This window comes from Miniopterus schreibersii (genome assembly GCF_964146895.1).
Source record: "Miniopterus schreibersii genome assembly, chromosome: 11".
In the NCBI taxonomy this organism is placed as follows: Eukaryota; Metazoa; Chordata; class Mammalia; order Chiroptera; family Miniopteridae; genus Miniopterus; species Miniopterus schreibersii.
This window is the reverse complement of record NC_138111.1, coordinates 64,513,712-64,657,890: the sequence shown is the minus strand read 5'-3', so window position 1 is coordinate 64,657,890 and position 144,179 is coordinate 64,513,712. Positions and strand designations below refer to the sequence as shown.

Sequence of the window (144,179 nt, the reverse complement as noted above, 5' to 3'; positions counted from 1 at the left end):
TACACGGTCTGAAGAAATGTTTTAGATGGATATGCATATATATGTATGTATTTAAGAAAATTAACTCAGAAATGGTTTTAAGAGTTCCTTTTTAAAATTATTTTTTTTCTTTTCTTTTTTTATATATCTTTATTGGTTTCAGAGAGAGGAAAGGAGAGAGAGAGAGAGAGAAACATCAATGATGAGAGTCATTGATCGGCTAGCCCGCAACTCAGGCATGTGCCCTGACCCGGAATCGAACCCGATCGCCTGGATCCTAGGTGGAGGCTCAACCTCTGAGCCATGCCTGGCCGGGCTCTTTTTAAAATTATTTAAGAAACGTATTCATTGTAGAAAGTATATTTTAGAGAATAAACATCCCTTGTCCCCTCCCCATAATTCTTTTCTAGGCATATTTTTTTTCCTTGCAAAAATGGAGCCATAGTGCATGTCGATCGGTAAACTCTTAGTTAAAATTAAATTAAGAGACGTCCCAGAAGCAAAAATACATATTTAAAAAAATCAGTTTATTAAAAATTTCACGTTATGTCCTTTGCAGTAGAACCCCTTTCTTCTCAAACACCAGTACGAGCCGCAAGCTCTGAAGTGGTTACGAAGTACATTGTGTTGCACATGGCTGGAGGGTTTTGTGGGTTTTTAAAAAATTTTTGTTTTGTTTTTTTTTTAAAAATTAATCATGGTAGTCAACACAAATGGAAATAAATGAAGACCACCCACACGGAAACAACTTGCTGTAGCAGGGGAGACAATTCGAAGACAGTTGGGGTGAGGAAAAGCTTTATATCGAAAAAAACGAGGAAGCTTCCCTAAGCTGTAGGAGGAATAACTAGACGGAGCATTTTATGCGATTGGTTTGGGGAGAATATTTGGATTTCTCTGATTTGTCCTGGGTGAGAGGTGTAGGCAAAAATAAATTGGTAGCCATTCGGCAAGTCCTGACGGTTCTGGGGTGGATGCTGCAGAGGTTTCTTTTATGGGTCAGAGCACTCTTGTCATATAAAACCTAGTGACTGCTCTTTTGTTTACTCGGTCCATCCCAAGAAATCTCAGTTATTCTAACACGTGGGTTTTACAGTCGCCCTCGGGTCACAGCTCCTACGATTGCACAGGGTGGTTAGACCTGCTACTGCATGAACGCCTGCACCTTAGGCAATGGCCTCACGGGAGCCTGTGCAGCCGGTGCTGCCCCAAAGAATGGCATCCCCTTGGTATCTTGGGATGTGATACAAACACAGTGATACAAAAAATGGACTCTCTTTTTTGAAAATACGCTCAAAACAAAAATTAAATCAAGAAAAGGCCCAATTCAGGAGAAATACAGGAGAAAGGCATTAAGGCAAGAGAGTGGAAGCTACTACGCCAACTCATGATATCGACTGATACGTAACTGCAAGGTAATGCATTGCAGAAATATGTTGTTACTAACTATTGTATTCCTAGTCTTTTATTCCCGTTTCTTTGCAAACTAACTTTGATGAGTGCTAAGTATTAAAATGGCCACATTTTAGTCAAGCAACCAAACCTTAGCTCTGCCTTTGATAAAATGCAGTTGGCAGAACTTGATTCCCATTTAAAAGGCAGTGTCTGTGAAAGTACCTTCTTGGGTGCATCGGTCTAGATTACTTTTGCTCCCTAGGGAAACAAGATATCACTCTTTACTTCATCTCTGGAAGTTTTTAACCATAGGGCAGTGAACAAATCCGGTGTGGTGATATTCAAGACCGTGAGGCGACTCAGAACCTCTCCCCAGCATAACCTCCCCTTTCAATTTGTTGAAATTCACTAAGCCAAGACTTACTTTTAGAAAATGTTTTCCAGAAAACTGTCCACTTGTAAAGTGACTTATTACCTATTACCATTTATAATTTTATGGAAAAGAGCCTGTTTTTGATTAGATGTTCATATGAAGTCACTTATAAAATAATTTACTTTTCTGAACTACTGTAACCTTGTTTTTTTTATAGAGTTAAACAGTCAGCCAATTCGTTAAGCAAATCACTCAACAAGAATTAATTAAACTCTTACTTTGTGTTCATTGTCCTCTCCTAGTGTAGTTTGTGCATTTACTTAGACACATTGTACATGTAACTTTACCAACAGCTTTCCCGAAGCTTAGCCTTTCCATTTTAAAATCTGAGATTAACTACAGTATTTGGTACAGTAGATAACAAAGGAGCTGACCTAGAGGGATTTTTTTCCCCGACCCCCAAGACTATAATCCACAAACTCTTCTTTAGATGCCAGTGGATCTTTTCCCCAAATCCGAAAAAGCCTGTTCATGAAATATGTTGTCATAGTTTCCTATGGTTGCTATAACAAATTCCAACAAACTTGATGGCTTCAAACAATAGGAATTTATTCTCTCACAGTTATGGAGGTCAGAAGTCCAAAATAAACCTCTTGGGCTGAAACCCAGGTGTTGTACTGTCTGGAGGCTCTAGGGGAGGACCCAGTTCTGTCCTCTTCAGCTTCTGGTGGCTGCAGGGACTCTTTGACTTGTGGCCACATCATTCCAATCTCTGCCTCTGTGGTCATGGTTTCCTCTCCTTTTCTGTCCGTATCAAACTTCCCTCCACTTCCTTAAAAAAAACACAAAAAACCCCACTTATGGTTGCATTTAGGGCCCACCCAGATAATCCAGGGTAATCTTCCTGTCAAGATCCTTAATTTTATCACATTTACGAAATCTTTGCCATATAAATTAACACTGCAGGTTCCAAGAATTAAGACCTGATATCTTTGGGGGCCATTTTTTAGCCTACTACACACTGGGTAAGAAAAAATCAGTTTCTTGGCAAGGTTGATCAAAGCCCTGTGTTTAATATGTCTTTAGGCTGGCTTGACTAGGACAGCCAGGCCCTAAATTCTATGTGATCTTCCCACACTATAACTTCTTTATTCATGGGCCTGAGTACAGCCAACATTTCATGCCTCGACTGTCCTTGTTAGTGCAATGTTTGACGCAGTTTTTGTTTGTTTGTTTGCTTTTAAGTTTCAAGACTTCCAAGGCCCTCCCTGGGTAGCTCAGCTAGTTAGAGCACTGTCCTGATACACCAAGGTTGTGGGTTCGATCCGGGTCAGGGCACATACAAGAATCAACCATCGAATGCATAAATTAGTGGAACAACAAATTGACACTTTTCTCTCTCCCTCCCCCCCTCAAATCAATAAATTAAAAAAAAAAAGACTTCCACACTGTAGTTTTTCTTTCACACAGCCACCTAGCCCAGTCTCTACATATAAAAGCATTACTTACCCACCCTTTCCTGAGACATTTCTGGTTTAGGCTATTATAGTGATCCCCACTAATAAAGCCTTTCCTTACTAATGTAAATTCTTGCATTTTTTTCCTTTGATATCCTCTATCATTATAGTAAGTGGTCAAGATAGAGAAACCCTTTGCACTGTTAAGAGTCAGCTTGTGTCTATTCGAGCCCTGGAGCTTGTTCCACAGGGAAGGCATCTCCATCTGTGGGTACCGGTGCTCCTGGACATTACAGCCTGAGTAGAAAGATTTCTGTGATGATGATGCTGGTGATGGTGATGCTGATGCTGATGGTGACAATGATGACCACACTAAGAGCTAAATATCAGGTGCCAGGAGCAGTTCTGAGCCTGCTACACATGCTCCCTCATGTGCTCTTAACAACAACCCTGTGGTGTGGTTCACAGACATGCACGTGCTTCAGAATCGCCTGAGGGCTGTGAGAACAGATTTCAGAGTCCCATTTCCTGAGTTTCTGTTTCAGTGGATCTGGGGTGGGGTTCCTGAATTGGCGTTTCTAACAAGTCCCTATTGATGCTGCTGCTGCTGCCGGTCAGGGGACTCTCTTTGAGAACCACCACCCTAGGAGATGGGTGCTATTGATACCAGACACAATGGGTCTGAGGCCGCCTGTCACTACTTGAGCCAAATTAAGCAGAGATAAGGTTGAATCATAAGAGCATTTGTTCCAATAATGCTGGCAGTATTATTGGAATAACGCAAGGCTCCCAGGGCCGGGCTCTCGACTTTGATGCCAGCTTACCTGGTGTCATGCTGAAAGGGGAAGACAGGTGAGCCACACAGAAGGGAGAGCAGTTGGTCACCCTGGAAATTCTACTCTCGCTCCCCTCTGCAGCTGGCTGATTGTACACGGGCGAGGGAGACGACTCCATGCGGCTGCGAGCCGCAAGTGTAGCCGGCAAAGGGGAGGGGCGGGTCTGCAGTCCCGCTTCAGGAGCTCAAAGTCCGATAACCAGGCGGCTAATCTTCTGTAATGTTACAAACAGCTCAGCCTGTTCCTGGGAGCAGAGAATGGCCAGCGCTCCTGAGGCAAACTCCCGGAGCAGCCAAATCAAAGCGCGTCCTGTTCTTGGTCTTCTTTTAAAATGTATTTCTTTTTATAGCACTTCCTCCAGTTTCCCAGGGTCTGCAGGAAAAACTCTTATCTATAGTTAGTAAGGTGAATGATCATTAAACAACTGTAGCCCTGTTCTTATGTGCCGTCCCCCCATCGCTGTTGCATGCCCATTTTACAGATGAGACGTCCCAGCTGGGGGAGCACAACACCAAGGCGGGAGCCGGGTTCCTCTCTCCAGTAAAGGAGTAACGTAAGTGAGCTCCAGGCCAGCAGGGCTTAGAAAGGGAGCGGGGCTCGGGGAAATCCGCCCTCAGCCCTTACCCTCAGCCCCATCGCTTACACTGCACACTGGGCTCTGGGTACCAGCAGGCACCAGGAGTAAAATGTGGCACTGAGGCCACCCTGAGATAAAGCACCAAGGCTCCCAGGGCCGGGCTCTCGACTTTGATGCCAGCTTCCCTGGTGTCCTGCTGAAAGGGGAAGAAGACAGGTGAGCCACACAGAAGGCACGCTGCTGCCCACGTGGATGGGCCTCCGCATCTCCCCACCCCGCTGGCTTCCAGACAGGAGGTTTGCCCTGTGCCTCCGGGGTGTTTCCTTGCTTGATTATTTCTGAGACAAAAGTTCTGCAGCTTACCTATCTATGATCAATTTATTGCCACATGTTTAAGCCTACCTCTGATAACAAGGCTTCAATGACTCATGGTTTTGAGAAGCTCAGGTATTAAAAAAGTGAGGCGCGTTCACTGACCAATTCTAAAGTAATACATTAAACATTCTTTTTTTTTAAAAAGAAAATTGAGGCCACAAAAAGGATATAAAACCCTAAAAATCAAGCTTCCTTAATCCCTATATGATCCCCTCAAAAGCCAAAAACAGGGACATGTTTTCAACAGAAGCTTTGAAATGTTGTGAGTCGCTGACTCCATTCTAGTGGTTTGTATTCTTTCTTTTTTTCTTGTAATGTCCCCTGTGTCCCTTCAACCCACAGTGGTTGCTGCCTCCTGATCTTGGTTTTATGGTCCTCAAAGCAGGCGTATAACTGTGGGTCAAGCACATTTAAACTTTATTCTCAAACCCGTAGGATCCACTGGGGAATCCAGCTCCCACTTTTGAGAACAAACCCACCCTCTGAATCAGGAATCTGATCTTTCTTCAGGGTCACTGCTCCCAAATAAACTCAATGTGCAACACAGTGCTGATCCAAGGAAGCAACAACTGCCTCCTTTGGATGATTTCATTAGTACCAGCACCCTGTGCCCAGATGGCGGTCTCCCACTCTGTGAGGAGGAATCGGGCAGATGGAATGCACAGGGCACCCAGTCTCGTAACCCAACTGCATGTTGAATTTGTGAGGCTTGGAGTCTGGTTGTCCTGACTGCTTCCTCATACAGCATCCCAAGGTCTGTAGTCCAGGGAGCAACGATCACACACAGCGGCCATTCCAAGGCTAATTAGCGTCTATACTGTGGATATGGCACGTGTGTCTTCTAAGTCCATCCCCCCCTCTGCACAGCACCCTACCCCTCACACATACTTTCCCACTTGCTAAATTTCCATGGGCTCTGTGTAAAACATGACTGACATGCAATGCTCAGTGACAGTGTCCAGTGATGGTGCACGACTCTGTGGAAAGTGAGTGGCACTTGACTGAGAACATTTGGGAAATGGTACAAGGATCTTGTCTCCAAGTTCAAAGAGGGAAATGGGACTAACGGTAATATGAGTGATATAAGAAAAGTGATTTAGTTTCATTAAGAAGACAAGCAAGGCTAAGTCACATATCACATTTCCCCAACAAAAGCTTCTTGAGGACAGAGACTTTATTTATAGCATTGAGGTTCCCTTGTGATAGATACAGAAAGTATCACCACAAAATGACAATTACTGGTCTAAGAGAAGACTTACTGCCAATTTGGCTCTAACTCCCGGGGGACCCTGGCACTTGGCAGTAGCTCAGTGGGTCTCAGGTGGGCTTTGGGGGAAATCCTGCTTCCAGGGCACAGAAATCCTGGTCTGTCTTCACTGTCCTTAGGAATCTTAGAAATGCCACAAAGAATATAGAATTACCTCATTCTTTAGTAGTTCCTAAGATCAGAAATTAGCCAGCAAGAGTCCCCTAAGGTCTCACCATCCCATCCTCAGGGGCCTGGGGGATGCTAAAACTCGGACGAAGTCCACCTGAGCCTTGCAAGAGGTCCCTGTGGAGGCATCTGGAGATTATAAGCCAAGTCGCTATGATTGACTGCCTGATCCTCAGAAGTGAGACCTTTTCTCTGCTGCCCCTCTCCTGGGAGAATTCTAGCTGGACATTGTAGAGAAAGAGAAACAATTTGAGGTGCATGAGAAAAATGCTAAAAATGAGCATAGAGGCAAACCTCATCTTAATCAGGTGTTTAGAAATTTCCAAGAATACTAGGTAATAAAGTCAGTTGGTATAATATTGTTGCATTTCCCCCTGTTGAGCACACTGAAGATCTAGGCATCACACCCAACAGGCAGCCAAACTTTTTCATGAGCACAATGGGGAGTTGTCCTTTGAACATGGATAATTCAATTACTTTGCCCACCTGAGGAGAGGGTAGAAAATTGGAGATTTTTCTGAACTTTTCTGTTTTATCGTTTTGGTTTTTCTTTTGTAGTTGACAAGCAATGTAAAACCCTTTATGCTTTCTCTTCTTTCTGTTTAGTATTTTGATTGAGGCGGAGGAGAGGGTTGATAAATAAGAATGTTTTGCTGGAAATACTGAACTTTGATCTCCAAAATTGCAGACTGTCCCAAAGCTTCTATTCTGAAAACTTTCTATGTTGTAGCCACGTGGCATTGAAATAGTCAGTGGGAAAATGACAAACCAACAGCAGCTCGATTTTCAGTCCCCCTTCACCCAGTTTACTACCCAACTGCACTGGTTTTGGAATGTAGGTGACTTTAGTTTCATCTTTGGTAGGCATAAACTCTGAGCAGATAACTTACTCTCTCCAGGGCTTGGTTTCATCCAGTATAAAATGTGGATAATATCAATGAACTCATAAGGTTATAGTAAAAATTAAATGAGCCCTGCCCGGGTAGCTCAGTGGGTTAGAGTGTCATCCCGATTTGCCAAGGTTGCAGGTTTGATCCCCAGTCAGGGCATGTACAAGAAACCAATGAATGCATAAATAAGTGGAATAACAAATTGATATATTTCTCTCTCTCAAGTCAATTTTTAAAAAAATTAAATGAGCTCTGGCCAGTGTGACTCAGTGGCTGAGCATTGTCCCATGCCGGCTAGATTCCTGGCACATGCCCAGGTTTCAGGCTTCATCCTTGGTGGGGGGCATGAAGGAGGCAGCCCATCGATGTTTCTCTCTCATTGTTGTTTCTTTCTCTCTTCCTCTCCCTTCCTCTCTCTGTCTAAAATCAATAAAAACATGAGAAAAATTAAAGGAGATAACACAAGTGTTGACATAGCAACCTTCTACAGAGTTTCTCTCTCAAAAATGGACATGTCCTTAATAACTGTCATTCACTCCGAAGTCATGCTAACATTGCAGCAAAACTGTTGTCATTGAGATATTGACTATTGTTCATGTTTACTGCACTTACCATTCATCTAGAAACCTACTGGTATAATGTTATAGAAAGTTTTAACTTGATTGAGGAAAAACATCTCTCAATAACTATAAAGCCATGGGAGCGGCATCCTTCCCTTTCAGGATGGCCCTCTGCCAGACTTTTTCCATTGTTTCACCTATGGGCCTAGGATATTCCCTCCAGGGATTTGCTTGGCCCTATGAGCGGATGTGAAATCCTCTAAGAAGGGTGATGGAATTGTACAATATGCTTCCAACTCCTTTTGAGGAAAAGTGGTGGGTATGATACAAAGGGTCTTGAGCTATTTAGGCCTAATTTACACAGCGCTGGCCGAGAGCGCCAGGTCTGAGTCCAGAGAGGCCCAAATGGATGGGCTCTGCCCTTCCCACCAGCCCTTTAGCCAGATCTGTGGGAAAGGGTTTGGCTCCATTTCTTCCTTTGCGAATATCTCCACTCCGTTCCTCTGGGGACACTCTGTAAGGTGTTGGAGTAGGAAGGGCAGGGGCTTTGGGTAACGTGGGCACAAAGGCCTGTTTCAGGAAATGATGTTGTGCCATTCATTCCTTCTACAAATCCTTACTGAGTCTCTTTTATGGCAGGCCCCGTGCTGAGGGATCAGTGATGAACTAACCGATTCAGTCCCTGTGCTGGGGAGCTTGCCTACAATGGAGTGGTCGGCGTGAGCCAAATATTCCCTTTGGGTGACATGTAAGACTGGTGCTTCCTTTCTTCCCCGTGGACCTAACAATCTTGGCAGTTTTCATTTTGGGGGTCCCCAAGCGGTGAGGTTTCCATGTCGTCATCCCATCCCCCTGATAGAGGAAGCCTCAGAAAGTATGCAGCCTCCTCTTCTCCAGACTTCATCAGAAAAAAGAGAATTCCTGACAGACATTAAATAAAATACATTCCAGCCAAGGCTACCAAGTGCCCTTGGTCATGGACCAAACGATCCTCGTTGATTCAGGCGTTTCTTCCCTAACAGCAGGGCTCACTATCTGCCACCTGGCTCTGCTCTAGCTCACCCAGTTAGGATCTGGTGTCTGGTCTCAACCTACAAGCAGCCCACCACTGACCCTCAGGCTGACCATGGTGAATCTCTTTGGTGACCTCACTATTAACCTGTGCAGGTCCTTCTGTGTTAATCGAGAAAACCAGGGTTGGTACTCTGCTTAGACAGGAGAGGTAGCAGTGGAATGGTGCAGCCTTTGAAGTTTAACCAAAACACTGTCACCACTTTAGAGTTCTTCCTCAGGGGGCAAAGTGTTTATTTTAACATAATGGGTACAGGACCTATCACCTGTCTGGCACTGAAGATATTAGCAAAACATCTAGGATCATAAATGATATCAAATAATACAAACTCTTCTATTTTAGATGAAATACTATGGACATCTTTCATTGTCAATATATATATAACATTCCCATTCCATTGTTCAACCTGTGAACAAAAACAGGGCTATGCAGTAAACCCAAGAAGCTCATTGACCAAAGTAACCTCAAAGGGTTATGTGATAATAAATTCTTTTTTCTTTTTTTAAATATTTTTAAAATGATTTTGACAGAGAGAGAGAGAGAGAGAAATATGGATGTGAGACTGGCCCAAGGCAATGTCCAACCAACTGAGCCACACTGGCCAAGAGCTGATCATAAATTCTTAACTGGGCATGTCATGGTGAGCAATCAGACATCAGGCCTATAACTTCCTTAGTAAAAGGTTTATCTTTGCCTTAAGCAAGCCCTGTCAGTTGTTCTTGTACATATAGGTTAATACATCTTGGAAATGCCAGCATAATCTTCTCTTTTAGACCCTTCAGACGCCCTCCTCAAAGGAGCACATGATCTTGCTACCTGAATACCATCCCTATTTACTGTAAATGTTAAATGTTAACTGTCTGGTACTCACCAATGTAAATGAAATATGTATTTCTTCATTTTACTTTTTATCCAGTCATAGGGATTTCCTCACCTTTCTTCCTCCTGCCTCCCTAATCTACCACCAGTGGATTTCATGCCATCTTTTTTATGTTCCCTCCTTTGATTCCAAATGCATAAAAAGAACTGCAAAACTGCTCCTCTCAAAGCATTTTCTCCAACTGTTGCGATCTTGCTTCCAGACGGGTCCTCATTTTGGCTCAAACAAATTCATAAAATTTTCCTTCGTTTTGGACGTTCTTATGTCAATAAACCATATTACAATTCATTTAACACTCTCTTTTTCTCATATTGATAGTTATTTAAGTGTTTCATTTTTGTTTTTATGTATTTATTTGAGAGAGAGAGAGAGGGAGAGAGGAAGAGGGAGAAACATCGATTTGTTGTTCCACTTAGTTGTGCATTCATTGGTTGCTTCTTGCGTGTGCCCTGACCATGGATGGAATCGGAAACCTTGGCATAGCAGGGCGACACTCTAACCAACTGAGCAACTCAGCCAGGGCCATTTAAATGTTTGTTTGTTCACTTACGAACAATATGACAATCAATATCTTTGCATATCTATCTTTACAATGTGTATAAATATTATTATAAAATGAATTCTTGGAACTGGAACTACTTGCTGAAAAAGTGATTCCGGCTTGTACTCCCACCTGTAGTGCATGAAAATGGGCATTTCCTCCTAATTTGTAAACCAGCTCATTTTTTAAGCAAAATGTGGTCTAATTGCTGTTTTTTAACATTGAGAACCCAGTGTGCCGGGGACTTCACATACACAGTTGCAAATGCTTTAATTTAATTTACTACTTGCAATAATAGTGAGGTAAGAATTTCTAACCTTTTTCCAATTGAAAAACAAAATGTGAGTTAGCCGAGTGCTCCTAGGTAAACAATTTAGGTGTCTGTACACTGTTCCCTGTAGGAAACAAGGGGTGATATCCTCCTTCTCTACTACATGGGTGTGATGGTCAGTTTTATGTGCCAGGTAGGTAGGCTATAGTCTCCAGTTATTCAATCAAACAGTAACCTAGGTGTTGTCATCAGGTATTTTATAGCTGTGGTAAAAATTCATATCAATTGACTTTATTGCTTGCTTTGTTTGTTTAATTTTCATATCAGTTGATATTAAATAAAGGAGATTACTTTAGATAGTTTGGGTGAGTCTGATTTAATCAGTCAAAGCATCTTAAGAACAGAGCTGAAACTTCCCTGAGTCAGAAGAAATCCCACCCGTGGACTCAGTGCCCCAGAGTCCAGCACATTTCCCCTGACGGCCTGCCTCAGATTTCAGGCTTGCCTGGCCAGCCCCACAGTTGCATCAACTAATTCCTTTCAATAAATCTCACTATATCTCTCTTACTGGTTCTGCCTCTCTGAACACAATGGGGATGTGTTAAAAATAAAAGCACTATACTTATGCAAGGTGTTTCATGGTGCCTGCAAGCTGTGTGATGGGCATGATACTTTTTCAGTTTAAATGTGCCGGGGAGGAGGGAAAAGCCTGGGTGCTGGGCTGTGTTTCAACCATCAACAGGCTGTATGATTTTGAATAAGTTATGTAATGTCTCTCTGGGCCGCCATTTCCTCACTTACAAAATATAAAAGGGAGGAGTTTCACCAGATGCACTCTACTTTTTCTGGGCTAAAATGTTTAGAATTATGAATTTGCTTTATATTCACAAATAGGCTTTAAAATCTTCTCTTTTTTATTGTCAGCTTCGAGGTTTCATTTACAAACAATAAAATTTATCAATTTTAATGTACAGGTTGGTGAGTTTCTCCACCTTTGTCATCCGCCCACTCCCCTAAGCCTGGCCCCTGGCAACTACTGACCTTTTTGTCACTACAGCTTTGCCTTTATCATAATTTCATACAAATGGACTCATTCAAGAAAATGTTTTCTTTGGTGTCTGGCTTCTTTCACTAAGCACAATGCTTTTGAGATTCATATGTATTATTATTAGTACATTTTGCTATGATTTCATATTGCCCATCTGTATTCCTCCTAAAATAGGCGGTTTATGTTCTTTGCCCATTTTCTATTGGGTTGCTGATCTTTTCATTATAAGTTTAGAGAAGCACATTTTTAAAAAGTCAGTGAATACTATGGAAGTTTATTTTATTGTTTCTACAGCGTTTTGAGTGTCTTTTTTCACCCACTAGTTTGCTTGGAGCAAAGACGGCCATAGATGCCCTGTGCTTTCTCCCTTCTGCACCGTTGCAGGCGCTTCCTCCCGCCCGCCTCTCAGCTTGCCCCCAGGAGCACATGCTGGCCTGTTGCTCACACTGCCCAGGTGGGACCGAGGGGCTTTGGAAAAGGAAAGTAGGGGACCCACAACCTGTTTCTAACCCAGCCTTGGCCCCACCTGTATGCGTGTGGGGTGGTTTCCCAGCCGCAGAGTCCATAGTTTCCTGGCCCTGTCCCTTCATCCCTGAGCCTGTGGCCCCGTCCTGGGACCAGAGACCCTGCATGGCCAAAGCGGGCATGTGCTCCGACCTACATCCAGGCCTCCTGTTAGTCCTGCACTCTAGAATGTACCAAGGGCCAGAGGAGGAGCTGTTACTCTCATCAAGTGCTGTCCCAATACCCACCACAGTGCTGTCCCAATACCCACCACAAAACCTATCAGGGCAGCATGCTCTCCAGTGCTCGCTTCCCATCCTTAGTGAAAAGGGCAGGTCCGCATGGCTGGGGGACAAAGGAGATGGGAAATACCGGGATGGAGAAGGTCACTCCAGCTCCCCTCGGTCCCAGAGGCCACCTGGATGCCACCCCCACGTCTCCTCTTTCTCAGGCCGCACCACCATGTCGCAGTGCCGAGACCAGTCCACCGTGCCTCGCGCCCTGCACTGGGCAGCTGGGGGAAGGGCAGCCTTGATCTGCACTGGGACAGGTGTGTGCTTGGCTTCCCAGGGAGGTACTGGGGCTCCCAGGGGTCCGTTTCTATTGGGTCCATCAGCGTGGTGCCACTTGAGGCGCAGCCCCAGGTAAGTGGACTGTCCAGGACCAGCCTCAGCGCCTAACCGCCAAGGCCTGGTACCCGGGGTAAATACAGCTTGTTTTCTGATCAGTTGATTGTACTGCACTCAGGGCCCAGGACCTGCTTATGAACTGGGGTCACCCTGTGCAGTTCTTGTAGAAAGCTTCTATTTTTCTTTTCTACCTCTATCTAGTATAAGATAAATTGGAGGGAATGCGTAGCAGCGAGGAGTAATTCAAACTAGACCAGTGACAATGGAAAAAATCGTCTCGGTGCAACTTCAATGCCCACCTAAAACGTCTTTTATTAAAGGCTACCAGCTGGAAAACGCGTGCATAACAGTCCTCCTATGATACTTTCAAATGAGCGTTTGTTCCAGAATTTCTCAGCTCTCTAACATTTCTCTCTCTTAACCAACTAAATCTACCTTGGAGCCACAAATATTTATTATTTATTTATTTATTTATTTATTTATTTATTTATTTATTTATTTATTTAGTTAGTTAGTTAGTTAGTTAGTTAGTTAGTTTTATTTATTTATAATCCTCACTTGAGGATATTTTCCCATTGCTTTTTCCGAGAAAGTGGAAGGGGGAGAGAGAGAAAGATGTGAGACAGACACATTGATTGATTGCCTCCTGCACGAGCTCCGACCAGGGCCAGGATCAAGCCTGCAACCGAGATAGTGTCCTCAGCCGGAATTGAACCTGGGGTTGACGCTCTAACCACTGAGCAAACCGGCTAGGGCTATTTTTTTCTTTCTTTCTTTCTTTCTTTCTTTCTTTCTTTCTTTCTTTCTTTCTTTCTTTCTTTCTTTCTTTCTTTCTTTCTTTCTTTCTTCCTTCCTTCCTTCCTTCCTTCCTTCCTTCCTTCCTTCCTTCCTTCCTTCCTTTCTTTCTTTCTTTCTTTCTATTTATTTATTTATATTCATTTCCCCCCAAATCTTTAAAAACTTGATAATCACTCACTGGTCAGAGCATTATAAAAGGATTCTGGAGATTTTGCCTCAATGGTCAACAAAGGTCCCTCCACTCCTTTTGAAACCTGACACAAAATGGGTCTGGGCTGCCTGTTACTACTTGAACCAAATTAAGCAGAGACAAGGTTGAATCATACATGAGCATTTATTCCAATAATGCCCGCAGTATGGAGAGACCAGCCGGTCATCTTGAAAATTCTGCTCTAACATCCCCTACTGCTGGCTGTTTATACATGGATAAGGCAGGAAGGCTGCCTGACAGGGGAGGCGGCGTAGGATAAGGGCTGCAGGGTCTGTGGTTCCTGAGTCTCCTTCCAGGATCTTGAGTCTGATAACAAGGTAGTTAATTTTCAATAATGTTAAAAATAGCTCTGTCAGTTCCTGGGACTGGAGAATGGTCAGTATTCCTGAGGAAAACTCCCGGTGGGGCTCAGGCACATCAACCAAACCAAAGTATGTCCTGTCCTTGGTTTGTTCTCAAACTGTATTTTCTTTTCTGAGTAATGGACCCATCCAGGCTCTGAGGTGTTTTATCTTTCTATAGCCCAGTTTTTCTTCTTGCAACACATCTTCCAGTTTCCCAGGGTCTGTAAGAAAAACTCTTATCTATAGTGAGCAAGGTGAAAAATCATTAAACCACTGTGGTCCTATTATGTGCCCTTCCCCCTAACACTTTGTCTTCTTCCGGGATCCCCCCAAGAGTGGGATCTTTTCTTAGCATCTTTCCTGTAGAAAAACCATCTGCTCCATTCACTGTTGCAACACAAATAACCACTGTGAAGTTCAATGGTGAATTTCAATGACTTTATCACGTGTGACCCAGGTAGGCTCAGACTTATAGGTATGTTTGTTCTGTGTTTCATATTTAAATGCACAGTTCCAACCGTTTACTTTATAAGTGCTAGTCTTTGTTTTTCCTTGTACTCTGTCAAGCATCAAGTACACTGTCATCTCTGTGTGGGTGCTCTGCAAATGCTAATGGGTGATGACCAGGATAATGACGATGACAAATGGCCCCATGAAACTGATGAGTCATTTAGTGGAAGAGGTGGGTACAGCAGTTATGTAATATTACTTCACCAAACAGGTAATGTTTCATACCTTAGAGCAATACAGAACATTTGTCTGTTGGTGCCTACTCACTATTTCCAGTCACAGCCCAAAAGGCTTCTTTGTAGAGTGGAACTTTGGGAAAGCGTTGACCCTGTAGGCAGACTCTTATAGTAAGAGATACAGCTGTTTCCTTTGATTCAGGCTATTACCAAACTTGGCTCCCACATAAGCTGGCAATCAAATAAACAAAAAGAATGAAGCAAGAAGTTTGAGTCAGATAATAAAAGTAAATAAACTAATTCATTTCAGTATCAGCACTGCAATGGTATTGTTCTCACTGTCTTGTGGCAAGGTCTAGACCATTTAAAATAAATTGGTTGTGGAATAGATAGATTTACAGAAGAAATTTTGATTTATTTAATGAGATTGCTGATAGTCAACTATTTTTGACCTTCAAAATGGCAATTTCAAATGTTTCAACTTAAAAGATTTAAGAATTCTTGGCTTGTTTAAACCTTCAAGCCTTTTCAAATGTTCTTCTCTTTATATTACATATCTCTCTTTCCCTTTTCTCTAGTTAGTACACTTGTATACATTTTTTTTAGTATCCAGCTGAAATGTCAGCCATCTCAATACAGGGCAGTTCTTATTTTTTTGCTTTTCCATAGTGTAGAATGCAAACTTCCCTGCAAACACTTATCACAACATATTATAGATATTTTCTTTATGCCTATTACCCTCAATTGCTTTATGAGGCAATCAAGTAAATGAACTAATTTTTCTAATTATTTGAATAATATATTAAATGTACTTAAAAATAATTCACAAAATTATAAAGCAATATGAAAATTGTAAAAACCTTTTTAATCAGAATGTGTCTATATAAATACAAATATGTAATAAAGCAAAGAAATGAATAGTGGCATCCTGGGGAATACATAATTACTCTCACTTGATCTTCTGTTTTAGGTCTAAGGCAAAAAAATACTTTATATATTTTCTAGACATTAAATTTCATGTTAATTCTAAAACAAAAATCAAGACAAAAACTTTGACTTAAAATTTAAAATACTAAACTTTTGTAAAATTTTAGAATTTTTAATAAGTGATTTCTTTCAACAGAAGTCATAATCTGATACTCAGATATACTTCTTTGTCAATCAGCTCTTTATCATTTTAGGTCAAAGTTGGAATATCTAAGACTAGTGAAATTCAGTCAGCACAATCATTAACACTTTTACAAATGAGAGTCCCTTTAGTAAGGTCAGCACTCCCCAGTTACCAAAGTCCTCACCACTCTCTACTGCCTCCCCTTCAGCTTTCATTGGCAGCTTCCTGCTTGGTCCTCCAAAGCATTTCAAATGCAGCCTGTGTCTAAGATGACACTGATGTCTCATCTCTTTTGCTCCTCTGATGTGATAACAGCATAGAGCCAAGGAATTAAGAGGGAAGTCCTGCTCCTGCCATAAACTTTACCCCATGGCCTATATTGGTCTCAGAGTGTGAGCAAAATAAGACAAAATACTGGAAGAGGCTCACCTCTCATCATCCAGGAGATGCAAATTAAAATAAGATATCTTTCGGTTATAAACCTATCAATTTTGAGTAAGTATAAAAGATTGGTGATATTTAGGGCTGGTGAAAGTGTGAAGAAATGGGTCCTCTTGTTTGCTTTCATAAATTGATGTAATTTTTTGGTCCAGCTACTGGAAAATGTTCATAATTTTGAATATATAAGGTGTCCTAAAAATATATATACACATTTTGAATAAAGGCAGTTTTTATTAAAATACACTTTATTTTATACAAAATTGAGTTATCAGCTGTTAAAATGTGTATATATTTTTTCAGGACACCCTGTATGTACTTCACATATTCAAATATTTTTATTGTTACTGTTTGTGACAGAAAACTTGAAAATAACCTAAATGTTGATCAACTAGGGAATGTTTAATCACACTGATATGTGTGCAAACATGGAAAGGTGTCCAGCATTTATAGCTGAGTCAAAAAGCAAATCTAGAACAATGTGCATAGTATGATCTCATTAAAAGCCAGAATAAAATAAAAGCACTGTATCTATGTATTTGGAGAAATAGAAATCAATTGATATATAGAGAAAATCTAGAAGTGTATGTAACAAACTGTAACAGTTCTCTGTAGCAATGAGAAAGATTTAGCTATGTTGGCAACACTAACTTTATACTTTATGTTCTTTTTCATTAATCAGCATTTTTTGTTTAAACAAAAATTTTAATAAAATTTTTTTGTATAAAATCACATAGTTCAAGTTTTCCCCATCCCAAAAATATATGAAGATATACAATAAAAAGTTTTCTTCCACTACATCTACACCCTACCCATGTAACAACCACTGTAAGTTTCTTAGGCATTCTTCTATCATTTATTTTCTTTTTTTGGCTTAAAAAAACTGAAATTTATTTTGTCAGAGGTCTGGAAGCTGGAAGTCCAAGATTAGATGCTGGTAGGGTTGGTTTCCTCCAAGGCCTGCTTCCCTGGCTTGCAGGTGGCCACCCACATTTTTTTAAATCCTCAACCAAAGAGTAAGGATATTTTTTCCATTGATTCTAGAGAGAGTGGAAGGGAGGGAGGAGGGGAGAGAGAAAGAGAGAGAGAGGGAGAGATCAATGTGACAGAGACACGTCGATTGGTTGCCTCCCACACACACCCTGACAAGGGGCAGGCATCAACAGACCTTCAACCCAGGTACCTGCCCTTGACCAGGAATTGAACCGGTGACCTTCCAGTGCATAAGCTAACATGCTAACCACTGAACCACACCAGCCAGGGTGATGGTCACCTTCTTGTTGCCTCTTTCACAAGTTCATCCATCTGTGCACAAATCTTCTGTAATTTCTTTATGTTTCTAAGAACAAATACAAATGTAGATTCTTATTCTCTCCTTTTCTTTTCCACAAAAGGCAGCACATTATATCCTGCTTAACACTTAATTTTTCCCCTGTTCAACAATATACACTTTTGGGAGTCTTTGCTTGATTTGCTTCTGGAATCATGGCTTGGAAAAGCAGACCTTGGAGCCCATCCTGGTCTTGTCTAGACACACCCAGCCCCAGCAGAGGGAACCACAAGCTATGGAGTGTAGAAAGTTTCAAACAGTGTACTCAAGGCCAGTCACAATGTCTGACATTGGCCTGCACCAGAGAACATCCAAAAGACTGGGAGTACTACCAAATCTACCTAATACATATAAACAAGGCCAAACAGGCAACCAAAATGGGGAGACCAAAAAAAAAAAATGTCCCAAATGAAAGAACAAAATAATTCTCCAGAAGAAGAGCTAAATGAAATAGAGATAAGCAATATCAGATATAGAGTTCAGAATACTATCATAAGGATGCTCAACAGCATGAGGAAAGAAATGGAAACTATGAAAGAAATTAAGACTGACATAGTAGAAATAAAAAAAGTCATTGGAAAGAATTAACAGCCGATTAGGGGAAGCTGAGGAAACAGTGAATTAGAAGACAGGGTAGAAAAAACCAGTCAGAGAACTAAAAAGAAAAAACAATTAAAAAACAGGAGGACAGTTTAAAGGAGCTGTGGGGTAACATGAAACATAACAATATCCGTATCATAAAAGTGCCAGAAGATGTAGAAAGTAAGCAAGGATTAGAGAAGTTGTTTGAAGAAATAATGGCAGAAAACTTCCCTAACCTGGTCAAGGAAAAAGTCATGAAAGTTCAGGAGGTACAGAGAGTCCCAAGCAAGAAGAAACCAAAGAAGCCCACGCCCAAACACATCATAATTAAAATAACAAAAATTCAAGATAGGGAACCTTAAAGGCAGCAGGAGAAAAGCAATCTGTCACCTACAAAGCAGCTCCCATTAGGCTGTCAGCTGATTTCTCATCAGAAACTCTATAGGCCAGAAGGGAATGGCATGAAGTATTCAAGGTAATGCAAAACAAGGATCTGAAACCAAGATCACTCTACCCAGCAAGGCTATCATTCAAAATAGATGGTGAAATAAAGAGCTGCCCAGACAAAAAATGCTAAAGGAGTTTATCACCATCAAACCAGTATTGCAAGAAATGTTAAAGAAATTGCTGTAATAAGAAGTTGAAATAGAGAGAATGAGAAACATAGGCATAAAGAAATACAATAGCAATAGGTAAGTAGCTATCAATAATAACCTCAAATACAAACAGATCGAATGCTGCAATCAAAAGACATAGGGTAGCTGAATGGATAAGAAAACAAAACTGTCTACAAGAGACCCACCTCAGAACAAAGACTCACACTGGCCGGAAAAAAAAATTCTGGAGAACTTTAAAGGAGAGATCGACAGCAATACAGTCATAGTAGGGGACTTTTAACACCCCACTGACTTCACTGGATAGGTCTTCCAGACAAAAAATCAACAAGGAAACAGTGACTCTAAATGACACACTAGGTCAGATGGATTTAATTGACATTTACAGAACATCTCACCCCAAATCCTGCAGAATATACATTCTCCTCAAGTGCACATGGGACACTCTCAAAGATAGACCACATATTAGGACACAAAACAAGTCTCTACAAGTTCAAGAAGATTGAAATCATATCAAGCATCTTCTCGGACATTTACACCATGGAATAGTATGCAGCTGTAAAAAAGAAGGATCCCTTACCATTTGAGACAGCATGGTGAGACCTGGAGAGTACTATGCGAAGCAAAATAAGCCATTCAGAGAAAGATAAGTATCGCATGATCTTCTCATATGTGGAATCTAATGAACAAAATAAACTGATGAACAAAATAGATTCAGAGACATAGAAGCATGGAACAGACTGACTCTCAGAGGGAAGGCAGGGGTGGGTGCGTGGGTGGGGAGAGAGTAACCTAAGAACTTATATGCGTATATGCATAACCCATGGACACAGAAAATAGTGTGGTGAAGGCCTGAGGGGAAGGGGTGCAGGCTGGAGGGAATCAAGGAGGTGGGAAAGGGGACATTTGTAATACTTTCAACAATAAAGATAAATTTTTTTAAAATGTAGGAGCAGACTGGAACGATGACTTTCAGTGACCTTAGGTTTTAACATTTTCCTGATTTGCATAGTGCATCCATGCATACAGTTGCTCTCATTCTGGTCATTAAAAAAAATATTTTATTGATATTAGAGGGAGAGGAAGGGAGAGGGAAAGAAAGAGAGAAACATCGATGTGAGAGATAGATGTGCACCACCACTACTGCAGATCGAGCCCATAGCCCGGGCAAGCGCCCCGACTGGGAATCCAATGGCGACCTTTCGGTGCAGGGCATGCTGTCCAGCCAACTGGGTCACACCAGCCAGGGCTCTCATTCTGGCCATTTTAAAAATGAGAAAATTAAGCTAAAAGATTCACATTTATGGTTACACTTTTTCTTTCTTTCTTTTTCCCAATTAATAATCTGTGATAATTCAACCAGGGCATGTTAGTTAGCAACACTGGGCACTACCCACATAAAATCAGAAACTGGCCCCTCTACATAGAGAGGAAGGAGAGACCAAAGAAAGAGGCAGACCACTCCAGATTGGCAGGTGGCAGGATTAATAAGCAAGGGAACTGACATATGAGATTTGTCTTGGGCAACCCCAAGATGAGTAGAACTCTGCCAAATCTTAAATATTTATATAAAAGGCCTTAACTGGGTTTAGTCACCAGTTTAGTCACTATCCAGAGGGTCTCAATAACACCTTACTCTCTCAGGGCTATGTCCTTGGAACAGCTTCCAGTGTGGGGATGCTGAGCAGAGCATGCAGTCAAGGACAAGGGAGGGGGTGGTGCCTTGGTATGTTCACCAATCCAGAGGACTGGGGGTGATAAGCACGATGAAAATACTGTAGAATAGGTCACATGTTACAAATGGATTGTATTATTTGCCCTGTGAAATGAGTCCCTAGGTCACTATGTAATTCAGAAGGAATTTCTGAATTGGCAATTATTTTAAAAAAATAATAATTTACTGCAAGGGGATGCCTCAACCCTGTCAGAAAACACACAAATCATAACCAATACATATTTGTATCATTGAGATGGTGGCATTTGGATAAAATCCAATTGCCATACCTCAAATGGACCTAAAGGGAGTGGGAAATGCCCTGGAATCTGGGGAGTGGTTTTCCAGGGTTATATTTTGGACAGATAGAACATCTGCTATACACTTTATCAGCCAGAGTAGGAGAAGGTTTCCTCCACGGAATCATCTCCTCAGGACCCCGATGTGTTAGCTGACGTGCAGGTTGAAGTCTAGGTAACAGCCAGTACAGGTAAGATGGCTTCTGATGGGTCCAAGGCACATGTTTGTTTGGGTTGAAGTTTTCCTGTTTTTGTTGCCCTATCTTTTCTTCTGTAGCTGTCTGCTGAAACCGTAAAAGAGGGTCTTTTGTTGATTTTATAGGGAGCAAGGAACATTCTCAGGTCTGAATAATTTTACTGCTTAGTGCTGCTTGTTCAGCTGCTGTGCCAGTTAAACGATTTTCTTTTGCTTTCATGGTGGCAGTTTTATTTTTGTTTTTTAAGTTGTGTTTTTTTATTAATTTTAACCAGAGGATATTTTATCCATTGATTTTCTTTCTTTAGAGAGAGTGGAAGGCAGGGAGGAAGGGAGGGGGAGAGAGTGAGAAAGAGAGAGAAAGAGAAACATCAACGTGAGAGAGACACATTGATTGGTTGCCTCCCGCATGCTCCCTGACGGGCTGGGGATTGAATATGCAACCCAGGTACATGCCCTTGACTGAGAATTGAACCTGTGACCCTTCGGCGTGCAGGCCAATGCTCTAACTGCTAAGAGACACCAGCCAGGGCCATGGTGGCAGTTTTAGAATGTCCTGGAATTTTGATAATTGCTGATTATTTCAGTTGTTGTATTGCATCTAATAATTCTGCAACCTGTTTTCCATTCTTTATAGCCTGCCCTAAGGAAGTTAAGGACTGTCACTGTTTTAATAACATTTCAAAGTCAAGAACTACACCAAAGGCACAGCAACTATCAGTGTAAATTTTGGCTATTTGATCTTTGGTCAATTGACAAGCTTGAGTTACAGTAATGAATTCTGCTTGTTGGGCAAATCTTATGTCAGGCGAGTAAGAACTATTAATTATGTCCACCAAGGAAGCTATTGAATATCCAGCTCAGTAATGTCCCTTTTCATCTTTGAGATAAGCTCCATCTGTAAACCAAAGTAAGTTAGCATTATCAATAGGTAGAGGCAAAGTATTGTCAATGGTTTTTTGATAGGAGTGGCTGACTTAATCTTGCAGGTATCCATGCTGGAAAGAGTGCAAAACTCTATAGGAATGTCCTGTAAACATTCATTCTCAATATTAATTTTCTCTTGTGGAGGTTTCTTTAAAATCATTATTTTCTTAATTGGTTCAGGATTCAATTCGTTTACTTCTAAATACATTTCCATCTTCTGAGAAAAAAATGTGGACATCATGGGTTTCAAGAAAGTCTCACACTATTCGATGAATTAGGGTTTATTTGACTAGTAAAATTGTATGTTGCCCTAATAACATTCCTTATTTTGAAGAAAATAGGTTTTAATTAGCTGATTATATATCTCTACCATTTTAACAGAAGCTTAACTCTGAGGGAGAGGGCAACTTAATTGGATAGGGTCAAGAACAGACAAAAGTAGCCCCAGTATCTACAAGAGCCTTAGTAGTTTCCCATCTTATGATAATTTCAATTTCTTCTTAAGCATTGGTAAGAAGAAGAGGAAATGCCCTCTCTTAATCTTCGGAGTAGCTTTATGCTTACTCCTGTCTCCTTTCTTTTTCTAAGTTCAATTTCAATTTTCTACAATCCTTAAGATGATTTGGCTCTTTACAATAAAAGCAGATTCCTTTCCCACTTATTGAAAAAGCCTTTAGGGAGATCTGGCCTGATTGCTTAATTGCTGGAGATGTACATTCATGATTTTACTATCTCTATCTTTGTCTTTTCTAAACCAAGAGGTGTATAAGTTGAAATAGGTCAGAATAACCAGACTCCTATATTCTAACTCTTAAATCAAACTCCTTGGTGAACCCATTGGGGTCTTGGAGAGGGTGAGGAAAACCTTTAGCTAGATTCCCTAATTCTGTTTTAGTCCAAGGAAGTTAAACAATTGCCCCTCCTCCCCAAACTGGATTTTCTTTAAAGGGAGATGCCAAAATTTCTGTTTGTCCCCACCCCTTCCCCGGTCTGTCTTGATCTAGCTCTCTATTCTGAGTCTCCCCTAGCTCAGTAGGAAGTGGTGGTGTGTGAGGTGTACAGGAGTGAGAAGAGGGAGGAGGAGAGAGAGTAAGTCAGCACAAGGAAGCTCGGAAAGGTAAAGGATATAGAGAGGCAGTTGGAGAAGGGGGAAAGTATAGTGTTGGCATAGAGCAGCTTCAGAAGCCTTTTAAGTTCTGAGACAGCCTCTCTAATTTTCTTGTTTACTTCCCATAGGGAAGAGAATTTTTGTGTGCACTCTTTTAGAGGCTTCTATTCACCAATTGAGATGTTTTACATTCATATAGTTTGATTTTAGAGTTGGCTTTTTCCAACTGAGTACACAAAAATTAATTTAGAGGGGTCAAAAGTGCCCTATTTTGACCATCTTAAGCAGATACAACTTTTAGTTAAATCTTTCCATTTCTGTAGCTACTTTCAAGTTAAGACTTCATATAAATTGTACATATAGCTTGCAGGAATATTAATAGGGGGTGCAGGGTATCTTGGGGCTTGTTGACTTGGAGGCATGATTTCCCATGTTAATTTTAGTTTTCTTTTGAGATCTGCAGAGCCTGAACAAACTTCTACTAATTTTATGTGGTGAGTTGAAGTGTGCTACTTGTGGGTTGAGTTCTAAGGGGCTGTCTCAAGTTGCTGGAACAGTCTTATATGTCTCGATTTCTCTCCCTGGCTGACTAATACAACTATAAGGACTCGAAGAGTTAGATAGCCAGCCTTAATGTGCACCTCCCCCGATGAGTCAGCTCTTTAATTACAAAGTCTTGGAGTTCCCTACGGGGCCACTTTGCACCTTGAGCATTCCTCAGGCACTCCCATGGAGATTCTTAGCCACCTAAAATACCCGATATTGGGGCTAGAGGGAGTAGGTGCCCCTTATCTTTGGAGCTGAATGAGTTCATACTCTCATTTACCTAGCAAATACTTTTGTTCAGATCCACAGTAAGTGTTTCCAATAGAAAAGCTGAAATGAGAAATAGTTGCCCACTTTTTTCTCCTGTTCCAGGGTTATCTCAAGCCTTGTCCTTTAGTGCCACCTTGAGGATTTTCTAAGACTCGCTCAAATAAAGTCAAGACCTCCGACCTTAAATGAGGGAGGTCCAAGATTCCAAGAGAAAACTCATCCAAGTTCACCAGATACGAAGCAGGGAGCAGGTGGGGCACAATGGGCCCCTTGCTGGTACCTAACACTGGGTATGGGTCTGCAGGTTGGTCCTGGGTAGACTTCTTTGGAATCTGCTGGCTATCCCACATAAATGTTGATGACAGAATATCCAACCTATAGAAAAGTTTTATAAGAGTTTATTTGAGACCAAGTTTTGAAAACAAGCCCAGAAGCAAAATCTCAATGATTGAAAAAATGTTTTGGAGAATGGCAGTTTTATTTATTCTCTCTCTGTCTCTGCCCACCCCACCCCCTTCTGAGAATGGTAGTTTTAAAGCTGATTTTACACATTTAGAATAAAAGGAGAAAACGTAAGAAAGGTTACATGAAATCTATTGGAGGTAGATTAGGGAGGCAGAAGAAAGTAAAACGGGGAAATGTCTGGCATTGGATAGAAAGGAAAATGGATAAACACATACTTCTTTTACATTGGTGGGCCTGAGACAGTTAACATTTAGCATTTGTAGTACATAGAAATGGGCAATAAGGTAACAGTGAAGAGTTTCATGGTCTTGTGCTCTGATGCCCACGGTTGTGCTCTCGAAGAATCTGTAAAAGAAAATTACTCTGACCTTTCAAAGGTGTATTATCCTAGATGCATAAGAACAATGGACAGGGCTCACTTAAGGTTAAGACTGACCTTTTCTAAGAAAGCTATAGGCCTGGGACATGCCTACCTGCCATGACCTGTCCAGTTAGGAATTTATGATCAGACCAACCTGTGTGTTTACTTTTGGTCATCCAGTTCATAAAGCCTGCCACGCGGCCCCCACCCCCACCCCCCTCTCAAGCTCATCAGGTTTAGTATATAGCCCCTATTGGTACCGACGTTTGCCTAGGTTCTAGCTTTGAATATTGCAGGAGAGAGAGAGAGAGAAAGAGAGAGAGAGAGAGAAATAGTCTTGCTCTGCAGCATCTGCCTGGCAGAAGAGTCTCAGAAGCAAGACTCTAGCCTCTCAGCTGTGATAAACACAGTCCTCAGCCAGCAGGGTTGGCACATTGACCCTATTACTCATGGAGGAATTAGAAAACAAACCTTGGGGATGTTAGCTCCAGAGCTGGAAGAACTGGTTCCTCCATCCTGGAGGCCTGACTCAGTCACCAGGTCGGGCTTTGGTGGAGTGTTGGGCTGACAAAGCCTCTGACACTGGAGCGAGGGGAGATGTTATTGAACCTGGAGATAAACACATGTTAGCTGTTCTGCCACCTGCCAAAACATGCCCTTTGGGCTTGTCAGTTTCTTGAGGGAGATACTCCAATACCAGAAGAGCTCAGTTGACTTAATATGCATTATGACACCCAGGCTGAACCCAGGAAGGAAGAAACGAGGGCATTCTCTGAACACAGAGCCTGAAGAAATGGAGCCTGTTGACCTGCCCAGAGTGATTCATGACAACGTGATGGGGCTCTAGCCCCAGGATGGTCTCCATTGTTATTTCCAACCTCTTCCCAAGGCACTGGTGTTGCTTTTCTTCATTTTTAAAAAAATGTTATTGATTGATTTTAGAGAGAGGAAGGGAGAGAGAGACACACACAGAGAAACATCAATTTGTTGTTCCATTTATTTTATGCATTCATTGATTGCCTCTTGTATGAGCCCTGATTGGGAATTGAACTCCCAACCTTGGCATATCGGGTCGATGCTCTAACCCACTGAGCTACCCTGCCAGGACCTCTTCATTCTTTTAACGTTGGTTCTTGCCTGCTTTGGAGAAGATCTCTCACAGTTGAAGGAGCTGTGGTAACAAAAACTACTGGCAGTAACACCACTGTGGCAATGAGCTTATGTTAACTGTAATGCTTACAAAATCTTCTACTAGAACCGTTCTAGTGACTGGAAAGCCCAGCAGAGGCTGATGATTATACCCATCCCTGTTTTTGTCAGTGATAAGGGCTTTTCTGTTTAGACAGAAAAACTGAAACTCACAAGGCCAGTTCATATTTGCCACAAGCAGTCGCTGGGACTCTCACCACATCATCATGTCTCATCTTATCTTTCTAGTTACCTTCCCGTACAGTCACATTTAGACAGGAGCTACACTCCCTATGTAAAAAGGAGTACTAATGCCCTTGAGTGAATTGTAGTAACTTCTCATTAGCTGGGAAACATGCTAGTGTTTCAGCAAACATTGAAATGGGAAAAAAAACATTTGACTGAAGTCCCTCCAAGGTTTAGGACAAGCTAATACCAGTCAGGGCTTCTACTTGTGGGTGATCATGTTACCGGAAAGGGGAACTGACCCTGAGTGGGTCTGCCTAAGGCCAGCTGGTAGTGTGTGGGTTCTTGACTTCGTGCAGGAAAGATTTCACAAGCAAGTCCGGGTGAGTTTTAGAGGATGTTTATTAAAGCTGGGACAGTGAAACAAGAAAGGGTTGGTCTGCTTTGGCTCACTAAGAAAGCAGAGAAAAAGGGGCTTTGGGGATAGGTTCAGGGGGTTCGCCTGGGATGAACTGCTGCTGCCCATTGTTGCCCTGGTTGCAAGCCTCATGGGGTCCCCTAGAGTTTAGGAGATGGCTGCCTGTGGGGAAAGAATGGGGGAAGGGGAGGCATACGCATGTTCTTAAGAAGGAGAGAGAGAGTGCACTGGGACTTTCATTTTGAGGGGTTTTGAAGGCTGGGTGTTTAAGGGAGGTCTTAGGGTAGGATCTCAATAGAATATTCATCAGCTCTATGCTGATTTACCAAAATAAAATTTATTCTTTTAACTTCATCTTGGGTGTGGTTTGCAGATGGCACTAATTGGATTTCTGTTACCTGTCTCCCTGAGTAGGGTAATTTAAGCTGTTTACCCTCTGGTTGAGGAGGAGAAGTGCAAACCATTTACTCTTGTGTCCCTGGTTTGGGAAGATAGGATTTTCTAGGGAAACTGCTGTTTTACTATCTGTTTCAGTTTCCCTGTTTCGCTTGTTCTGGCTTACTGGCCTGTCTCAATCAGGTGGAGTAAGGGGCAGGAATGCATCTTGGACTTCCAACTTGATTAATAACAACTGTGACCCGAAAGGATGGCCTAGTCCTTCCTCCTGTGACATGTCGTCTGATGGGCAGGCTCTGCTGTTTGCTGCTGGCTCTTGCATTCAGGTGGGACCTTCTCCTTACGCTGACGCAGCACATGCAGGGCCACTGCTGGGCCTTCCCACATCTACCAGCAACCTGCGTCTGACCCCTCTCCTTTATGCTCCCTAGTGACTTCACAGTTCTGTATTGAGTGGTTAAAATAAAAGTTCAAAATCCTTTCTACAAACTCATCAATAATTCATTGCGTTCTTACCCATTGAAAACATCTTCAGAAAGTCAGACTTAGTAACCTGCTTCCTGATTGCTTCCTGATTGTCCTTAAAAGACAATCAGGAAGGAAGACAATCAGGAAGGGGATTACTAAAATGGCTTTGATGTTCCATAGACAATGTCTTTAATTGCAAAGTGCCTCTGGAGTTTACGATTTAGCATTCAAAAGTTCATAGTTTCCAGAAGCACAGGGAAGGCATTCAGGAGAAAGAGATGAGCAGAGTTGCACACATCTGCTCAGTGTGGCAAGACTGTCCCTGGGAAGAATGAGCTGGAATAAACAGGGAGAGAGGTGATGAAAGGCTGACTGGTGAGAAGTCATTCTGTGTCACTGAAAATGAGATGCCTGCAGAAGTGACTTGAGTGTTCTGTAGAAGAAACAATGCCAGCCACATATTTTTATGGATTAGATATTAGGGTGCAGAAATTTCCCTTTTAAGGCTAAATTTAGTTTTCCCCTTGTAAAATATTTTGTTCATGTTTTCTACTTAATTCAACATTTTCAGTTCTATAAAAACTTGAGCTGATTGATCTAGCATATGTAATATTTACAAAAGAAAAACAATCTTACAGAAGTCTCAATATAAAGTGTTTCTGCAGTGCAATTAGGAATTCCTGCTTCTGTACTTGGACTTGTTAGGGGAACAAGGATATTGGCTCTGATAATTCAATGAACTGTGAAACAAACATATTCCACTATGCTTTTGCTCCCTAGGCCTTTTATTATTTTTATTATTTTTTAATCCTCACCTAAGGATATTTTTTTCATTGCTCTTCAGAGAGAGTGAGAAGGGGTATGGGGAGGGGGAGAGAGAGAAAGAGACATCAATGTGAAAGAGACAAGCAGAGGTGCACACATCTGCTCAGTGTGGCAAGACTGTCCCCAGGGAGAATGAGCAGGAACAAACAGGAGGAGAGATGATGAAAGACTGGTCTGCATAAAGGCATTTTGCTCTTGTGTGGGCCAGGGCCAGGGACTGAGCCCACAACTGAGGTACGTGCCCTTGGCCGAAATCCAACCCTGGACCCTTCAGTCATGGGCTAACACACTAACCACTGAGCAAACTGGCTAGGGCATGTCCCCTAGGTCTTGAGGGGGGATTGTCTTCATTCATTCCACAAATATTTATTTAGGACCTATTTATTTAGGTAAACACAGTAGTCATCAGGCAAGACAGATAATAGTCAAATAAGGCCACTGATTTGTAATTAAATAGTTCTGGGTTCAAATCTTCACAGCCATGTAATCATGGGCAAGATATTTACCCTCATAGAGTGTCCATTTTCTCATCTATCAAAAGGGGATTAAAAATGCCTGTCTCTGGGGATATTGCAAAAATTATGAAGGATAAGTAATATAGTGCTAACACATAGTCCCTACCACATAGTTACCATTATTATTCTTCATGGTGTGCTGAAATTTTAGAGTGCCCTTATATCTCCAAAACACCCTTGCTTGGGTTGTACTTTATGATATATCCCTGAAGATTTAGAATTTCCACACAACATAGAAAAATGATAAAATACATGAGAAGTCCTTGAGGTCTAGAGAAGGCCGAGCATCTTAGGACAGATGGACAAGAGATTGGAGACATGAGGTCAAAAGCACTCACCTAGAGTCATTTCAACATAATGCCTCAGGTGTGTTCTGTTCTCACGGTTGGATGTGGAAGTAAAGAACTACTGTGCTCTGGAGTTTCTCAACCAAACCAGCCTCCCCCACCCTGCTTTCTCCCCTGCTTTGCTTTGGCTTTTGAGCCCCCGAATGTGTGTGATGCACTGAAATAGATCAGCTATGCGCAGAATCTCTGGCACACTGAGTCCGGTGATGAAACTTGGTGAAACTTGCTGACCAGTGATCCACCTGGGAAGTTGGTGTCCTTCTCTCTCTTCTTTTGCACATTATCAGAAAAATAACAAGGAAATAAAAAATGACATTCTTGACTTCTAGTCGACTGACTCTCTAATTTGTCCTGGCAAACTGGATTTGTTGGCAGACATGAGTGAACTGTGCCTTAATTTCCATCTATAAATCCTGACCTACTCATGATCTAATGAGAAAGGCATCGGTTTGTTGTAAAACACAATGCATGTGAATGTTAAATCACCAAATAAAACAATTAACCAAACCAGGTAGCTGGCTCATGAGCCATAATGTCAACGGCTCCTTATGTCCTGTTCCTGAGGGTGGGACCGTAAGTGCATCATCCGCATGGCTTGTTTTCCTCCCATTAGGCCTTCCAGTGGATAAACTGGTGGTGACTGTTAACAAGGATTCTCAACGAGACTTAGCCATTGTCCTTTCAGCAGTTTCTTCTGTTACTTTTTTTTTTTTTTTTTAGTTAAAAACAAATAAACAAACAAACAATCATTATGAAAAACTTAGAAAGTATAGATAAGCAACATGGGAAAATAAGCATCCAAAATCCCACTCTGTTTCCCTGGCCTTTACCAGTAGGCAACGCACTCACGCATACTCTCCTTTGGATTATGGCATTTGATCACCATAATAATCCTAATCCCCCTTTCATGAAAGGACTGAAGTTTGGAGAGTTTGGGGAACATCCTCAGCTGGTATGACAGGAAACCAGGGCTTGATCCCAGGCCATGTAACTCCAGACAAGCCAGCACTTCAGAGCTGAACCAGACCCAGGATTGAAGGTTGGTGGTCATTAAAAATCATTGAGAAGATTTGCAAGGGGACAACAGTTCATACCTTATGCTAAATATGACCTTTCCCACAGTCCAGGGAACAGCAACCAAGAGCCCACAGCCTCCCAGTGTCTCTGCACAAGGTCATGGCCCTAAGCACAGTCCCTAACTCTTTGCCTCTGAAATGTTACATTTGAACATTTCTCAAAGTGCTTCCTCTGCTCTGTGACTCTTTACTAAGGAACCACATCTACCTCTCCTCCTAGCAGAATATTTCCCATTACTGTTATTTCTTCTGGAATAGGTCCTGGTGTGGCTGTGGTGAGGGAAGACTTCATTCAGATACTAAGGGGTGCCTGGTAGCCACCTGCAGATCTGTGATGCAAGAGGATGACACCTTTTGGAAAATATTAGTACTCTTTCTTTTTTGTGTGTGTGTTCCTTTCATAGGGACATTTCCCCTCTATAGCCAGGGACATCCTTGTCTTACAGACAATCAGGATTTTAATAACAGGAATGCAAAGAAGTGGAGTCAACCTTCACTATTTGACATCCCAAATAGAATTCCTGAGTTCATGTGGTCCTGAAGGTCAAGCTTTAAAGAGAGAGAAAAAGATTAGAGCCCAACTGAATCCTTATAAGGCACAGCCTAGTGGAGTTGGAGGAAGAAGGGAGAAGACATTTCCCCAGGACCAGGAAAGGGGCAGGGGTTTTGCAAGTGGCTGAGGTGGTAGCCTGCTTGCATTCGTGTCATGTGTGGCTGGTGTTAGAGAGGGTGGGCTCTGGAAAATTTCTATCTACAGGCTTGGAATGAAGGGTAGTAGACCACACATCTTGAGATGACCAAAGGTGCGGCAAACACAGATGGCCCATAAGAGCCGAGGACTTTGCACAATCATGGGGGAGGAGGAGTGGTTCCTTGAAGAATGAGAGAGTAGATTTTGCATGGGTGGTGTCCAAGTCAGATTTATTTTAAGAAGAATAAAGGAATATGAGGGCTCTTGATGTTTTGAGAGAGTAATTAATCCCAAGGGCAGGGTTAGAGTCATGAATGAATCTAAAGGAAATAATTTATTCCCAGAAAATGGAAGGGAATGGCTGAGTGTTGATGAAATCTGCAGGATTTAAGTTTATAGCTTCTCCTTGAATTAGTCCTATGATTCCAGTGGACCTGCTTTAACTTCTAGTCCTACTCATGCACTAACAAGGATCAAGGTTGACAAACATAAAAAAGAAAATGCCCAAGTCTCTCTAATGGGTTAGAACATTGTTGCTGCATCAGCCACAGGAACTCAGCTTTGGCTTCCTGTGTCCTGGATGGTGAACTGCTTTCCCAAGCCCCACTCTCCTCTGCCTTGAGTTCTGTACATTCCTGCGGCAAAAGGGAACTGTCCTTGGTTGATGCTTCATGATTAGCATAGTGGAGCGTTAGGTGAACTCAGAGGGATTTAAAGAGTCTGGGCACAAATCACATCCAGCATGTTCCAAATAGTATTTTATGAATGGTCAGAGCTTAGTACCAAGGATCACCTGTCCAGGTGGAGAACCACAACTCCATGAGCACGTGGCTTGAGTTGAATACAGATTGAAATGTGGGCCCCCTTACCCCTCCACCTGCACCTCCAGGCCCCTATGGGCAGACTATAAGGTGCACAACTGTTTGCATGGGCCAGACAGGGAATGTGCCGCTGCATTCAAGAGACACGGAGCACTCTGCTTCCGCTTGCTCTGAGCTCACAGTTGAAGACAATGTGGGAAGGCAGCAAGTCAACGCTGGTTTGTCACACTTACACTGCAGTGCTGGTGGCTGGACATGACCGGTACTTTCATCAGTCTCTTAGGTTGTCACCACTGTCATCTTAAGAGCACCTGTTTCCATAGTTCCTGCCTTCTGGTTCTTTTCCAAGAGGCGACAAGAGAGCTTCCCATGCTCACAGGCTCACTGAGAAGCAAGCTTGATTTTTAAAACCTGTGATAACATATCACAGTGAAATTCATTTGAACCACTTCTGATGTAACACGTTCACTTTGCTGTGCAGCCGGCACCACCATCCATCTCCAGCACGTTTTCATCTCCCCAGACTGGAACTCTGCTGTTAAACTAACTCCTCAATCTCCTCTCCTCCCAACCCCTTACTTTCAGAAGCGATGACAGTATTTTGGGAATGATAATGTTCATGTCTTGTTTTTTATTTATTATTTATTTTTATTTTTAATTGAATATATTGGGGTGACATTGGTTAATAAAATTATATAGGTTTCATCTGTATTGTGTGTTCACCACCCTAAGTCAAGTCTCCTTCCATCACCATCTCCCCCCCATACCCTCTTCAACCTCCCCCCACCCCCCTTCCCTCTGTAATCACCACGATGTTGTCACCGTATATGAGTTGTTGTTGTTTAATCCCAGCCTCACAAGCACCCTACTCTCTGAATAGCTGTCAGCCTGTTCTCTATGTCTCTATTTATGTTCATTTCTTGTTGACTTTTTTTTATCTTCAACTGAGTATATATTTATTGATCTTAGAAAGGGAGGAAGAGGGAGGGAGAGAGAGAGAGACATCGATTGGTTGCCTCCCATATACCCTGACAGGGGATCGAACCCAAAACCGAGGTATGTACCCTGGCTGGGAATCAAAACACAACCTTTTTGGTGCATGGGGCAGCACTCCAACCAACTTGGCCACTGGGCCAGGGCTCTCTGACTTTCTTACACTCAGCCCTCCCTTGATTCAGCCAGGGTTAGTCACTGCTTTGGGAAGTGTTAGGGTTATTAAAGGAGAAATGTCAAATTTCCGGTTTAAGTTCCAAAAGAGGCTATTTGTTCTCCAGGCTTTCAATAAAGAACCAGGCTTTATACAAAGACAAATGTCCTTTCAAATTCCAAAAGCTCCTGAGAAGCTGGGGTGGCTCCCAGGATGTCCTGACTCAAGATCATCGTCTTCCACTGTGCACCTTTAGGAGGTGAAAAAAGCCAGTAAGCAGCATAATAACTGTTTTTAAAAATGATTAAGTGCCTATTGTGGACAAGGAATCTGAATTTCTGTGTAGCCTGAAAGAGAGAACAAGGATAGGAAATCAGGTGGCAAATGTGAGGGCACTTAGGAGTTAAAATCTGCTTTTCCAAGCCTGTCCCAACACTGATGAGCAGAGATGACTTACCCTTGCATTTTCTGGCGGGGCCACGCTCTGGCCAAACTGGCTTCAGGTTTCTTCCTAACGCTGAGATCCAGTGACCTTGTTCAAGGGGGGCCAGAATGGGGTGCTTCCCAAGGTTTCACCCTCCCCAGGGAGCAGGGAGCGTCAGAGGGTGGAATCGACATGGCCATGACATTCTCGCGGGGAGGGCCTGTGCAGCTTTCTCTGAGCTTCGATACACAGCAAATAGCAAACGAGTCTGGACAAAAAACACAGCAGTAAACTTTGAAGCCACATGACCCAGGAAGACGGGTCACTAGACTGTTGAAATGGAGAAAGAGAAGGACCCCTGGAGGATATTTTTTCTAACATTAAATTACTTAATTGAAAGAAATGTGCATCGTTGTAACATTTTCTTAGTTTACTTTATCTTTTTTTAGTATCACAATATTTTTTAAAACTTTGAGGGGGATACCTGGAGACAGCATTTGGTACTCGCCACTGTTTCTAAGTGGTCTAACTTTGTCAGTCTGTGTTCTCTACGAAAACTTTTATTCCATGGCATTCCCAGAGTGTGGGAACCGCAGGCACAGAGCTTCTCAGGGTTCAGTCAGGAAAACAAGTGCTACTCTTTATTGGAAAACAGCTCCAGGCTACAGCTTTGGAGCAGAGAGAAGTGAAATTCACTTTTATTTCTTATTTTCAAAACGGGAATTCTTGCCAAATTGATGAATGTGAATCTAGCCACGACTTTAGAAAAAACAACGGCACTCATGGCTGAATTGGTGAGAATTAAGGCTCTTGTCCAGTTGATGGAGCAATAAGTTAAATGTCACCAGGACAAAGTGATCAAACAAACCCACAAATTAGAACACTCTACAAAATGGCTGGTTTGGCACTTTTGCCCTGGGGCTCGGGTTCTCTACATGAGAAGTCGTCAGTGGGGGCTGCTGTTTATGGACTGTTCTGAATGAGTAGGTCCCCCAACAGTTTCCCAAAACCAAGGTGGACAGGACCTTGGCCTGGAGGCTGGCTCCCAGGAGCAGAATGTTGGAAGAGGGAGAACTGGGAACCCTGGCCAGATGGCAGGGGAGCCACCCACAGACAAGAGGCCAGAACAGCAGTAGGGCTGCCTTCCAGTGAGCGATGTCTGCCGGACACTCAGGACATCCAACCACACAGAGGCGGTCATCGACTGGCTCACTGTGGGTTCATGAAGGCTGACAATTCAGCGAGATTAAAATCAGTCACGAAGTGAGAAAACATCACATGTCAGAAATTCTACAGGGTATACATGAAAAAAATGCAACTTGATAGAAGGTCCCCAGATTTGAAAGCAATCCTAAATTTTTACATGGCAAAATTGAGTGTTGAAACTGAAAGTTTTCTAAACTATCAATAACCATAATTAATGATTTTTGTCTTTCATGATGATGGAAAGATTTTCTTTTCATTCTTCTTCAAAGAGTGACATTCTAAAAGCAAAAAGTGTATTAAAATGTATTAACATGTATTAAAAGATATGTCAACAGTTAATTAATAAAAATAATGTTTTCAGGGGAAAAAGAAAACCCCACAGAGAGCAACAAAAATGCAATTATTTTGCTCAGCAAGAAATGCTTCTCTCCTTGGATTCTAATTGTCAGGTGACAAAATTCAAAAGTAAATGTGTTGTGTCCAACACAGAATACAGGAAAAGTACATAAAGATGTCTATCTTAGTTTTATTTATAACAGGTAAAAAAGTGCCTGAGTGTTTCATGGTCAGGAGCAGTTAAGTCATTGGGCTGTGACAATGACTGTCACAGTGTTATGCAGCCATTGAAACTGATGCTTCTGAAACGCTTCTAACAACACTAAAAAGCAGCTGTCATCATGTTAGATTAAAAGATCCAGTTACTTTAAAAATGTTCAGAAAAATAAAAAGCCAACACTCTCACAGCATCAAATTTCCCTGAAAGCCAAAGGCGTTGCCTGAGCCCCGGGGAGGTCCCGCACCCAGGACCGTGCCTGGCTGACTTTCTGCGCAGACGCAGGAGCAGAAGCTCAGCAATAACACCTGGCTCCTCCTTCCCGTGGGATTGCTGGTCACTGAGTCACAGGATCTAGAGGAGGGAGCACTGGCCTTCCTCTAACGTGACTGCCTTCCCTCCCTGGGAGACAGAAAGACGATCACAGGCACTGGCTGTGACACAATCTGAGGGCTCTGCAGAAGCCCGTGGGGTCACGGGGGCAGGGGATGGCATGGGGGTGTGGGGGGAAGAACTTCCCATGATGCTCTGTTGGCCACTCTACTTGTGGAAACGGGGGCTCATGGCTGAGTCGGTGAGAATCAAGGCCCTTGGCCAGAAGCACAAGTTCTCTTTATGGCCTGAGAGCCCCTCACCTCATGAAACACAGACACACAGACACACACTTATATACCATACACACATCACACACACACAGGCTGATATACAAAACACACATCAAGCATACAGCATACACAATACACCTCACATCCACACACAAATACACACTTATACACACTACATCCCCCCACAAACACACACTTATATACAATACACAAATCTCACCCAATAACACACATTTAGAAACAATACATACTTAACACACACTTATACATAATACATCACACACACACACTTACAAAACATATACAAAATACAACATACTCACACAAATACACAAATTTATATATATATATATACACATAGACTTACACATAGGCACACATACACAGTAACACCTATGCATGTGCACACACAAGACACACACATATACCTACACAAGCACATATGCACAAATGCCCACAGGTTCATGTGCACTTATACAATCCACACACACATGTGTACACTCATGACACACACATACAAATGAAGAGGTTTTAACAAGACTTCCCGAGATGCAGCCCTTTGGCACACGGTTTATTTTGACCTGAAGACAATGAAGACCCAACAGATTCAAGACAAACTTTTACGTCTCCCTTAACTGCCTGAAAGCGTTTAGTTGGGGTGTGGAGGGTGACCCAGAAAAGGAGATAACGTGGAAGCCCTACCTGCCTGGCAGGCAACCATCCTGCTTTTTTGTTCTCTAATTACCCATCTCCCCTCTGAAGCCCCCGCCTCCATCCTGTCCCTTAGCTCAGGCTGGCATACAGCTTCAGTGGCCCACCTGGCTCTTGGGTCTCATATTTTTATGGGGCTTGTAAAAAAAATAAATAAACAGAATCATTTTAAAATGAAGTCTGGCCCAGCCGGGCGTGGCTCAGCGGTTGAGCTTGACCTGGGATCCAGGCGATCAGGGTTCGATTCCCGGTCAGGGCACATGCCCAGGTTGCGGGCTGCAGCCGATCGATGACTCTCTCATCATTGACGTTTCTATCTCTCTCTCTCCCTCTCCTTTCCTCTCTCTGAAATCAATAAAGATATATTAAAAAAAAAAAATAAAGTCAGACTCCTTGTACATGTTACTCCTCAAACCTCTGGAATGTTAAAACTGGGCAAAACAGCCTTTAGACTGGGCCTAAGCAGCGTGGTGGCCTAAAGAACTCTTTGCAAGGATAACAAAAAAAATATGAATACCGGACTGATGGCTGTGCAACTGAAAACTAAAAACTTTCTTAGGAATTAGCATCACCATGGAAGCTTATTTGCATGAATCTAAATGCCTTCCTTCTGTTGCTGTAACTGGTCCCCTTCCCTTTCTCATAAACACCCCTCGCCTCTGTCTCCTGATCAGAACACTGGGTTTCCGCCTGAGTCAGTGCCTCCTAAAAGCTAACTTTTTTGATTTCAAATAAATGCTTGTTGCTCTCTCTTTGGCCTGCAATTTTTAAGATAAAAATGTAATTAAATTTGTTTTCTCCTGTTAATACATCTTACGTCAATCTGATTGTTAGACCAGCCAAAGAACTTAGAAGGGTAAAGAAATATTTTGTTCCTCCTCAACAACACACACTGCATTACAGAATAAATACTTAGCGGGGGCATATAAAAGACCCCCAGCTGTAGTCGGATGGCCTGACAGTCTGAATCATTAATAATTAAACAATATACTTTTGAATCAATCTCTTAATCTCATTTTTTCCAGTCTTTAAAGAGTGGGGTTAAATCAAACCAGCTGGAAGTCTCTTGTAAAATTCTGTGAATTGTGTGGGACAGCGTGTGTGCACGGAGACTCAGGGAAACGCCCCAAGTCCGAGAATCTGTCTCTGTGAGAGGAGGGCAGGGAGAGGCTGAAGAAACGGGTCGGCAGTGCCAGTCTGCTGATTAAGAGTTTACTAAGGAAAACTACATAGGAAGCGTGTCTGGGGCGGTGGCAAGAGAAACAGGGCACCCCCATGCTTCCTGGCAGCAGCTAAAGGATGGCAGGGAGCAGGGCAGCATGGAGGGGGTGCTGGCATGGGACTCCCCAGACCAGGGAAAACGCCTGCATGCTGGCCCAGGGCAGGCCGGCAGCCTGTTCTGGGGATCAGCACGCCTGGGGCACAGGGGACGGTGGGCCAGACAGTCTCTGAGGGGACTTACAGGAAGCACCCTCTGTTCTGGCCCAGATCTCGCTCAAGAATCCTCAGCGGTCACATCATAGAACAGTTTCTCCTCCAAAGACAAGACGCTTCCTCTACCAAAAGCTTGCCTCAGACCCTTCTTTGTACCCCTGGCAGGACCCCTGCAGGCTGCAGTCACAGCATTCGGCACATGGCCAGGCTGCCTGATCCCAGGGGACATCTGCTGTAGATGTTTGTGAAACTCCTTTCTTTCCCTCCTCCCCACACCCTCACACCTCTTCACTCCCTTTTGAACAAAGAATTGTCCTTGTGACCAACAGTCATGAGCCAGCAACCATCTGAGCCTGGGTGGTTCTGGGAAGATTAGCAGTTGTGTCCTGGCGTCATTTCCTGCTCTGTCATTAGCATGTCCAGGGCTGCATACGGACAGGGGGAAGAGGCAATACTCCTTAAAATCCTCATTCAAGCACACGTCTCTGTCCACCCTCTGGACACAGTGTTCGGCTGGGACAGACCCTCCTGTCCCTGTCCCAACTGTGTCGGAAGCTGTTTCATCCTAGGCCTGAGAGGCTGAAGCTCAGGCCCCTAGCTCATCAGTTCATGAGTTTTGCTTGTTGTGATAAAGTCTGACCTCACCCTCAGGTTGTGACCCACAGCACAGCCTTGATCCCTGAAAATAACCCCCTCCCCACAGCAAATTCCTCAAGCAGCTAATGGATTGAGCCCTGTGACCAACCTCAGTGAGCAGACACAGGTCTGCTTGGCCTGGTGACACTGCTGTGAGCCCAGGGCTGAAGCCCAAAATAGGTGTTTAGCAAACATCTGGGAAATGATGTATCAGAGCACGCACCTCCTCATGAACAGTTTGGCCTAATTAAGTCCTCAGGAATCCATCTCACATGTTCCCAGGTGAATTCAAACGGAAACAAACAAACACAAATTAAACAGCAAACAAAAAGAAAATAAAGCCAAACTAAATTCTTAACCGCCCCCCCCCCACCCTATAATCACCACTTTAAGATTTTTTTGGAAATAATAAATATAAAATTCTTCTGAAAATCAATCTACCATTTTTTTCTATCCCCACTTTGGGGGGCCCTGCTTTACTGAGTGATGTGAACACAGTGGCATCATGTACATTACTCTGGAGCTTGACTGTTACCTGAATATTTTTAGGCTCTAGATTTATCTTTCTTCTTTTAAAATTTGTTACTAACCATTTGAACTGCACAGTGCAGTGGCATTAAGAACATCACATTACTCTGCAACCATCACCACCATCCATCTCCAGAACATTTTTTGTTGTTAATCTTCAACCAAGGATATTTTTTCTATTGATTTTCAGAGAAAGTGGAAGGGAGGGAGGGAGGGGGACAGAGAGAGAGAGAAAAACATTGATGTGAGAGAGACACATTGATTGGTTGCCTTCTGCACGCCCGTGGACTGGGGCTGGTGATTGGACCTGCAACCCAGATATGTGCCCTTGACTGGGAATTGAACCCTAGACCCTATGGTGCAAGGGCCAATGCTCTAACCACTAAGAAACACTATCCAGGGCTTCAGAACTTTTTTATTTTATCTTATAAAACCATTTTTTTACTTTTTATGGAGGCCTTCCACTTCTCAGCACTGATTTCTTGCCACACTCTGAGTGTCACAGCCTCCCTGGCATCTAGCTGCTGTTTACACAGGAATAATCAGGTCCTGTTTGCTTTTCTGGGGTTACAGGGTCAGGGTTTAGTAAGATAGTGTGGACTCTGGACACTAATGGGGCCAAATGTAGCTTTTTGATTTCAGAGAATCCCGCAGTTGTCATTGTAAACCTCTTTCTGCAAAACCCCTCACTAATTACCACCCTAAGTTTTGATTCTATTTTGAAGGTGTGGGATCCAGATTTTGGAACTAATCAGAACTCCCAGAAATACCCTTCTGCTCATGCCTTAGAAACTCTGGGTCCCTGGCATGCTTTTGTCCATATGGGGATGTCTGACACCGGGGAAGCCCAAGTTGGGACTTTGTACCATGGGGCAGACACATCCCAGAGAGGGTGAGGAACATGTCCAAGCTCATTTCACAGCAACTCTAGGAACAATGGTCCCATGAAAGGCTTTTCTTCTGGCCCCTAAGAATCTGCACCTTTTGCTTCTCAGTGCAATGCAGGAGGTGGGCTCTGGTCTGTTTCCTTCCCTCCTGTGAGAGGTTGAGCCAGCTGCCCATGGTGGGGCTTTGCCAGACACTGGAGACACTTAATGTCCCCTGGAATGTCCCCCACTGCATTTCCCAGGATGGGGCGTCTGTTCAGTGGTTGTTGAGCTCTTCAAAGTTGGGTTGTAATGATTCCTAAGTGTGGTTTCAACGTTTAGGAGCCCAGGTGGTCCCATAACCTTATGAACAGCTATTGTCTTCACACGTGCACTCGTGGACTAGTACCTGCGACCATCCCCTTTTTGCTCTGTATAATTCTGGCACCTGCTAAACAGCGTGGGATCCATTCTGGCTTGCAGTTGCCCAAGATGTACCCAGTATGTAAGTTTCTTGTAATAAACTCTATTAATTAGCAGAATGAAGTGGCCAGTCTCTTGAGGTTTTTTTAATTTAATTTTTTTTATTGGATTATTGGGGTGACATTGGTTAATGAAATTGTATAGGTTTCAGGTGTGCAATTATATAATACAGTGATTTTCAATCTTTTTCATCTCATGGCACATAAACTAATAACTAAAATTGTGCGGGGCTCCAAAAAATACATTTTTTGCCGATCTGACAAAGAAAAATAGGTGTAAGTTTGATTCATTCACACGGGACAGCTATTGTGGTGTTGGCTGTTGTCATTTTTTTATTTGACAATCTAGGCGAAAAGAGTTCAGTGCCCCTGATTAAACAGTCAGGTGTTAACATGTTTTAAAAATTCTCACAGTACACCGGTTGAAAATCGCTGCTGTAATACATCCTCTGTATGTTGTATTGTGTGTCACCACCCCAAGTCAAGTCTTCTCCCATCATCATTTATCCCCCATATACCCTCTTCTACCTCCCTGCCCCTTCCCTCTGGTAATCGCCATACTATTGTTTGTGTCTATGTCTTCAGTTTTTCTTGCCTTCCACTTACGGAGGTAGATTATTTAGTCCCGGAACCTTTCCCTGGGTCTGCATGTACTAACAAAATGAATTTAAAACTCTATAGCAATTTGAAATCACTGCAAGAAAGCTTGCTTTATTTTCTTTTTCATACTTCAAGTGTACAAAGTCATCAAACCAGGGTATAAATGTGGAAAACCATCTGCTATGCACAAGGGACAATGGACTGCCACAAATCATGAGCAGAGGTCTTCTGGATTCTCATACAGGCCTTTGGAATCCTACAACTGTGTCTGTCAACCTGAGATGCCAGGAGAGGATACAGTGTCATGGCCTGTAGCTCCCACGGGGACATGCGCATTGATGTTTATGCAAAAGCAGATGAAAACACGTCTTATCGTAGCAATAGCACAGGCCATGAAATCACTCTAGAGGATGATTCCTTTCTCCCCTGTCCTTGCAAAACCGCCCCAAAAAACTCAGAGTGAAGCCCATCTGGTGACGATCAGCAGACAGCAAGGTACAGAGGGAGCGTTTTTTCGAGACAACTCCTGGCTGACTTGGGTGATTTCAAACATACCTTCTTTTGTAAAAGGTGCTCACACGTTGTCTGTTTATAGTAATACACTGAGATTCCATACCTGAGAGTTTTATCTACAAACATAAAGGAGGAAAGGCCAGGACGAGGGATAACAAAGAAAAGAGTACAAGAAATACACATTTTGGATAAATGTGCCCTTTAAAGAACAATCAATATAGTAGTTAATAGTATCATTAAGTGTTAGGAATTCCAGTAAAGTTATCAATAAGGAGCGAGGTACTAGAGGCTGAGAGACGGAGTACAGAACACAGAGAAGAGAGACACCAACTTTCTGAAGGCCAAAGGAGAGGCTAAGGTTGGCTCTTACAGTGGAAAGACCATTCACATACATTGGAATGTAGAGAGGCAGGGAGTGGGTGGCAGAAAAATGGGTGAAGTGGGAGGGAGGGCGGGCATAAGAGTGAGGAACCCCAAATCTGGGACCAGAAAGATGGGCTGCATCCCCCTTGCTTCTGCATTTCGAAGAGGCTCTGCCCAAGACAAAGGCTGCCCTCACCTGGGCACAACCGAACTAATGAGAGTAGAAGAGGTGCCCTGTTGCAGCTTGACACATAAGCCTCCTGGCCACTGCCATGAAGGCTGATTTTGAACACAGAGGACGCCTTTAGTAGAAAGTTTGCCATGTCCTAGGTGCCCTGGCTCACACAGTTTGGACATGAGATTGCTGACCATGCTCTGGGGATAGGTGGCCCATTCTTAGAGCAGGGCATGGACTGAACTTGGGAGGAATTTTGTGGTGGTATGGTACTTTGCCACAAGGTCAGGGAAGCCCAAATTCATGGTGAGAAGGCACCAATTATTCACCATGGGATGGGGTGGGTCTAGTAGCCAACTGAGTTTCCTTGAGGCTCAGATGTAAAGTGTGGATGTCCATCCCCAGGCTCACCTGAGAGTAGATGGCACACTTGAAGCTCTTGATGCTGCTGAAACTTTCCTTGTAACCATGGTGTTAGTTAGAGAAGTCTTCTTCAGGGCCAGTGCCCAGATGTCGCAGGGCTGGTAGATCCGGTCTGGCTCCCTGAGCTCCCTCAGCTGCTGGGTGCTCAGGTAAAGCTTCACAGTCAACAGCCTGGCAGCACCGTGACCACGATGTTCTCCATGGTGCCGCACATCGAGTCCAGCAGGAAGCAGTACCGATCCTTCCTGTCTCCAGACTGTGCACCTGGACCTCGATGCTTGGGCTGTGGTTGACCAGAAACACCAGCAGCTCAGGCCCCCTTAGCTGGCAATCTTGCAACCACTCACCCACAGGTGGATGTCCATGTCCAGCTCAGGGCTCTGCGGAAGGATCAGCCCCCAGAGGTTCACCTGGACCTTGTGGAAGATGCCCCGAGTGAAGGGTGAGGTGCTCCAGGGCACTATGTGCGCACCGCTGAAGACCTTCGCCTGGTCCTCATCTGTCCAGGAGTCATGCAGGCTGTGTGTCTTGATGAGGGAGGGGATGCCCACCATGGCCTTGCTGCTCAGGTATTGGGTGCAGATATCCATGGCATCTAGGATCTGTAGCAGCCCCTCCACGTCACTGTCGGGCACCAGGAGTTGGATGTCCTCCATGGAGTAGCAGCCCCGGTAATGGTGCAGGGCCCGTAAGGTCTGGAGGGAAAGCAGCTTCTTCAGGACGTTGGTACAGAGCAGGTGGGAGTCCAGGAGTCGCATGTCTTGAACTATTTCTTTCTGCACAATGTGGATGTGGCAGAGGAGTCAACAGGAGGTCACACGTAGGAACATAAATGGACAGAGGCACCAGCTGCTCAAAACACTAAAGGGTCTGAGCAGTGAAAAAATCTGTGCAGATGTTACAAAGAATGACCCAGGGCATTCATATGGATGGATCTCGAATGTCAATTCTGAGCCGAAAATCCAGCTTGTCAGTGTCATAAGAGAGTCTGAAAAGACTGTCTCTGACTCTTAAGAAAGGACAATATAATAGAGAGAGAGCAAAATAAGTGCTTTTAGACTGGATTCTGAATCTCAAAGTAAATACATAAATGAACAAAACAGCTATAAAATAAATTACTGGGACAAATGTCAAACACTTGAATGAGGACTGTATGTTTAACAATAATATATCAATATTTTATTTCTGCACTGAGATAATTAATTGTAGTGTAGTTATGTGGGAGAATATCCCTCTTCTTAGGAGATACAGGCTGAATTATTTAGGGCTGAAATGTCATGAAGTTTGCCAAGTAAATAAGTAAACAAACAGAAGAGAGGGGTAACGCAAATGTAGCAAAATGTGAACACTTGGGTAATTTGGGCACCGAGCACGTGAGGATCCATTGTACTATTCTTTAGCTTCTCTGAAGGCTTGAAATATTTTTAAAAAAGATTTATATTGTTATAACATTATACTGTTATATATAATTTTTAACACGTATGCATTAAAAAGGTCTATAAGTAAATGCCACCGTAACAGTGATTGGCCCTGGAGAGGGGAGAGAGGAATGAGCCTACAGGTGATGGTCACAGGGAACTTAGCTTTACCTGTCATGTTTACGTCTTTAAAAAGCAGAAGTCAGAAAGAAAATAATGTGACAAAAGTAGAAGCACGGTCCCCTTCTGGAACACAAGCCTCCCCTCTTCCTCCCTGTTCTGGGCTAGCTCTGCAGATCATGGTGATGAAGGTGGATGGCCTCCGCTCGCGTGGGGGCTGGGACGCTGGCCCTGTCTGCAGCAGGAGCCCCTTTCTGCTCCTAGTCCCGTTCCGTCTTTGACATGCCCTCTGAATATGACTGTTTAAATCGGAGCCTGCGACCGAACATCGTGGGTGACAGAGCCAGGGCGTCTTTCTAGGCCGGCATCTGGTGGAGAACCGTCTGCAGTTCAGCCCTAGACTCTGTCAGCTCCTCAGGGCCGCGGAAGACACACGACAACCTGTCCCATGCTCAGGAGACAACCGAGACAGACGACTAAGCAGAAAAAGCTATTAGAAGGACGGCTGGTGAACTCTGAATCGGTGGAAGATTATTTACTAGAGGACAGTGACAGCACAGAGGGGGGTTGGTGGCCAGTCACAGTGCGGGCCACCTGACTTAGCTTTCTAGTATTTCTTCCCTCCTAGGTTTAAGTCCTCATTTCTATACTTACTAAAGTCTCAAAGACAAAGAGGAATGTAATGCCAAATAAAGGGAATTATAGCCCTGGCTGGGTGGGTCAGCTGGTTAGAGCGTTGCCCCAGGGCGCCAAGGTTGTGGGTTTGATCTCTAGTCAGGCACATGCAAGAATCACCCAGTGAATGTGTGAATAAGCAGAACAACAAACAGATGTTTCTCTCTCTCTCTGTCTCTCTCTCTCCCTTCCTCTCTATCTAAAATCAATTTTTTAAAAAAGTGAATATGTGCTAGGATCTGGAGAGTTGCTGGCCAAATATCAGAAGGAGGCAAGATAATGCTGTGCCAAAGGAGTGAGTTCATTATTATGGTTAAAACACTTTTAACATCCAGCAGCATCTTATCACGAGAGCTTTGAGTCTTCCCCTTTCCCCATCCTTGGATTCAGTCACTTTAGAGTGTGGCTAAGGGGCCAGCAGATTAGCCAGTAGTTTCATTGGAATTCAAAAAAATTCAGGGTCACTGACTTCTAGACTCAATTTTGATTTTAAGCCTATAACATCCCTGCAAAAGGCCACAGGGTCAGACCAGCAGCTGAGCCTGGAGAGGGGAGGCCTGGTCCGCGCGCCGGGCAGGGGCTGAGAAGTGAGGCTGTTGCGGTGATGGTGTGAGAGCGGAGGGTGAGCAAGAGAGTCACACTCAGATCTAAAAATGTTAACAGAGCCTGATTTTCCATGTCAGGGAGAGCACACATAAGTGTCTTCAACCGATAAAGTGAGATTTCAGTTTATTAGCATATTACATAGAGCTGCAGGCTCAAATTTCTTTTTGACAGACTCTTTGTAAAAGTTTATTTATTTATTTTTTGCATTTATGACCCCGTGCACTTCCATGTTTACACATGAAACCAAAGTCTTACAAAATACTTGACATGAAATGCACGCGGATATTTCCCTCAGCACTCTACCCTTCCCCTCGCCATCACTGTGAAAAGGTTTGCTCAGCCCCCTAAATGGAATTCACGACCGCTAGTGGGTGGCAGCTCATGTTTCAGGGACATTGGTCAGTGTAGGGTGATCAAAGACCTGAATCTAGAACAACTAAAAAACTAGGATCTAATGTGTGACATGGTGGCTATAATTCACAACACTTTACTATATAATTTTATTTGTTAAGAAAGTAGAACTTAAATTTTTTCATCAAAAAAAGATAAATATGTGAGGTGATGAATGTTTTGTTTTAATTAACTAGTGGGTGGGAATCGTTTTACAATGTAAACATACATCCAATCATCGCAATGTCCTTTTTGAATGCCTTAAAATTTTATTTGTCAATGATCCCTCAATAAAGGTGAAAAATAAAAAAATGCAGAAAACCATTAAAAGCAGTTATCTTTGGCAGGGGTACTGGGAGGTTAGGAAAGAAGTTAGAAGACTACTGCTTTCTATCCTGTGCTCTTTATTTCTGTTTGATTTGTTAATACGTGAATTCATTGCTCTGATAAAAATAAAAAGTATAGTAAAAAGTCAACCAAACTAAAGAGGTCTTTAATTTCTTTAATTCTGTTCTCTGATTCACATAACTTTGTATTACTCCTGAAGACCAGCAGCCGCCCCTTACCTGTTCCTGATCTCTTTTAGCAACACCTTGTCTTTGTCGAGTCCTAGTTCACCTCCGGCTGGATGAGGAATGTTCACAACATCACCAGGGTGGTGACCAGGACAACTTGAAGCGGCTTCTAGATCTTGCTGCCAAAGGCTGGGGGCCGAGAGCGAACCGTTTCAGAGGCAGGTCCCCCTTCCTGGCGGCCTCTCCTCACCAGAGGTGGTGCCCTGAGGTGGGTGCTCTGACTAAAGGCCCTGGGTGTGTCTTCAGGTAATTTTGCATCCTGCTGAGGACTCGAGGCCCCGGGCTGCTGTGCAGCGCAACCTCTAGAAGGCCCAGCCCCAGCCAACAACACAATGAACCAATAATCTAACCTCAAAGAAGGTTGTTCAGGAATGGACCAGAACCGACCGCAGAACACAACGCAGCTTCTCAGATGTTCCTCTAAACAGGCCTTGCCTGGCTTGGGGAGCTCTGCCTCTGACCAGGGGGGTGCCCTTTACAAGACCAAAGCGAGTCCTTGAAGGCAGCAGACCCAGAGAAATGGCTCGGGAGAGAAACTCCCGTAGTTCGCAGGCCAGAGAGCCTCACAGTGCGGGGTGTTTCAGACGAAACCGTGGAAGAGTGAGAGGCAAAGAGGTGGTATCTTGAGGGGGATTCAGCCGATTATCTGATTACTGTCTGCCTTTTAAAAGTGACTCCTGAGCTTTGTAGTTCGCGAGGGAAGGCTCCTTTTATTATATGAAAAAAACAAAAGAAGTTTATTCCATGCTGACCTCTCCTCTAGGAATAGATAGAGTTCAGTCAGTACAGGCCCTTTTCTTGCATTCCTGATGGCACTACAGAGAGCTCAATCTGCTTATGGATTATGTGCCCATTAGGTAAAGGCACAGTAGCTATCAAAGGAACTATTGCCCTTTGCACCCAACAAAAAGGACCACGGCTCTAAAGTGTAGGAAGAAGGTGAGAAATGGCTCTCAGGGAATGAGTGCTCAGAGTTGGGTCTTTAGGGCAGGAATATGTGATTGTGAAACAAGTCCCTACAGAACCAACTAAACAGCTGAACCTCAGGAAACCCCCGGAGAGTCGTCAGGAAACAGCCAGAAAATCACATGGTTCAGCTGGATCTTGTTAGGCTCTTCTAAAATGATGACATGGCCCAACATGGGCTCAATTACAGCATAAGAGTCATAAAAACAGAAGGATTTCCAGAAAATTCCCACCGACTGACATCGCCAACTCCTACAGAGAGAATAGAGATGACCATTGTGAAACCCCGTCCCCCAACTTCCATCACAATTTTTCTTAGTATTTAGGATTCCCAGTAGGAATAGCGACATCTGTAGCATCGCCCGTTTATCTGTGCATCTACTGATGTGTGGATCTGCACCTACGACGCTGACATGTGTCCATTGTGTATCCTGGGTCTGTCCATTTCCAGGACCTTTATCTATACATCTGTAAGTCTACTTAAATCTGCATCTGCTCATCCATTTTCCTAAACACCCTGATTATGATATCTGTCTCTATCTCTATCCTGTCCAGCTATAGTAGCCGGAGTGGTACATATACACACACAACAGTCCCCCGTGCTTGTGTATACGGGCATTCCTATAAGCATACATGGAAACGTCACTATGAACTGTAATCTTAATTTTGGTTAAATGGGGATGAGATTCACCTTCCAAATGTGAGTGAGCGACCTGTTCAGGTTGGTGAGAAGCCAGCAGGCTGCTGTGCACACTCATAAGATGCAATAGTTGACTAGCAGTTTTATACAGGATGGATGTGGGTGGATCTTTGAGGAGGTGACATCCAAAAGATCACCCATTCTGGGGGAGTGGCAGCCAAAGAGTCAATTAGGAGTGAAAGATTGTGTGTGTCTGGGTGTAGGGGGCAGTTGCTCTCCCACAATGGAACTGAGGGTGCCATGTGTTTCCTGGAAGTGTCTATGAGTGAGAATCTAACCCGAAGATCCTAAGGCACGTGGAACTTCCCAATGGCCATCCAGACATGTAGACACCTCCCCTCTATTCTGCCACATCCACTAGGACAGTGACCACCCACTCACTGGCCTCTGGGGCCACCAGGCAGGACCACTTTTGTTATAGCATTGCAGCCTCCCTTTCCCTAATCACCCCTCCCCTAAAATGTTTTTATTGATTTCAGAGAGAAGAAGAGAGAGGAAGAGAGAGACAGAAACATTAATGATGGGAGAGTCATTGATCCGCTGCCTCCTGCACACACCCCACTGGGGATCGAGCCCGCAACCCGGGCACGTGCCCTGACTGGGAATCAAACTGTGACCTCCTGGTTCATCGACTGATGTTCAACCGCAGAGCCATGCCAGCCAGGCTTCTCTTTGTTTTTATTTTTTGCCAGAAATTCTGAGTCAAGAGCCATTTGGACTTTCCACAGGGCTTTTCTAGAGCCCCCTCTTGGAGCACAGACACTCCTGGGGACACAGCCCTCTAAGTCTGGCAGCTCAGGCCTTAGTGTGAAAAGAGTGGAGCACACAGACAGACCCTTTAAGCATCGGGAGCACTGGGAGCCTGGCCTGGGGCAGGGAGGGGCCTCTGGAGGAGCAGGGGTGAGGGCAGAAGTGGCGGGTGCTCAGGATCCCCTTGTCCTCTGTCCACGCTGCAGGGCAGCTCGAAGAACACTCAACTTTAGAGAGCAAAATGCACATGGACTTCATTCCAATTCATCAGAGCCAGTGGTTCTCAAAATGGGGTTCTCAGGCCCCAGCCTCAGCACATTGGGGACCCCCAGACCTGCTGAGCCAGAAACTCTGGGGTGAAGTCAGCCATCTGTGTTTGCACAAGTCCTCAGGGGGACTGGTGTGGGAGGTGGCCTTTAAGAACCACTGCTTTAGTTCGCGCATACTGACTGGTTTATTTCTCGCTGGTCTCAGATAAGAAAAGAACTTCATGAAGACACTCCCAGTTGCCTTTTTTTGAGTGCCTCCCTGGCCAGACACTGTACCAGACCCTTTAATAAACATCAGCTCAGAAAATTATCGGAGATGGGAACTGAGTCCCAGAGAAATTGCTTTATCCCTGCCTTAATCTGGGTCTCAACAGTCTGAGCTCCAGGCTCTTCCCCGGCCTCAGGCAGCCTAGATTTAACTGCAGACCAGTCTTGTCTCTTCCAGGGACTATTTGGATAGAAACTTTACCACCCCTTGGAACAGACCAGCCACCTGGGCATTAAACAACTTGGATGTCTATGGGTTACATATCTCTTCCATCCCTGCCTAGGCCCTCCGGGAGCCTGCCTGGCTTTGCACAGACAGATCTGGGACTGAATTCTACCTCTGACACTGACCTTGTCCCAGGGGTCACACTCTCCAATGCAATGTCATTTCTGTCACAGGAAAAATTTCATAGATGGGGTGGGGAGTCTGCTTCAGAGCTCTCTCTCCTGGTCTTTTGGGCTTTTGGAGTTAGGGGGCCATGTGAAGACTGGGGGGACACACAGAGCCTATCCCCCTCTGTATGGAGCAGCCACTCTCCTCCCCACTGACCTGCACCAGGCAGGAATGTGAAGCCACTGTGGCCAGAACTTCCCAATTTTTCATAAGAAGTCAAACAGCCAAACTGTGGTGCAATCTCTTAATTTTTCAATGTTGGCAGCGAATTCCATTGCTCAGCTTCCCTCCCTCCCATGCACAGAACATTGCAGCTGACCAGGCTGTTGGCTGGCACCTCCGCCTTAGGCAGACACACATTAGGTCTCTGAGCCTTGGCTGCGTTCTCTGAAATGGGTTTATGACACAACCTCGCACCATGGTGAGAGTCCAATGAGACGAAAAGTGTGTAGCACCTGAAACACAGGTCAGACCTAACTATGTTCACCGCAAGCCTGCATTTTGACCCTTTCTTGCTTCTGCTTAGGTTTTGTTTTTGTCCCCCAGGGAGCAGCAACTTTGCCAGCTGGCCTTTCCTCATGCCTCTCGGGCATTTGCTACTTTGTTCAGTCTTGCAAATGCCCAAGTGGACTTTCTTTTAGGCAAGTGACCACAGATAGCAGAGTTGAGCTTCCTGAGAGAATGGTGGCAGCGAATTGGTGACAGATCTGGGACTGAATTCTACCTCTGGCACTGACCTTATCCCAGGGGTCACACTCTCCAATGCAATGTCATTTCTGTCACAAGAAAAATTTCATAGATGGGGTGGGGAGTCTGCTTCAGAGCTCTCTCTCCTGGTCTCAGGAGAAGGTTTTCCCCCTTCAGTTCCTTCTGGTAGCAAAGCTACCATATCCTCTGAGATGACAGGAAACCAGATTCTAAAAAACAAAGTCCGAGGGGACATAAAAAAGAGCAGTGTTGACCTCTTACTGTCCTTTCAGAGAATCTGGTCCCACATTAGTTACCTTGACACTGAATGTGCAGGTTGGATCAAGGAAGGCAGCTCTGGACCAGGGGAGCTGAGAAAAGAGGAGAAGCAGCCTCCCCAGGAGACCCGCTGCCCCCCTGTGCTGACTGCAACTGGGGTGACTCATAGGGCTGAGAGCACACATTGTTATTGAGACTCTTCTGTCACTGAGCCCCGTGGCCCTGCCTCTCCCAGCACTGTCTGAAGGACTTTACTGCACAGTGAGACTTGCTGGTGACCTGGCCACCGCCAAATCACATTTTATCAAGGATCTTCCAAACCCTTCCAGATGCAGAAAATTGGCCATAAGGAAGATGAATGGAGCTATTACTCCTGAAGGGTGGGGGTTGAGCCACAGATACTCAAGGGGAAGGTCTATGCCACTTGAAGTGTAGCTCCTTCAGGTTAGCTGCAGGGCCCCTGGTGCATAATCTTCATATCCAAAGAGATTTATAAAAATTTCAGATCACAGATTTGAATAGATCTCTTTACCTCTCTCTGTCAGTCTCTGCCTGCCTGTCTCTCCTCTCTCTCTACCTATATACACGCAGACACACACACACAAGGTCTCCTCCTCCGCTCCCAACAGTGGTTCAGACCTTAGTAACCAACCTTAACTCACAGCAGAAGAGAACTGACTCCCTCTAGGGGTGACACCAGGAACTGCTGGGGAAGCTGACCATGAACTGGAAACACAGGCCTGGTCCACACTCATAAGGTGAAGCTAATGATCGAATCTGAAAAACTGTTGCCTTCAGAGAAGGTCCAACCCATCTTAGATCCCCAAATTCAGCCAAAATGAGACTGGAAAATGGGAAACATGCACAAGAAAATGCCCCTCTCGGGGTGATAAGTGTCATTAATGAGCACTGGCTTAGGAAGCAGGCGCTTCATTATCTGCCCTCTGAGTGACCCGGGCAGCCTCTGGGACCCTCAAGGCTTCAGTAAGACAGTGGGAGTAATGTTCTCTAAGGCTTCCTTTAGGCCGATATAAGAGTCTACAAAGCAAACACTTTTTGTATTTTAGAGAGTAAACATTAGTTGTGATATATATACAGGGTGGGCAAAAGTAAGTTTATAGCTGGGAGTATACAAAACACAGAGTTCATTCTGGTATTATTATTTATTAATTACTGTATGGTTTTCCATACGAACAACTGTAAGCCTACTTTTGCCCCACCCTGTAAATAACCTCCAAATAAAGTTGCTGCACTTTAAACACTGAATTTCACAAATGTTCAAGATCATGATTTTGTAAATGAATTAAAAAGTAAAAACATGACAAAGAGCTGCTCCATCTTTTTTCCCCACTACTACATTAAAAATTTTATAGTTCATATATGTATATGAACTAGATATAGATATAGATATAGATATAGATATAGATATAGATATAGATATAGATATAGATATAGATATAGATATAGATATAGATATAGATAGATATAGATAGATATAGATATATATCTGAGGTTATTTTTTCTAATTATTCTTTCAACAAGTATATCGAGCACTGTAACCGGCATCGCTGTGCTGGCTTTGAGACACCAGAGCGAGGTAAAGCGTCACAGTCCCTTTGTGGAGCTCACGCTCCCTTGGCAGACGCAGCAAGTCGAAGCCTGGCACCGTCCTGGCACCGCTGCAGCGCTGGTGATGGGGCTAGAGGAGCAGGGGACAACAGAGCCACACGCGGGGCCTTGGTGCCCTCTGGGGGTCAGGGAAGGCCCTGAGCAAGAGCCAGCGGAGCAAATATTTCACACTTGTCCTACCCGAGAAGGTGAAAGGGGGTAGTTTCCCTTTGCTGCGTCATGTCCATTCCGATGAACTTTCACTGTCTCCGTAAGGCGACAGATTCAGAAGTACGTCACCGAGCAGCTACAGAATTGGTACATAAGCCGCAGGGGGAGGACTGGGAAACAGGCTGTCCTTAGCCAGTGGGTGGCACCGGTTCCAGAACTAGGCGCGGCTTTGGTAGGTTCACCGTGAGTTTAGAGTTTTAGAGACATTCACTCTGTGATGCCTGCAAGACGCCTCAGGGTGTCTCGCCTTCCCTCTCACGTGTTTTCTTTTCTCTTGCCTTTTCCTTCACAGCTTCACCTCGGACTGACGCTAACAGCCCTCTGTCCGGTGTGCCTGCCTCCTCTCTCTTCCCTCCAGCCTCTGTCACCTGGGTGACCTTCCTGACACAGCAGCATGAGCGCCAGTGTCCTGCTTGAATCCCTTTGCCTCCCGGGACCCGGCCTCTGGGGGACAGTCTGCGCCCCGCCTGCGCCATCTCTCCAGTTTCACTTCCACTCCCTCCCCGCCTGGAGCTTTTGGCGTAGCTGTTTCTGGAACATTCACTCAGCGCTAGGCAGTGTGCTAGGGGATGGGAACACAGCGTGGATCCGGGCCGCGCCCCCTGCCCTCTCGGCATTTCCAGCCGAAATGAGATAAGTAACAATAATAAAGCCACGTGGGACCGGGTTGGTGGGTGGTGGTGATACCGTGTGTTTCAGGCGAGGGGACAGCGGGACAAAGGCCAGGGGAGCTGAGAGAGCACGGGTGCTTCGTTAGCGCTGTGAAATGCAGGAGGGGGGCGTCTAGAGGTGGGGATCACAAGCAGGTGGAGGGAGGGAGGCCACAGAGGACCCCGAGAGCCAGGGTGCGAGGCTGGCCGAAGAAACCCACTAAAAGCTTGCAAGCAGCGGGGTAGCATAGTTTGTCTTCTCCAGTCTGGGGAGCTCCCTGCTGAACAGGGAATGGATGGGGGGGGAGAATAAGACAAGAAGTAGGAAGACCAGGTGGGGGCCACCGTGTTACCCTGGAGCGTGATGACGCGGTCTGGGCCGGGGAGGCGGCAGAGGGGTGAGGGACGTGAGAGCCTCTTTCCTCTCACCCCTTCTGCCTACTACCCGGCCGCCCCCTTCTCACCAGCCCAGAGCCTGGGGACTGCCCAGTTCCAGGGTGCTCACCCTACTTTCACACCCACCCAAGGTCCCTGATCTCTTATGGATTCATCGAGGTATTTGCAGTTGGAGCTGATGAAGGGGCATGTCAGTGTCACTCGTCAGGCTCCTCTCCTTCGGTCCTCTTATTTTAAAAAGAGGAACCACTTAACCAAGAAACAGAGCTCTTGCTGCGTCTTCTCTTGCGCTGTGGTCTCCCTGAGGAGGCCTGGGAACTGATCCTCGATCGACCCAGCGGCGGGCACCTGGAGAGCAGGGCAGGGCCCCCCCCCCCCAGCACCCGCCAGGGCCCCGGCTGCTGAGAGCTCGGGCTCTTTCGGGAGGACTGGCCCGTGCGCAGGAGCCAAGAGAATGTTAGAGGCTCAGGCCTGTTTAGAACCTTAAGTGCCTGACCGTGTGACGCAATGGGAGCGTTTTTTCCTCCAGAAAGCTTATCACAAATTTAAAACAGGGAGTTTGGAGCATGGGGACCTGAGCAATGGGCTGTTGCAGTGGAGGAGAGCGGTGCACAGTTACCGATGCCCCGCAAAGACGGCGAGAGCGGGGTTCGTGAGGCCCTGTCTTTATGCACTTCACATTTGTGGGCATGTTCTTTCTTTGGAAAGGCACATTTTAGTTGTAGCACCTACTGAGACCTGAGCTGTGGCAGCTGAGGGGACATCAACCTTTCGTCCTGTCCCCAGCAGCTCACTTAGGAACTTTCCAGAAGTTTCTTATAAAGCAAACTCCAGAAGTCGTACCATTTAGCCTCTTCCGCTTTCTGAAACTTAACGCCAGAGGCAACAAAGGTAGAGGTTCTATGCTGTGCCTCCAGCACTCCCACAATTGACACGATTAGGAAATATGGTCAGGTGGTAATGGACATTGCTGTAGATATGTGACCAGTGACAGCCAGCCAGCCACCTCTAAAGGCCAGTAAGTGGCTTCTGTTGCCATATCCTGAAGCATATGTTTTTGTGATAAAGCCACATGCACATATTGATAAAGCCACATGCACATGAGGGAGACAAAAATGTTTTAAATGCACCCAACCAATATGCATTTACAGAACTTTCATGAATTTCATTGAATGTTTCTGGCTGGTGAGCACCATTATTTTGAACAGGTGCAATCATAACTCAGTGATGGCTTTAGGTGTGCAAAGTGATTAAGCTGAATGTCTGCATTATGAGGCAGGTTGATGTGGGAGTTCATTTGTTTTTGTTTTTTGTTTTTTAATCATTGACATGCATTTTTCTTGTCATTTTTTCTTTCTCTTCCAAGGTAGATCTCTGGAACCCAAAGTGATCCTAATTAATTAATGATTCTAACTAAATGAAATTTGTAAACAATATTTGATTTAAAGGTCTTACGACAGCACCATTAGGGACAGTTCATCTTAAAAAAGTAAGTTGGAACAGATTTGAGAAAAGTTTACCCTTAAAATTAATTTTGTGCTAAGCACAGCTGATGAACTGAAGTGGCAGTGTACTTGCTCAGCATAATGCTCAGCGTATGGTGATTCAGCGCAGTGGGCTGTCCCGGGTTGAAGAAGATATTACAGGTGGCAGGACTGTAAAGCTTCAGTGAAATCTGGTACTGATGAAAAGACTCTGCTTCTCACACTGTATCCTATTTCGAAGAAAGAAAAATAGTAGGATTCGCCAAGGATATATCTCATAGAAACAGTCAATAGATAGCAACATTTTTTAGCTTAACTTTTGGTAATTTTTATAAAGCTTTAAAAGTACAAAAAGTCTCTTAATGATATTAAAAAGTCTATAATTTATATCTACTTTTATATAAAGAAGGAAACCAAAATGGCCTGTAATTCTGTATCCATCATATTAAGAAAATATAGGGAGATATTAAATAAAATGTCTTACTTCCCCCTTCCTTAAATATCTTTTCTGTTAATAATTGCCGTTAATAATTTTTTTTTGCCTATACCGAAGTATTTACTATACATATGTGTAACCCAGTGGCGTGCTGCTAACACTGAGAACGCCCAGCAATCTGGGGGAAAATGTACGCATTTACCGGTGTATTTAATCGGTGTATTAAATCAGTGGCTAGTACTCATAAAATTCTGGTCAAGGACTGAGAGATTTACGGTGAACCATAGCTAAAGGTCACAGTGTAGTCTACACTTCCAGAATGCAGATGCAACTTCTAAACGTTCCCCTTTCGTGGGAAAGCTGCAGGAGCTAGAAGTGTTTCCACGGATCTCAGCCATGGGAGCCCTAAACCGAAGCCCTGTGCTTCATCCTGTGGGGGGCGCACCCCCTGACCCAGAGCCCAGCAGCACTGAGTGGAAGCAGAGCACTTGCGGGTGGAGCCGCCTCCTCCGGGGTAACCAGCGCTCAGCACCATTTTACTCCAAAGGCCGTCCTGCCTCGTGCTCTGCAATGAAGCAGCTATAGAGGTGCGGGCCTGTTTCTAGGCTCTTTGTTCCATTCTGATGATCTGGTTGTTTATCTTTATTAATACCTCACTGTCTTAATCACCTCGGTTTATAATTATAATTATAATAATATACCTTTTATTATATTGTAGAGCAAGCACTTCAGCCTTTTTTATTCTGTTCATAAATTTTTAAAATCTCACTAGCGTTTTAATTTGCATTTCACCAGTGACTAACCTGTTGAGCATTTTGTCATATAGTTATTAGCCATCCATACACCTCCTTTGGTGAAGCATCTGTTCACATCTTTCACCCATTTTAAAATTGGGTTTAACTGCGTTGCTTACCATGTCATTGTTGTGTTTTTGAGAGTTATTATTATTATTTTTTAATATATTCTGACAAAAAGTGTCCTTTGTCAGAAACGTGACTTGTAAATATTTTCTTCTGGTCTTTTCGCTCTCCTAGCAGTATCTTTAACAGATTGGAAGTTTTAACTCTTGATGAAGTTCAGTTCATGAATTTCTTCTTTTTGGGGATTGTGCTTTTGGCATTGTATCTAAGACCCCTGTGCTCACCCGAGATCAGAAACATTTCCTCACTGTTCTCTTCTAGAAGTTTTACAGTTTTGTCTTTTATATTTAGGTCTGCAGTCCATTTTGAGGTATGAGTTGAGATTTTTTTTTCCCTTTTTGTATGGGAACATCCAACTGTTTCAGCACTGTTTGTGGACAAGAGTATCTTTTCTCCATTGAATTGCCTCTGTAACTTTTTAAAAAACTGGTGGACTGTATTTATGTGGATCTATTTCTGGGTCCTCTCATCTGTTCCATTCATCTGTACATCTATCTTTTCACCCACCTCACACTGTCCTGATTATTGCAGTTTTACAGTAAATTTTGAAATCGGATAGTGTGAGTCCTCCAACTTTATTTTCCCACAATTGTTTTAGCTACCTTCCTTTGCCTTCCCGTTTATATTTTAGAATCAGCTCCTCCATATCTATGAAAAAGTCTGCTGGGATTTCACTTGGGATTGCATTGGATCTATAGATAAAATTTGGAGAAATGACATCTTAACAATATTGAGCCTTCAAATCCATAACCAGTGTTTCTCATTTATCCCGTATTAGTTATCTATGGCTGATAACAAATTACCCCCAAACTTAGTGGCTGGAAACAACAAGCATCTATTACCTTAAAATATCTAGGGTCAGAAGTCTGAAAACAGATTAACTGGGTGTTTCTGGCTCAGGGTCTCTCATGAGGCTGCAATCAAGGTGTTGGCCACGGCTGCAGGCATTTCAAGGCTCGACTTGGGAGGATCGGGTTCCAGCCTCACAGGGCTATTGGCAGGCCTGGGGAGATGAACTCCACGCTCACTGCTGTGGGTGTCCCCACAGAGCTGCCGCATAGCATGGCAGCTGGCACCCTCTCGTGTGAGTGACCCAAGGTAGACTGAGAGGGAGTGCCTGCCGTGGACGTCGCGGTCATCTTACAGCTTCAACTTGGAAGCGAGAGCCCATCATGCCTGGCCTATTTTATGATCAGAAGCAAGCCAGTAAGTTCATTATGAACACTTGAAGGGAGGAGCAGGGTGGTATAAAAATAGTGTCCCACTAACAACTGCTTTTTATTTTCAGGCTTTAAAGAAATGAGTTGAAGGGAGGTGCGGGGTGGAGGGAGTCACTGGGAAAAAGGGGGGACATCTGTAATATTTTCAATGATAAAGATAAATTTAATAAAAAAATAAACAAACAACAACAAAAGAAATAAATTGAAGGAAATTCTAAACAGCTTTCTAAAACCTGGCATATTGACTGGATGTGACAAAACAAATCAAACAAAGGTATTTTATATAAAGGGAATTAGATTTAGTGCACCATGTATATAAATATATATAAAATATTCATATTCTTTATTAAATGCTTGAGAGAAGCACAACCAGTAGAACATTACATGTATATACATATATACATACATATTGGTTATGTGCTGTGTGCATACACAGGCATCTATTACAAGGAACTGGCACACGTAATTAGACTGGCAAAGCAAGTCTGAGTTCTGCAGGCAGGTGGTCAGGACCAGGCCGGAATCCCACAGTTTGCAGTCTCTGAACTAAGGGAACGCCTAAGCCCCCTTTCATTATAACTGCAAATTCCCTTTGCAGAAGCAGCTAAGTGAGTAACTGGGGACTGTTACAAGTTCAGCTGAGCTGAGCTGACACATCAAAAAGCCATCACAATGCTCAAATGCCAAAACCTTGAAGACTGCCTCCTCTCACGTGTCCTACAGACAAAGCCCAAGTTATTCTTTAAAATATTGCTTGTGTGTACAATTCTATGCTACATCATCTGTATGTTGCATTGTGTGTCCACCACCCAAAGCCAAATCTTCTGTCACCACGCGTTCTACCTGTGTAACCTTTACTACCTGCCTTGCCCTCCGGTAACACCACACTATTGTCTGTGTCTGTGAGTGTTGGTTTTCTGGGTTGTTTGTAAAAGGGTAGAGGGGGTCAAGCATATGATGACTAAAGGAGGTTTGACTCTGGGTGGTGGGCACACAATGCGATACACAGATGATGCATCATAGAAATGTACCAGTGGAACTATGTAATTTTATTAACCAATGTCACCCCAATACATTTAAAACTGTGTCTGAGGGTGCCGTTCTCCTGCTCAAATTCTCAACCAATAGATTAAGATTAATTGGAAATAGAAATGTGCTATTTCTATTTTATTGTTATTCTTTAAACTGTAGATACTTTTGTGTGTATTATATATGTTACAATTTTAAAAATAGTCCAAGCAGACAATCCTGAAATCTAGGGAGGGTGGTCAAGGAGGAAAGGTTGCCTCTGTATCAACCAGGAAGATCCCAGGTGGCCAGCCCTCTCCTGACATTCTCACGCCTCAGCGACCAGCAATGGCAGTTCCTCACTCTGTTCCTCTGATTTCCTGTTCTTTATAATAAGCAATCCCCACCCTGTCAGTCTTCAGTCATCACCTTGCACCTTCCCCTTATGCAAAATTTATATTTTATGAATCTAAAAAAATAAATGTACTTTTTGAAAATTTAGTTTATGAAATGAAGTCCAACACCACATTATTGTGCCTGGAATTCAAAGTTCTTTGCAGTTTGACTCCAACATGAATCCAATTTGATTTTCAAACTGTTTTCCTCCACAAATAAGCATTCAGAAAATATTTTCTTGTTTATTCATCTGTTCATCCATCCATCATCCACCCATACATTCATCCACCCACCCACCATCCATCCATCCATCCATCCATCCATCCATCCATCCACCCACCCACCCACCCACCCACCCATCCACATTTATTTAGAACCTACTCTGTGGCAGTCATTGTGCTTCTGCCCAGCAGCCTTCCCCAACCCCCAAGGCTAGCTGAGGTGTCCCTCTCCCATATTCCCACAGCATCCAGTTCTGCCTTCACCTCCTTGCTCATCCCATTGAATTAGAGGCTCCTATTTATATTCTTCTCCCACAAATGCTGAGCTCCATGTAGATGAAAGTGGACCTTTTAACTGCCCTTTTCTGGGAAGCTGTAATTGCTGAATGAATGTTTGATGAACAAATGGATGAGTAAGTTCAGAAATCAATGAAATAGTGTCTCTCTTGGGCATGTTCATCTTTCAGTAGCAAACGATGGTGAAAAGAAATCGTTCTGGCCTTAACAAAATATATCTCAGGGTTTGGGTTTCCAATACACTTGGAAACAATGGGAACTTCTATAAATTCTATTAACTCTGAGGTGGAGACCACTGAAACTCTTCTCTTCGTGTGTCAGCGGCTGGGAACTGCACCGTATCAGGATACTAGAGTTAAACTCAAGGCCCGGTTCTGCCACAAGCCAGCCTGTCAGTTTACCACACCTCCAAAACCTTAAGGTCGTCATCCCTAGAGTAAAGTCACAGCACTTGCCACATCGACCTAGGAGGGCTTTGTGAAGTTCCAGTGAGTAAGTAGATGTGAAAATCTTTTGTCAACTATAAATCCTATACACATGCAAGGGCATTGTGATTAGTTTATATTTTTGCCAAAAAAAATAAAAATCGATTTGTTTTGAGATAACATAACTGGGGCCATATAGCTAGTAAGTGCTGCAGCTGGGGTTTGAACTCTGGCATCTTATGGCTGAGTCCAAGCTCTTAGACTCTACCCTAGCTGCCCTCTCTACAACAAGGATAGGAATAGGCCCTACACCCAAGGTCACTGTGAGATCATGAATATAAAGTGCATATCACAGTGTCTGGCATGTAGCAAGCATTACATAATTAATAGCTATTTTTAAGAGAGAAATTCCCTCTGGTGAGTTGTGTAATGCCCTCTCTGACCCAGGGATGACCCTCCCAGCACAGAATGTGGATTGAAAGCATTCAGAACCAAAGAGATAACAAGATTCTGATCGCCGCCTCAGTGGCTGATGAAGGCCTGGACATGGCACGGTGCAGTCTGCTCAGCTTTGAGTATGTGGGCAATATCATCAGAATGACCCAAACCAGAGGTGAGAGTTTTGATGCCATTCTTAAATGGCTGCCAATTTGTCTGATTTGTGAGTGTCTGTCATTCTGGCCTTTCTCCTTCACCGGGGCATAGCTGGGTGTGTGCCAATGGCACAGTAGGCTCCGGTATCATTAACCCTAAAGGTGGCTTACTTGTCAGGGTCGGGTGGCTACTAACATATACCCCACTTTAGTTTTTGTTCATAACAAATACTGTGAACCTTGACCAACACTGACTGACATGTTTACGGAGGGATAATTCCCACTGGACTGAGGCCTTGGTCAACGGGTGACGCGTTCCTGGCTGCTCGCGGTGCTGCTGGGCCCTGTATTCCTGAGCAGACACTCCAAGGAGCTCTTCTGTCCCACCCGCACTGGACAGCCTCCTAACCAGTCTCTCTTCCTTTTTCCAATATCCATAGCAACAGCTGCCCCACTGCTTTTCCTAGAAAACAGCTCTGAGCACGCCCCTTCCCTGAGTAGAAACTCCAGTGGTTCCCATTTTCTTGGTGTTAAAGTTCCCAAATCCAGCACCCACTTACCTTCCCACCCTCATTCCCCCTTCTTCCCCTTTGTTCATTTTCACTTCGGCCGACCCGACGTTATCTTTGCTGCTGGAGGAGTTAGCTGCCCATGTGATGCTACCTACGGATGCCCCCCTCTTCATTGCCCCCTCCGGCGCGTCCACACGGGAGGACCTGGCCCGAATCCCCCCCAGCAGCGTCCCTCTTGACTGCCCGTAACCCTCACAGCTCCCTTCTCACAGCCTCGCATTTCCCACCACATTCCGGGCCTTGGGAATACAGCTCACACCCCCATTTCCTAGAGGGCGCTTGGGGGAGGCTCTGTTTACATCCCTCACAGCGTCACCCTGGGGGTTTGTGTTTGATTGTCTTCAAAGCAGCATCTCTGGTCTCGGGGCACAGATCACACCCACCAAGGAGGCCCCGGGGCCAGCCTGAGGTGAGCGCCCGCAGGTGCGACGTGCAGGTGCCCCCCGCAGGGGCGCCCTCGCTCTAACAGCCCCGCTTCCCAGGAGAGCAGGGCTCGGGGAACCAACATGGAATTTTAGGAATGCCCCCATCCCTTTGCTTACCTGTTCCCAGCTCTATTAGAGGGTTAAGTAAAAGATACCAAATAAAATACTTTTTTTCTTTGTCTCGTTTTTCTTTTTATTGAATTTATGGGGGTGACACTAATAAAATCATACAGGTTTCAGGTGCACGATTCTACAGCACATCATCTGTACCCTGTATGTTCACCACCTCAAGTCAAGTCTCCCTCCATCACTATTTATTCCCCCTGTGTTTTCTGATGGGCAAGAGGCAGCAAGGCTTCCTTCTGACTAGTAATAATGCTGTAATTGAAAAAGAGAAACATATACAAAGAAAGAATGATGAATGACTCCATTTGCAGCCTTAGACATGCGATGAAGCAGCATGTAAAGAAAAGGTAAGTCTTCCTATCTGTGTTACCGTCAGAATCTGACCATAAGCCACATGGAATGTGAGCATGGTTGGTACCTGTCATCAGGTTGCTCTGAGTGTGGCATTAGAACAATACGTTTATGCTTGAAATTTTATCCTGCAGTGAACATCAAATTCATTCTGTTTATAAGTCTCAATGAATTTAAAATATATTTTATTAGTGCTAATACCTGGAATTATGCTTTTAGATCTAAAAGGCAAACCAAGCTAAGAATTGCTCTTCAGTTGACAGTTCATCTTGAGGACAACACCCTTAGTCTTTCCCTCAGATCTCCTCTCTCTCTGACTTCTGAGTCCTCAGAGAAGCGCCCTCATTGAGCTGTGCAGGCATGGGGATGCCTAACTGTAAGTAAGGGTAATAATGTAGAGTTTGGAGTGGCCACCTCTTCAGCACAGCCTCTTGGTAGTGACCTTCATTTTACTGTACTTTTCTTTATAACACAGAAACATGGAACCAGGTTGGGGAGAGTCAAGGCACACACATGCGCGCACACACATGCACATACACCCACACCTTCTCACATCCTTTGCGGAGATTTTCACCTTGGACTCTGGAAGCATTGAGCACTGCAGAGATGGCGGAGACCCTTACCATCAGAACCAGTGGTTCCAATACCAGTTCTGCCACATACAAGATGTGACCTCAGGTAGTTACTCTGTCTTTTAAATCATCAGTTCCTCATTTGTAAAGTTGGGAACATAATGGTATTTAACTCACAGGGCAGTTTGGGGAATAACATGAGACGTATGCATTACTTTGCACAGTGCCTGGTATAAAACAAGCGCTCAGAAAGTGAGCTGTTACTGGACAGGTGTGAGGCATACTTTAACTCAGAAAGATGAACCTTACAATTCTGCAGACCAAAAAATGATCACTTTAGGACAGAATTACGTTAGGTTAGTGTTGACTCATTTTAAAAAATGTTTCTTCCTGAAGTTTGGAGACCAAGATATTTGAAAACACCAATTCCACATTTCCAGTGAGAAGTTCTTCAGCTCTTCTTAATTCTTCATTACTGAGGACCGAAGTGTTCAGTGACCACCTTCCCGTTTTATAGAATATGGCGATGTTGCCAATAAAGGCATCAAAATCACATTAGCTTCAACAGCCATGAAAAATGCTCATCCCCTCCACTGGGTGACAAACTACTTGTACTCATACGTGGCAGAGGCCAGAGTACAAGTCTATTGAGGAAGGTGGAGGCTGGACCAGGCATGGACATTCTGCTTAGCCAGCACACCAGGTCAAGCAGGGCAGTGTGGTGAAAGCAGGTATCCGCTGAATTAGGCTCGAGGAGCATTTGGGATGCCCGGCAGGCGCAGTTAGAAAGCGGGCAGAGACGGTGAGGAATGAGGGGGAGCCCAGGCGAGAGCAGCCAGGAGTCACTGGGAGCTGGTCATTAGGTGGCAGGGAGGAGCCTAGAGTCTGGGGATCACCTGTAGCCTATCGTGGATGACCATCCCCAGCTGCTCTGCGGAAAGAGGAAAGCTTTGCTTTCAAATGCTTAGTTGAAGTATAATAAGGTAGGAAGAACCTTATATTTTTTAAACTAAAGGCATTATGGTTCTTGGGGTGAGCCCCCTTTCTGTGGTGTTCTGATAAGGACTTGGGCATTGGACCTGAGCACCCTGGTCCCTGCATATCAGCTTTAAATGAGATGAAGAAACTCTGCAGAAGAGAAGTTTGCAGCTCTTTGGGGCAATCTCCGAGGACATGGAGGAGACTGGACACCTTCCTTCCCAGCCCACAGCCTCTCTGTCCACTGCCCCCGGGTAGCTGGCCTTCCTAGGAACTCTGGTTCCCAGGGAACCTGCTTACTCTGCAGCCGTTTTAACCTGTAGATGGTCCCTCTGTATCCAAGGACTGATTTCCAGGGCGGGAGCTTCAGGATTTTGTAGTATTTCTTTCTGGAGTAATAAGGTGTGAGGAGTATTTTTCACAGTTCTGGTTGGGAAGGGTTACTTGGAACCCAACCGAGGACGCCCACTCTCCTTCCTCACGGAGTAGAGAACATGATGTGGGGTGAGAGGAAGTCATTTTGATGGGAGACCTTCCAACACTGTGCTCAGCCATGAGCACACACAGCCTGGGCTTCATAGTTTAGCTTCTCCCCTGCTCACTGTTGGAAGGGGGCCGCTTCTTCAGCCACGGGGGGGGGGGGGCAGTGTGCTACAGATGTGATTTGTGATGCCGATTGAGCCTCTTTACCCAGTTACTGAGTTTTACTTAGTTTTAAGTGTAGCAGTAGTGGTTCTAACCTGTTGGGATTTATTGCCTCTAGTAACATTTAAAATATTTGGGATTATTAGTATCTAATTGAATTTTAGTATTTAATTGAATATCATTACATACAAGAACATTTTTCAAAAACTGGATGCCCAAAGGGTATGTTTATGTTTTACCTTCTTTCTTCTCATATTCCCTCCACTCCCAGGAGTTATTAGAACCATATCTGAGGAAAGGAAATTAAAACTGCTCATAGGAAAAGGTATACCATGTAACCCAGGAATTTCATTTCTAGAAATTTACCTAAAGGAAATAATGGAAATAAATACACATAATGTACCAGTTTCACAGCAGTAAACAACAGAATTAAAAATAGGAGGCACAAACATCCTTCATTTTTACAAAAACAATGAAGATAATTTCAGGTGGGATGGGGCAGGGAGTATGGGATGGGAAAATCATGTTTTGTTTTCCTAGCCTACATTCTAGGCCTAAATTTATTTTGATAAGTTCAAATTTTATTTGAATTTGAAGTGCTTTAGAGATCAATGGATTCTCTATGAGTGATCAGTAACTAGTTAGAAGATATAAGGGGGAGGGTGATTTCCACTCACAGTGACAATAACTGCAACTCATACATGCAGAACATAAACTCTCCATCAAGCCCTACAGTAAACTGTCTTATAGCATTTTATAGGAGGGAAACAGGCATGAAGATCTCCAGTGCCAGTAGATCACAGTTAGGGGTGGAATTGGCAGAGTCCATCTGTTTAATTACCGCACCTTCTGACTTACCAAAAATGTTTGAAGCCTAAACAACAACTACAAAACATTTACTGAGAGATATGAGGTAAATTATGGTAAAAGAAAAGAAATGCTATGCTCTTGAATGAAATGACTGAATATTTTAAAGATGTGCGTTCACTCCAAACTCACTTACAGGTTTATCACAACTTAGAATCAAAGTATAAACAATATTTTCAACTTAATAAAATGGTTACAGAGTTTATATAGAAGAATGAAAATAACTATATTTATAAAAAATTACTGATGAATGGGGATTGCCCTATGTGATATTAAAGTACAAAACAGTATCATTAACATTTTCATGGTTCTTAGTATAAGACTAGCTTAACAGATTGATAACACTGACAAGCATTTAACCTGTGCCAGGCGATCCTAAGCTCGTGTTTCTTTCCAACAGCCCAAGAAGTAGATGCTGTTATTATTCCCATTTTGTATTTGAGGAGACTGAAGCACTTGCCTGAAATCACATCTGGTAATTGGTAGGAACAGGATTTGCACCTAGGTTCTCTGGTTCCACGTGAAACACTTGAAAATATGGTCTGATAAAAGCAGCAGCACCACAAACCAGGGTGAATGGCAGATCATTCTACAGCTGACTCTGTGAAAATTACCATGTTCTTTCTTCTTTTATGATGTTTCAAGATTTCTTCTTTTAACATATCCTTGCCATACTTGTAGGGATGTTCTGTTGGTTAACAAATTCTCTTAGTTTCTCTTCATCTCAGAATATCTAGATTTCCCTTTAATTTTTGAAGGATATATTGTCGGGTATAGGAGTCTGGGTTGACAGCTTTTTCTTTCAGCATTTGAAAGAATATTGTGTCACTTCCTTCTGGCATCCATGGTCTCTGATGAGAAATCTGTTATTCAGGTTATTTTTCCCCTACAGGCAAGGTGTCATTTTTTTCTGGCTGCTTTCAAGATTTTTTCCTATAGGTCTTTAATTTTCAGAAGTTTAATTATGAAGTGTCTTGGTGCGGGTTTCTTTGGGTTTATCCTGGGTTTTGTTGTTGTTGCTGTTTAGGTTCTTGAATCTGTTAAGTTTATGTTACATTATGTTCAGTTTGGGAATTGTTCAACCATTATTTCTTTCAGCAATTTTTAAGCTCTGCCTTCTTTCTCCTCTCCTTTCAGGACTCCAGTGACATGAATGTTAGATCTTTTAACTAGTTCTCAAGGTTTCTGAGGCTCTGTTTTTTTTTCCAGTCTATTTCTTTCTGTTGTTCAGACTGGATAATTTCTATTGTTCTGTGTTCCAGTTCACTGATTCTTTCCTCTGACCCTTCCATTCTGCTGTTGAGCCTATCCACTGAGCTCTTTATTTTGGTTATTGCATCTTTCAGTTCTAAAATTTATATTTGCTTCTTTATATTTTTCATTTCTTTGTTGAGTTCATATTTTATATTAGTTCATGTTTCAAGAGTGCTTGTAAATACCAATTGAAGCATTTTTATTGTGGCTGCTTTAAAATTTTTCTCAGATAATTTTAACATCTCTTCTCTGTGTTGGCATCCATTGATTGTCTTCTTTTCATTCAGTTTTAAATCTTTCTGGTTTGGGGAATGAATAATTTTTTATTGAAATCCACATTTTCATACTATATTGAGACTTGAGATCTGATTTAAACTTCTGTGTTAGCTGGCTTTGCCTGACACTCTTCTGGCAGAGGAGATGGGGACACTGTCTCATCTCTGCTAGGTGTGGTAGAAGTCTTGGTTCCCCTTTCAGCCTCTGTTGATACCAGCACAGGAGAGGCTCCATGTTACTGCCAGGTGTGGGTGGGAATTCTAGCTCCCCACATGATTTCTACTGACACCACAGGTAAGGGGAGCTGAAAGTCCTATCTCCCTCCTTGGCCTTCTCTGACACCACCCGGTGGCAGTGTTGGGTCCCTTTCTCACAGCCCTGCAAAACGGAAGTGTAGGTTCCCCACTCAGTCTTTGTTTGCATGGTGGGTACTGGGCCACCGTTTTTGTTTGTTTGACTGTTTTCTGCAATGTTTGGCTAGAATAAAATATTGTCTAAATGTTTTCTGCCTTTCTAGGCTGCCCCTTTCCTGGCTCTTTGGCTAGAAGGAGTAGGTTTTTGTTGAGACTTTTTTTTTTTTTCAATGTGCGCACACAAGCATTTCTGGTTTCTGGTTTCTTCAGCTCTAATCTGGAATATATGAGGCAAAAAAAACAACAACCACCACCACCACAAAACAAAACAAACAACAAGGAACTCACCATTATGCTGTTCCTAGGGTCCCGTGGTTCCTGACTGGTGCGCCTTCCTCTCTTCACCCTTTAGAATCTTTTTATTCTTATTTTAAATATAATGTCCAGGGTTCTCAGTTGTACTTAGCCAAAACGTTTTGAAATAGAATGCAGTTATGTTATATATACATTTAACTTTACTGTAATTGAGCAATGCTCTCTGTGGTTGGAAGGGGAGAGAAACTGATTGTAGATGGCAGGGGCTCTTCTGCTTGCTGTTCCATTCAGTGGGTTTATGCCCTGGAAGTGGGTGTAATTATGTCTGAAACACTCAATGAACATCACATTCTATTTGTGAAGGGCATTTTAAGTTTTGCCAGTTACTAAAGTAGAAAGCAAACATGGTTCACATGACTATTTTATAGGCATCTTTAGTGCTTTTATGGGCATTTTTGATGAGGAAATTAAAAGACTAATAGGAGGCCACAGTTTAACATTGTCTAAGAGTTAGGAAAACCTATAAAATTATCTATGGGGTTTATATAAACAAAGCCAGGTACAGCATGTTCATGGAAGTTGTATATGAATGAGTAATTATATACAATATGTGTCTGTAAATACACATACATCCTAGTTATACTCAAATTACATGTGTGAGGTATTACTTTTCTATGTAGGTTCACCAGATATAGATTCATGAGATAGTCAAGGAAAACTTGTACCTGATCAGAAAAATAAAGAAACCGGTCTGCAGAATGTGCAAAGCCTCTGCATGTTATACAGCTCATACAGAAGTGGTGGAGGTAAGCAGCCTTTTCTACATTTTTTAGCACTAATTAAAACTTACTGTCTATTGGTGAGATAGTTATAAAAAGACTACTATTATTTCTGTTGTTATCGTGGCCATGGTTCACCTATTTTACAAAAGCTAAAAAGTTAAAAAGAAATCTTTAATGTTCAACAATAAATAGTCTGAAAAATGGCTCCACAGATGAATGATATTACTAGAAAAAGTGGTAAAATCTGTAGTTTAGTTAGTAGTGATGTATCAATATTAATTTCTTAGTTTTGAAAAATATACTATGATATATGACATCAGCATGCAGGGAAACTGGGCGATGGGTATACAGGAATTCTTTGGACTATCTGTCAATCTAAAATTATGCCAAAGTAAATTTTATTAAACAAAATGTTTTGGAGCTTATGTAGTATAGTAAAAAAACTCCTTACTAATGGTAAAGTAGAAAAAATAACCAGGATACAAAATTGTAAATATGCTATAAGTATAGCTCTAAGAAATAATAGCAGCAATACCATTACCGCTACCAATAAGAAAAACCAAAAAACAGAAAGCAGACTAAAGGAAATATATGAAGTATATTACTATTTTGCAGTCAGACTCAATGGTTTTTCTCTCTTGGTACTATTTTATGTTTTCCAAACTTTCTTTTGGGGTTATGGTCACTTTTACAATGAAAACAAAACATTTCCTTAGTTTAAAAACAAGATGTCCTCAGGTCAGCCTTCTCTATTTTTTTTTTCTTAAAACTTTTAGATAAAGGGTTAGAAAAATCTCCAAAGACAATAATTGGATGAAACTCTATTACTGCTGATGGAGGGTAGGGTGGAGTGCCGGGCTGGTTCAGATGATGAGATTATTTCAGAGTTCTGTTTGGTCTTCGGAAAGCTGAAGTCTCTAATCAGCCCAACTGTTTGAGAAAGAAGCATAGTAGGGGGATACTGCTATGTCACCAGACCTTTCTGCTTCTTTAGCTGTAATAGGTCCTTTAAGCTCCAATTTGGGTGAGTTTTCTCCTGAAAGTGACCCTTTTAGACTGTAAGTTTGCCCTGTTATGGACTGAATGTTTGTGTGTGTGTCGTCCTCCCCCCCCCCACCTCAATTCACATGTTGAAGCTCTCACCCCCCAGTGCGCCTCTGTGGAGATGAGACCTCTAAGGAAGGCGATTAAGATTAAATGAGGTCATAAGGGTGGGACCCTGACCTGATAAGGCTAGTGCTCTTATAAGAAGAGACACCAGAGAGTTAGTTCTTTCTCTCTCTACACCTGCATGCACTGAGGAAAGGGCATGTGAGGAAAAAGCAAGAAGCTGGCTGTCTGCAAGCCTGGAAAGAGCACTTACCAGGAAATGAATTGTCTGGAACCTTGACCTTGGGCTTCTAGCCTCCAGAACTATAAGAAAATATTTTTTTTAATATTTGAGCCACCTAGTCTATGATATTTGGTTATGGCAGCTGGTGCAGACTAAGAGACGTGCCCTGGAACAACGTCAGTGATGAAAATGAGCAGATAAATTATAGGACAGGAAAACCAAAAAGTTATGATCTGCTCACTACACTCACATTACTGCCTGCTACCTCCTGGTCTGCTCGTAAACAGGGCAGAGAACGTGTTGGTTCCTCAGCACTTCCATGTTTCCTGCACAGCACTGGTGTGGTTGTCAAAACTGAAGAATTTGAAGGTCACCTAGGCTTCAGGAAGCTAAAGTCTGAGATTTGCTCTGTTCTAAATAGTCCAAAACTAGAGCCACACACACGGCAGAATTCAATTCCAAAGTCAAAAAGTTTTCCTTGAAAATAGATTTAATTTTATTCAAATTAGAAATATTCTGTGTCTACCTGCAAAATCACCTCCAAACACAGTTATCCTCTTGACAAGTGAAAAAATTTTCTGGGGAAAATTTTTAAAAGATGGTAAAAGAAAACTTCACATTTTCTATCAAAAAGTACTTAATCCAAAAGTTTCAACATGTGACCTGTCCACAAGGTATCCGGATCATTCACTCCTCAGAAAAGGCGGGGGGGCAGGGAATCGCATCCCCATTGTGATTTGAAGTGCGCAGAAGCTCAGATCTGCCCATGTCATTTAACACTGGTGTAATAGGCACGGGAGAGGTTTCACTGAGCTGAGGGGAACAGAGAAACACAGAGGGCAGGAAATTCCTTCCCAGAAGACTTGTGTTCAGCTGAACATTAACAGGCTAAGAGTAAAAAAAAAAAAAAAAAAAAAAATCAACAATCTGTGATCAGTAAATTTAAAGAGGAGCTCAGTTCTTTCTGGCGCTATGGACATTCCCACCACGCTAGTGTCCAAATTCTAGAAAAAGATAAAAAGATTAACAAAAATAGAGACTGTAGGGCTGGCTGACTTTGTGCCTGGAGGAGTGGCACCGGAAAGCCAGCGCTCATGTGCTCGTCTGCAAGGCAGCGCCCTGCCTGGAGAGGGGACACGCGTCTGCGCCAGGGGCTCGGCGGGCTGGTGGCGCTCCACGTGCTCCCTGGGCAGCTCCCCGCACATGTCCCCTAAGAATCGAGGGCCTACTTGGCCATCTTGCGGATCATGTAGTTGAGGATGCCCCCGTTGCGGAAATAAGTGAGCTCCACGTCGGTGTCAAACCTCATGACAGCCTGGAAGGTCTTCCCGGTGTCCAGCTGTGAGGACGGAGGAGCAAATTAGAGTCACTGCGGGAGAAGGTGAGGCAGCTCCCGGAGGAGCCAGCGCCCACCTGGGGTGCCGGTGCGGTGCAGGTGCGGCCCTCACGCCCGCACCACCAACAGCACCCGGGAACATGCACAGTCTCTGGGCCCAGGCCAGACCCGCTGAGCCAGAAGCTACATTTTAACAAGACCCTCAGCAGGCTCCTCCGTGGGGAAGGGAGAGGCATCCGAGAATGAGAACGGCCCCTCCGGGCAGCAGTGACTGGTGACCTGTGGGATGGCATTTTCTAAAGCCTCTCTCAGTGCTCTCTGCAGGTGGAAGTGTCTCAGGCCAGCAGACGTTTGGTTAGGGTTGTCCCTCAGGCAGCTGGCCCAGCCGCTCAGCCTGGGAGTCTAAACCCCCCGGGGGCCTTGGTGCTGGGCACTTTGTCCATTCCTTGCAGAGGGAGCTGGCATTTTGGTGTAGGAATCAGAGACGGGGAGTGTCTGCTGTTCACCTTATTATAACAAGAAGGTGTGTTTTTAGGTAATGTCCTAACCCTGAGCTTTCATCACTGTTCTCTGGGCTGAGATTGGGAGGAGTGGGAGAGAGCTTGGAGGTAAGAATGGAACCTATGATAACACTTATGAGTGAACAGCAATAAAGAGTTTGTCGTGAGGCAGGTAGGAAAGGTGTTAGTAACTCTTGAGTCTAACGCAGTCCTACTCTTTTGTTTCCTTCTTCCAAGTCCCACAGATCTGCTTCTAACAAGATTGACTACAAACACAGGTAGCTGGTCCTGGCGTGGAGAGGCCCCGGCTTACCTTGACCTGGACTTTCATTCGTGGTTTGAGGTTTTCTGGGATGTTGATGGTGTAGCGTTCCCGCCCCGTGAGTCCCAGGGTGTCTGCAGTCTCCCCGGGGAGGTATTCAAGGGGGATCACCCCCATTCCGACCAAGTTACTGCGGTGAATGCGCTCGTAACTCTCAGCAAGAACAGCTTTGATTCCCTGATGGGCCGAGAGAGAAGTGTGGACACAGTTCCAAGTTTTCTTTAGACACACAGAAACTTAACAAAAGGCTTCTTAAGTCAAAACTCTTCTCACACCTAAATTCTTTATAAGTACTAATTAGTCATTTACACAAAATGTTACCCCCTAGCTATAAACGATGCAGCGGTCGGTCTTCAATGACTGCCGACATGGTACAGGCAGTGTGTACGTGCTTCCATGATTTGACTCATCCCGCCTCCACCAACCCTGGAGGCGGATGCTATCACCAGGTGGTCAGGGGAGTATCTGGTATCCTGAACCATGCAGCCTGACCACACACACAGCCACTCTGTGACGCAACACCTCCTAGGAACTTCCACCACACTGAAATCCACATCGCAAAACAACATGAAGAAAACTCACTTCTTACCCTTCAATTCTGCTATAATTGTAGGTGTACTGGCAGACACGGAAGACTTAATCCAAAAGCAACTTACAGAGCATACTACAAAGAAAGTCAAGGATTACCTACTGTGCGCTGCTTTTATACCTCCTGTTTCAAGGATCAAATCATCTTGACACTATGCTATCTATAAAGTACATTTTATGGGTAATCTATAACTGACAATATACAACAATATCAATAAACTAGGATACCTGATTAACTAAAACACCCCATTCTTAAGTAGAATATTTAGGTACCCCCACAGGGTCTCTTGATATTTGGGTACAGTTTTAAGACCTCCCTGCATAAGGATTAGTCAGGGAGCTTGTGAAAAATGTAGAATCTCAGAGCCCTGGCTGGGTAGCTCAGTTGGTTAGAGTGTCGTTCAATATGCCAAGACTGTGGGTTCGATCCCTAGTCAGGGCACATACAGGAAGCAACCAATGAATGCATAAATAGGTAGAACGACAAATTGATGTTTCTTTCTCTGTCCCCCTTTCTCTCTATGATCAATAAAAACAAATAAACCTTTTTAAAAAAATGTAGAATCTTGTGCACTACCCCAGATCTACTGCATCAGAATCTCACACAGGCAGTGAGGAGCAGGAGAAAGATAGTCATTCTTTTTTAAAAAAAAATTTTTTAATATGTTTTTATTGATTTTTAGAGAGAGAGAGAGGAAGGGAGAGGGAGAGAGAAAAACATGGATGAAAGAAACATCAATAGGCTGCCTCCTGAACGCCCACTACTGGGGATCAAGGCTGCAAACCGGGCATGTGCCCTGACAGGGAATCGAACCAGCGATCTCTTAGTGCATGGGTGGATGCTCAACCCACTAAGAAACACTGGCCAGGGCCTGAAGATAGTGATTCTTGTAAGTCATGGGAAGCAAGGCTATTGAGAAGTGGTTCTTAAACTTTGCTGCATATTAGAATCTCCAAGGGAGGCTTTTAAAATCCTGACATGCAAGCCTTTTTCCTTACCTGTTAAACCATAATCTCTCGGGATGAGATCCAGGCACAGGTATTTAAAAAAAACCCACAGGTGTTTCCAAATTTAAAAACAAATTTATGGAGGAAGGGCAGATTCTTCAGGATACTAGATATTTTGTATAGATTTTTGGATATCTGTATTATGTATTAATTTGGGGGGAAAGTTGAAATATTTGTAAACGCATACTATTCACATCCCTAGCTCTGCATAAATGGCTATGCAGGTTTGTAGATGGCACAGATCACAACGGTCTAACCCTCTCTGCGTGAGTTCAGCCCAGGACCCCTGAGTGGCCCAGGCTGGGCAGCCACAGGATGACGTGTATGATTCCGGTAGCCAGGACTCGGAGCCGCTCTGTAGAGAAGTCTAGACTCCGGAGCGCCCCCTGGGTGCCAGTTCTCCTTCCCTTCCCACAGATCTTACAGTTTTCCCACCCGACTGCCACAGTCAGCACCCAGCTCCCTTCCTAAAATCTCTTCCTTCTCTTTGGTTCTTTTCAGCAGGCCCCTGACATATTACCAAGTAATCAGAGAACTTTATTTTCTCTACAGAGCAAAATGATTAAAAAAACAAAATAATAGGTGATATTTACAGATTTTCAGAGGCCTGGACGTCTGGGGCTGCCTGCCAGACAGCCACATTTTCTACTGTACTTGTGGATGTCACTTATTTAGTGTTCCCTGAGTGCACTAAATGGCTCGAGCACATCTATTTAAATTGACATTGGCTAAGCCACTGTATCCTGCCCTGAGGACTGAAGCCGGGCAGCAGGACTCTTCTCTGCTTTCAGGGCAAGCACATGCTGAAGGGGTGAGCGCGCTGTGATGCCTGCGCAGCCCTGCCCCGGGGGAGCGTCCAGCAGGTCAAGCCCTGAAAGCGCTGAAGGGTCTAAAGGGCACCCTGCCCACGTTCAGCGAGAGCGTCCTTCCCTCCTGAGTCTACAGGTGGGTTTCACAGGCCGTGAAGCAATCGGAGAAAGTCCTTTCCCTGTTTACCCACAGCTCAGGCTCCTTACTGTTTCCCTTCCATGAGCCTGGCGGACGGGTCAGGGGAAGCAGCCCTGGCTTACTCCTCAGGTTCACCTAAGACAATGGCCTTAAATAAATTTGGGGTCCTCAACCTCTGGGAACATTATGAAAACCATGGAATTTTTCCCTGTAAAAATAACATACGTACAAGCTTTTGGATATAATTTCAGAGACTGCACAGAGCCCCCTCCAGCTGTTCTGCTGACACCCACAGAGACCCATGGTCCCCAGGAAATGTCTGACCTGAGGGAACCAGTTCAACTCTCAATTACCCTGCAGAGAGAAGCGAAGCCGGGTCACGAAGCAGGAGGGGAGCGAACACTGCATGCTCTTCTGAGCCGCTCTCCCACGACATCTTGGGAAGCACAGCACGGGAATTGATTCCTGGCCCCTTCCCGGCTTCCCTGCTGGTCCAGAGGGCAGCTGCCTGCTGGGACGACCCCACATCACACTCACCAGGAGGAAGGGGCCCTTCGCTGCCCAGTCCCGGGAGCTGCCCGAGCCGTACTCTTTCCCGGCCAGAACGATCAGGGGAAGGCCCGCCTGCTGGTACCGCTCGGCGGCGTCGAACACATCAAGCTGAGGAAGGAAAAGGAAGGTGTCACCGACGCAGCGAAGGCACTGAGCGCGGGTCCTGGTGGGCCGCGCAGGGTCAGGGGGCTGCAGTGAGCCGGGCAACGCAAAGCCAACGGAAAACTCAGCCAATCGCACGCCTGCTCTAGAGTCCCAGTGAGCTCCACATACCTACACCGACCAAATGGTATTTTATATTCGTGTAGCTGAAATGGCTAATTGTGAAGATTTTTAGAAAAAACATTCAAATCCTAAGGCACCAAGGGAAAAAGGAAAGGAGATTAGATTGTGTTTTCTCTTCTGTTGCCTAACCTATTTTTAAGCTTTTAAAAAACAGAATCCCACCTAAACCTGGGTTTCAACTCAGTATCAGAGACTCAGGGATGGTCAATTGTGAAGGTAGCAAACCACATGAAGGTAACGTCTTGAACTGGTATAAAATGCAAACTTTTGTTAGTCACCCTTCTGCATGGATGTCAAGGCAGAGAGAGTAGAAACACTGATGGAAACGCCCATCACTAGAGGACAGGAGGAGATTAACTAATATTTTAGTACATGTGAGAAGCATCTCACACAAACAATTGTTTGTCACAGGAACTCTGAATATGGTGCTGAGCTGAGACTTCACAGACACATCTGATATCACAGCTGGTGGTAGTGCAATGAAAGAGTTGTTCTCCATGGCTACTAAGTCAGAAATAAAATCCCTCTAGAGAGTGTTTCATCTGAAAGGAGCTGTAAAAATTTCAAGCAAGTTTTTACAAACTATTACTTTGATGGACCAGTGGAGCCTGTGGTTAATATCCCAGGGCATTAGCTAAATCTGGGTAGGAATCTGTATGTGTCCAGCTGGATTGAGCTCATGAATATAGAAACTTACATAAACAGTAAAAGCCTCCTCTGTCCAACCAAATAGTCTGGATTGTTTCAAAGACCAAAAGGAGACATCTTGTCTGATATTTTCAGAGATATCTATCACTAGCTTTGGGAATTAAGAATGTGGGAGTGTGAGTTTTAACGTGCTTTCAAAACTACTGCAAAGCTGACAATGCCATGGCAAAGCAGGTCATGAAACCCAAGGTCAGAGGGACCAAGCAGCTCCAGAATCCCGGTCTCCTGGCTGCTCCCATACATGAGCCATGCTGAGTACTAACCAGGTCACAGAGGGGGGGCTCTCTGCGCTCCCTCTCCTAAGAAGACATTGTTGTTTCTTGTGTTACTGTGCCTCTATCTTCTAGGAATTATGTTTAAACCGTCAGTTCTCCGTTTCTCCAATTTTATCACATTCTCTAGTTTGATGAGGATTTGGTTCACTTAAGCACTATTCCCAAGGGTTCCCCTTCCCTCCCCCTCCCCAACCTCCCAATATAGTTATGTCATACGGTTGGTATGTCAATAGTTGGTGTTTGCATTATGATTATATAAATGCTATTTACAGCTGAGTCATGCAATGTGCTATGATTTCCTTTTCTTGGCAATTTAAAAACAATTTTCACTGGAATTACTAATTTTCAGCGTGTGTGTGCTCACGTTTCTACGTTCCTACCCATTAATTAATCCCCAAACACTCTGCCTAAAGTTCAGATCTCCTTGAAAGGCATTCAGTCACATCAGGCAACCTGTATCACTTAGACATCCTTCCATGGCTGCTCCACTCTGGGCTGACGGCTCTCCAGATGTGCACCCCGTGACCCCGGAACCCTCCCCCCACACTGGGGATTCCCAGCACCGCCTTCTGTTTGGTTTGTCCCCTCACTTTGGTGGAACACTTTCAGCAAGTAGCTTGCTGAGACAGGACCTGAGGAATGTTTTTAAGATTTCGAGTATCTGAATGTGTTACTACTTTAATTTCAGAGCGCTGGCGGCGCGGAGGGCAGAGTTTTAAGGGAGAACTCAGTCTGTTTCCAGTTGCCTCAGGCGCCGCTGATCCCCAGCACATTGTACGTGAGCTGGTTTTCCCTCTCGGGGAGTCCCTAGATCTTACCCTTTTTTAAATCTTCACCCGAAGACATACTCATTGAATTTTTAGAGACCAGGGGAGGGAGAAAGAGAAAGAAACCTCGATATGAGAGAGAAACATCGATCAGTTCCCTGACCAGGGCTGGGGGTGGAACCCGAAACCTAGGTATGTGCCCTCACTGGGGATCGAGCCCGTGACCCTTCGATGCACAGATGATGCTCCAACCAACTGAGCCACACAAGTCAGGGCTCTGCCACTCTTAAATCCACAGTGATGTGACTGGCACAGGTCACCTCTAGTCACTCTGCTGGGCACTCAGAGGCCCTTTCAATCTGGAGTCTTCGATCTTGCAGTCGAGAATTTTCCTTACGTTACGTCTGTGATAACTTCCTAACTTCCTCTCTTCTCTTTTCAGTATCTCTATTCAGTCAGGTGCTGGGCCTCCTCAGTTCAGCCTGTAATTTTCTTGTATTTTCTCTAATTTCTCCTTTGGCTTTCTGTTCTATATTCTGAGGGATTTTCTCAACTAATCAGCTTTTCCTGCGAAGTTTTTCAGGGGCTTTTTTTTTAATTTAAAGAGCTCTTTCCTGTCCTCTGATTACTTTACAGCAACAGAAAACCATCTCACCACTCGGAGGAAACAGTGTTTTTCCTCAGTTTTCCTCCACTCTTTGCATTATCTGTTGTCTCTCCCTTTCTCCCCTGTCCCTGGTCTAGGTCTATCCTTCAAGTTCAAGGACTGGCCCAAATGTCTGTCCCTCTCTGCTTCAGTCTCCTATGAGCTCTCGGGGCCTCAGGTTCCCAATTTAAAATGTAGGTAACTATGGTAACCCACTTCAAACTGTTGTTCCCAGTATTAGACAATTATATACAAACAGCCTAGAACAGTACCTGAGACATGTAAGTTCTACATAAATATTAGCTGTTATTGTTTTAAAATAAGCTGAGAAGGTTATTTCTCAAGTAGCCTAACCCCTTTTCAGGCAGCTTTGCAGCATTCAGTGGGAAGGGAAGGGACAGTGAGGACCAGACGTAGGCCAGCTGTTTCCCATGTCACTCCACTTACGTTTGAGCCTCAGATACTACAGTGTTTCTGCTTCACAGGTAAGAACAATGAGGCTCAGAGGGAAATAACTGCAGTAGGTGCCACAGCTGGTCTGAGGTGGAGCTGGGGCTTGAACCCGGGCTTGTCTGACTCAAAGGGCAGGCTCTCCCGGCCTCTCACGTGCCTCCATCAGACAATTCCAGCTGTAATATGCCCACCAAAGGGTTCCCGTTAGGACCCAAGCAGGCCTCCACAAGCCTCTACATTCCTCCTCCTAGTCATGAGGGTGAATTCAATTAAATGCCAATAAAGTCATAACACAGCATTTCTTGATAAAGGTCCTCTACCTTAACCTGGAATTCCCCTCAAATACTCCGAACCAGGAGTATGTCAATCAGAGGCTTTAAAAGCTCAACTTCCAGGAAAGTGGGTTCAGTTAGGCCACGAGGCAGAAGCTCCGAGCAGGGAGAGGAGGTTTCAAAGGTTAAAGGGCGTCCCTGTCCCTGACAAACTCCACACAGGAACCCCTGGCGAGAGAGACTGCAGGTGGCAAGACGCAGGAGGGGCCGTGAAGGAAACTGAGATTGAAGGAAAGTAGTGACTGTGTAGATACCCAACCACCCAGGGCCTGACGAATGCTGCTGCTCGGGGAAGCAGAAGACACCATACTCACAACTTCTCCAGAAGGCAGGTGTATCGTCTGCGGCGCCTGCTTGCTCAAAAATTTGTTTAATAAGCGAATGTTGGCAAATGTCCCCCGGGCCATGATGGCATCGTTACCGCGTCGCGAACCGTAGGAGTTGAATTCTCGTGGAGTCAGGCTAATAAGGCAACCGGAGAAAAGCCAGATCAGTGGAGAGAGTGAAGGTGGAACTCAGCTTATACCAGAAGACAGAGAAAACATAAACCTCGGACCTAGGCGGTTTGGCTCAGCAGTTAGAGCGTCGGCCCGTGGACTGAAGGGTCCTGGGTTCGATTCCAGCCAAAGGCACGTACCTCGGTTGCAGGCTCCTTCCCCATGTGGGAGGCAACCAATCGATGTGTCTCTCTCACATCAATGTTTCTCTCTCTCCCTCCCTCCCTTCCATCCACTCTCTCTGAAAAGCAATGGAAAAAATATCCTCAGGTTAGGATTAAAAATAAGTAGAAAATAACATTAAAAACCAACAACAACATGAACCTCAGTGTTTCTCTAATCCACCAAGCACTGTTCTCCATGCAGAAACACTTCCCACAGCCTCCACTGAGGGCAGAGTGTGAGGCAAGACATACGTGAGGTGGATTCAATATTCTCCCACGTCTTATAAATCTGGGTAGAAAAAGCAGGAACTCTAATAAGGGTATTTATTTCATTTATTTATTAAGGCAGCCTACAAAGTTTCACAAAAAATAAGGGTAAGAAAGCCCTGGCCGGGTGGCTCAGTTAGTTGGAGCATTGTCCCATGGGTTGTGGGTTCGACTCCTGGTCAGGGCACATACTTAGGTTGTGGGTTCAATCTCCGGCCGGGGCACATGTTTCTCTCTCTTCCTTCTTCTCTCTCTAAAATCAATAAACATATCCTTGGGTGAGGATTTGTTAAAAAAATGGGTCAGAAAGAGGAAGCAGAGATAAGAATCAGGGAAATCTAGTCAGGTGGAGCCAAGAATGGGGGGAACACAGAATAGGTTCCATGAACTAACCAGAAGGAGGTTCGGATTTATCCCGAGTTATCAGGAAGTCAATTGAAAGGGAAGACACACAACTGGCAACATGATTTATAAGTTCATGAGATAAAAATCAAAGCAGTGCCAAGGAGGCAGAACAACTATTTCTCTTGATCCTGAAATCAGAGAAAAATCTCGGTGGGCCCCAATGAAAGGGGAATGTCAGGAATAATATTTTCAATGAACACAGTGACCAACTCACTGGGCTGTTTCTTAAAATGCCAGGAAAATGTGTGTGTTACTATGATTGAAAGGTTAGGTCTATTTTGAGGATTTAGAGACTCTATAAATGGGTTTCAGGAGCAAATAAAAAATGATATCCAAAATGTTGTGGATATACGCATTTTTCTGGAAAGGTATTATATTTGCTTTCATTCAATTCCCTAAAGACCATGTCTCAAAAGTGGTCAACATTCACCAATCAAAAAACGGTGTTGGATTTGTTCCTTGAATTGGCTCTGGGCCCCATCCCTGAGGAAACTGATTCGGGAAGTAGAGATGGGAACCAGGAATTTTTATCTCCCCAAATAATCCTCATGGAAAGTAAGATTTGGGACTGACTTTGATTAATATGGGTATATTAGATAATAGCAGATAACACCGGTATAATGCCTGCTAAAATCGGTACACGATGGGACTGCTGGATGAATGCATGAACTGCCAATCCCCAAAGCAGGTCTCTGTAAGGAGTGTCTCTGAACCAGGAATGACTGTGCCTGTCAGGTTATATTCCTGCTGAGCGGTTCAAGTGCAGCCAGGCTCTGCCTTGGGCTATGAGCAAACCCTTGTGCTTTAACCACTGGGTAAGCTGGGGGCAGAGATGGCAGCTGAGCCTAATGAGTACAACACTTGCTCAAAGATTGTCCCCCTCCCCGACGGGGTTCACGTGTCGATGGATTCACCCACGGAAGCTTCGAAGAGGCAAAGAGAAAGACTGACTGGTTTTCAAGCCCCAAGGTTCAGTGAAAATCCACAGTGTGATTCCAGAGCGGAGGCGGAAGAGCAGTGCCGGCCTATCTACTCCCCGCGTGCCTTCAGTCGGTCCTCGCCTCTCACACTTACCCTCTGCTGGTTAAGTAGCGAGCAGCAGGGCTGTTCCTTGCAATGTTCCCAGCCGGAGAGATGTGGTCAGTTGTTACTGAATCTCCCAAATTTAATAGCACATAGGCATCCACAATAGATTTAGGGGGCTGCAGCTCCAAGGTCTAGCAGAGAACACGACAGGTCAGGGTTGGCCCAAGTTTTCTCCAATAAGTCATGAGGGAAGTCTTCTCAACTGCAGTGACCCCTGGACCTGAGCCAGGTGATGGCCCTAATCAGCGCGTAGATAATTCTAGTTTGCTTTGTTTTGTTTTGTTTTGAGTTTTATCGGGGTACTTAGAAAAGTAAGGTCAATTTACTCCAAACATTCACATCTCACCCTTGAAGAGAAGGGGAGGTATTGGCTGTCCCCTCAAGGCAACAGGGAGGCAGCTGCAAATGACATTCTCTTTCTCCACAACCACAGAACTGCTCAGGTGCTGAGGACAACTGGAATTCTGGCTTTTCTCCCACCCCCTGACCACAGGGACCCACCCTGGGGAGCATGGACTCCTTGACCAGCAGTTTCTCGTCTGAGTGGGTCTCAGGGTTAAAGATGGCAGGCCCTGGGAGGTTCTCCTGGACAGTCCCTCAGATTTCACCAAGTCTGTACGTCCAGATGGCACCTGATCACCAGGTGTCTCTACAGAGCCACACAACCCCTGACAGAGAAATTGTAGGCTCACTGCAGCCAATATCCCAGCTTCCCCAAACTGTCCCCAGTAGTATTAGCTTGCTTTTGTAGTGGTTTGAATGAAACAGGTAGTAAAAGCAAGGGTGTGGGATAATAAAAGTAGATGTTATAAGGAAAGAAAACATTTTAAGAACTCAGTTTGTTAAAAATAAAGTCATACCAGGTTTTCAAAGAAAGGCGGTGACTTAATGTATGTAGATTTGGGATTCCAGTAATACAGCGTATCTGATGGGGCAGCTAAGGCATTCCAGCTTTCATTCACAGTCTTTAAAAAAAAAAGATAGAAAAAAAGGCCAATCCAATTACATTCTATTCTAAGAAAAATTTTACACAGAAACATAAAACACATATTCAAGCTGAGTATAATAAAAACGATTCTTATTCTAGTCATGCAAAGGAGTTCCTTTATGCTAAGATAGTACCATGCTAAATAACTCAACAATACACACACACTGTGACAGGCAGCCTCCAAGGACTGCCCACTCCCCCCATTCACATCCTAAAGGGCTGAACCTAGTGACTCATTTCCAGGATTAGGTTACAGAAAGACTCTGCCATCTATGTCTCTCACCCTCTCTTGCTTTCTCGATTGCTCGCCCCGATTGAGCCAGCTGCCATGCTGTGAGCTATGCAGAGACCCACTAGCAAAGGCTCTGGCTAATGGTCGTGGAGAAACTAAGTCCCCTGGTCCAGCAGCTGGTGAGGCACTTGACCCAGCCAACACCACGAGAGTGCCCTTAGAAGTGCATCTTCCCCAGCTGAGCCTTCAGAGGAGCTACAGCCCCAGATGACACCCTGGAGCCTTGTGAAGGCAGAGCCACCCAGTTAGGCCACCTCTGGATCCACAGATCTGTGAGATAATAAATGCTTGCTGTTTTAATGCACTATGTTTTGGTGCAATTTGTTGTACAGCAATAGGTTATTAATCCCTATACTTATGAATATAACTTAAGAAATAATTCAGATTTGTACCAAAGGGGAAATTATTTACTCTCTGAAGATTTTGGAAAGTAGACTTCCAGGTGACATGGTCATTGGATAGCAAATAACAGCTGCTTTGCAGAAAAATTAGCTTGAATTCTCTCCATAGGCCCATTAACTCAGCCTCTGAATACATGTATTTAATCCAGTGCCCACGAAACTCCCTCAGACCACTTCCCAACAAGCCACTGCTGGGAGGGCACAGCATGGATATAATCCCCTTTGACCCCTCTCCCTGGACAGTTTGCTCTCTTGTTTCAACCCCAAGCCTGTCAGCAGTCCCTGGGTCAGCCTAACACAGAAAACAGGGAAAGAAATAACATCCAAAGGTCTCAAAAAATACTAAGCCTGGCCGGTGTGGCTCGGGGGTTGAGTGTCAACCCATGAACCAGGAGATCACAGTTCAACTCCCGGTCAGGGGACATCCCTGGGTTTCGGGCCTGATTCCCAGTGGGGGTGTGCAGGAGGCAGCTGATCAATGACTCTCATCATTGATGTTTCCCTCTCTCTCTCCCTCTCCCTTCCTCTCTTTGAAATCAATAAAAAATAATAATACTAAGCCCCGTACATTTTATCCCTATTTGTAAAATGCACAGAACATTTCATTTATTTAAGCAGTTTGGTGCTTTCTACTGAGTGGCTTTTACTAATTTGTTTGCTTGTTTGATTATTTATTTTTCAGCATCCAAATAATTGTGAGTGGTGCGCTCCACAACACCCCTGGCGTCTGAGAAAGGAGAGTTATGGAGAGCTGGCCAGGAATCACACACAACCTGAGGCCTCTCTTCTTGTCCACTTGTCTAAATTGGGGACCATCTGGGGAGTGTGGGTTTGTAAAAATGTGAGTCACAGGAGAAAGTGACGGAGAGCCACTCCCCTAGTTCTCTGAGGAGGGAGTAACAAACCAGTTCCTCTCTGGAGCTCACACCCCTGGCGGCCTCCAGGTCTGCAGGGATGACACAGAGGCTCTCGGGGGCGGGGGGCAGGGGGCGGGACCGCACCTCTATTTTCTGGTAGACCTCCTTGAACATCCCGGGGATGACGTACTGACGCTCCACCGCCTGGATCTCCTCTCTAGTTGGCCAAATATCCTTCAGAAATACCTGTTGTCCCTTCGCATTTACCCCTGGGGGAAAAATGTGTGTTAATGAGAAAAACTTCATTTAACAGCCCTTTTCTTTATTACACACACTTGTGTCTCGTTCTTCGCGAGAGTTAATGTCCTCTCACGGCAGTGCTGCCACTCAGCAGTGAATCCCGAACCACTGCCCGAGGAAACACAGGTCGGGTGTCTGAGAGCCTCTGGCCACAACCGATCACCATATAACCTTGCTTTATGTGTGTTTCCGTTTATAGACACCTCAGTTAATATATGTTGTTGATGAATGAACACTGAACTCACTGCCGACAGCACAGACTCCTACTTGATGAAGGCTCCTCAACAGGACACACATCACAGGCTTCCTGGGCTTAGGGACACCAGAAAGCACTTAGCACTATACTTGGGGGCCCTCTGAAACAGTGACATCACCAAAACAAAAATAAATAAAGCACAAAAATGCAAACAGCACAGCGTGAGTGGACCAGAACAGGACACTATTTCCAGCACGACAGCTAAAACAGAAGGCAGAGGGCTGCCCTGACTCCCCCCGGGAAGTGCACGTCCAGGGACTCCAAGCTTTCCCGCTGCATGCGCCTGTGCATGACCGCGGGAGCGTGGTGAGCACTGACTGTGGGGTTAAAATACATTTTAGTGAACAGGCAAATCTGCAAATATGGAATCCACATGCAATGAAGATCACCGGTACCTCTGAAGTTATTATTTCCTATAGATAAACGGAATGGGCGTTGTTTTCATATAATCTAATTTGCTTAGGATGGATTGAGGAGGGGATAGGAGGCAAGAAAACCAGAGGAAAGGAGACAAAGCCTCCTTTCCTCTGGATTTTGAGAGGTTAAACTATCTGAATGTGCTCCCCCGAGGACATATGAAAGCAATGCCTATCATGAGATTCAAACAGGAGGCAGGAAAAGGGCTGGAGAAGCAGCCAGAAGAGCACGCTCTCTATTACTTTCTGTATTTCTTTCTTTCTTGTCATTCCCTGCCCTTTAGTAAACTCTTATTATTTCAGTGTGTCTTAGCTGTGTATTAGGGAATAAAGGAAAGACTCCTCTCCTTCTCGTCTTACCTCTGGAAGTCCTAGGCTTCATTATTTATTAAGGAAAAAGCACGGTTTCTCTTCCAATAATAGTTTCAAATTCACTGGAAAAAACCTATAACCACATAAACAAACTCTTACCCAACGGCTCTTTCTCAAAGTCGATCTTGATGGTCCCGGCAATCGCATAAGCTATTACTAAGGGTGGAGAGGCTAAGTAGTTGGCCCGGGTGTTGGGGTGGACTCGGCCTTCAAAATTCCTGTTTCCAGATAGTACTCCAACAGCTACAAGGTCTCCCTGCGTAAGGCGAGAGGAAAATCAGGTCACCAGGAAGAGAGACTGCCCAGGCTGCTTGTTTCAGGCCATTTGCCAAAGTTTTCCCATCACCTGGATGTAGCTCTTTAAGCTTCCCTGTCACAGGTCCTCTCCTCTATAGGAGAGCACACAGGGGTGTCCCTGTGGGAGACACTCTGGGACAGAAGACTCAGAGAGGCATGTTCACTGGTTTCTGCTCATGAGAAAATACCAGGTAGGTCAGAAGGCAACGTTCTAGTTTTTTTGCTGCCTGGGGCCTAAGAGCAGGTGGGAATGACTAAACGTTGAAAGCTAGAGGAAGCCACGCAGACTTACATGGATTCTGCAGTTCATGCAAAGCAAACCTAATAGTATTTGCCAACGCTACAGAATTTATGGGACAAAAACCATGCCAACATAATTCAGTTTAGATCCATGTGAGTGAAGACTTCCCGGACTTGTAACCAGTTTTCAGATTATGAGGAACAAACAAATCTGGAGCCCTCTGGGGTAAAAATTTACATTTACTGAGCACCTGTGTCCAGGCGCCACACTAAACCTTTGGTGTGCATTCCCATCTCAGTGCTCACAGTCTATGACACAGGCACTATGATCATCTCCAACTTACAGGGTGAACACTCAGGTAAAGGAGGTTCATTACCTTGCTCAAGGCTATCTAACTAGTAAGTTTAGCTTGACTGCAAGGACCATACATCTAACCACATCTCCTGCTTCCCTGAATCTTCTTGAGATTACCAGCATTTTGGTCACACATCATATGACAAGAGATAACAGCTCTGAAGACCCACGGGTGCCTGGAATTACCTTCGTGATGGCTTCTACCACAGGTTCAGGCAAGGGCCCGCTGTTGCCAATGCAGGTCATGCACCCATAGCCCACAACATCAAACCTGGGAGCCAAGAAAACACAGGACAGTATTCTCAGTGAGCCCCCTGCTGGACCAGTTCCCAGAGACCACCGAGTTAAAGAGAAGAGTCGTGCAAGGAGCAAGTGCAGTGCAGTGCAGATCCTATAGAGTTTTCATTCCCAGGAACATTTCGATATATTATTCATCCATTCTAGATCACTCTATCAGACTCCTTTTTGAGTAAATTATAAAAATAAGTCTAAGTGAATAATCTAGAATTTTTAAAAGTTGAAACTAGATATGCCATTTACTGTCTCTATTTACTACGTTTATTATATAATCCCAAGGATTTCTGACTTTTATGATGCTCATGAAAAAAATCTGCCATCCAAATTATGAATGGGGAAGTTGGAGAAACTGTATCTGGCAACAAAGAACTAATTCACCTGAAGGAATGAGAACACTTTTAGCCATGATAAATACTGCTTTTCATACCAAAGGGCAGCCTTTTAGAGCAGAGCCAATGCTGGCCCATTGCAGAGAGAAGGTGCAGCACCCCACCAACGCACAGGCTGGGTCCCGTCCCCTGCTCTGCCTTCACGGGCACCCTTGTACGATGAACTTGTGCAACTGTCTACAGGAGGGCCCTACTCTGCTGGAAGGTAAGGATGAAGTCCACTCACCATCTGATGAAACTAAGTAATTAGGTACCATCAGATAAGCTTACATTTGTTACAGGGGACATAGCAAGATACACGGGGAAGATTACACAACAAAGGCAAGGGTGGACAAGAAAATCCCTCACCCAAGCTGCGACAGGTACGGCATGACTCCGCTCTCTCGCAGGTAGTAGGTGACCACACCACTCCCGGGAGACAGGCTTGTTTTGATGTAAGGCTTCACGGTCAGGCCGGCGTCCACTGCCTTCTTTGCTAACAAGCCTGTGAAACGATAAATGCAGACACGGTGTGGGTGGCCGCCTGCTCTAGGTGCCAGGGACAGTTCAGAAAGGCACTGGCTCTTCAGTCTGCACTTCCTGCCCCCGCCGGACAAAGCTCCGTTCATATGGGCACTTCCCGCTATTTCTGCTGCCGAACAGAAATCCAAAGCTCATGGCCCAAGGACATTCACACAGACAGTAAACTCACAATCAGCCAGGAAAATGAAGAGACAGATGTGTGTATGTGTGTGTGTATGCATGTGTTTTAAGGAATAAACCATTTAGGAATATATTATAGAATGAGTTTTTAATTTGGGGAGAGAAAGCAATCTTTCTAATTGTGTTTTATTTGGATGAAAATTCTAATTGGAATGGTCCTTTCTTAAAGTATCTGAATCGTGTACTGGCCGGTGAGGAACACAGTCAGTTGAAGTGTAAAGATCTAGTTCTCAGATAGTTCTTAAAGTGGGAGATCAACAGTTCCTGGGCCACTGGACCTTCACAAATACAAGTTGCAGGACACTGGGTGCTCTGTCTTAGGATGTATCCCAGAGGTAGAAGAGAAATGAGTGGGGGGGTGAGTGAAGACACCAAAAGCTACAGACGTGCTGGTGACTTGTCTTAAGGAAACTGGTTTGCACCAAAAATAGCTTAGCTGGCAACAGCCGATTTCTTGGGCTTGGTTTTCCTATGCACTGTCCACTTCGTAAGGAGAGGGCTGTTGTAACTCCATGATCTAAGGACATAAGAGGGACTGTAGGGGATGCTCAAAAATGTGGAAACTAAAGAGACATTGTAGTGACGAAACTCTGTATGTAAACATTAACCTGCATAAAAGGCAGGTGGGTTTCATCCACCAGTGCCTGTGCCTAACTCAGGTACCTGTGACACTAACTATAAGACACACTGAATTCCACTGACCAGAAAGCCCACCAGGGGTTGTACAGAGAACAGTCTGCAATGAGAAAACAGTTTTTTTTCCTTCTAAAGTCTGACAAGGTTCTGGGTTTTACCAGAAATTCATCTTTTTTTGCTTTCTTCTGCTTATTTTCTGTGTTAATTCTAAAGGCGATTATGCATTATGTGTTCTACTTTAAATAGTTTGCTTTGGACACTATTAACTGTGTAAACATTTCTGGGCCAATAAATTCCTACATCTGGAAAAGACAAGGTTCATGCTAAGCCCCTGGGTCACGTCTTGGGAGATTGCCACGCGCATGTCCACACGGCCATGAGGAAGGTTTCAAATGCACTTACCTGCTCCTAACATCACAGACGGATTACTGGTGTTTGTGCAGCTAGTAATGGCGGCGATGACCACAGAACCGTGAGCAAGGGTGAACTCGCTGTTATTATAGACAAACGTCTGATGGTCGTCATGGTGGTCTGGAGCAACCTGGAATCCTTTAAATCCTTGCTATAGGAAGAACAAAAATATATATATATATTTTTTCAAAAGTTCTCCCTTTAAAAGAAGAAATACTTTGGAAACTATAATTTTAAAGGCCAATTCTCAACAAAACATAAATATCTTAGCCAATAAACTCTGAAATGCTACAGAAAAATTAGCTTTCTTTAGTCTTTAAAAATCTTTACAAACGGCAGTCATAATTCTGAATCTGACTCTTGCTTTGAAATAAACAATTACTTCCTTTCTACCTAAAAACTGGAAATGCTAAAACTACAAATTTAGTTCAAAGTTAGCCTCAGTAGAACTCAATGACATTATTAGAGTTTAATGAACATGGACTGAGGTCACTGATTCTACCACATGGAAATTAGAAAACGGTGCCGTTTTGGTCAGATTCAACTAATCAAGTGCCAGGAAGGTGAAAGAAGGAGATGACTCTTCTCCCCGAGATCCGAGGACACCCTGTGGAGGAGCCGGGACATGCAGACAGGACAGGCAGGCAGGGGATGGAATGAACAGAATATACTTCTGATGTGAGAGAGTGTGAAAAGTTGACATGCTTTTAAAGGGTGGGCTCATTACATTTATAAATAGGTTCTCTTAGGAAGCTGTTTGGCGCCTGGCTAATGGGGGAGGCGTTAAGGACTTCGGGATGGAGGAGGCACCCCTCACTGGCAGGCTTAGGAAGTCATCACTGAGTGGGGTAAACAGAAGCGAGCACCAAGAACTGGAGGCCAGGGTTCGGGAGCATTTCCACCTGCCCTCCCAGGTACTTACCTTGGCTCCAAGGCAGCTCTCAAAGTCCTTTTTCATGTCAGACACGGCGACTTTGTCCTGAGGCCTTTTGGGTCCACTGCAGCAAGGCACTACTGTTTTTAAATCTAATTCCACCACCTGTCCCCAAGAAGAAAAGGAAATGTGGAACTGATGTCATACCCACAAAGAAAAAACATAAGCCCTGCCCGAGAACTTAACACACCACAACAATAAAAACAAGCTAAGCCACTACATCCAAAACCAAGGAGGTCAATGTTCACTTTAACTCTTAAGGGATAGATTTCCAAAGATGAAGAAGGTCACTTAGGTGGCACTGGACAGCAGGCAACCTTGCCACTCGCAGAAAGAAAGACCAGGGTGGGGACTGCAGCTGCTGTCCAGCATTTTCCACTCGCCCACCTTTGAAAAGCAGCTGCTATGTACTTTTTATTTTATTTTAAGTTGGTCTGGGATGGGTTTTCTATTGAAATGACATAGGACCCACTGTACTTGTTCTAAGACGGTTGGGAGGGATGAAGCCAGTAAGTCATCAATGCCAGGAAGTGGCCTCAGCCTAATGGGGCACTTCCTTCCCTCAGTGTACTGTCAAAGAGAACCAGGGCCCCACAGCCAGGGCGCCCTCTGATCCTGGCTGCTGAGAAACATGGGGGTTCGGCCAGCACCCTAAAAAATGAATGAAGGCTTAGTCATTGGATAAACCAGAACTAACTGCTATGTTCGCACCTCCATGTCTCTCCCCTCCCCATCTTTAATAATGATGAATGAGCTCAGCCTTTAAACAGCTCTAGTCCTTCTAGTGAAGCCCTTCCAAGCTCGTCTATATAAGAAGAGCAAACCAGTTGTTCAGAAAGGGGAGCACGCCCAACCCAACGTAATGGCCAGGAGGAATGGAAGAAGTTACACTGTTTTGTTATGTTTACGGTTTTGGATGCTTTGGCCTTTGAACACCCCGTTCTCCTGCGATGACTTGGCAGTGACTAATTTTCTGCAAGCACCCCTCCCCCGTCGCCTAGAAAAACGATGCAGTATTAAAATCAGGCCTTCAGGAAGAGGAAACATGCTCAGTGAAGGCGCTCGTACCTGGGCAAAATCGGGGTCCTGGGAGGAGTCGCTGAAATCCCGAAACATTCCTACAGCCTGCAGATACTTCTTAATGTACTTAACTTTTTCTTCATTGCGGCCTAAATGAGCATTTTAAGAGGTAACAAGCAATAGATGTTAATTTTTCCTGGTTAAAGACTATGAGCTACTGTCTCTAGCAGCAATTATACAAGCGACACCCATTTCACTTACACACAGTGGCTCTGCTGATACCACAGCGCTCAGGCTAACGGTCTGCCTCCAGCTGATCTGCTGTTCACTAGGGGCCATTAACTGACCTGTTGTTCCCAAGAAAGAGACGATGGGAGCCTACCCTTACCTATAAGCACTCCCCCCCCCTCTTTATTATGTTCTGCAATTAGGAAGATCCTAGGCCTCTGCACACCTCGGCCTCTGCCTTCAACTGGCCAGACTCAGCATTGCACACTATTATGGCTAAAGTAATAATCCCCCTCGACTCCCACCACAAGTCACCAGCTGTGAGCACCTCCTGTGTGCCCTGCACTGTGTGCTGAGGGTTTTGAATGTGTTATCTCAATCTCTAATCCTCTATCATGACCTTAGGAGACAACTACTGTTATTACACTCATCCACAGATGAGGAAACGGTGGCTCAAGAGGATTAAGTACCTTTTATAGCCAGTAAATGACAGAGCCCGAATCCAAACCTGAGTTTGACTCAAAGTCCAAAGTCTTAACTCATGATGCTGAACCACCAGGGACGTGACCTGGACGCTCTACACTGAATCACAAGACCCTGGCTGTAGGAGATAATGCTCGTGAAGTCTTCACGAAGGACATGCAGTCCACCATTTCTCTGACAGCTGAATAAGGCTGTTTGAAAGCTCGGTTCTTGGGCCCACAATAGATCAGCATTTTTTATTTGCCTGTTTCTTTGAACTGAATTGCAAAGATCATCAGCTTTCAGCATGGGCCTCACAAAAGCTGACTGTCTGAGCATTAATCTATGTGTCATGGCCTGTTGTTGGGCCCACTGCTCATTACATCCCATGAGGTCCCTTCATAGAGATGCACAGGCGAAATGTCTTACTTAGGAACGAGAATGAGCTCCACTTCTCTGAAGGGACATGCTTGTTTCAATTTAACAGAGGCTTCAAATATGGTGACAGATTGTTAAGCCCAGCGGCTACCTCTAGAGCCACAGAAATGAATCCTAGCTCTTGATGTATTTTGCAGCTTTCCTCCCTTTCCCTCCCATCTTGCCTTTTTAGGCTGACACTCTGTTCTTTCACTTATGTATCTTTTTCACTTCAAATTCTTTGGAGGTCAGGGAAGTATCATTCATCAATTTCAATGTGGTTGTATTTAATAAACACTTTTTTAAAAATAAGCTTTTGCATTATAATCTTAACTACTCCACGAGGAGGTGTCTCCTCAGGAAAGCCAGGGAGAAGACTCAGAGTCACTAGGAGTCTGTACGATTCTTATGAGACTCACTGAGATGTGCACCTAGCTCCTACTTTGAATGCCCACTACTCCTACTGCAATAGACACCTGTAGTAAACACGGGATACAATGAGAAGGCTGAAGCGTGTTCCTTTCTCCTTAATAACCCAGTTGTGATTTTAAGAGTCAGATGGGAAATGAAAGGTCTCCTCCATCTTTGTCACATAGAATGAGGTATTAAAAATAAAATTATTTCATGTTACCTTCTTGCTCAATATAACCCAGTGGCTTCCTAGAACATTTAGAATAAAATCCTAACTGATCATGTGGCCCACGAGACTGTGAGGATCTGGCCCCTGCCTGTCCACCCCCTGACCTCACCTTCCATGGCCTCAACCCTGGACTCGAGCGACACAGGTCCCTCTGTGGGTCCCTGAACACCCAAGCCTGTCTGTCTTGGGCCTTTGCAGGTGTGGATCCTCTGCCTGAAAAGTTCCTCCTCCCCTACTTCCCACAGCGTGTCCCCAACTTTACTCCAACACGGTTCAAGCTTCACTTCCAAGAGCCCTTTGCTGATGTTCTGTGTATAAAATACCACCTCAGGCTAGCCAACCACACCCATGCTTTCTTCTCCACTATCCTATAATTATTAAAAAACCACTGACATTCAGAAATGGCTTCAGACTCGGTCTTTCACTTCACCTGTTGGACAGCCAGCCCTAAGAGGGATGTCATGGAGTGGTGTCCCTGTTAGGAGCCTGGCAGCTTCATGTTTGGATTCTAGCTCCAATATTCATTAGCTCTGGGTATTTACCCCACCTCTCTAATCCTTGGTTTTCTTCCCTATTAGTTAATTAATCAATCAATCTACCCTATCCATCTGTAAAGATGAGAGCAAACGCATACGAGTGCCTGGCACGGGGCAGCCAGCCATCATCATCACTAAGATCACTTGTTTCATGTCAAATACCGAGGAGTAGAAGAGCAGGGCAACCGTCTGTGCTTCTAGAGTACCTGAGCTCTTGCTCCTGGCCATACCCTGTCTACCTCACGCCTTCTGAAATCCCAACAATTCTTTTGACTCCACAAAGAGAAGGACACATCTGTAAATCTGACCCCAGGGGCCAGTGGCAGAGGCGGTGCTCTGGTTCTCAGGGCTCCATGAAACTTTACAAAGGGCCCCTGCTTTTCACGGTGTTACACTTACCTGTCTGCACCAGGTACTTGATACTAACTTCGTCAACTGGGAAAAAGGCAGCAGTTGCTCCATACTCTGGACACATGTTGGCAATTGTAGCTCGGTCAGCAATGGACAACTGGGCTACTCCTGGCCCGAAGAACTCGACAAATTTGCCCACTACCCCAACCTGGCGGAGGTGCTGAGTGGCAGAACAGAAAGGTTTCAGAGTTGATAGACCATATCTAAAATGCAGAACTATCACCTATCACTTCGTAAGTCTTATAAACTAACCTTGTAAGTAAACAGAAACAGTAAGTAACCTCAATATGTTTTTGATTACTTTAAAAAATAAAACTTAAAAACTAATGACAACTAAATATAACATAGTATCCTGGACTGGATAATGAAACAGAAAAGGGACGTTAGTCACAAAACTGGCAAAGTTTCTAGTATCCCTAATAGTGTCATTCATCACAATGTCAGAGTCTTCACTTTGATAACTGTACTGTGGTTATGCCAGGTAACATTTGGGGAAGCTGGGAGAAAGGTAACAGGAACTTTCGGTATCATCTTTACATGAACTCTCCTGTAAATCTAAAATTATGTCAAAACACTTCTCCCAAAAAACAAGTAATGCCATAAACACAAATAACAATATTAAGAAAAGTTTTTAAAAATGAGAAACATTCTTTTTCTCTAATGAGATCGTTGGAAATGCCTAGAAGTAATAACAACAAAAAAAAAATTCTTTTAAACCGAAATAAATGATGACTTGTACTAGCTGAGTAAGTAAATGGTTATTTTCAAGGGTACAATGAACAAATTTCCTAAACACAGGTACAAGTCAAATGTAAACAAAAGATCCAGACAGTCTGATTCCCGTATCTTTTCCAAGCAAGCCCCTGGCTAAGGCTGGGCCCACAGTGAGGACCTGGCCCTACAGGAAGCCAGTTCCATGAACTGTGGACAATCACAGGGACAGGCTCTTTTGGTTATGTGAAATTTTGCCAAATTTTGTGTACAAGCCTTATATTATTCCACATTTGAAGAAAAACACACGGACCTCTATGTTAAGCTAGTGTGTTAAACAAAAAAAACAATTCCAAATTCCATACAGAGTCAATCAAAGAGAAACTTTTTTGGGCCTTTACCAGTATAGTGTCCATTCCAAATCCCCTAAGCCTCCAAGCTATACAACCAGAAAAAAATTATGTTTATGATAATAAAAAATTACTTTTTCAATAATCTTTCAAAATAAAACTGCCTTCTTTTTGCAAAGCAAGCAAATCACATTAAAAAAAAAAATTCCTAAAAGGGCTAATGAAATAGGGAAAAAACAGTATTTTCCAGTTTGGAGAAACATCCGTTACAACAATATAACTTATAGTACAGAGAAGGGAATTAAAAAATCCAATATTATTCATAGAAAAAGGTTGTTATTTACATATAAGGAAGACCTAAGGGGAAGATGTAGTAAAAGTGTAACCAGATGCATGGGAATGATTCTTACAACCTCAGGATAGTGGTTATTTCCAGGGACGGAGAAGATGGCATAAGCCATAAATACTACATTTTATTTCTTAAAAAAATATACGGAGAGAGCTCTGAAGCTAATATGGCAAAATGTTATCACCTGTCAAGTCTATGTAGTAGGCATATGAATGTCACTTTCCCTTCTGTGCATTTGAACTATTTCATAATTTCAAAAAGATTTTAGCCCGGCCGGGCGTGGCTCAGAGCCTAAGCATCGACCTAGGATCCAGGCGATCAGGGTTCGATTCCTGGTCAGGGCACATGCCCGGGTTGTGGGCTGCAGCCGATCAATGACTCTCTCATCATTGATGTTTCTCTCTCTCTCTCCCTCTCTTTTTAAAGATATATTTTAAAAAAAAAAAGATTTTAAAAGAAAAAGGTCCATGCAGCAACAGAAGAGTAAAATGAACATAATTCCCTAAGACTTAACCACATATTTCTCCCTTATCCTGCCTCATTTTAAAGTCACCATCATATGGTTTTCTGGCATTTCCAGAACAAACGGAGGCCTAGAGCCTGCAGCACGGATTTCCCTCCAAGCCCGCAGAAGAGGCGGCTTCGTTACCTTGGTGATGGTGAGCACGATGTCCGTGGACGTGACCAGGGGCTGGGGGTTTCCCAGCAGCCTGTAGCCAATCACCTGGGGCAGCACCATGCTGATCGGCTGACCCAGCATGACAGCCTCGGCCTCGATGCCTCCCACACCTGCGAGGGGCGGGAGCACAAACAACGCTTCCGTGAATTCTCGCCGTATCCCTCAGGCACCGTGCAGTATCATTAACAGGTAAGAAGCCCAGTTTCAACTAGTACAGAGCTGCGTTTCTAAAAGGAGCAATTATCTTTTCTCTATTTCCCGCCACAGAATTTTTAATGAGTGTTTCTTCGAGTGTGGGCCCCAAACACCTGTATCAAAACCCCCTTGATTCCACACCAAGTGGACTGGGGTTCGGGGATCTCCGCTTGTAACAAACACCCCAGGTGACCTTCACTTACGTACTCTAGAGATCCCTAACTCTTAGTCCAGTCCACTCTGCCAAACAAAGGCGTTTTTCTGGGCACTGGAAATACAGCAGCAAACAAAGCGGACAAAGAAACCTCTCTGACTCTTGGAGTCATGCAAATTCGTGCTCCTGGGATGTAACGGCACCAACCTAAATTAAGGGACACGCTTTAGTACAACGCATCTGGACGAACACTCACCCCAACCGAGAACGCCCAAGCCGTCGATCATGGTCGTGTGCGAGTCGGTGCCTACGAGGCTGTCTGGGTAGTAATATCCATCCTGATCAAACACCACTCTTGCCAAATACTCCAGGTTCACCTGGTGGATGATTCCCGAGCCAGGGGGAATAATCCGCATGTTGCGAAAAGCCTGGGAACCCCACTAGGATTGAAGAACAGAAAGAGCACTGAGGATGCTGACCACCCCGAGCGGCCCACCTCCCCGGCACCCGCACCCCTCCCTCGGACCCACACGCGGAAAGACCCAGCCGCTGGGCCAAACGCGGCCGGTACCTTCAAAAACTCGAATCGTTCCCGATTTCTTTCAAATTCCAGGTCTTGGTTCTTCTGTAAACTGTCCACCCTGTCAGAGAGAAAAACTAAACGTGTAAGTTTTAAGGCTTACATGTTATTTGTCAAACTTATTGGTGATGAAAAAACAAAATGGTAACTTTATCTGCAGGCTGCGGGGTGGTGTTACACGTTCATTCGCATGGGAAAGGAGAGGTAGTTCGTAAAAGTAAAACAAATCATTATTTCATTAAAGTGATTCCTACAATCCCTTTAAACATGGTGGGCAGAAAATATTAAGTGGATTTAAGTTAAAACGAACTCAATCACAATGTGTGCCCCCCAGGAACAGACTGGAGGCATTTATGATGTTATGATGCCAGCAGCTTGGATACTTAAAGAACCCTTGTTTCTCTGCTTCCTCGTGACGACACCTCTCTGGACTGCGCCATGGCTGGGCTGGCATTTTCATGTTTATGTTGGGAGACAGGGAGCAAGCGATGCCGGGAGGGACAGGCATTTACAGAATCATAATCTCCTCTCTGGAGCAGAGGTCCGTGAGGAGGACAGGGCCACCCGAGAATGTCTGGAAAGCCCAGACTGCATGCTGAGGTTTACTCCAAATCACTCAGTCCCTTGGGCATGACACTGGCGACGAGGGGCATCCAGAAACTTTCCCAGGATTTTTATAATCACACTACATTGTTTTGAGTCAAGGTAGAGTAAGCCATCATCGCAACTTTGCAGGTCAGGCACACGGGAGGCTCTGATAAACCGTACCTGGGATCGAGTGAACATGGGAAAGGAGAGTAAAATTAATAGCTAAGACCCAAGTCTGACTTCGTTACCAGTTAACGCTTATGGACGTTACTAGGAACCAGCCACTATTCTAAATGCTTTACACTTACTCTCTCACTTATTCTCCATAATGACCCTTTGAGTTAGGTGCAGCTAATATCCACAGTTTTTCAAAGAGGAAACTGGGACGCAGAGAGGGTAAGAAACTTGCTCGGGACCACACAGCTAGTAAAGGGGGGAACTGGAACTGAAACCCCAGCAGTCTGCCGCCAGTGTCGATGCGCTAACTCCCTGCTCCGCTCCGTACCGTCCTGTGGCCGCAGTTACAGCCACAGGCGCTGCCACGGCGGTGGGAGTGACCACCAGCACGGTAACGGCAGGAGCTGAAGTGCAAGGTTACGTCACAGGCGCCAAGTGCTTTACACACGCGAACTCCGCCGATCACAACAGCCCTCGACAGAGGTGCTACTATCACCCTGATGCAAAGAGGAAGCTGAGGCACAGAGAGTTTGGGTAATTTGTCCAAGGTCAGACGCATGTAAATCAGAGCTGAACCCAGGCCTCATGGTCCTGGGGCCTCCACTTTGACCTTCACGCTCCTCACCGCTCTTTTCCTTCACTTACTGGTGACCTACACAGCCCACCGTGTGCCACGCGGTGTGCAAGCAACACATGCACCGGCCACTGGAGCTCAGGCCTGGTGAGAGAGGCAGAACTCAACCAGGCGCTTTCAGGAGTGTGACCATCAATGTCATGATTCAGGAAACACACCGGGCGTGAGAGCACAGAAAGGGACAGAAACCCAGACCAGGCTGAGGAACGCCTTCCAAGAGGAAATGACGCCGATGCAGTCTCAAGGGTGAGGGGTCAACCCGATGAAAATGGGTAGGCACTGTGGGAAGAAAGGAACTGGAGGCGCTCACTATTTACTCTACAATAAACACGTTCAGTTACCTCGCTGGTTCCCACCCCCCCTTTTCTCTTGATGTGAAAACCCTCCAAGAACAGTTAGTAGTTTTAATGGCATCAATCCCTGAGAGAGCCTCACCTCGGGTCCCCCAACCATAGCCCATAGGCCAAATGCAGCCCAACAGCTGTGTGTTTGGCCTTCAAGCAAAAAATAATTTTTACATTTCTAAAGGTCAAAAAAAAATTATGTGAATAAAGGCAGAATGTGGCCAGCAAGCCTGAAACATTGACTCTTTACAGAAAAAGTTGGCTGGTTCCTGACATAGCGGATGGATGTCTATGAAGGCGAGTATGTTAGAGAAAAGCAAGAGAGGGGAATGGAGAAAGGAGAGAGCCTAGTATAATGGAACGAGGCAGGACACGGCCGCTGACCCCAGATCAGCGGACGCTCTGGACCCCCTGGGTCGGGTGCGGCTACTCCGCAGGGCACCCACCTCCTCCCCACTAGGACACGGAGGGCTCCATCCTTCCAAGTCCCACCTGTCTCCGCAGGTTCGGGTCCACATGCCGATGTACCTGGGGCATCTGTGTCAGGAATACCTCGGGCGCCACAAACTCAGCGGGAAAACCATGATGCTTGGTTTCCTAAATCTTGTCCTCGGCTCCGCCTGTCCCCATCTGATAACCTCCTGACCTCCTGTTCTCTACTTGGCAGCTATAGCCATCAAAGTCTTTATTCCGAAACAGCCTCCTCGCCAGTCTCTGTCAGTCTATTCAACCCACCTTTTGTAATGTCACCACACTCAGTTCCTAAAAAAGAGATCACGACCCATCTTGAATCTGCCAACGTCTTCCCGTTTTCTAAACAAGGCCCAAATCTATGGTTTAAAAAAGTCCTTCAGCCTTCCTTCGTAAGCCCTCTCCTGTGCTCCAGCGCAAACCTTCAACTCCAGACACACCGTAGCGCTCATGCTCTCCCCAGGCCTGTCCTCCTGCCTGCGCACACTCTCTTCTTTCAGCATAAAACGCCCTTCCTGGCTCTTCTCTCTGTGATAAACACCCTTCAGAACCCAGATCAAGTGACACGGTTAAGGACCTTCTGCCAGCTGGAGGAAGGATGACCTGCCCCTGCTCTGTGGTTACTACACCTACTAACCGCACTAAAGTTGTGTGTTTACTAATCTCTCTCCTCTTCTAAGCTGACCGGTTCCTTGGGCAAGTACTGGTACACAGTAAGTGTGTTAAACGGGCTTAATTTTTTTTTTAAAAAGCATCTTGGGACACCATTCTGAAACATCCCCTGCCTCTGGCGCCCCCACCGCTTCTGCTCTCTGAGTGCCTATGAACTAGCCGGTCGGTGAACTAACGCCCTGCCCTGTCGCCGTCTTTTGTCCTCTGGCCTGCAGCCCCAGAAGGGGATCCGAACTTCTCACAGCAGAGGCCGGGACAGAGCAGAACATCTACCCCAGAGGACACTGGGAACGTCAGTGTCATATAAACACCACATTTACAGGACAAGGAAAGTCAGAAATGCTTGGGCTATTTTGTGATCTATTAATTCCACATAAAAACCCTATTTACTTATGAAAATGAAACATCAATTGTGCTAACCTTGACTCAATGAACTAGTGCTAGTTAGTGATATGAATAAACAGTCCCAGAATTCAGATTTCTGCACCACTCGGAATGTCCCCAAATTCACCCAGCCTGGCTGAGCTTTTACTAAGGTCTCTGACTGTGGTGGCCTCGCAGACTATAAAGAGGAAATTTCTCCTTAGTGTCACAATTTGAATTCAGGTTTGGATGTATTTCAGTGTGTCTGAGTATTATATTTACTAGCACTCTAGAAATTCACAAACAGTACTTATAGAGGAGTTAGTTTTCACACTCATGAAATCTGGTCAGAAATTGTTACAATATTCTTGTTGAGATTTTTAAAAGTTATTTCTGAAATAACTTTGTAAAACTTTACAATGTGTTAGTTAGATTTTCAATTCCTAAAGATGGTGTGAGGGGAATTAATATTATTCAAACCAGGCAAAGAGCTTAGAAAGATTTAACTTAGAAAATCTACCACCCTACCACCTCTTACCCTGTTTTCTATTTCATTTCTGGAAACAGCTGGAAATAAGCCCACAGCATACAGTTCCACAAAGGTTGGGACATATCACATTCAATTCCTTACAAACATGAGGAAAGAGACTAGGGGTCAAACTGCAAAACCAAACTCAAGAAATAAAACAGAGCACCATCAATGAAAACACTTCTAACAGAAATGTTCTTTTTAATTATTAAAAAAAACATATTTGCTAGGTTTGGGTACCAATATTTTTCAGAATGTTTTCTGTGCTATAGTGTAAATGAAAAATATCCATATAAAATTAAAACCAGAGTTGATGGATGTGACAGTTTAAAAGAGTAAAAAAAAAATCACATCGAACTTGGTGATAACCAAAAATCATTAACTGCTTACGTCAGGAGCTCTAAGAATTGAGTCCAAAGACTTTAGACATTAAAACAATTTCAATTCTGTCTCCACTAAGCCAGCAAAAAGAGATCCATCCACACCGATGAGAGTCTCCAAGAAAGATCAAGTTGGCCAGGATTGTGTGAGGCTAATTTTTATAGCTTCTGAAGTGGAACTTTAGGAAAACATCATTAATTTCAAATAGGATAACATTTTGTGCATATATTTTTAACTCTTCCTTTGAAATCAAAACATTAAATTAAGCTCATGTGATTTGGGGGGGGGGGGGGAAGACCTATTGCCTAAAGCTGGGTTTAGAGTCCAAAGGAAAGAAAGAGCTGGCAAGCATCCAGTCTGTTTGTTCCAAGAACCGTCAATGACGGACAAAGCAGGTCCCTTTACTTCGGATTTATCTGGTTATCTGGTTTGGCTATTGGCAACGTCAATTGGAGAATGACCAGTTTTTACCTTTCTCTTGAGGTTGTAATGGCACCTGCTTAAATCCCTAAAGAAGTAAATAATGGTTTCCTTTTTCCCTTTGAATGGATTGTTTCATATTATTAAATGATGTTTTATTATAAAACAGTAGCTTCTTATTGTAAAAATAAAGAACAATTACAATCCCAGAAACAACTGCACCTCGCTTTTAATCTTTTAATCTCTGCATAACTTTTCATCCAGCTGGGATCACTCTCTATATGCCATTCACCCCTGGCTTGTTGAGCTACATGACATAAGCAGGGTCCAAGTGTTATGGAGCACAATATAACCGTAAAGTTACCTAGTAATTCACTTGAAGGACATATTATAATAAATCATTCTCCTTTATTTTACATTTAGAATTTAATGTAAAATTCCAGGTTTTCATTATTATAAATAATACCTTAATGAACACTGTTAAGTCATTAAGCTTTTCTCCGTATCGGTACCAGGTAAGCTTGGAAGCGGAAATTCCAGGACAAAGGTTATCACAGTTTCTAAGGATCTGGTTAGAGGTTGCTTTCATCATTTCTAAATTACAGCGCCATCAACAGTGCATAAAAGTGTCTCCTTCATGGCACCTTTATAATTAATAATGTTTATTTTCTAATCTTAATTATACTGATAAGAGAAAATGGATCTCAAAAATTAATGTTTTTATGACTTGTAAAGGCTTTATATACCGTTACCACTGGCATTTTCTTTTATTGTAAAATGTCAACTTTCCTTGCCCATGTATCCACTGGGTTTTACTATTTTTTAACAACAGATTATACACACTCTTTTTGGAGGACGTTGTAGATATATTTTTAAAATTTATTGGGGTGACACTGGTTAGTAAAATTATATAGGCTTCAAGTGTACAATTCTATGATACATCACCTATATATTGCATAGTGCGTTCACCACCCAAAGTCAAGTCTCCTGTCACCATATATTTGACCCCCTTTACCCTTTACTACCCCACCCCCCTTTTCCTGTCTGTGTCTGAGTTTCTGTTTCTCTTGTTTGTTCATTTGATGCTTTGTTTTATATCCCACATATGAGTGAAATCATGTGGTTCTTGGCTTTTTCTGTCTTCTTTCTCTTAGCATGATAATCTCAAGGTCCATCCACATTGTCACAAATGGCAGCATTTCATCTTTTCCTACGGCTGAGTATTCCACTATAGATATATAGATATACACACACATACACCCACACATATATATGTACTGTATCTTCTTTATCCAGTCCTCTATCAAAAAATACTTCAGTTGTTTCCATGTCTTGACCACTGTGAACAACGCTGCAATGAACATATATCATTACAAATAAATGTTTTCAAATTTTTGAGGCAGATACTCAGAGGAGGGATTGCTGGGACATATGGTAAGTCTATTCCTAATTTTTTTAGTAACTTCCAGATTGTTTTCCATAGTGTCTGTACCCGTTTACACTCCCCCAGCAGTGAATGAGGGCTTCTTGTCTCCACAACCTCTCCGGCACTTGCTATTTCTTGTCCTGTTGATAACAGTCGTTCCAGTAAGTATGAGGCAGTATCTTGTGGTTTTGATTTGCAGGTCCCTAACAGTTAATGGAGCTGAGCATATTTTCATTTACCTATTGGCCATTTGTATGTCTTCTTGGGTGAAGTGTATGTTCAGGTTCTCTGCCCATTTTTTAACTGGATTGTTTGTTTGGTGTTGAGTTATGTGAATTCTTACATATTTTAGATATTAACCCCTGATTGGAGGTGTTGTTTGTGCTCATCTTCCGTTCGATTGATCGCCTTTTGTTGGGTTGATGGTTTCTTTTGCTGTACAGAAGCTTTTTAGTTTGACATAGTCCCATTCATTTATTTTTGTTTTTACTTCCTTTGCTTTTCGGGTCAAATTCATAAAATCGTAAGACAGAGGTCCATAAGTTTGGTACCTCTGTTTTCTTCTATGTATTTTATTTTTTCAGGTTTAACATTTAGGTCTTTATCTATTTTGAGTTTGCGTACGGTGACAAACAGCAGTCTAGTTTCATTCTTCTGCATGTGGCTTTCCAATTTTCCCAGCACCATTTATTGAGGAGGCTTTCTTTCTTTTCTCCATATTTTTGGCTCCTTTGTCGGAAATTATTTGGCCATATGTATGTGGTTTTATTTCTGGGCTCTCAATTCTGTTCCACTGGTCTGTGTGTGTGTTTCTGCCAATACCATGCTGTTTTTATTATAGTAGTTTTGTAGTATAATTTAAAGTCGGGGAGTGTGATACCTCTGGCTCTTTTCTCTCAGGACTGCTTTGGTCATTCAGGGTTCTTTGTGGTTCCATACAAATCTGACGATGTTTTGTTTTATTGCTTTTCAAAATGCCATTGGGAGTTTGATGGGGATTGCACTAAAATATACTAAATCTGTATATTGCTTTGGGTAACATAACCATTTTTTTAATCCTCACTCAAGGATATTTTCTCCATTCATTTTTTAGAGAGAGTGAAAGGGAAGGAGGAAGGTGGGGAGAGACACACTGACTGGTTGCCTCCTACGCCCCCCTGACCGGGGCAGAGGAATTGAACCTGCAACCCAAGTATATGCCCTTGACTGGGAATTGAACCCAAGGTGCTTTGGTGCAGGGGCAAATGCTGTACCCAGTGAGCCACACCGGCCAGAGCCTCTGTGCCTTTTTATTGATGAATTCAGACCATCATTGATTATTAATGTATGAGGATTTTCTTTTTTTTTTTCTTAAATATATCTTTATTGATTTCAGAGAGAGGAAAGGCAAGGGAGAGAGAGAGAGAGATAGAAACATCAATGATGAGAGAGTCATTGATCGAGCCCGCAACCTGGGCATGTGCCCTGACTGGGAATTGAACCCCGATCGCCTGGATCCTAGGTTGACGCTCAACCGCTGAGCCACGCCTGGCCGGGCAATGTATGAGGATTTTCTACAGCCATTTTAAACCTTGTGTTTTCTGGTAGCTCTGTGTCTCTATTTTTTTTTTTTTCCCTTTGTGCTTCTGTTTGTTATTTTAGTTCGGTGGTATTCTATAATTTTTTCCTGTTTCCTGTTTTTTATGTTAGATTTTTATTGTTGTTGTTACCATTAGGTTTATGTAAAAAAAAAAAAAAAAGATATACACAGCAGTGATTTTGCTTCTGGCTGCATCTTATCTCCACTGCCCTGTGCAAATTCAGACCTTTACCCCCTCCTCTTTTATGTGTTTTTGTTGTCACTAATTATCTTTTTATGCTGAGTTCATTTCCAAATTGCAGTAGCTATATCTTCTCTTTTTAAAAATGTTTTTACCTCTTACTTTATGTTATATTTAAGTGTATAATATCCTATTCTAAATAAGGACTGCAATTTCCTGTTACTGTCTGTCATGAGTCATCTTAGACATGTCTGTTTCAGGTAACCTCCTTCAGTATTTCCTGTAATGCAAGCCTTGTGGTGGTAAATTCCATCAGCTTCTATGTCTGAAAAAGTCTTTATTTCTCCTTCATTTCTGAAGGACAATTTTGTTGGATATATTATTCTTGCCTGGCAATTTCTCTCTTTTGATAGTTTGAATATTTGATTCCACTCTCTCCTAGCTTGTAGGGTTTTTGCTGAAAAAATTCGATAATTTAATGGGATTTCTTTTACAGGTTATTGTTTTCTTTTCCATGGCTGCCATAAGAATTCTTTGTAATTAATTTTTGACAGTTTTAATATAATATGCCTTACAGAAGGTCTTTTTGGGTTGAGATAATTAGTGTTCTGCTAGCTTACTGGATTTGAGGATCCAGATCTTTCCATTAGCTTTGGGTCGTTCTCAATGACTATTTGTTTGAATAGGCTCTCTGTTTCCTTCTCCCTCTCTTCTCCTTCTGGCATACCCACTATTCTCATATTGTTCTTTCTGATGGAGTCAGTTCTCATAGAGTTCTTCCTTTCTCTCTTTCTTTCTTTCTTTTCTTACTCTCAAATCTCTTTTTTCTTCCATCTGTGTAATTTCTAGGTTTCTATCTTTGATGTTACTATTGTTTCCTCCATCTAGTCAGCTCTTTTTCTTAAACTCACTAGTTCACTCTTCATTGCTTTCATTGAGCTCTTCAGCTCCAGAATTTCTATTTGGTTCTTTTTTAAAGTTTCAATCTCTTTGGTAAAGTACTCCTTTTGTTCACAGATTTTACTTCGGAGTTCATTAAACTGCCTGAATTTTCTTGTATCTTGTTGAGTATTTTCAGAACTGTGATCCTGAATTCTCTGTCATTTGAGTCACATATTTCCCTGTCTTTATTTTCTGGAGATTTTTCATTTTCTTTCTGAGCTGCTTTGTTACCTTGGTTATTCATGGTATTTGATGGGATATGTCTCTGACTAGACATTTATGGGAATGAAATCTGCCTTTTTAAAGAGTGTTTGGCACTTCTTCCTTTAGCAGGTTGATAGGAAGAGGTCTTTCTTTTGCTTTTGTTTTCCAGTAGGTGGCAATGATGTATGATTTTATTTTCTCTTGAGCTTCTTGGGCTTTTCGGATCTCTGCAGGGCAGTGGAAAACGCCCAGTATTCCCTGCGGAGGCAGGTGTCCCCTGTCACCAGGTCACCTTGGTCTCAGGGCACCACTCTCGTGGGATAAATGTGATGGGCAATGATGTTGCAAGCCGGTGAAATCACAGCGCTGCATCCTGCAACTAGATGCTGCTGGCAGCACTGTACTGTCTGAGCTATCCCAGGTGCCTCTGCTATACTCAGCTGTGATGGGTCAGGGCGGGATGGGCTGACAGAAGCCAATTTGTGCATGTATGGCTTTGTTCTCCTCCCACTAATAGCAGCTGCCGGACCTCTGCTGCTGGACCTCTGTATTTCCACATATCACTGGGATTAGCTGCAGTGTGTCCTGCTGCTCAGGGGGGAATGTTTCTGCTTCTCCAGATCTCAGGGCTGCAGATGCTGTGCTCTGTAACCCAACAAGCAATGCTACAACTTCTGCCGAGGGCAGCTGCAAGAGGAAGGTGAGGCAAGGCAGTGAGGCTCTGTGGCTTTGTTTAGTGCCTGGTAATGGCAGCTGCTTATCCACAGCTGCTCCACCTGTGTTCTGTCTCTGGCATTACTGGGTTTAGCCGTGGTATGTGCTGACCACTCAGGCAGGAATGTTGATTCTACCCCTCTACTCCTCTGGACTACAGAGTGTGCCCACTGTAACAACTCCTCTCCAGCTCCTGAGTCCCCGTAGTGAGCTCCAAGCTGCATCTGTGACCCCAATCTCTGTTCTTCCCCTTTACCTCCTCTTGTTCGCTGACTCACTCACCTTCAGATGCTTCAATGTGTGGATCTCTCAGATTGCCTGTGTGTTAAGCAGAGAATCCTCTGTTGAGTTATAGCTGTTCAACGTCTAACTTCAAGGGGAGACCAGAAGGACCTCCGGTGAGGCCATGCTGCTGACAGCACCTTCCATACACTCTTTATATATTAAGAATATTAACCCTTTGTCATATTTGTTGCAAATATTTTTCAAGTTATTTCCTGTTCACTTTGAAGTCATTAAATCTGTAAAATTTTCCCTTTTTGTTTATTCATTGCTTCAAAATTTAGATATTTCTCATCAATGTAGTTGACACATATATTCTTGAATTGTCTTCTAAACTTTATGATTTAATTTTTTAAATATTAATGCTTTAATTCATATGAACTGCTCCCTCTATCAAATTATAAATTTTCCCAGCATTATATGCAGAATAATGATCTCTTTCCTCACTGATAATTGATAGGAACTTTACCTAGCCATACTTCTAGGTTAAGATACCAGCCTTCTAGCAGGACCTGGAAGCCTTCCCTTACGTAATCTTGCAATTACTTCTATAAAGTATGGATGTACTCCCCTCTACCTCTGACTTTGGACTTGACTGTGTTACTTGCTTTGATTAATGTCCTTGTGGCTAGAAGTAATCCTATGCCAGTCCTGATCTAGGCCTCATTATGGGTTCCTGTTTGCCTTCTTGAGCCTGTGAATAGCCGCTTTCTCCTTCAGCCAGGGCCCCAAAAGAAACACACATGGAATGGTGCTGTCCCAAACACCCTGCAGATGTGCAGTGTAGTGTCAGCAGTCGGCCCTGCAGATGTGCAGTGCAGTGTCAGCAGTCAACCCTGCAGATGTGCAGTGCAGCGTCAGCAGTCGGCCCTGCAGATGTGCAGTGCAGCGTCAGCAGTCAACCCTGCAGATGTGCAGTGCAGCGTCAGCAGTCGGCCCTGCAGATGTGCAGTGCAGCGTCAGCAGTCGGCCCTGCAGATGTGCAGTGCAGCGGCAGCAGTCAACCCTGCAGATGTGCAGTGCAGCGGCAGCAGTCGGCCCTGCAGATGTGCAGTGCAGCGGCAGCAGTCGGCCCTGCAGATGTGCAGTGCAGCGGCAGCAGTCGGCCCTGCAGATGTGCAGTGCAGCGTCAGCAGTCAACCCTGCAGATGTGCAGTGCAGCGGCAGCAGTCAACCCTGCAGATGTGCAGTGCAGCGGCAGCACTCGGCCCTGCAGATGTGCAGTGCAGCGGCAGCACTCGGCCCTGCAGATGTGCAGTGCAGCGTCAGCAGTCGGCCCTGCAGATGTGCAGTGCAGCGTCAGCAGTCGGCCCTGCAGATGTGCAGTGCAGCGTCAGCAGTCGGCCCTGCAGATGTGCAGTGCAGCGTCAGCAGTCGGCCCTGCAGATGTGCAGTGCAGCGTCAGCAGTCGGCCCTGCAGATGTGCAGTGCAGCGGCAGCAGTCGGCCCTGCAGATGTGCAGTGCAGCGGCAGCAGTCGGCCCTGCAGATGTGCAGTGCAGCGTCAGCAGTCGGCCCTGCAGATGTGCAGTGCAGCGGCAGCACTCGGCCCTGCAGATGTGCAGTGCAGCGGCAGCAGTCGGCCCTGCAGATGTGCAGTGCAGTGGCAGCAGTCCAGCCAGCCAGGGCAGGATGAAGCAGAGCTGCCCCACTGCACTCAGATCAGTTTGCCTCCCAACCAACTTGGAGATGTGTACGAAATAAATTCTTATTGTTGATTGCCACTGAGAATTTAGGGTTACTGGAATAATTTGGGGGAAGAGGGAATGGAATGTCACAAACAACAGAAGGAAGAAAAAGGAAAAGAGAGGCATAGGCATTACAGAGACCTACATGGAGAGGTGGAGATAGCCAGATAGGAAATAATTACTTGGGATCAAAAAGAGAAATAAGCATCCAGTGGTTAAAAAATGCCACTACCAAAAACCAAAACTCTTAAACTCAAACACATACTAGCATTTATAAACTCTCATGGCAGAAATTCATATGAGTGCTTTACAGCCAGACTTCAAGCTGAATTTAAACACAGGCCACTCACCCCAAGAAGTAAATAGGAAAAAAATTATTTTTTTAAATTTATCTCCAGCCCCCCAAAAGCATCTTCACTGGAAAATCTATATTCAGTTTGAGTTTTCTTAAATATACGTTTTAAATATTTTCTTCATTTATTTAACTACACACACACAAAATAGACTTATACTCCAAAATTTTGTGCAAAGCAGAAAAACCAGGTATTCATCTTAATTTCTCACCTCCTATTGAAATCCACTTGGATGGAATGATCAATTACAAGATCAGCAGGGCAGACTGGGTTTATTTTCTCTGGATCTCCTCCTAACTTTTTCACAGCATCACGCATTGCAGCAAAGTCTACCACGGCTGGCACACCCCTAAGAAAAGAAGGAATTAAGCAGAAGATTAATCTATCAAACACGTGTAGTTTTTCAGCTTTTGTTCCCACTGACAAAATTGGTAATGAAACTCTCTCATTAGTGGAGCTAATGAGTGACTTAGAAAAGTGAGTTTCTGAACACATTTCCTTGAGCAGAAATCACATAAGTAGTAAGTGCGATGACTGAGTGGTATCTCTATATGCAATTTTATCACTGCATTAAAGTTAACAACCAATATGGTCTAAATAGAGAAATTATGGGAAAGCAGGTGCTTAAAATCTCAGGAATTTTTACTGCCATGACTGTTTCCCATTCATATGGAGGCTGACAAAGACCTGGAGAAGACACAGGAACACATATTCCACTTCAGACCAAACTTAAAGGAATGGGTAGACTGGGAATCAAATTTATAAGTGAATCCTTCCTTTTTATTATATTAGAGTATAAAGTTTGGGTGTCTTCCTCTAGAAAAGTAAAATTTGGTCTCTAGGAGGAATAAATTAACGTCATTTAAAAATGGAAAAGTAGTGAGTGCTATCTCGAAAAAGAGGTCAGATGAGGAGGATTCCGGGAGTAGCAGGATGTGAACTGAGGCTTAACAGCCACAGGTCAGGCCCTGTGAACTCCGTATCACCCCTCAGGGGACTGCATATCAGTGTTCAAGCATAGCTGTTGGAAACCCATTTCCCTGAGTGACAGGACATGTGGGGAAAAGATTTCAAGATAACTTCACTCCTACTTCTTTCACCTTTCGCCAGTGTGTTTAGAACCACAGTCCTCAAGACCAAGGCAATGACCTTTGCCACTGGAAGAGGTGGAGTAATTATATATCCCAATTTGCCTGAAACAATCTCTTGCTGTCTAGGGTAAATATGTAGCTCCCTTTCATTTTCAAAAGTGTCTGGATATTGGGTGATAAATTATATGGTCACTGAGGTTTTATTTGTGTGGTTTTTTTTTAAAGCTTTCTTTAAAGTCTGACAAGAGAGGCAAAGAGAGCAAAGTGACATGAGGCTCACGTAAAGTCCTGCAGGATGACACGGGCAGGCTTAAATGGCACTTCTATGTTCTTATGCTGCATGACATTCCAATTTAGGATATTTTCAATGTCATTTTTCTTCACCAAAAATTGATCGCAGTTCCGAATGGCTGCCTCCAGGAGAACTCTGATAGAAAATGGTAAGCGTCCTAGGGTAAAGGAGAAAGCGTAACAAAACAAAAATCATAAGACACCTTATTATAATACCTCTTTAAAGCCAATATCTGTATAATCTTGATATAAGGCATCAAGACTATTCTTCCAACAGGGAAGGAGGGTAAATGAAAACTGATCTAAGTTTAAAATATGAAGGTAAAGAATGGGTTTAGGAAGCATTCAGTACTGGAAAATAGCCACAGACTAGGTAAAAATAAAATATTAGAGTTAATTCATTCATATAAATGGTTGCCTTGCCTTGGACTCCAATGACCGGGTTTCCCTTAAGTCATCATGAAAGAAATCAGTGTAGATATTTACTATATTGTATGTTAGCAAGTCACACACATACAGTAATATTTCTCATGAAAACTAGTGTCTAAGAAATGAGAAAATAACTCCTTTTCAATTACTGTAATTAGGATCAATGTATAGTCACATACATCTCTCAAAGGAAATAAAACCCCAAATAGCATACAGTGTGGTAACTGAGATTTTTAGGATAAAACGATGGTAACTCATAAGAAAAACTACTTTGTTCATTTAAAAAGGAAATGTTCCATCCTGATATATAAAAATTATTCACCAATATTATCTGGAAAAGACAAGAGTATAAAGGTAGAAAAGCACATGATTTGGAATAAAAAAGACTTTTTTTGTCCTATTCTGCCACCCACATAGTTGTTATTTGATCATGTCATTGACCCTCTCTGGAGATTCAGCTTCCTCAGGATTTGTTACACTTTATAAACATGACCTCTAAGGCTGTTATTCAGGTTAAATGACATAATACATATGTACAAAACACTCTATGTATTATAAAATGCTATTAAATGCTACATGTATACAATCATTACCTACTTAAAAAAGAGCAATGTAAGATGTGTGTGTGTGTCTGTAAAGCTTAATCCAAGATCATTCAACTGTTCTCTGCTTCTGCTACTCCCTCTTTCAACTCTCCTAAAAACTAATTACATAGCATAATTATTATGCAATAGAAGATACCAACTGCTGTCAAAGCAATTACATCATAGAGCCATGTACCTACCATATCTTGAATCATCCAATTTATTCAAGTTGAAGAATTTCTTTCCTGGTTGTGCAGGATCCAGAGGCTCAGCGAGGTGTGCAAATGGGTTGCTCATGGTTCCTGACGGTCACGTGTCCCTGAAAAGGCACAAGAACATTTAATTTCTACTCACAAAGCTGGACCTCATTTATTTTGATGAGCGTTTGCCTTCTATAACAATTATGGTATACATTCACTTCAAGAAATCACTCACTAGTTTTTCAGAGGGGAAGTGGGACATAAATTAATACAAAAATGACATTCTTAGCAATAAAATGGGTTTCTGTGAAGCTACTGTGAAAGCCAGCATTCACCTCTGAAGAGAGCATAAAATCCCAAAATTCTTTTGTCTTCTTTCTACAGTTTTCCAACATTTTCCCACTGATAAGAAGAGAAACTGAAGGATGTGTCTCATGGTAAATCTTGACTATCTGAATAGACCTTTGAGCTGGACTCAAGTCTCACGTGATAGGGGGTAAGAGGTTCATGGCAGGTGATATTATGCAATTGTATGAAACCTGAACTTTGGCAGTTGCTTTCTGTTGTAAGTCTCCACAGCATTTTAAATAAATGATAAACATGTTGGTGAGAAGTCTTCCTGACTCATTTCTGCATCTGACGGCAACAGTGTTTATATCAAGGAATCTTTAAGGTAACACTGTGGTGGCATCAAGGTCCAAACTCCCCAGATAGGTTTGCAGGGGACCCTCTACCCCAGCTCTGGGCAGAACTTCTCGTGTATCTTTTTATAAATTACAAGCTGTGAACAAGGGAGGACACTGTTCTTGGCCTCCACACAGGTAAGCAGCGATTTCAAATAATACACAACCTAGAGCAGAACACATGGGGGTGGATGTCAGAGATTTGCTTTCTAGTCCTACCCCCTGGGCAAAAATCAATCCATTCCACAACAGTCTTAATTTTAAGGTAAGAGTAGTTTTATTTCCCTAATTAATCCAAGGTTTTTGTGAGTAAATACTTAAGCATTCAACATAATTTTGGGATGAATGCTATGGAATGACCAACATATTACTGTAAAATGAAAAAAAAAAAATCCCAAAACTTGTACAGGGAACAACTATTTGTAGACATACAAACTTACAAATGGGACTTGTCTCCATAGACAGGCCCTTGTCTCCACTGACATAAAAGGGACTGGATCCTTTAAGAGGGACAGAGGCCCCCAATCAGGACAGAGAGGAACACTCAGTTTTCACTGTATATCCTTTCATACGGTTTGCCTTTTTAACTGTGTACACATATAACTTTTTGAAAACTTGTAAAAAGTTGAAAATAAATAGATATTGTACATCAACTGTGTCTAAAGTCCAGTCCTAGTTAGTTCTGGGAAGAGGTACCTGGTTGAGAAGCAGCCCCTGCCTTCCTGGGGTTACCAGTGCAGGTGACAAGCCAGACACCTGATGGGGACAAGAGAAACCCAAGGAAAGAGTGAGAGGTGTACCGGAGCCTCTGCTGGGAATGGCTTTTGTCCCCTGGTCCCAAGTGGTTTTTGCAGGAGCAGCCATGGAGGGAGGGGAGGGATATGTGACTCCATTTGGGCGACTCAACTTCCTTCTTCACGGATTCTGGAACTGAAACTAAGAAAGGCTAGCAAGGGATGCCGGGACACGCTGGAGCTGTGCTTACCAGGGCCTGTACCCTAGAATCTGCATTAGAACTGCCTGAGGATCTCTCCTGTTAAAAATATGTATTTCTGAGTGTCCCCCCTGTACTACCAAGTAAGGATTGGGGGGGGTAGGGTCACGGCAGGAATCAGTCTTTAATCCCCCAAGTGTCTGCCGGATACTGCGGGGTGCTGGGTGAGGGACTTACATGTAATTGTACCGTGAAGAGTGGATGAAAAAAGGAGGGCCACAACCCAAATGCCAGCATGGCTCAGGCAGGGAACCTACACACATGGGCAGGCAGCAGAGGGGCCAGGCAGCCTGGCAGGGTGCCCGTCTAAGGGGCAGCAGCCTTCTGGCTCCAGCCAAGGTCTGCAGGTAGGAAGGTTGGCCCAGTGCTGAGGGATCCATTTTTTCAAGCAAGGCTGGTCAACTGGATTTTTACATGCACCCTGTTTGACTGCTGGTCCATAATCTGTGACCTGTGTCCCAATCCGACCTGGCAGATGTGCTGGCCCAGAGGAATGGTAGGGTAACCGGACAGAGAACACTCGGGGAGGAAACTTTGGAAATGGTGGAGGTGAGCAGAGAAAAGGGCAGCTGAGTGAGTGGGGGTCACGGGGGGGAAGAAATGCAGCTGGCCTCCGGGTGTGAAGGAGGCTGTGGCTTCAGTGCTCGAGGAGAGGGCGCGTTTAAGATGAAGTGGAACACAAGTGCGAGAGATCTGTTATTCATCCCCCCTAAATGGGAAGCCAATCAGGAGGGATAAAACCTCGGAAACACTATTTAGTGAGAAACAGGCCAGCCTGTCTACAGGAGAGGTTCGCAAATCTGTGGGCTCAGAAATGAGACTGAACCTTTCCACCGACTGGCATTCTGAACATGAAAAATTTAAAAGGCAAACATGCTACTGTCCCTTTGATTTGTCACTGATGGTACTTTTCCACCCCAAGCAGTAGCAACTGAAATGGTAGAACTGTTGTTTTGTCTGCCTGGACAGAAGAATGTCTCCAAAGAGGCTGTGGGTTATGTCAGAGTCCCCGCAGCCAGGGGACATGGGGAAACCCATGCAGGACCAGGCAGGGAGGGTCATTCACATCTCTAAAAAGCCTAAGTCTCTGAATCACCCCTATTGCTGTGTAAGTCCTACAGTGGTCAGTGGCCCCAAGTGTGGCAGAATTCTATGGTCAAACTGTGGTGGGTCAGGTACAGAAGGTCACCAGGGCACAAAGCCCCAGGTGCCTAGCAATTGGCAAAACTGGGCAAACAAGGACCTCACCCCCAGGATGACCTTTCCTCTCCTAGCATAATACTGGTCATCAAATACATCTAGGCCTCAGCTGTGTTTCAGGTCCAGACCCAGAAAAGACCCCATCAACCACAGCCGTGCAAAACCAGACAAGCTGCACCAAGGCTGACCTCAGGACCAGCTGCACTGACTAATGACCCCCTGCCTTGCACTGACCAATGAGTGTAGACCACAACCCTGAAAGGACACACCTGGAAAGCTGATGAATATTCTATTGAGATCCTCTCCTGGGACCTCCCCTAAAATCTCCACCCTTAAAAACCCTTAGGACCAAGGACCCAGTGGGCCCTCCCTCTGGGAGCACACCCACCCTTTTCCAATCTCCCTCCCATTCCCCCTCCAGATGCGTTCCCTTTAGCTCTCCCCTAAGCTCTAAGGGCCCTTCTTTCGCCTCTATAACTTGTTTCCTAAGCCCATTTCTTCTACCACTCACTTCTATTCCTGTGACTTTCTAAATAAACTTTCTCTTATAGTTTGAGTCTTGGCTCTGAATCCCTTCCTAGCCAGAACTCAAGTACTGAGGTTGCTGAACCCAGGTCCCATTTGACTCCAACGGTCTAACACTTGGTGCCATCTTCACTGCTGCCAACAGGACCAGCTGCTAAACTGTACCCATATTTGCTATGATGCATGAGGACAAAATGTGTCAACTTACTTCTCTGTGGCTCACAAATTCCCTGGGCATAACTCTGGAAGTCTTACGATTCCTGCTGTTCCCATGAGCCTACAGAGCCAGCTGGTATTTCAGGACGGATACAGTGACCCATATGGCTCTTATAGAAAATGGCTTGTGTCAAGTGCTCTAATGTCTGCCTCCCCTTTTCCTCAGAAACTACATAATTGTCTGGTTTCTCTACATTAATGAAGCAATTTTACTCTTAGACATTAGGGGAGAGAGGAGCCAGTACTAATAACAAAGTACCAGCACAATCCAAGTGCTTTACACAATCTTTTTAACTCTGGCAACATCTCCGTAAATTAAAGTGCATCATTTTACAGTTGAGGAACCTGTAACTCAGAGGAATGAAAAACTTGCCTAAGGCATCTATCTACAAAAGGCAGAGCTCAGTTTTGAACTCTGGCCCTTTCTACCCCCCCACTCACCCCCCCCCCCACACACAGTACCTCTCTGGGTGCGGCAACTCCTGCTCTGAAGGTGATGCTGGCTAAGGTCACCAACCAACCTCAAGAACTGAAAAAAAGCCTCCCACAAGAATCAATTTTGAAACTGGAGTCGCCTTTACATCTTTACAGGGGTCACCCATCACCTTGGTCTGAGCCAGCCATGTTCATGTTCCGGCCACCCTATACTGAGCCACAGGTCATGGGAAAGAGCAGCAGCTGTGGAGCTCTTGGGCAACCCCCCAAAGTGGATTTGCTTGGAAGTTGGGAAACACTCCCTCCATGGGAGCCTGGAGGACTCTGAAAAGCAGAGCCAATCCAAGGTTCCACTCATACTATGACCCTTGTCTCAAATCCCCTTACAGGAGTTCCCAGTGCTTAGGAATCCTAAGAGGAAGCCAAAACACAACAGCGTTCGAAGGAGACTATGGGGGGAAAGACCTTTGTTTGGGATCCAGAGCAGAATCTAGGCATCGTGAGTGCTCCTCGGTGTGCCTCACCCTGCCCAGAATCCTACTACCCCATCCCAAACGCTGAGTAATACCATGGCTCCTGCTGACTCCAAAATTATCCCAAGATTAGGGTTTTGTCTAGGAACCTACCAACTGGCTACTTCCCACATTCACACAGAGCACAGATCGGTTTCAGTTCCTGTCTCTGATCGCCCACCCTCTCAGCTCTGCTTTGTCCTACATTTCTCTGTTTTACCTACTCCCCATTCAATGCTAACAAAAAACAGTCAGTGTGAATATTTTAGGAGAATGCTCGGGCTGCTGACCAGCCATCACAGGGGACACGTGAACAGTTTTTATGTGAAACAAATCCAAAGAGACATGTCCACTGCACCGGGAGCCCTTCGCCATACCTAGTTCACCTTCAAAAGTCAAGAAAATGACTGGTAGAGAAACAGTGTCTTTCAAAGCTAAGCCTGACTGAAATATCAGCTGGGTGACTTGTAAAATATCATGATCCTCACAGGTACATTCTGTGCATGGAAGAGTAGGTGGGGAAAGAGAGTGTCAAACACCAGATTTTTAAGTTAAATCGTGAAAAATACCAAATAGTAGGCACAGGCAGGCAGATCTGAGATATTTAACAAATGAACTATGCTCCCAGCAAAAAGATGGAGAGTCCAAGCTGGGGTTCTTCCCCAACTACATACAGTCTTGCAGCCAACTGGCCTTTTGACCTCAAGTTAGGTCACTTGCAGGTGACCTGCAGAGGCACCTTCACCTATGCATATGGGGACAGGCATTAAGCCATCATCACTCTAGGGACATGCTGACCTCAGATGATAAGGAAGTATGAGAGGGAATCAGAGAATGTTGAGTCTTCTGTAAAGGTTCCCCTGATGAGGAAGACAGGCCCTGAGAAGAAAGTGTCTGCCTGGGGTCACAGGAATGTGGGAGAAAATACAGCTGATTTTCCCTACAATGAAATGCAAATTTCCTGCAAGCAAAAAAACCCACCTTAAAAATATTTTATAAGTAGGGTTGAAAAAAGTGCTACTTGGGCATATCGCAGTCTTCTGGCACTTTTGTGAGTTAGTTCTATGATCATTTACTGAACCTCCCATGTATTCAGAATTCCAGAGATTGACTGACAGCTAAGCTTTGGGAAAACAACTTACGGTTAAGTTTTGACAATCTGCCCTGGGTCACCAGTTTATTCCAAGAGAGGCAGAGGAATAAGGGCAAGTCAACTTTATCAACATAAATATCAAACATACAGCTCCTTACGTAGATTCCACATAAGAAATGTGAGTCAAGACTCACATTAAGTGATAGTAAGTGAAATAAAAAAGTTACAGAACATACATATACTAGAATTAAATTTAAGTTTAAAATCTTTGAAGACTATTAGTATATATTCATTCACACACATATGCCATTGTATATAAAAATGCATACAAAAGCCGGCCGGGCGTGGCTCAGCAGTTGAGCGTCAACCTAGGATCCTTCGATCAGGGTTCGATTCCGGGTCAGGGCACATGCCCGGGTTGCGGGCTCGATCAATGACTCTCTCATCATTGATGTTTCTCTCTCTCTCTCTCTCTCCCTCTCCTTTCCTCTCTCTGAAATCAATAAAGATATATTTTTAAAAAAATGCATACAAAAAAGAAATAGATAGCCCTGGCAGGGTAGCTCAGTTGTCTGGAGTGTCATCCTGTACACTGAAAGGTTCCCGTCTCCATCCCCGGCTGGGGTCACCCGGGAAGCAACCGATCAATGTTTCTCACATAGATGTTTCTCTCTCCCTTCCTCTCTCTCTAAAAAAATATTCAATGAAAACATATCCTCAGGTGAAGAGTTAAAGAAAATAAGAAGGAAAGATATAAAATTAACACTGATTATCCCTAAGTAGAAGAACACACCGCATGAGGGGGAGGGGCTTTAACTTTGTATGTTATATACCTCTGAATATAATCCAAATTCTATTGTCCACATGCATGGGTTCATTTATTATTTACTTGTTTAAAAGCTGAAGTAGCCATTTTAAATTTTTACATAAATATCTTTAGAGGATATTTCACACAGGAAGGCAGAGTCTCTATAAAATGAGAACTTGACAGCTTTGGGAATGTCTTTTGAAAAGAAGTTAAAACAGTTAGTTCACAAAGTTTCTGAACTACAATATGCAGTTCTTTTTTAATAATGTCTGATGAGAATTTATTTAAAAGTAAACTTGTGACGACTGCTTTTTAGATAAACCTACCTTGTTCCCCAAAATATGTCCTGCATTATCCAACATGCAGGGAAGTGGCTCACATTTAACTTTAGATGGACAGCTCCATACTCATGCAAGTCCAACATCCCAATCCAAGCTAAACCCCTTCCTCTCCCCCCACCCCCCGCCTCCTCTCCTCCCTCTGGAAACCTAGCAGGTACCAAGCCTATTGCTGAACCATATCTTGCTGGGTGGTGATAACTTTAAAAATATTACACCAAGAAATAGATGCTTATTGTAGAAACGTTAAAAAAACCTCAGGTCAACAACAACAAATAGTCAATCTGAATTATGGCTGTAGTTTCATTTAACATGATTTACAAATGTATTTGGATTTCTTAACAAAAGAATCAGACCCCACATGGTTCTGTAAATTGCTTTTCTCAGCAATAGATCACAAACATCTTTCTAGGCAATCATATGATGTTTTATATCACTTTTAACGACACCATAAAAATTTGTCATTCAGATATATAGCAATTTATTTAAATACCTATTAAAATACCCATGCTCCTCAACTTACGATGGGGTTACGTCCCAATAAAACCATTGTAAATTGAAAATATCCTGTCAAAAATGCATTTAATACACCTAGTGAACACCACAGCTTAGCCCAGCCTGCCTTAAACGTGCTCAGAACACATACACTCGCCTACAGTTGGGCAAAATCATCTTGCTGCTGCTGCCCAGCGTCATGAGAGAGCATCACACTGCATATTGCTAGCCCAGGAATAGGTCAAAATTAAAAATCCAAAGTACGGTTTCTACTGAATGTGTATGGCCTTCCCACCATCATAAGCTGGGGAATATCTGTATTTAGGTTATTTCCAAATATTTACATTCAAACAATGCTGCAACCTCTGTACACACGTCTTTGGACAGGTTCCTGATCCATCTCCTTAAAATAAATTGCTAGCTTTCAATTCCTAGAAGTAGGACAGCGGGTGAAAGGACCTGCCCGTCTCCGTCAGCTACGCAGCACCAGGCTGCCCGGGGAAGGCTGTCCCGTTTCATGACCCTTGTCTGAAGCAGTCAATGGAGTTGCCTAAACCAGGCAACATAATTTCGTTTTTACTGTTTACCAAATTGAGAGATTAAAAGGCTAATCTTGGGTATTTCTTTAATTGCTAGTGAAGATGAATATTTTTCCATCTGCCTGTCAGACATCTGAATTTCTTCTTTCGTAAACTGCGTGTCTGCCAGACAGGCCAAATTGAGTGATGCGAAGATGGCCTCTGGTGACCAAATGTTCTCATCTCTGAGGGGACTTGACTGAGCTAATCATGTGGATGAGACTCTAACCCTGGAGAAGCAAGGGCTGTTCTTGGCCTCTATCTGATCTTCAGAGCAGTCTACAACATTCCCCTTTACATGGAGGGAGCCCTAAAATCTGATGCACAGCTTCACTCCATGCTCCGGTATATTGTGAACCTCCTTGGGTAGAGCAAGGTAAGCGGTCAATTAGCTTACGTCGCGGGTGAAATCCCCACTGGGTCAGGGCGCTTTGCTGTCTGTCACCCAGCCTGAACGTCCAAGCCCAGGCAGCGATCTTGCACGTGTGCTTTAGGAGGGAGCCCGAGTAGAGCACACGGGCAGTGTGCTGCTACACCATCCCTCCTGCTAGAAGACCGTCTCAGGCCCTACACCCAGACGCCGGGGAATGCCACATGGCGATGCTTATTCAGCACAGCCAGGCCTGTAGATGTTTGGAACAGTTGACTGGCTTTGGCTAAATGCCAGTGATCGGATAAAATAAGATTCACTTCTTCAGGTGTCTTTCCTGCCTTTGGAGAATGTAAGTCCAAGATGTAGCTGCTCCTGCTGTCAAGAGGTGAGTCCTCTTAGGTTGTCCAATGACACAGAGAGAGGCATAGATATGAGTGGACCCTACAGCCAACCACAGGATTTCCACGCACCTGTGGGAAGGAGCAGAGGAGTAACCCTGAGCAGCAGAAGGCCGGTTAGTAATGGGGTGGGGAGGAGAGCTAATCGGGGGGAGGGCTGGGGAAGGGTGTGGAGTGTGCATATCAGTTTCCAGGAGAGCTTTTATAGTTTCAAAGAGCTTTCAGGTAATTCATTGAGAATCACCACTCTAGGGTCTAAAGTACAGACAACGAATCCTCCGAATTGTTTATTTAGTGTATCGAAAGACACACAAGAGTGGATTTTTAAAACCTATGCAAACAACAAAAAGAGATTTCTTCTGTGTTTCATGCGGTTTACCCACCTCTCTTCCTCTCTTCTCACTTTCCTGAATTATCATGGCTTCCAAGTTCAAAGTCAAATATCATTGACTCTCTAGCATTTAATTCAGTGCACTATAAAAATTAGGTAAGCTTCTTTTTTCTGTTGTTTAAAGAGAAATTAATTGGTCCCACTCGTAAACTGACTGCCATGTATCTGAGTGTCATTCTATTTATAAACAACTTTTTGACAAAAGTGGGATTCCAAGGATGTCTATGTGAGCATAAACAAGGCTGAGGTCAGCACGTTCAGGCCAGCAAACCACCACAGCTTGTCAGCTTGGTTCTTTCACAAAGCACGGAGCTAGAAAGCAGTTGTTTGCAGATGCATCTAGAAAACTGGAGTAACCTAAATATCTCTCAATTTTCCCAGAGACCAGATTACCTCTTTGATCCTCTTAGAATCATAAAAAGTAATTTTAAAAGACAAAAATAAAACAAAAATCTCTTAAATGTGGTACCTGTAACCAAAAGAATTTTGCAAGAGGAACGATAAAAGCCACTGCTTGTTATGGTAGAAAATGAAAACAAGAAAAAATAGTGCAGAAGGAGGGGCCTAGAGAAAGAAATGGCTTTATAATAATATAAGCAAATCCATCAACAAATTTTTCTTTTATATTTACATGCAAGGTACACTTTACACTTCAAAAATGAACGAGACTCTGCCTTCTATATCAGAGAGTTTTGCCATCACACAACTTGTCTCTTTTTGCTAAATTTCTAAGTTAGTCTGTTTTCACTTATTCTTCTGTCTTATCCTAGGTGACCGAACAGGATGCTCCACATAGATTCCTAGATCTTTTTAAAGAATTGTAACAGTTTTTAAAAGATTCATTTTCATAACCTTCCTGTGCCTCAGTTTCTTAATCTGTAGCATAAGGTTAGTCGATTCTGACTTGTTCATTCATTCATTCATTCATTCATTCATTCCATACACATTTATATTAACCAAATAATATGTGCCAATAACTGTTTCAGGCATTTGGGATACACTTGGGAACAAAACTGACAAAGTCTCTGCCTTCATGGTGCTTCCATTTTAGTGGCGGGAGAAAGACTAAACAAATAAATAAATATACAAACAGAATGTCAGACAGTGACCAGCTGCATGGATAAAACATGATGAGAGCAGTAGGGGGTGTTGGGGCCTTGGGGATGTCAGGAGAGAAAAGCAGGCCTCATTGACATGGAGCCACTTGAGCACAGCCTTGAAGAAATAGAGGGAAAAAGTTATGTGTAATCTATAGGAGGGGTAAGATCATGTGCAAAGGCCCTGAGGTGGTCTGAGAAAGGCAAGAAGGCCAGATTGAATGAGTGCAGAAAAAGAGGGCACGAGGAGAGCAGAGTAGGCCACCAGCAATTCTGACTAAAGACAAACTACAAAATACTCTCCTAGCTTTACACTTGGTTTAAATTGTAGAATTCCAACATCAGAATTTGTTAAAGTTGGGTAAGAAACTAACTTGTTACATAAAAATATTAGGTTGCATTTAAAAATGGCTACTTCCTTAAATCTAACCCTTCTGTTTCTGAACTTCATTATTAAGTAACACTGGAAATTTCCAGGATGTATCATAAAATGATTGTGACTCACCCGTCAGATGTGCACAGCCACTGCCAAAGGCAAGGTCAGGATCTGGGGGGCCGGGGCCATGGCCGCTGCACTGTCTGATCCAGCAGCCCCTGCTCTTTACTTTCTGGCCAGAAAGTAAGGCCTGATCTGCCCCTTTGAGGCTCCTCAATTCTAGGCTCACTGGCCAGGACGGCACAATATCATGTGCAGTTCTCAAGGCTATCCCAACACATCCTTTGCATGCTCATTTTATATTAACTGCATTAGCACAAACTCAAAAGGCCAGGAATAGTAGGCTAATGTAAGCAGAGTTTCAGAAAGAGTCTTGGTGAACTTGAGAATTTATAATTCCAGAGATGCACTGAGGTTGGGAAGAAAGTCATCGTGGGGTCAGGAAACATTTGGCCGGGAAGTGAAAGAAAAAGCTGGCCAGGGCCCCTCGGAACCAGGCATCCTGACCCAGCCCGAGCTCTGCTCCTGACCTCTTCCTTCCCTCAGTAAGGTCAATCCTCAGCCCCATCTCAGAATGTGGGTCCCCTACCCTGCAGCAACCCTCCATCCTCAGTGGGGTTTCTAAACTGACACCTGCAGAGACCCCACCCAAGTCCTACTGCATCCCAGCCGTGAGAGCAGGAGTGGAGGGGAGCAGGCCACTGCAGAGCGTGCTCAGCTGGCACCCACTCTTTACGAAGGCTTGACTCCCTCAAGCTCCTGGACTCATTCCATAGTTTCTTCACGTTTTCTAACTCAAACTTTAGAAAAGAAAGAGTATTACCACTAGAGGCTGGGTGTGAGGCTGCCAGAAGTCTCACAAAGCAGCATTTTTCTCCATGAATTCACCCAATTTCTGAGGTCTTCTACCCCACCCACCTCGGAACTGCTCGGACTCAAGAATGATGACTCATGATAGTCAAGTTCCCAGAGCCTGAGATATAAACCCATAGAGGTACTGATTTTCCAGGAGAAATGCAGCGGTGGGGAGGACCCGATGCTCCTGTCTTCTGACCTGCACGTTCCGGCCCCACAGCAGTGCAGCTGTGTGGTTCGGAGTTGAAACTGGAAGCCAGACTGCAGGCGAGCTGGGACTCAAACCCAAGTCCACCAGACTCTAAAGCCCAGCTCTTAAGCAACTGCGCTCTAGTCCATCTCAGTGGTGCCCACCACGCAGCAGCATGACACTCACACGCAACGGTCACTTCACTGGGTCGAAGATGTGACAAGCCGTAAGAGTGGCATCGGGCCACGGCACATCTGGTAGCAGGACTGACGTAGACTCATGACCTTGATGAGGACATTTACTAACCACCAGGATAAAGGGAGAAAGGTCTTCCTCGTGCTTTGGTCACACACAGACTGGTCAGGAGGTAATGACATTATCACGCAGCCTCCAGCAGTGGCAGATGGAGGGTGACAAAGAAGCCTCCAGGGAGGGACCTTAATCAGGCATGGGAGGGAGGGAGGGAGGGAGCCAGGGAAAGAATACTGTGGGCAGAAAAGCACCACGAGTCTTACAGGGAGCACGCTGGGCAGGGCTGAGGAGAGGAAAGGGAGGCAGGGCCCACACCACAGGGACTTCACAGAAAGGGTTGGATCTATCCTGAAGACAAAGATGCACCAGCAAAGGGCTCCAAGCTGGAATCTGCAAGACTTGATTTGATTTTCAGAGATCAGTCTGGTAGCGGTGGGGACTGTGGGACGGATGGACGCTAGACTGGTGTCAGGGAGGCAGGATGCAGTACTGTTTCAGTCAGGTCAGGAAAAGAGGGGACACTTTAGATCCTAGAAAGTCAGGAGTGGACGGAGTGTGAGCACTGAAGAAAGAGAGGTCTAGGACAGCTCCTAGGTCCCTCTCTGGGGCAAGCAGGCAGAGCCAATGACTAAGGTGGGAACCAGGGCGCTGGTTTCAGATAGGGTGAGTCTGGGATGACACACCCAGCAGGCAGCTGCACACCTGACCTGGAGCTCAGGAGCTCTGGGCTGGGACGAGGTTCGGAACAACAGCAGCAATTCCCAGGCACTGTGCCACGAGTGCCGCAATCATCCCGTACGCACCGAGCCCCGTGGCATGTGCTGAGTGCCTGTGGGGTGCCAGGCACCTCACCCACATTGTGTAACGTGGTCCCTCAGCAACTGCGTGAGAAAGGCACCGCCATCCCATTCTACAGGCGGAACACTGAGGATCAGAGGTCTTGTTGCTGATACACGGCCAAGCTGGGAGTCAAACCCAGGCCCCCTGGTGCCAGGGCTGCACAAGTAAGAGCATTTTATAGTCATTCTTCACACAAGGACTCAAACTAGCCAAATGGATTTTAAAAAATTAAATCTCATTTTAAAACAATCTTCACACTCAAAGGTACATATGTGAGGACCAACTAGTCAACCTCTCTTTCGCCCAAATATCCTTAATTTGGGCAAAATTTGTACAATAAACTTTTAAAGGAAGGGTTGGTGTCGATAGTATAGATACCACCAGCACTAAAAATGCAACTGATTCCTTATCTGGGCGAATGGGGGTTTTGTAAAGCATACCGTCCTGAAAACCAATCCTGACGCTGGTCTTGTCCCACCACTTTACAGAACTGTACTTCATGCACAGCTCTTGCATGTAACAGGCTGTCAGCCATGACTGTTCCACTTTTCCTCAACCGAAAATTCAAGCCTGGTGATGAGGAAAGGGGACACTGTCTGAGACTGACGCAGCCTCTTTGTGAACGTGCCGCAACGAGGACTGTGCTTTGCAACTTCACAACGACGGTCATAAAAGGGTGAGAAAGACACGGAAGAATTCAGCCGTCCATAAACACCTGCTTGCGCAAATCACACTGTCCAGGGTGGGCCTGCCCAGAGTCCTCCTCAGGTCAAGGGAAGGGCGTGAGAGTCACCAGCACTCACGCACTGGCCTTGCTAATGCATCAGAAGGTGGAGTCACTTTTAAAACATAGGCTAACACAGGCCGTGAGGAATGTGAGAAAGGACTGGCTCAGACAGTGCGATACACTTGAGCAGTTCTATGGTATTAAGGGACACATACTTGCCTCGAGGACCTGGTATGTATCCCAAAGACATATAAAGCTCAGAATGACAGCTCCGTCTTTGCATGCTTGCAACATCTAATTCCAAAGCTCTTTGGTTTCCAACCAACACTTAAAATCAGATTGCCATTTTCTGCTGTATTCAAGGTTCACTCATCTCCCTAAACTAGTTCACTTCTTTGCAGATTTAAGGTAACAATACCCGGCCTGCACTGCTCTGCCCAGCTCACCATGGCCGCTGTGACAACTAAGCAAGGTGACAGGTGAAAGAAAGCGCAGTGCACGCTGGGAACCCTATCCCTGTGAGCCACCATTACTCATGAGATTGACATCCACTTACTTCATGCGGCACGTGGGCCCTCAGTATCACCTATTTCTTTACTGAAGACTTAAATCGACATTTTAAAACACTGTGGATACTCTAAAATATAGCCAGAGCCACTCTTATCTACTGGGGGGGGGAAACATTATAAAATCTGAGAAGACCTAAAGGCTCCAGATATGTATTTGAAAAAATGACAACAGACCCTAAAGAAAACTATTTTCCTCAAAAAAGTTGGCATTTTAGGTTGGCTCAAATTGAAGAGTCTTTTCATCACAATTCTTTAAAATGTTTTAAAATCCTTGCAGATGACATCAAATGTTTTTGGTCCCAGGCAGCATCTGTAAATTTTTCCTTCCATGTGATGCATTTCTTTTACAATAACAAATTTCCCTCCAATGTACTGGATTCAAATTAATGCAGCATCTATTTTTTGAGCATCTCCTTCGCTAAGCACTGCTAAGTAACACGGGGGGTAAGGAAAACACTCCTTTGCTTTGCACAAATAAATCTAAGCAGGAGGCTAGGATCAGCACACAAATCACTACAGGAGGGTAAGGATCGGAAGGAGGGAGGCGGGAAGACAGCTGTCGCTGGAGGGCTGGAGAAAGGCCTTGCAGACGAGTGGGAAGGAAGGAGGGAAGGCCCGCCTGGTTTACACGGACGCGCAAACGCAGCCACGGAGAACAGGACGGCACAGCAAGTGCGCAAAGTCCCCGCGGTGGCTCAGCCGGGCTGGCACTGGGGCAGGAGGGTTCACAGATTTGGCTACAGCAGTCAGTCCAGGCTCCTTACCAAAAAGACACAGCAAAGAATAATTTTCTTTTGTTAACTTATGCAGCTGAAAATGAAGACGGCAGCTCCTGATAGAGGGAGCAGCAGCAAGTGTGAGGAAAGGTACAGGTGGAACAAGGTCGGCCGAACGCCGACGTCCCTCCTGGCCCGAGCTGGAGGTGTCTACTTCTTTGTATGTCTGAAATTTTCCATTAAAAGCAGCTAAAAACAGAAATGAAGGCCAGGAGATCTAGGGAGACGGTGAGCTGATGGCTTCTCGGGTGATGGTGCTAATCTTACGAAGAACCCTCGAACCTGAGGGTCACCTGGAGGCGGAGGGCGGACGGAGGTTGGAGCCCACTGGACGGGGAAGCAGACACAGCACAAGGTGACAAGGGCCTGGCCGCCGGCCTGGTTTCGGTGCCCCAGGCCCATCTCTCCACCCCCCACTGGGACAAAGGCAGTCGCAGGGGTCTGCCAGCAGGGTAGTCGTGGTAAGTCCGTCTCAGGAAAACGAAGGCCACCGTGTTGGTCTCAATGTACTGTGTGCACAAGTAACTGTAGGGGGCATTTTTGGTCATGTCAAATTTAATACTTGTCGCATCAAATTTAATACTTATTTAGTACTATACCTGATATTGACAAGCAAAGTGAAGAAAATGTGAAAACCAGCCGGGCCCCAGCGCCCAGAGAGAAGCGCCGGGCCGTGCAGAGCCTGTGCCTCGGTGGCACTTCTGCACCTCGCCTCGAGAAACAGGTCACAGGGAGATATTCTTGGACAGCATGCTTTGAAACGGAAATACTGTACTTCTGGCTGCTTCGCAAAAAGCATTTTCCACCACCACCGTAAGGGCTGTGTGACAGTTCATCAAAGACACTCTGACCCGGGGCTGAAGTCAAACAACACTGATTAGCAGAATATTCGGGTCTGAGAGGGTCTCCCCAGGTTAACTGAGTTAATATACACTAGTACTATGCGCGCTTGTTCAGAGCTGTGACGTGACAACGTAATTTGTTTTACTGCGGGAGAGGTGGTAGTAGTAACATTTTACTGGAGAAACAACCATCTTCCTTGGTGAACAATAAAAAATAAACTTAAAAAAAAATATCGGTTGTTGGGAGTTTAGTTTCGAGTTTTGTTTTCAGGTTGTAAAAGCAAAAGTGAATGCTGCAGGGAGGGCACACACATGATATTACAAAAAGAAGTAAAAATCCTCTGTCTTCCTTCCGCCCACTCGGCACTGCCCAGAACTGGCTATGGTTAGTAGTCTGGTATGTCTGTCTTCCAAAGATTTATCAGGCGATTTTAAATACATGAAATATGTAATCACACACCCATACTACTTAGGTACATACATAGGTACTCAAATACCCATATACACTTACATACACATACACACAATGTACATATACAGTGTATAACATATACACATATAATAATAATTTTTTTTTTAATTCTCACCCAAGATATGTTTTTATTGATTTTTAGAGAGAGAGGAAGGGGGGGAAGGAAGGAAGAAGAGAGGGAGAGGGAGAGGGAGAGGGAGAGGGAGAGGGAGAGGGAGAGGGAGAGGGAGAGGGAGAGGGAGAGGGAGAGGGAGAGGGAGAGGGAGAGGGAGAGGGAGAGGGAGAGGGAGAGGGAGAGGGAGAGGGAGAGGGAGAGGGAGAGGGAGAGGGAGAGGGAGAGGGAGAGGGAGAGGGAGAGGGAGAGAGAAAAATAGCGATGTGAGAGAGAAACATGGATCAGTTTTGTCCCAACTGCGCCTGGACCGGGATCTAACCCGCAATTTTTGGTGTACAGGATGACGCTCTAACTGACCGAGCCACCCAGCCAGGGCTCCTTTTCTATTTTAAACATTTCCTTTCTCCCTGCCCCCAGAATCAGAATAACTTAGAGACACTACTGATTCCTGCATAAGAACACCCAAAATGCTGGGTTAGACTGCAGGTCCGTCCATCCCAGAAAGTCCCAGATGGCTCCAGAGAGACAGCTGGGAACAAAGACACCCTCCTCTTACTCCATTCACGGCTGTGTCCTCAAACCCTGAACATATGTGGCCTTCCATTCAACCGCCTACTATGGATTCTTCTTTGATTCCAAGTCGTTTGCAGCTGTCACTCTAGCTGTGTCTATCTTGGAATACCAAGTCCCTGGCACTCATGCATACAGTCTAAAGAATTTCCTTTTCCACAAAACTACCTCTTTGAAGCATGGCTCCTGTTCTGACATTCTAGGACAGGAGTCAGCAACCTGCAGCTTAGCACCCGTTTTTGTAAATAAAGTTTTATTGGAACCCAGCTGTGCCAGTTCATTTACATATTGTCTATGGCTCTTTTCACACTACAGCAGCAGAGCTGAATAGTTGCAACAGAGACAGGAGAGCCCACAAAGTGTAAAATACTACCTGACCCTTTACAGAAAGGCCTGCAGAACCATGTTCTAGAATACAGTGAAAACAGAATATAGAATATAGTGCTTTTCCTATCAAAAGTTTCGAGAACTTGAATCACACCCCCCATTTCCAGTGTTTTTGTCCTGGCTAAAGAGTTTGTTTTCTATTAAAACACAAGAAAAATCACCCTGGCTCTGACAACAGCAATGGTGTGCTGGTAAACCTTTAGCAACCTGCTGAGAGTGGAGGAGCCCTGACTCAGAGCATTTGCCGACTTCCATGGTGTCAGTATACCCACAGTGGCTTACTTAAAGATAAAAAACGTGATGCCACTGAACAAAACTGGGAAGAAATGCATACAAACGCTGGCGCAAACCAGCTCCAGCAAAACACTGGTTCCTTCGGACATCAATGGCCCAAGCCCTCACCTGAAAGACCAAGAGACTGAGGCCCAGAGAGAGAAAGTGTCTTGACCGGGACTGGCGTAGTGACTGGGACCAGGCTGGAGCTCGTTTCCCTGCAGAGTCTGGCAGCCTCACAGGGAGTGACTTCCTCCATAAAAGAAAGAGTGGAAGAAGGAAGACAAAGGTAGTTCTTTGCTAGGCAAGTGGCAATAAGTGTTGGTTTTATTACTATCTTCACAGCTGGGGACTCTGGCTTTCTCAGCACATGCTCTGACGCACACATCTGGAAGGGTATTTTCTCCACACAGGACCCCGTTTCATGGGAACACACACCGGGCACTGTCTCAGTGAACCAGCAGTTCCCTAAGTGACCAGACTGGAAGCTCTGGAAAGACAGGGCCGCATCTGCTTTTGCTCCTACTTTCCCCAGCATCCAGTGCAGAGCTGAGCACTTGGTAAGCAGGTGATAAGTAGGAGGTCAACAGATCCGCTGGCTTCTCCCATCTGTGGACACTGAAACTACAGAGGCACCCTGCCCGTGTGCCTGCAACGTTTCCAGGCAGAGGCTGCACTGCGGAGCACGAGAGGCTCTGCGGATGGAGCACAGGGAGAACAGACGGAGAGAACCGCTTCTCTTTGACGTATGTGATTTCTGTCTGAACTTGTGCTGACAGAGCGTGAAGTTAAGAAATAACCCAGAGAGGGATGCCACCTACCACACGCCAGCACTCTGCTTTCTGGCAGGTCTGAGAAAGGGCCACTCACACTCACAGCGACACACCTCTAAACGTGCCAAGTGCAAGAGCACCAAGACTGGGGCATCAGATTCCAACGCACTCAAGGCCTCACGACTGCCAACAGAAATGAACATGGAGGAAAGGAAGGTGAAAGCATGCACGCACCCCTGCTCTTTCAGAAACAGCTTCGGATGACTCTCACACGAACCCCGCGCACTCAGCATGAACTCTGGGCGGACTCTTCTCTGAAGCCCGGGGTCCTGCCTGACACATCACGGCTGCAACCGAGACCCACAGACCGGCCGGTCAGCTTTGCAGGCCCACAAATAAGCAAAGCCACTTGGGAGCCTTGCTGAGTTTTCAGGAGGTCAGGAGGGCGCACTGTCACTTATGTGGGGCCCCAGCACTTGGTTTCCAAAGAGATGTTAAAATAGCAGAGGTTAACACTGTCCAAGGTGTGGGGCGGTGCGTGTTCCCATTCAGAGGAAGAATCACAAACAAGAAGCCCGGCCAATGATTTAAGCCTCAAGCATTTCCCACACCCCTGGTGCGCTGCAGGGCACTCTAGGAAGCCACAAGGTCAAAACCACTTTTGTAATAATACAGAGATGCTATTTGCTTTTTTCATCTCACGTTTTCAGGAGTACACAGTGAAGTTTTCCAAGCTACATGACACCTGATATTGCAAGAGACTGAACGCAGAGGCAGATCTAAGAATCTAGCTGCCTACTATGAAACCTGACATCGAAGGGATTTGCAAAAATATAAAGTGCCACTCTTCTCAGTAGTAACATTCTGTTTTGGAAAATACGGCTACTTTCAGGAAAACATGTTAACATATAACAGGTTCACTATTTTTAAAGTAAGTAAAAATTTCTGTTCTATATGGTAAATATCAAAAGATATAACCCCTGTAAACAAAAGCTCCTTAGGATACTAATATTTAAGAGTGTAAAGGGGTTTTGAGTCTTCCCCAAAAGTTTGAGAACTGCTGTCCCAGAGGCTGCGCCCCGCGGCCCTCGCCCCAGGAGGGCTCTGCAGGGTGCGTCTGAAGATGTGCCGTGCTCCGCGCTGGGCTGGCCGGCTGAGGAAAGGCTGCCCGCGCTGCCCCCTGGGTCTCTAAGCGCAGTAGGGTGGGCTCTGTGCCCACCCCCCGCTCCCCCCGCCCCATCTTCCCCGACCACCCGGTGTGGATTCCCCGGCGGCACGCAGAGAGGATGGCCCCGCGCGGCCGGCCGGGCTCGGCGAGGCCTACCGGCGAGGCCCGCACACCCTCCCGCTGGGTCCCGGCGCGGCCGGCCCGCGGCCTCGGGGAGGCTGGCGGGAGGCCGGGCGCACGCACACCGGGCGGCGAGGCCGAGGGGGGCCACTGCCGGCCCGGCCCTGCGCCCCGCGCGGCGCGGGCTGCAGCCGCGCGAGGAGGTCACCCCAGGGGGAACCAGTCCCGGGGCGCCCCTCGGCCCTCCCGCGCTCTCCCCGCCCGGGCCGCCCTGCGCGCCCGAGCGGCCCGCGGGGAACGTGCCCGGGCGCCGCGGAAGAGGCTCGCGCGCCTCCCCGGGGACGAGGCGGCCGCAGCCCCCGGAGCCCGGCGACGCGCGCCGGCCTAGTCGGTACTCACCGCGGGCCGCGCGGCGGCTCGGCCAGGCGCACTCCAGGCTGCGGGGCCGCTCGGGGCGCTGCGGGCGCGCTTCCGCGAGCAGAGCGGTTCCAGCCGCGGCCCCCGCCTCCCGGCTCCGCCCCCGCCGCCCCGGCTGTCCCCCCGGTGGGCGGGGCAGGGGCGGGGCCGAGGATCCGGCCGGGATCGCCCGAGAGGTGGCCCGAGGGGCGGGGCCCCCGGAGGGACTTCGCCCGGGTGGGGAGGGAGCGAGGCTGCTGACCCAGCGCGGCCGCTAGCGGATCCTCTGCCCCCGGGGCCCGGGCCCAACCACGCGTGCCCGGGGCCTGGGACCAGGGTGACCTGAGCTCACTTTGGGACCTGGAGTGCGACTGCCCGGCGCGCTAGGAAGTGAGCCAAAGGCGAGGGGAGGAACCGCAGCTGTTAAAGGCGACTTGGCCGCGACGCCACGCTAGGGCTGGATTATTTGGCTGCCCGGGTGATGTGATCCTCTCGCTCCTCCCACCGTCTCGTCCCCCTTCCCCCCCCACAGACACACGCACACACACGCACACACACAGACACACGCGCACACAGACACGCGCGCACACACAGACACGCACACACACAGACACGCGCACACACACGCACACACACAGACACGCACACACACAGACACGCGCACACACAGACACGCGCACACACACGCACACACACAGACACGCGCACACACACGCACACACACAGACACGCACACACACAGACACGCACACACACAGACACGCGCGCACACACAGACACACGCGCACACACAGACACGCACACACACAGACACGCGCACACACACGCACACACACAGACACGCACACACACAGACACGCACACACACAGACACACGCGCACACACAGACACGCACACACACAGACACGCGCACACACAGACACGCACACACAGACACACGCGCGCACACACTCGCGCGCGCCTTAATTCCTCGCAGAGCGTGCCAAGTGGGCCTCAGGGTCAGGCTGACATGATAGGACTATTTCAAGGTTTCCGCGGTTAGGAACGCAGTTTCTAGGTGTGATTAAAAAAAAAAAACCGTTGTGGAAACACTTTATAGCGCAGGCTGCGCTCCTGTCTGAAGTGGGAGAAGTGGCTGGGAGCCGACCCCAGGGCCTCCCACGCAGGACCCGGTGGGAACTTTGCCTCTCAGGCACTTGCGAGCCCAAACAGGTGATTAGATCTCTCTAGATGAAAGGCGGTGAGGTTTTCCTGCCCAACTTACATGGAAAGCTATCGTCGTTTTCTACCTTTATTTTCAATATTATGTTATATTAGTTTCAGGTGTGCAGCATAGTGGTTAGACAATGTCGTCTTCTATCCTGAGCATCTGAATAAACAGCTGGTAAGATGGAAACTCGCTCATGCTCATACCGACTGCCACCTGTTGCGATGCTCCCACTCTGTGCTGGGCCTGTGACTGGATCTCCACATAGTATGTCAAGAGCTCTTCCACCTGCCCTGTGAAGTGAGGAACATTATCCCATTTTACAGATATGAAATGTCCCATAGCCGGGACTCAGTCCTCAGGCCTGAGTGAAGACCACACCTTTTTCATCACGCTACACTATAGAGTACAGCTACTCCCTAGTTACATTTAATTTTCAATATAAAGGGTTATATTTCATTTGAAAGGGGATATTTCCTGTATTTCCTATATCAGAGAAGACTCTTCCCACCCACTTTCTAAATTCCTTCCATTCACATTCACTGAGCAAATTTCCCTTAAGTTTCCACCATATGCCAGAAGTTCAGGGCTAACCCTGAAAAATAATATGAGGTTAGGGAGGCAGCAGGAGTGGGTGGAAGGCAGGGAGGTAGGGAGAGAGCATTTTCCAGCTAAGTTTTGATTCTGAGACAGCCCTTCAGAAAGCAAAATTTCTTAATGTTCAATGAAAACAGACATATAATATGATAACTGGTAATCCTTGGCAGAAAGTGATTAAGTCAGAACTATAAAGGGAATTGAGATTTATGAGTAAACACTGGCCAAACCTATGAAAGAAATAGTTCCTACTTCTCTACGCCCCGTTGCTCTTGGGAATGTCACCAGTGGCGTGCGTATTGCAACCCCAGTGGCCTCCCTTCTGTGCTTCTCCTTGCTGACTGCCATGTGGTATTTGACACTGGTGACTGGTCTTTCTTTGAAATTTTAATCTCTTTTTGCCTTTAGAGCCCTCTGCTCTCCCGACTTACCGCTTTCTTAGGCTCTCTCACGGCATTCTGTACTCTCACTTTCCCTGTGACCCCAAACACAGTTTTCTTCGTCTGTCTCTAATGCCAACTCCCTGCCACAGATAGCTGGGGCCTGCTGCCTCTCCATCGCTGCTCTCAACCCTCTTCGGATCTCTACACTCTTTATTTCCAGCCATTTGTGGGGTATTGCTGCTGGATGTTCCAGTGGCACCTGGCATTCATCGCATCTAACATGGGAATTCGGTGTCTTCTGTCACCCTCTGCCTGTCCCCCCCCACCCATGCAGTTTTTCCCCTCATCCTGAACGCTACCTCTTGAACTGGGTTCTCATGGTGTGCTGAGAAAGCTAAACATCTAATAGGGGCTCGGAGACATATTCTGCGTTCATTCAGGGTCTGCCTGATGAATATTTCTGTCATACACAAAAGATTCTGCAAGTGGTCCAGAGGAGTGGACCCTCGGAGAGGAAGCCAGCGAGGGGAGGTGACAGCTCATGCACCTCACATCTACGCCCAGTGCCAGAGGGTCTCCAGTCGAGGTACCAGCATCGTTCTTACTAACAGCCTTTCCACCAGAAGCTCCTGCTGCCATAAGAACCATGAGGATTTGGTTCGAGGCCTGTTAAGATCTTAGGAATGTCTCATTACACTCTAACTGACTTCAGTGACTCATATAAATTGGACTCGGTTTATAAAAGGGTCCAAAAACCTGGACCCAACTAACTTTGTATCATGCTTTTGGTTTTACAGGCATACCCAGGGAAAAGGCCCGAGACTGAAAAGCTACCTCTGGCAGCAGAGGGCAGGAAAAGACTGAAGGAGGAGGCAGGCCACTCTAGTCTGGCAAATAACAGGGCCTAGTAAGGGAAACTCACACAGCAGGTGCACCTTGGGCCCCTGCAGGACAAACTGGGTATTCTCCGCACTGCTTGACAGGCGCCAGAGAAGTTCATAGGGTAAGGTGGGGGGAGGGGTGATAATCATAAATACTAGTAGTGAAAGTTACCACATGGGGGGTATTGCTTCACATGCCTGACCAGGTCAGGATCAGGCCTGTTCCAGGAACCAGCATATAGCCGGAGGCAGGCGAAGGGGCTGATTTATATCAGAATCACATCGCTTGCAATCAGGCAGTCTCTGGGGGTGTGGGGGTGGTAAGCAATCTCTGTTCTGGCCCAGGTCCAGCTCCAGGGTCCCAGGAGCAGTCACGTCACAGAACCGTCTCTCCTCCACAGCTTTGCAGTTCATAATGCACTTTGAGACATATTATTTAACAGAAAGGAAGTGATGTAAGAGAAAGGCAGTCTAGCATAACAGCTCCCAAACCTCTTGGTGCATTGAAAACATACATCCCAGGCTGCACTCCTAGAGAGAGCAAGTTTGAGAGTCTGACCACCCTTTGAGAAACACTAGTGGTGGGCCCGAGACCAGATGTTCCTTAGAGTCACCAGGGGGCACCTATTAAAAATACAGCCTCCTTGCCCTGGCCAGCAAGGCTCAGTTGGTTGGACCGTCGACCCATAAACCGAAAGGTCATTGGTTTGATTCCCAGTAAGGGCACATACCCAGGTTGCGGGTTTGATCCCTGGTCTGGTGAATTCGGGAGGCAACCGATCAGTGTTTCTCTCTCACATCGATGTTTCTCTCTCTTTCCCCCTCTCCCTTCCTCTTTGTCTAGAATCAATAAAAACATATCCTCTGGTGAGGATTTTTTAAAAAATGATAAAAATACAGCCTCCTGCCTCTCTCACCTCCTAGAATGTCTGATTCATTAGGTCCCAGTGGGTCTGCGCTCAGAGTCTGAGGAATCTAAATGCTACAGGTGGTTCTGCTCTAGCACACCCACATATTGGCACCAGGGAGCTGCTACCTGGAAATATACGCCCCAGGAGGGTGCGGCCATGTCAGTTTTTCCATCACCCCTAACACGGAGCCTGGCACATTGTAGGTGCTAAATAAGTTTGTTGACCAACTTTTGTCAGTTTCTTCTGCCCCCTGGATTATTGCTCTCTGTTGGCCTGTGTGCTGTTCAGTATTATCATAACACAGAGAGAGACATCTTTTTAGCAATAAATGAAGTGTAAGGTAGCCTCTCCTGAAATTCCTGTTTCAAGGGATTTTAGAACACCAAAATCCAGCACTGAGTGATGTCTTCCTCACACCAAAGGAAGTTTGAAATCAGTGTTTTGTTCCTCTAAAAAATGTTATGTTCATAATAAGGAAAGGCAGCTCTTAGTCTTATCTTGGCCCCCTAAAAAATATCCAAGTGTCGCCGCCCTCCACACCTGTGAGAGTGTTAATTTTTGTACTCTTTTTTTTTAACCCTTAGTGCCTTTATAAATTCCTGAGCTGCCTTTCCAGGCAACCTGGATCCTTTGGCCACCTGCTTAAAAATTAGGTACCATTCCCTTCACCGCAGCTAATAATAAAGCCACATGTGAGTCAATGGCCCGTTAAATCGTCACAGCGCTCTGAGGTTGGCGACACAGTTGCCTTTTCACAATGAGATTCAGGATGATCACGTACTTTGCTTCGGGTCACATAACTAGTAAACGGTGATGCTGAGACTTGAAGAAAGGCTGTTCTAAGTCCAGAGCTTGTGTTTTTAACTTCCATCAACCACATACAATTTTACTGAAGTGAAATCATTGGATGCCCTAAGGGTATAAATTATATATTCCTTGCCCAAGAGAAGACCTTAACCGTTCTGGGAGGGAACGCTGGTCTGTCCCCAGAGGGCTTAGAAGGCCCTGTTCACTTATTTTTAGGGCTCCCTGTCCCTGACAAGAGCACAGAGACCCTGCCGCTGCCCTGTACGGTAGGTGCCCCACGGGGAACGATGCTCCTCACCCTGGGGGCACAGTGATGTCACTGCTCAGAGGCTGCTGCTGATGACTTATTTAATTAATTTTCCCCCAGACAGTGATTTGGTAACATTAACAAATAAGAGTTTAAAAAGATATCACAGGCCTGGCCGGGCGTCGACCTGGGATCCAGGCGATCAGGGTTCGATTCCCGGTCAGGGCACATATCCAGGTTGTAAGCTCGATCAATGACTCATCATTGATGTTTCTATCTCTCTCTCTCCATCTCCTTTCCTCTCTCTGAAATCAATAAAGATATATTTAAAAAAAAAAATCTTTAAAAATAAATACATAAATAAATAAAAATAAAAAGATATCACATTTGTCACTAATAGGACTCATTTCCATGTCCAGTTTGTGAGAAGGCCGCTTTCACATAGTAGTGTAACTATTTTTTTTAAGTCTTACTACAGCATCTGTGTCTCTGCACTCTTTCCCATGCTTTAGTCTCTTTGCCCTTTATTCTGGGTATTTCTTAGTGACCTGTCTTCCAGTTACTATAAAAGCAGTGGATTCCCTGAGCTCATTGTCCCTCAGCTACAAAGCATTCTCACTATATGCAGAGCATCCAGCTGGGCTACTAATAGTGTATGAGTAATAAAATACTTTATCTCCGACCCAAGAATCTTATGTCTTCTGCCAATATCCACAAAATGGTGACAGGCTAAATTGTTAGCTTTGTGTAGAGTAAAATCTCATATCCTGCAAGTTTTAGTGACAAGATGGGATGCAGGCAGAGACATGACTTTTTGGGAGGTAAGAAGTAATGCTTTCATTCACACTTTCTCAATCTTTTCTACTCCCCATGATTGGGGCTGTAGCCTACTCATGATGTCAACTGAAAGGACAAATCTGCTTTGCATGAGACAAGCATACTGATTTTTTTTTTTTTTACTAGAAATAAAGTAGGGAGAGAGTAGAAAAGCAGAAGTGACAGGCAAGGTCTCCAAGATTCACAGAGGCTAAGCAGGCTGCAGAGGAAGGTCAGTAAAATTCCATGATGAAGAATGACTAAGGCTTTTAAGAACAATGACGCCAACATTTTTGAAAGTTATTTGCATTTTTGAGATGTTTCTTCCCTTCCAAATCATAAATAAAGCTACTTCAGTTGAAAATGTGTGTATGTGTAAGGTTGTGTGCCTGTGTATGTGTTTGCATATAAATGAAAGCAAACATTCAATTTTTCATCAGGATGTATGCAATGAAGAGGAAAGTTTGCATGAGTAGAAACAAGAGCCAAGAGACTAAGGTAGCCATGAAAATGTGCCTTGAATTTGCAGAACTACTGAAGAGGACTTTGTACCTTCTAAACCATAAAATTGATGGGTGGTGTTTAACCCAATTTACTCTAGTCTGGAGAAAAAGTGAAAACCCAGATCATTTAAGGGGTGAGAGCCAGAAAGGAGCTTGACCATGGGGTTGGAACTGGAGATATTATTAATTGGAATCTATATCCATATCTATACCCATCATAGTAAATATGGATGGGAAGTTCTATCCAGTCACGGTGTGTAAAAGAATCACTTTATATGATTAAATTATTCACTTATTCTAAATTCACTAAATATCAACAGTGTGCCATTCACCATAGTAGACATTCCTAACACACCAATGATCCACATCTTTACGTAGAAGAATCAGATTATTTGAGGTTGAAACTCCTAGTTCAAGTAGGTAGCGCCATGTTGTGGTGAACTGAAATCAGGAGAACTGAGTTCATACCCCATCGCTTTCCTCACTAGCTGTGTTACCTTAAGTGTTATAAAACATTTTAGGCCTCAAGTTCTTCGATTTCAAGATGACATGGTTGAATGGGGGATGTCGAATATTTCTTACAAATCTAATGTAACATGATGCACACTTTATTACTCGGGGATTTGTGAATCAGAAATCCATGTAGAATTCCTACTGTTTTGTTACTGCAATAAGTAGTCAAGTGAGGGGATTAGCACAAAAACAATCACTGGTCCTATAGTAAAAAGAAATATCTCTTAAGATAATGCAACACACAATCCAAAAGTCAGTCTCCAGAATTTGGATTTTTGTAAATCTCCACTGGCAACAATGATACTTGGGTTAAACTGAGAACTTTGAAAAGAAGAAAAAAAATACTAACATAGTTTACTGATTGTAAAGAACCAACACCTATCATAGGTGCTTTATGTATGTTTTCTTATTTAATTCTCACTGCAATCCAAGAGATTATTAAATACCCCTACACAAAGATATGAGCAAACTAAGATAAGAAAAACCAAGCAACGTGAACAACCTTACATGCCTAAAGAAGAGCTGTGAAGCCAAGTTCTGTGACTGCAGTCGCCATGCTTCTTTCCCTATATCAAATAGCTTTCTATGTGAAAAGGTCCCAGGGACGAGGGAAGCTCAGCAGCTGCTAGAGTGGGTGTAGGGGGCTCTACATGCCCACAGACAAAGACCTCAGGGGTCCTCTTAAGAGAGACACCTGTACCAACCTTCTGTATCCAGGACCCCAGCTGTTAGAACACATACATGTGATCTGAATAGGAAGACAGGCATATGGGAGGATGAGTCTCCTTGACAGAGACAGACAGACAGAATGAGAGAGGCAGAGCCTGAGAGACACCCACCACGCCACTCATGATGGTCCCCTCTGGGATGGGGCTTGCAAATCTCTTATCTTCTCCTTGAGGGGATGTGTAAATTTTTATAATGCATGCATGACCTTGATAGTTCTAAATATTGAAGTCATAGGTTCAATGTCATACATTTATCACTCATCTGTGGAGTTAAATACATTATTTGGTTATTATTTTAAAGGATTTACCACAAGAAAAATAAATGTTTATTATTGTAATGAATTCTGAAGGAAAAGTCTTGAAAGTCAGCATTTTCTAAAGGGACAGAGGGCAAACACATATACTTCCGAGGAGAGGCACTGCGCTCACCAGTACATGTTTGAGATGTCCCGTGTGTGTGTGTGTGTGTGTGTGTGTGTGTGTGTGTGTAATGGGGGTTCATGTGGAGAGGGACTGCCCAGAGCAGAAATAGGATGAAGGGAGAGGGTCAGAAGCCTGGTGGGCCTGTCATGTTCACAGCCCAGGTCAAGGCTGGCTGGGTGGACAGGGACTGTTGGCAGCACCCTCTGCCTGAGGTTTATCCTGAGCCTTGGAGGTGAATCTCATTGCCCCTGGGAGGAAGTCTGCAGACACAGGGCTGGGCCTAATGTGGGAGCAGTAGGTCCAGGGGACAGAAGCAGCAGCAACTAGAGCTGGGCAGGGCTTGAGACCTCCAGACCAGCTGCCTGTCAATCTCATTGCAGAGCTCAACCTCCCAGGACACTGGGGAGCAGCTGGGGATGGAGATGCCCACCCAGTTTCCACCAGTGAGAAGCAGGTAAGTCATACCACCGAGGGCCAGAGCAGGCCCGAAGCCAGTGTGGGCACCTGGGGGTCTGGGGAACCAGGGCCCGTGGCTGACCAGAGGAGGATTCCTCCCCCACAGCCGCCCGGGCTCCACAGGCAGCTCTTGATTTCTGACTCCAGCCTCCAGCACCGTGTCCAAGTCCAAACAACCAAGTCCAGGCACCTGGAGCCCACGGAGACGGAGCCCAAGGCTGAGAAAGTGGGGGAGGGGGCGGGTGGATGGGAGGGGAGACGCATGTGAGCTTTGGGGAGGGGTCTGTGCCAGACACACAGGGAGCACAACCGGAGGTGGTAAATGAGCACAGGCCTCAGCCCACCCATCTGCTGGCCTGCTGGTCCGAAGGTCATCCTGTGGCAAGTCCTGGGCTGTGCTGTGTCCCATCTTTGGGGGCACATGGGAATGCAGGCACTGGGGTGATCTTTTCCCCTCTGGGAACTCCAGCACCAGCCCAGGAGGCAGAGCCGGCTCCTCCCTGGATGCCTGCTGCACATCCTGTGGAGCCCCAGGGCCAGGAGCCCCGGAGGCAGTGGCTGGCTCTCCCTGTGTCCAAAACAATAACAAGAAAAATGCAGAAAGCTGGGAAGACAGACCACAGGCTGGAGAGCCCTCCTCACAGCCCAAGGCCAGAGAGAGGTGTTACATCTCTGTGGTGCAGAAAACTCTCGAAAGTCGGTGTTTCCTAAGGGGACAGAAGGCAAACACCTGCACCTCCGAGGAGAGGCAGTGCACACGCCAATACATGTCAGAGACGCCCGACCTCCCGATGGGGACACACGCACTGTCTGCACTGGGGAGACAGCCACCAGACTGGCAGGCTTCTGGTCTGGGTGACCAGCCCTGGGGACCAAGGGAGAAAGCGGAGGCCCCAGCAGATCCCCTGGAGAGAAGTGGGAAAGGCCCCTCTTCTGGGAGAATGGGGAGCAGGACCCGTCAAAGTTCCACAGGTGCCCCTTCCCCTGGCAGGGCTCACCCTAGGAGGTCACCCCACAGAAGTTCTTGAAAATACTTCAAAGTTGCATTTTCAAGGCTACCCCTCAGAGCACCAATGAAATGGCAGGAACTGGGAAGAACACTAATGTCCATGGAGAGGGGATGGGGCCCACAGATCCTGGGCCACTTGGACTAGGGAAGCAGAGCAGCTGCTAGAGTGGGTGCAGGGGTCTCTATGTGCCGACAGACAAAAACCTCAGGGGTCCTCTCATGTGAGACATGGGGACCAACTGCATCCAGGATCCCAGCTGTTAGACCCCATACCTGTGTTTTCAGCAGGTAGACATGCATATGTGACAATGTGTCCGTCTGTGACAGAGACAGACAGAATGAGAGGCGGAGCCACTTATGATGGTCCCCTCTGGGGTGGGACTTGCAAACCTCTATCTTCTCCTTGAAGGGATGTCTGAATTCTTTATATGCATGACCTTGATAGTTCTAAACACATTGAAGTCATGTTCAATATTATCCATGTACCACTCATCTGTGGAGTAAAGTACATCATTCAGTTTTATTTTTAAAGGATTTAGAGCAAAATAAATAAATAAATAAATAAATAAATAAATAAATAAAGGTTTATTGTAGCTCCATAATGAATGCTAAAGGAATTCAGAACCAAGTAAAGAACAAAGTCTTTCTGGGGAGGAGAGCCCTGACGAGTGCTCACTGTTCCAGTCCTTTCCCTGTGTGTTCACGTAGTGCTGGCCTGTGCACATGTGTGTACCTATGTTCCCACGCTCACGAGTGCATATATGGATGCCAGTGTGTGCTCACATGTGTGTGTGTGTGTGTGTGTGTGTGCACTTCTAGGTAATGGGTGGGGAGGATTCCTGGGCCTCTGCCTTTCTGGAACCTCATTTGCCCTAGGCGTGGGCACTGCCAGTCACTCCTCTCCCTCCCTGGCATGTTCTGTGTCCCCACATCAGAATTCCCGTAGCCCTGCTGTGGAACAGGGGCCATTTCTGATTTTTCACTCCCATTATTGTGCTGAAGGGAACAACTGCATCCGTAAATCTTTATTTATTTAGGATAGGTCTCTAGAAGTGGAGATTCTCAGTCTAATGTAAACACGACTTTAAGGAGCTGAGTGCAGGTCCTTACACCCGGGGTCACTTCATCCACTTTACGCCTTTTTTGGGAAAGCAGGAGTGCCCAGACCTGGGGGAAGGAGGGAGGAGGAGGAGGGGCTGGGAGTGGAGATGAAGGTACCTGGGAGTGACACACCCAGGTAGAAGGTCCCATCCAGCCCACCTCTGCCTTCCCCTGTGTGTCGCACCCCACCCCCTTCACCACCAACCCTGCCCCTAGCCCACATCAGCCCCACTCTGCTCCATAACTCACCTGAGGGAGCAACCTGGCCCTGCCATTGAGAACATAGGAGGGTGTGGGCCTGCACAGTCTGGCCTGTTCCCTCTCCCTCCAAGCACAGAGCCCCTTTCTCTCTGTCAGGAGCGCAGATCTAGGGAGGCTCAGCCAGTGACAGGGACCACCAGGTGAAGCTCATGATCCAGATTAACCTGCTCGACCCACTTGAGCTTGTGTGAGCAGAAGGGTCCTTGCAAGGGACCTCACGGAAGGTGCCAGAAGGTCAGAGCATTAGGCTCAAGGCTGTGGGGCAGGCCACAGGCCCAAAACACAGAAGTCCTCCAGCAGTAACCTCTGCCCTGGCCCCATGTCAGCCCCCAGCCCACATGCCCAGCACATGCAGCTCCTGTGAGTGAGGCTCTGCTCAGTAGGGATGAGGGAGAGAGCCATCACCTCCTTCAAAGGCAGGTCAGGTGGCGTCTACTTGGTCTGAGGTTGCCAGGTGGGGCCACAGCCAGCAACATATCTCCTCTGCCCAGAAATGGGACCCTCCCCTCCCAAGCAGAGAACATAGGCCCTCTAGGTGGGGACTCACCAGGCTCTCCCTGGAGGAAGAGAGAGAAGCCCCTGATCCTAGGGGAGCAGAAGAGAGAAGAAAATATTTTTGTGAATGTCAGTCTTCTAAGAGATTTTAACATAAGCCACAGACTCAGAGAAAGTGATTTCAAAACAAAGATCTGATAAAGAACTGGTATCAGTATATATAAACCTCTTAATCCTTAACAATGAGAAAACAAACAACCTAATAAGAAATAGGCATAAGCTCTGGACACCTCGCCACAGAGGAACTGAGATGCTGGGAATCGACGGTGGTGGTGGAGCAGGGGAAAGGTCACTGACCTTCTCCCAGGACCTAATGTGAATCACGACTAAATTATAAAGCAATCAACCCGAATAACCAAATGAAGATGAGCTGAACAAAGTCTCATGACCAAAGATTACAAAAGAAGCCAACCCAGAGTGGTAGGAGGGGAGAGACACGAAAAGGGCTAGCTCTGTACCTACCTGTGGCCGTAGAGAATCCACAGGGATCTCTCAGACCTTAGGAGGAGCAACGGGTCTCAGCTCCATGCTGGGCTCCCCAGCCTGGAGCACCAGAGCCGAGAACAGGTGCCCACATAACATCTGGCTTTGAAAAATCACTGGGATTCCATCTGTCAGAGAAAGACATGGGGGTCGGAGAGGGAGGGTCTGGTAGAAAACCAAGTGCTCTCTTAAAGGGCCAGCACACAAAATCTTATTTGCGGGCACTCATCCTGGGCTCTGGCAGAGAGACGGTGGCTCAGAGCAGATTAAGTCATACAGCAAGAGGGCTGGAGGGAGAGCTACCAACGTCCCTGTGCTGAGTCCATGTCCCACACACCCCACAGAGGCCATCTTTCCTAGGTTGAGCACTCCCCTCCATAAGGCATCAGCCTGAGGGAATGCATTAGACCCACACTCCCAGGTCCCTGTGGCCCTGCCCTGCCAAGCTCATGCCCCTTGGAGGAGTCATTGGGCTGTGGTCAGCTTGGGCCAGCAGTGCAGACTTTCTTGGCAGGCTCTGAAGGAGATCTGGGCAGACTCAGGGGGAGGCAGACACAGACAGGATGAGACTGAGTTTTATGGCTCTGGATGAAGGCCATTCTTCCCTCGCATGTCCCATTTGCATCACCATTTTTGTGCAGAGCCTTCCCTCCACATGGCCAAATCTTAATCTGTTTTAGCCTGATGAACCCTGCTGGCCTCACTCTGAGGACTCCCTGAGACTTTGCCCTATCATATAGGTCTGCCTCACCACAGAGGCAGGTGACTGCTGGCCTTGGTATACCCTGAGACTTTTGTTGAGTGGTCTCAAGCCCAACACTGGTGCCAAGTTTGAATCTGTGAACACCAATGTTGAACACCACTAGACCCTATCCTGTGACTTACTGAGAGCCTACTCATGCAACTCGCCTGCCACCAGAGGCTTTTTCAGTGACTGAGCCTAACAGGCAGACAGCAAGCAGAAGCGGATCTCAGGGTGCCATGAGCCTTTTGCTGACCTGCCCTGAGCTTGGTAGTGGTGGAAGCTGGCCTTGGTACACAACCTGGCCCCTATCACATATACCCAGGCCCAGCTGAGACAGCCACAAACTGTGAATCACTTTGTAGCTCCAAACAGATAGCCTAAGGTTGGTCACAGGCAGCCTCGGACATTGACCTACACCAGAGTACCTCCCAAGGGCCCCAGAGACAACATACCCAGTGATGAGCTTCAAAATAAAATTAGAGTACAACTCAATTAACTCCACAAGCGGCATACCCAAGGAAACATCTTGGCAGTCAACAGACCCTGCTGGGCTGAATTCTGCATTGGGCTGAATTCAAGCTACCAGATACAGAGCTCAAAACAATGGTTATAAGGGTGCTCCATAAACTTAAAGGAAGAACTCAGTGAGAACTTAAACAGAGCTAGTAAGTATAAAAAAGAGCATAGAAACCATCAAAAAGAACCAGTCAGAAGTGAAAAATATAATAGCTGAAATGAAATACACTAGAAGAAATAAACAGTAGATTAAATAAAGCAGATCGAAAGAGTGATTTGGAAAACAAGGTAGTAGGAATTACCCAATCAGAGCAGCAAAACCGAAAATGAATTTATAAAGATGACGATAGTTTAAGGGAGCTCTGGGACAACATCAAGCCTAATAATCTCCACACCATAGGGGTACAGAAAGAAAAAGAGAGAGTAAGCAATTGAGAGCCTATTCAAAGAAATAATTACTGTACACTTCCATAACCTGGCGAGGGAAGTGGACACAGCTGTCCTGGAAGAACAGAGTTCCAATCAAGATAAACCCAAAGAAACCCACACCAAGACACATCATAATCAAAATCTCAAAGGTTAAAGACAAAGAGACAAACTTAAGAGCAGCAAGAGAAAGACATTTAGTTACCTACATGGGAGCTCCCATAAGACTGTCAGCTGATTACTCAACAGAAATACTTCAGGCCAGAAGGAAATGGCAAGAAATACAGTGGAATCTCAGGTCTTGAACTTAATTAGTTCCAGAGGCTGCTCAAGAAGTGATTTGTTGGAAAACCAAATCATTTTTTCCCTTTTCAAATAGTGTAAATTGAATTAATCCTTTCCAGACCCTCAAATGCAAAAAACATGAAAACATTCATGGCACAATTCCCCAAGATGCTAACAATACAAGGTTTAGTAGTAAACTGACTTATAAGTGTGCATTATCTCCTTTGTTTGTAGCCTGAGAGACATGAAACTGATCATGCAGTTATCAGTGTGAAACCATGGTCAGGTCGAGAATTGAAGTTTTCTTTGACAACTGAGATATTTTTGTTATGAATAACTTGGTAGAGAACTGAATTGTTCAAGATGGGAGAGATGTTTGAGAACCAAGGTTTGACTATATTCAAAGTGATGAAAAGCAAGGACCTATAACCAAGACTATTCTCTACAGCAAGGCAATCCTTTAAAATTGAAGGAGAAATAAAACGCTTGTCAGATAAGAAAAAGCTAAAGGAGTTCATTACCACCCAACCAGAAGTATAATAAATATTAAAGAAAATTATTTAAGAGGAAGAAAGAAAAAAAATACAGAAACATTATTATAATGAATAAAATGGCAATAAATA

At 44.8% G+C, this 144,179-nt stretch overlaps 1 protein-coding gene across 2 annotated transcripts; it reads right to left on the bottom strand.

Annotated features, from left to right (window-relative positions):
* Nucleotides 1–69,721: 69,721 nt before the first annotated feature.
* Nucleotides 69,722–129,843, bottom strand: ACO1 (aconitase 1). Of its 2 annotated transcripts, none has more exons than XM_081150472.1 (21): nt 129,706–129,843; nt 109,806–109,924; nt 108,582–108,750; nt 107,422–107,559; nt 95,255–95,324; nt 94,940–95,123; nt 94,305–94,444; nt 92,234–92,405; nt 89,600–89,700; nt 88,520–88,636; nt 87,589–87,748; nt 86,197–86,332; nt 85,349–85,433; nt 84,370–84,526; nt 83,071–83,195; nt 81,249–81,353; nt 80,377–80,519; nt 78,284–78,431; nt 74,489–74,611; nt 71,399–71,584; nt 69,722–70,588 (listed from the first exon to the last, which is right to left on the bottom strand). In XM_081150472.1, exons 2-21 carry the CDS (start codon nt 109,900–109,902, stop codon nt 70,475–70,477), a joined length of 2,670 nt encoding a protein of 889 aa, XP_081006598.1. In that variant the 5' UTR covers nt 109,903–109,924; nt 129,706–129,843; the 3' UTR covers nt 69,722–70,474. The 2 variants fall into 2 exon arrangements, with proteins under 2 accessions (XP_081006598.1, XP_081006599.1); XM_081150473.1 differs by lacking the exon at nt 129,706–129,843 and adding an exon at nt 110,141–110,159.
* Nucleotides 129,844–144,179: the final 14,336 nt, after the last annotated feature.

Excerpts from the sequence above, each read along its gene's own strand:
- ACO1 (XM_081150472.1), bottom strand. The coding sequence starts at position 109,902 with ATGAGCAACCCATTTGCACACCTCGCTGAGCCTCTGGATCCTGCACAA. Across the intron at positions 95,124-95,254 it reads AACGATTCGAGTTTTTGAAG|TGGGGTTCCCAGGCTTTTCG; the intron begins GTACCGGCCGCG and ends CTTCAATCCTAG. Across the intron at positions 92,406-94,304 it reads TCGTGCTCACCATCACCAAG|CACCTCCGCCAGGTTGGGGT; the intron begins GTAACGAAGCCG and ends TCTGCCACTCAG.